Source organism: Mirounga angustirostris, unplaced genomic scaffold, assembly GCF_029215605.1.
Source record: "Mirounga angustirostris isolate CCGP_5_RB_7025 unplaced genomic scaffold, mMirAng1.0.hap1 SCAF_3, whole genome shotgun sequence".
Classification (NCBI taxonomy): domain Eukaryota; kingdom Metazoa; phylum Chordata; class Mammalia; order Carnivora; family Phocidae; genus Mirounga; species Mirounga angustirostris.
The window spans coordinates 129,176,944-129,321,122 of NW_026991711.1; the positions used below are offsets into that span (position 1 = coordinate 129,176,944).

The 144,179-nt window shown below is 38.4% G+C and overlaps 1 protein-coding gene across 3 annotated transcripts; it reads right to left on the bottom strand.

Annotated features, from left to right (window-relative positions):
* Positions 1 to 3,364: 3,364 nt before the first annotated feature.
* On the bottom strand, positions 3,365 to 119,698 carry GRB14 (growth factor receptor bound protein 14). 3 transcript variants are annotated; one of them, XM_045868730.2, is made up of 14 exons: positions 119,348 to 119,698; positions 117,910 to 118,042; positions 47,141 to 47,297; positions 28,916 to 29,037; positions 26,899 to 26,973; positions 23,965 to 24,102; positions 19,329 to 19,439; positions 19,041 to 19,136; positions 12,946 to 13,026; positions 7,709 to 7,825; positions 7,546 to 7,618; positions 7,311 to 7,398; positions 5,063 to 5,156; positions 3,365 to 3,597 (listed from the first exon to the last, which is right to left on the bottom strand). In XM_045868730.2, exons 1-14 carry the CDS (start codon positions 119,536 to 119,538, stop codon positions 3,451 to 3,453), a joined length of 1,623 nt encoding a protein of 540 aa, XP_045724686.2. In that variant the 5' UTR covers positions 119,539 to 119,698; the 3' UTR covers positions 3,365 to 3,450. The 3 variants fall into 3 exon arrangements, with proteins under 3 accessions (XP_045724686.2, XP_064441849.1, XP_045724688.1); XM_064585779.1 differs by lacking the exon at positions 5,063 to 5,156; XM_045868732.2 differs by lacking the exons at positions 117,910 to 118,042; positions 119,348 to 119,698 and adding an exon at positions 66,427 to 66,598.
* Between the last annotated feature and the right edge of the window lie 24,481 nt (positions 119,699 to 144,179).

Here is a 144,179-nt window from a genome sequence, read left to right on the forward strand (position 1 = left end):
TGTATTAGGTGGGGTTGAATTAAGAAGTGGTGAATTTTTTATAATTACAGAGGAAACTGACACAGCAAAGGGTTCGCCACCTGGCCTCCCAACCACAGAAAGGCTGGTTAGAAATTCACTTGGAGGGTGCCTGGGTGGCTCAGATGGTTAAGCGTCTGCCTTCGGCTCAGGTCATGATCCCAGGGTCCTGGGATCGAGTCCTGCATCGGGCTCCCTGCTCAGCAGGGAGCCTGCTTCTCCCTCTGCCTCTCTCTCTCTCTGTCTCTTATGAATAAATAAAATCTTAAAAAAAAAAAAAAGAAATTCACTTGGATACCTTTCTCAAGTTGGGGCATCTCTGCAATGAACTGGGTGAGGACAGTTACGTGCTCACCCAAAAGTCTGGCTCTTCTCTGGTTCACATCTATAATTTGTGGCCTGTGGTGTATGCAATTAGAGACAACGCGAAAGTGCCTGGGTTGCAAGCATCATCCCAGATAGCAAAAATGTGGCAGCCAGGGCCGGTAGGAGGTGGTCCTTCCCACGAGAGGCAGGGATGACCATCTGGCTGAATGTTCGGTGTTACAAGAACCCTGCACCTCAAGCAAACTATCCTGTGCCCCACTCGTGTGGGTAACACTGACTGAGGATCACCCACTGTGTTCTCTAGAGGACACAAGACAGAAGACTGGAGGCCTTACAGAGCCGGGAGACACGGCCGGTCACCGCACAGCAGCGTTTCCAGCTGGGGTACAGGTAACATTGTAGTTATGCTTCTATCATTAATTTGCTTCGCAATTCTACTTATTTTATGCGTTAAAAGACATTCTGTGAAGGGGGTCCAGAAATTTCACTGGGCTGCGAGACAGATAGAAGGCACAGGAAAGCTTAACCATGCCTGGCAAGAGAGAAGACAGCTTTCCAAACAGAGCAGCCAGGGATTAAAGCACCAAGCTGTAACCACCAGCAAGGACAAACTTTCCTTTTCAGAGAAGTCATAATCCACGGAACAGTCTAACACCATTATCATAATACAACTCCCACGAAGAGTTGGCGTTGCTGGTGATGGGAAGCTAGAGACCACGTGAGACACTGGTTAACTGATGTTGACCACCCTAAGACAAAGTTAGCACAAAAATCCCCATCTCATGGGCTCCGATCAGTCAGAGATTACACCATTACACATGTGACACAGTAGTTATTCTGAATTGAAACACTCCTAAAAATTTTATCTTGTGTGACTGGGTTTCCTGAAGGTTTTCAAAATAATTACTTAATTCTTCCACATAAGGAAATTAAAAACAACACAGACCAGACAGTCTGCAGAGTTTCCTTCTAGGAGAGTGGAGCATACTAATTCCAATATATGAAAAGAAAACAGAAGAAAATACGAGCTGATATGTCTTAATCCTTATCCGAAATGGTGTAAGATAGTAGAACTTGGCTAAATCAAATGAAAAATAATCCAAAGATAATTCACATTTTTCTTGGAAATCCATTTTAATACTGTACTAATGCTGAATGTGTCTGATATTTTCAGGTTTAATTTCATATCAGATTTACACACGGGTACACGCAAACATACACATTCAAAATCCTATTTATCAGAAGGAATCGTGAAGGATAATGTCTACCTTTCCTCAGTAATTTTGCTTGACTCATGCTTTAAGATTAAAGTAAGCAATTACATACAACATCTGGGCTCCAAAATAATAAATTTAGATTGTGAATGAAGTCAGAGACACAAATAACAAAGACAAGCACAGATTGGTCCATTTACGAGTCTAGTATTTAAAATATGACATTCCTGAAAGTGTCAGTTTAAACTGGGTGCACAATGAGAAAATGCATTTCAATTCAAAACACGAACTATTTTTATAAATTGGAAATAAGTCAGAAATACTCAGGGCTATTCTGAAAGGTTGAAAGGGCCAGTGTGTTTACCTCTCGCCCTCCCATGTGGATGGAGGTCCTGTGTGTCTTCTGAGCCCTTGTGGACACCAGATGGATATTTTATAACATCCGGTTCATGTACTAAGTTTCAGTGTTTTAAGAATTAGGTTTGCCTTGGCTGAAAGTAAACTGAGTATTTTTTTATATTCCACCAATATTTTCTTCAGTAATGATTGGTTTAGTAGCACTTCATGAATGTTTTCAGATGCTTTGTTGCCAAAACTGTATAACCTTTATGTAAAACCAAAATATGCATTTTTGAAATGTTTTAATAAAAAATCTTCCTAACTTTCCCACAGTGTTGTTAGAGGATCAATTAGAAGAGATGGGCATATTTCAAATGATTTTAATTTGATGTTTTTCTTTTCTTAAACTGTGAATAGCCATCCCACAAAAAGTAGGGGGGAAGAAAAGAGTCACAGAATCCCAACAAAAACTTCCCAGATGGTCTCAGAGAGGTGATAAGGGAGGTGAGTGTTTTGAGTTTTTAAAACCTTTGGTTTCCATATTGATGTTGCCCAGGTAAGAAACTGAAAAGGGGTTAGGCAAAGAGAATAGCACAAATTTGCGTACTAGGAACTTTATAAATGTTGAATCTTTAATCTCACCAATTTTGATCAGGTTCATGATTGAGTAGTGAAAGGATCTAAAGAGCTTTCTGAAAGTTACAACAGGGGGCAAATGCGAAATATTAAGGTGACAACTGTCATAGATTACAGGCCACAAGAAGCCATGTGCAAATTATATAAAGCCCTTCTATATCTTGATCATTTTCTTTGAAAAGATGGTTCCGGTTAATCTTTAAAAGAATGAAATAAAATGCAATCAATAATGTGCCACTAATAGGTAACAGTGTAAATATTAGAGTATAGTTAATAATTTAACAACCTAATAAAACTCATCCTGAAAAAAACCCAACATATTTCAAAATAATTTTAAGCTGATACTTAGAAATATGATTTGATTTTAAGGTTACAATAAACTCAGAAAATATATAATTCAAAATACTTTTTAGTTTAATTAACAAGTTGTGGGTAGCTTTTTCAATTGAGAGCTTGAGATTTTATCATTCTTCTTAAGTTACAAAAAAAGTAGTGTAATTGAAATTCAGTCTGCAAATAATTCATCCAGAACCTTCAAGTTTTTTTTCATATTTTGTGTTTGAGAATTCAAATGCTACTCTAGTAAATGAGGACAGAAAGATGTTTTATATGCATATTTGACGAAAATACTATAGTTATGTAAAATCACACAAGAACACACCAAATCATTTTTTCTGAGGTTTAATTTTAACTAATGAATTTTAGATGATGAATGTAATGTCAATCCAAATCTTTGCTTATCTGCAATGCACAAGCTATTTTTTGTAACTTGTAGGTGAAATAGATTCTTTTCACCATGGCAACGTTTTCTCCCTTGTTTATGGTCTTTCTTTTTCTTTTCTTTTCTTTCTTTTTTTTTTTTTTTTGGTAGTGAGTCCTTTTTCTTCAACAGTTTAATAAGTCACTTCTGGTTTGGCTAAAGAGCAATCCTAGCACAATAATGTTTCAACTTGCAAGGAAGAACGCCCTTATTGAGTTGATAGAACTCCACCAGCTGGATTAGATCTGTAAATCTCGTGTGGCCATCATCCAGGGTGTGGAACAGTTCACCATCGTCTTCCACCTATTGGAAGGAAAACAACAAACTGGTAAGAAGGACAAAAACCCACAAGGACAATCATTCTCTATCACATACCGTGTCTTCATACACTAAAATGGACAAGTGGATGAAACTAAAGATAGTGAAAAAAAAAAAAAAACCTTATGATGTGTTCACTTTTTTTCTGTAACTTCACTTGTATACAGAAGAAATATCAGTTGACCCTAGGATCCACAGGGGGCTCTACTTTCTATACCTCAAATTCTCCCAACGTTCTGTAGTTAGAATAATATGACTATTGTGAATCAACAGTGAGAAATCTGCACTATTCAGTGTAAAAGTAAACAAAAGATTTTAATGGTCCCACAGAAATTAATTTCCGTATCTGAAAGTTGTCTATTTAACAGCCTCAATTAGTATATTAGAAACAAATATTCACATAACTTCTACCCGTAAATTGATTCTGAAGCAATCAAACATGTTAAGGGGATGACAGCTTCTTCTTTTTTTTTTTCTGGCAGTGAGGTCTTGTGACATTAAACAACTCATACTCATCCAGGGACATTATTTACATACTCAGTGGAGTTGGTAAGATACTTCATATGGGCTTTGGATAATTCCAAAAAGAGGCCATTCAAAAGGAAACACTAGCAAGGTAGCAATCTTATGTAAAACTTCCCTGAAAGTAGACGGAATCTCTATGCCACACTACCTGGTTCTGATACACAGATCACATGCATACACACGTGCACACACACACACACACAGAGCATCAGCAGAAGCAACAAAAATCCCAAAGCCAAGTTGTGCCACCCAGAAACAGAATTACAGAAATTTTTGAAAAGTGCTCAGAATAGTTTAAATGTTTTCCGGTTCTGCAGCACCTGGGTATCTATCCATAATGATTAAAAACAAAACTAAGAAAAACAAAAAAACAGGGCGCCTGGGTGGCTCAGTCGTTAAGCGTCTGCCTTCGGCTCAGGTCATGGTCCCAGGGTCCTGGGATCGAGCCCCGCATCGGGCTCCCTCCTCGGCGGGAAGCCTGCTTCTCCCTCTCCCACTCCCTCTGCTTGTGTTCCCTCTCTCGCTGTATCTCTCTCTGTCAAATAAATAAAATCTTTAAAAAAAAGAAAACAAAAAAACATGTTTGAGATAAGAAAGGAGGAAGGGTTTGAAAATAATGGTTTTTAAAGAACCTCCAGTAGAATTCAGAAAGAATCTTTAGTGGCCTTTTAACAATAGGTGGCATGGGGTCTATACAATATTGGTAAATCATATTTCATGGAAAAAGGGAAATTTAATTTTTACAATTCCTGTATTTCTTATATTAATTCAGGCTCATAAAACCATTTCTGCCAAACTTAAGTCTAGTCAAAGCACAAGCTCCCCAGTTATATTTAATAAAAGATCCAAAGAAAACCAAAGTTTCCAAAAGCTTATGCATTAAGATCATCTCTAATATACGAATGTGAAATTACAAATTACTTACTGGTATAATTTGAAAATGCTTTATTTTTTGTCCATGACTCATTGACAGTACGAAAGTTTTGGGGTTACTCTGACTATCCCGTACCAAGAAAACTCTAAAGAGAGAGAAGGAATTTCAATATGTTTCTATATTTACTTATGTATTTCATAAAAATATAGCATGTAACAAATCCAGGAGATATATTTATAAATGTAGCCAAGAGTTTTCCTTTACTGTGTATTCAATGATGGGATTATCCAACATGGTAAACAATATGGTATAACATAATCTTATACTAGAAAACTGTCATCAATGCTAATTTCACTTTAATAGGATAAATACACAACCTGTTTGTCAGATTGTTCACTCACAATAAGCAATATAGTGCTGTGCTGACATCAATAATTAGTGTTATGTTCTTTTACCATTGGAGAATTGGGTATTCACATGTAACACGTGTGTGCAGAGAATGGGGCATTAGCATATTATTACTTTAACTTCTGGGTTATGTTAGTCCCTGAAAAGAGAAAATTATTTAGAACGAAATCATTTTAAACCCCTCTTCAACACTGATCTCCCTTTATTTTCCGACTCGGGTTCCTATGTTACATATACATCGGAAAGTGAGAAATGAATATATTCTAAAAAATCAATCCGGAATCATCTATTAAATGTTTGAGTACAATGCTTTAAGTAAAAGAAACACCCAAACAACATATATTTTAATCTTGAAGAATGCAGCAGAAAAGCCTCTATAATGTCAGGCTTGCAAAATCTAAGACATGGCCTAATGGCCTAAGAGAAAAACGCTGCCAGGCATGGATTCTCGTTTACTGGCAATACAGTGCAAAACCAGCTTCGTGTTAATTGTTGGCAAACAGATTGTGCAAACAATCCCCTCTGGTGACTCCAATACTAATCTCACTGTGCCTGGGCATGGAATTTGAGCCATCACAGATGTCGGATGAGATTATCCATTTCATTTGTACTGTGTGAGATTCCTACATTACATCACTGGGAGATGGGACAAAAGGGAGGTTCACTCATAAAGCAAGCTGTAATTCTTTCTCCATTCCCAAGCGGATCACCACTACCATCTAGTGGACTGCCTGGCATCATCGCATCTTTCCAAAGGATTCTGCACCAAGCCCCACCCCAATTTTTTATTAAAAATTTTTAAAAATAAAGATATTATCCTTCTTTTTGCAATTATTTCATTCAACTTATAAAAACTAGGCTCTGAAAATAGGGAAATTATAATCCTCTAAAACATTTTAATGATTCTTCATGATTTATTTCTCTTCTTGGTCTCATCAGATTGTAATTCTGCTGATTGTTGAAATTTACATCTAAAGAGACTGTGCTCCACATAGAGAAGTATATTAAAATCTCTTATTTAGAGTCTAGTGAAATGCTGACTTGCTATTAATAATCGTCCATGTGAAGATGCATTTTTATCCAAATGTCAGTATTAAATCACCTTGAAATCTTGTCATCATCTTAAGCCAACCCTTGAAGATAAAAGACCCCATCACCACTTGTTTAAATTGATGCTGGTTTTATTTCTCATCCAAACCTCAATACAACTTCCTTGATTTGCAGTGCATTTGAAAAGGGAATTTAGCCAGTATTCCAGGAAGTATTTGAACTACCGAGTCATTTGAGAAAAAGAAAACTCTTCAGATTGTAAATATTTTGTAATACAATTTACATTTCTCTTGTATCTCCCGTGGTACCCCACTAAAAGATGACATGAGAAACACTCGAGAAGTACTCTTTTCATAGATTTACACTATTTTAAGCTGTGAAAATTTAGAGAAAATAGGAACGTAAACAGAGAAAAAAAATAAAACAAGCAGTCAAAATATAAAAGAAAGAGTGTTTTAACTGAATACACTCTGCATCAAACTTAAAACTATATAGAACATGTAAGATTATGTCATGACACAAACCTTACTCTGGAATCATATGTTGTTGACACCTCAAAACAAGTTCAGTGTTAACTGAGATACTAGTAGGCACAGAATGGGTAATATTAGTAATCATTAGTTAACAGCAGAGCATCCTATTCAGTTATCTGTTCATTTATGCACCAGTGCTAAGCACACACGATGTAACAGGCATTATATAGATATGGCTAGGATATGATGGTAACCTCTAGAACAAAGTCACTTCTGTTTTACGATAAGCTGAAGTAAAAACTATGTGTATTAAGTAAATACCGATTCTAAGAGAAATCAAAATCCCGACCATTCAAAATCAAACTTACCCATCCACAAGTCCTTGCTGAATAATCAATCGCTGAGCTTCATCTCTAGAAATTTTGTGGTGAAACCATGGCTGGGACCGGTGGATGGCTGAAGAAATAAAATGGAGGAATACAGAGCTTTGTTTGAAATCCTCCCAATTTAATCACATATACTTTCTACCAGAGCTACCCAGTCACCTCACCCAAGTGCCCATCCATCCAGACATGCAGTCCCCGTGAATAGGCGCAAACATACCCATGTTTGTGGCCGAGCTCTGGGAAGAGGCAGTTGGGCTACCGTGGGTGGCCAGGCGTAAACATCCTTTTTTCTGTGCAAAGAAAGGGGAAACAAATTTCAACTTTTGGGGTGAGACAAACTCAAATCATAAATACTGTGAAGAATGTGAAGCTATTTGTACCCTCCAAGCGAGTCCTTCTTCAACAGCGACTGAAAGAGCTTCCGTGGGATTTTCTATAACTCTGCTTTTCTGTCCTGAGAAGTCCATTGCTACGAGAGAATTCTCTGATATACTTCTCTGGGGGGAAAAAAACACACATGTTTTTTACCATGAAAATATCTCTGAATGTTCTCTCTTAATGTTTTGCTGGCAATACATTTCCACTCTAGAATGTGATTCCAAAGGTGGCTGGCAGGAAATTTAAAAAGTCACAAGTGCATATTTAAGATAAAAAGGGTGCTATGAAATATTTTGGTTAAATAAGTTACACAATTATTTGTTAAGGTCACTGATTTAAGTGGTTGAGTAAAGAGATTAAAAGCTTTCAGAGTTAGCATGTCTTTCTCTTAAAAGAACCCTATCTCTTCATATTCTCTGGTAAAATGGGAAAACATCAATTTAGAAAGGAGTAACTCTTCCTGTGGCTAAAAGACCCACCACTTCTGAACTAATCTCTATTATGATTTGAGATTCACCCATTATCATTTAAATGTTAACCCTATCTACTGACAAAGCAGCTCTTTTATAAGATTCAAAATAGACAAAAGCTGTAACTTAGATTGACTTACATCACTTCTTGAGAAAGAAAGAGTACTCATATTTTATAATGGAACAAACTACAATACGTATTTTAAAACTGTATCACATCAATGTTCATCTTACTTAGAAAATAAAATTTAGCGGTGCCTGGCTGGCTCAGTCCATTGAGCTCTGACTCTTGATTTTGGCTCAGGTCATGATCTCAGGGTCCTGGGATGGGGCCCCATGATGGGCTCCACACTCAGTGGGGAGTCTGCCTGAGGATTCTCCCCCCTCCCCCAGCTCATGCCCATGCACACGTGCAAGCATCCTCTCTCTCTCAAATAAATAAATACATCTTTAAAAGAAGAAAAGAAAATTTAGTGAAATAATGACTCTACTAATTCCATAATATTAAAATTTCTATGATTTACTTATATGAATATATTTTCATCTGGTGAGGATGCACATGGAAAACTGAGAGCTGCAAAAATAAATCTGACCGACAAAAAAAAGAACTGATATAGAAGGAAGACATCGCCAAGCAAACCTAATTTAAACAAATAATACAGACTTCCTTTGGCATTACTTTTTGTCTTCATATTCTCTGAAGGGGAATATGTCCAAACCTGGACTTCAGTTTTACTTTTTGATTGTTTAGGGCTCTACTTTGCAACCACCTTTTTAAAAGAGTGCCATTCCCAGTCATGCATCCTAAAAAAAAAAAAAAAAAAAAAAAGACAATTATCAAATCTCCAGTCAAGAGTCTCAGTCAGTTCGTAAGAAGTAACACTCCCCGGGCGCCTGGGTGCCTCAGTTGGTTAAGCGACTGCCTTCGGCTCAGGTCATGATCCTGAAGTCCCGGGATCGAGTCCCACATCAGGCTCCCTGCTCAACAGGGAGTCTGCTTCTCCCTCTGACCCTCCCCCCTCTCATGTGCTCTCTCTCATTCTCTCTCAATAAATAAAAAATCTTTAAAAAAAAAAAAAAAAAAGAAGAAGTAACACTCCCCCAAAGGAAAAAAACATTCAAAACCAGCAATGGACGATGTTTAACACTTACTCCCCACTCATTAATAGAGGAGCGAAACCAAGAATGGAGTTCTAATGGTAAAGGAAGAGCTGGTGTGCCTCTGGAGATTCGTGGCTTAAGACCATTTCATATCTCTCCACATGGATTCAGACCTTCCTAGCTTAGTCTAAAAGACTAGTCAAATGTATGCTTAAAAGAACACCTCGTCCACGCAAAAAAATTGGGGGGCTCACTTATCACTGCATCATACATCCTATGTCATTAGCATTTGCTATCTCCTCTTTAAACCCTGCTGTAGTGGCCCACAGTCTTATTAGGGTTCATCTGTATTTCCAGAGATCCGGCAGGCAATCTTTCATTTGTTACAGGAGCCTTTGTAACAGACATCTGCTCTTTCCAGAAAGATGCTGTCCTTGTAATCTCTATCTACTGTCACACCTTCGTTTGCCCTTCTCCCCGCGTGATCTTCTGTGCAGGGCTGGAGACTAGTCAGAAACACTGCTGCTTTGTGGACACTAATGAAAAGCCTTCACCTGTCCAAACCACAGAGTAACTAATCTCAATCATAATGATAGCTTTGTCCTTATAAGATCTCTACTTCACATGCCAAGATGGGCATCGTAATCACAAGGTCCTGATAACATAAAAATACTGTTAGGAAAGAAAAATTAACATAACTGGTTGTTTTTGTTTGCCTACTACACAACAGGATAGAACGTAAAACGAGGTCCCATGTTCCATAATTACTTGACATTAGTAGGGAGTCTACAATACAAATAAATATTTTCATTTGCTACATTAACTACACCAGGGAAAACACAGGAATATAGCAAATGGCTCCTACTGAATAGCAGGTGGTGGATGAAAAATTAATAGTTTACCTTTGGTGGACAAAGAAATAGAAGTGAAGTGGAATCTGACTTGAACTCAAAAGGTCATTTTCAGCTCAATTTCTTTCACATAAGAAAGCAATGTTGATAACATTCAGAATCAGTGTATTACTCAAATATTGGTCCCTTTTTCTAGCTCTTTCTTCTGGTGGAATGAACAGGGCAAGCCCTGGAAAAGGGTCCATGATTTTAATGACATCCCTCTTTTTTCAAGAAAGAAGGGGCCTGGGTGCACCCTGGATTCTCCAGGCCACACTCTGAGATCAGATCCAGTCACTCCTAGCGAGCTTTGGACACGAAATGTTTTTCAGGTAGTGTAGGTTGGTGGCGATGAGCAGCCAACACTCTCTGTCACCCCATTTGAAAGATGTAGATAAACCTGCAGCACGGTCCTTAGCAAGAGGGCACAGGAGTTCCTGATATCATTCTCTCTGCTTCATATGGTGTCAGAGACATAAGAGATGTAATCGATCCCCGAACTTATGCAACTGTCCCCCTTGTTTCACACTGCAGGATACCAGTGACTAAACCAAGGTCACATGGGCAGCTTATGGTAAAAGCAGTGACAGATAGACTCTTTCCAGGTTCTTTTATGTACCACAGAGGGGGAGGTACAAGGAAGAAAGTGCAGTTTTCAACGTCTAGCTCAGGGTCAAGAGTGAGGAGTAATAAGGACTTGAGTAGACTAGTTTTCCCCATCTCCTCTCTCCAATAAAGGCCATACTAACACATGCTCCTTTGTGCTGAAAAGGACCACATATTTGGCTTCCTGAAATATCTGCTGATGATTCTCATTTCAAAGGCAGATAGGGGTGGCCATGATGTGCTGTATATAGTGGTGGAAGACATGTCTTTTTCTTATTTCCCTTCTCAAAATGTATCCCTGGAGAAATTAAGAATATTGTTCCTTTAAAAATATATAACTGAAGTATACTGAGTTTTCTAGGATTCTCACTGGAGACAGTGTCTGGAAGAAAACCAGCCGACGCAGGTGAGGAACACTGGCATCCATTATATAGGTCACTGGTTCTTCTGTGATAACCGAGAAAGGTGGGACTCTGTATAGACATCAAAGTAAACATAAATACCTCCCCAAATATCTCAGTTTCCTTCATGTAAGTTAAGAAGAGTGGCGATATAATTCTCCAGAGCCATTCTGTTTGATCTTGACAACTGCCATACAGGACAGCCAGGTCCTACTACACAGGCCCCCTACAAAATCCCTAAATTGCCAACCAGATTCACTCAAGAAGCGTCTTTCCCTATCCATGGTGCTGAACAAGCAAAGTCACACTAACCAAACTGCCATGTACATAGTGATCAACAATAGGGCCACTTTCAGTGGAAAGTGGCAAGACTAATACCAAGCTTATATGCTAACGACAGCAATGAGACTATACAGTACTTTGTTTATGACATCTTTTCCCTATGATTAAGAGGACACTAGGCAACTGCCTCCAAACGTATGGCTGCTATTAACATGCTCATCCTAATAACTTTAGACTCTAAAAGAAATTTAGAAGGATTTAGAAAAGGATTAAGATAATAAAATCCATTATTCTTTATATACATGTGGACTGAAAGATAAAGGTAAGCTGACAAATTATACAAATACTCACCTAAAGCCATTGCTTTTATAAAAATTCATTCCAGTCTTTAGTTTCTTATTTTAGGGCTTAAAAGTAATATGATACAAAGATGAAAAGTTACTCTTCCATAACCTAAAGCAACGTAACTCCAGAATTGGTGTTCTTTTTTCCCTATTAGTCTATCAGACTTTGTAATCAACATTATTTCATGCCTCATTCCTAGAACTGAGCATTTCATCTGCTACATTACATGTGGGGAAATGTGCCTTCCTTGGTCACAGCCATGAGGAGCATATTTTTAACCTAAGTGGAAATGCTGCGTGTTAGCTGATTTGTAACACAGGCACATACACCCAAATTCCTAATATACTCAGTATTAGAGAGCAAGAGCAAAAATAGCCGAACATAAACTTTTAAGTGCAGAAATAAATTTCTTGTGTTAATGCACAATAAATTAAAATTAAATTCTAAAGAAGGGAAAAGATACATCTATGTGTATCTGCAAATAAACGTTCAAGTTGCAGTTAGTATAAATCTGAGAAGTGGTGTTAGATTTAATGTAATGCACAAGCTATATTTTGGCTTGCGGTTTTTGGGTTTCCTGAAGAGCAGTTTGCTTTTCAAGGACCTAGACCTTAAAAAATTTTATTGTTAGAAGCCCAGGATGCAAAAGAGCTCACCTGTGTATAGTGCAGCTTTTAGAATTCCAAACCACTGGCTTTGGTTTATACTAGGGTATGACAATTCCAGAATCAATATTAAAATAAACCCACAACCAAAATCAATAATTAAGGAAACATCTACAATCCCAAGGAAAACATTCTAAAAATTATATTAAAATTTAATCCTCAAATGTTGTAATGACACAGAATGATTCACATAACACTTTCAAATATTTACAGATTTTCTTTAACATATGACATTATCTATTTTAAGCGAATACTTCATGATACTCTACTGCTGTGACTCGATCACATAGGCTGCAATCCTGTGAAATCCAAGAATAAATAATTCAGTAGCATTATGTTAGGATGGTGTCAAAGACTTACTTTAGTTGACCAGAAGGAAAGTACGTAAATGTACTGCAATGTACATTTATAATACAATATTATTGCAAATTGATATAATGTAAATATAAAATATAGAGATTAATAAATATGGTCCTTACCATGGGTGAGACACTCTGAGAACTGCAGCCACTTCTACCTTGATAGGGATGCATGTAATTCTGGTACAGCTGCATGCCATACTGCAGAACAAATAAATAAAAACACACTCCCATCACTTTCACTACACAGGTAACTCGGGGGAAAAAACTCAATACTCGAATTGGTTACATATCATAATATAAGAAACAAAAATTTTAAGCTTTCCTTAAAACAAATTGGTAAGGCAACCATAATTTTGAAAGGTAAGCTTTTTACTGCCTTACAATGATACATTTAAAAAGACCGTTTTTGGGGGGCCCCTGGGTGGCTCAGTCGGTCGAGCGTCTACCTTCGGCTCAGGTCATGATCCAGGGGTCCTGGGATGGAGCCCCGCATCGGGCTCCCTGCTCGGCGGGGAGCCTGCTTTTCCCTCTGCCTGCCACCCTCCCTGCTTGGGCGCTCTCTCTGACAAATAAATAAATAAAATCTTAAATAAATAAAATAAAAAGACAGAGTTTTTTACTTGAAACCACACTTAAGGTCCAGCTTGCCAGTATAAAGATCTGTAACTGACATTCCTACTCAATATTCTTAGCACCAAAACCGCTAGGAATGGTATATCACCTAGTGAAAAGAGAGCTCACTTGCGAAGGATGTCAGGCTTTAGGGAACAAGGAGTCTGAAAACCGTACACGCATCTTAAGCAAAACAGAGTAAAATTCACCATAACTCTTCAATGACTGATGGACGAATTATATCATCTCTTCGGCAAATCCATAAACTTGGCCCTACGTTAAAGATTCTTGCCACTGCAGTATCCTCTACTAACACTACTCTTAGCGCATTGTTTAATTTTTGGCTTTAAATTCAGGGAAATCAAAATGGCAGGGATCTCACACAAAGGGTCACAAAATACAATGTAAACTGCAGTAGAAGAAAAATGCAGCATCTTTATTTTCAGGAAGCAGCATCGCAAGACTCAGCTGCCAGGCTACTATTGGAAAGTGGGTCTGGACTGTATGTGGATTACTAGGTTTGAGAAAATTAAGAATGCTAACTGCCATGACCAAACTTATTTTGGAGGGCTCACCATCTGAAGCTATAAGGTACTCCCCTCAGATTTAATCCACTTTGTTTAAAAAACAAAAAAACAAAAGAAAAAGAATACAAAGCAAAACCACAATGGGACAGAGAGGCCTTTACATTTCTTTTCTTTTTTTCTGGCTACCCTCAACAATTCTATTTCACAGAGCCACAATGAACTTGGAAGTAGGTCCTATATAAAAGAGATTGAGGAGACACCATGGAATCCAACCTCACCCTTAGGATGAATTCCGTTTAAACATTCCAACAGAGCTGTTTCTCTCCTGAAGACTATTTCCTTAAAAGCAATTCCAGCAAAGTGGATCTATTTGGTAATTAGGCAGAAAAATCAGAGGGTGGCGTGGAGAGTCACTGTTTCCAAGATTTTGCTTTTAACATGACTACAAAAACCCACATTCATTTAAAATTCTCTCTATTGACTTCTTTATCCAATTATTTCCCAACTTATAAAAATTATTTTTTAATTTACAGTTTGATTGACATTAATGGGACCTAATGAAATTTACTTTAAATCAACCCTAAACCTACCATAACTATCAAAAGAAGAGAGAGGAGTTTAATTCCTAGTCAAGTTCATTTTGGAGACTATACAATAACCTCTAACCAATTCTTTCACAAGGTACATGCATGCTGTTTGGTCGCCTTTTATTTATCTGCAGTGAAAAGCCAGCTACCTACTGTTAAGCCTGTTTCCTTCCTAAATATGGTCCTTGATACCTGTAGTGTTAGGTAGTTGCTTCTGTGCTGTTGGTGGTCTTTAGGGGGCATTTAACTCTGGTGGAGGGGTAGGGCATGAATCACCTTAAAATGGCCCCGTCCTACAGAGGGGCAGACAAGGGACCAAATTACGGAAGAAGCTAGCAGAGTTCCACTTGAAGGGAGGGGAAGAAGACAACACGTAACCAGGACACTGTACATGAGCAATTCTCAGATTTTCTATGAATCTACATATAACTGTTATTTCTCCAAAGAGGACAGGAGGATCTTCCTCTGCTACTACATGAACAGTTCACATGTGTGTATGAACAAGAAAAGGAACTAAAAATAAAACAAGAGGCCAAATTCTTGGAGGAGGCAGGATCTAGGAAATAGCGTGTGAAGAAAATCCGGGGCCCTTTCAGTCCAGTCAACATAACAGACTCGTCTGTCCCTGCACCTCCCACTAAGCACAGTGATAAACTGGAAATACAATAGACAACCAGAGTCGAAAATCCAAAGATACCTCTAACACCATGTGAGTCCAGTGCACCAGCCAGCGTGATGAAGCAGGTGCCCGGCTGATGACAAGCTGCCAGGGGAAACCACCTGACTCCCTGATTAGAGTCCTTCAAATGTGTCTGTGCTAGCAAGCCCTGGCTTCCTGAATCTGGATATTTTAAAGGGTAAAGCAGATCATATCACTTTCCCATTTGAAAGTGTTTGGTGGCTTATCATTGCCTCCAGGGTAAAGGTTCTCCTTGATGCCTGCCTCCCTCTCTGCCTTACCTGGAAAAGATTTACCACAATTAAAAAAGGAAAAAAAAAAAATACACACACACAGGGAAAATGGATGGGGTAGGTAGAATAATGGCCCCCAGAGATGTCCACATCCTAATTCCTGGAGCCTGGGAATATGTTAGGTTACCTGGCATAGAGGAATTAATGTGGCAGATACAATTAAGGGTGCTAATCAGCTGATATTGAAATTAGGTGATTATCTAGGTGGATCCAATATAATCACAAGGGCCCTTAGTAAGTGGAAGGGGGAGGCAGAGAAGAGAAGGAAGTCGCAGCATGAAAAGGTCTTAGCTCGACATTGCTGGTTTTGAGGGTAGAGAAAGAGACCATGAGCCAAGGAATCTAGGCAGCCTGTAAAGTCTGGAAAGGGCATGAGAAATGGATTCTTCCCCAGAGTCCCCGGAAGGGACTGCAGGTCCTTGGACACCCTGCATTTAGGCCAATAAGTCCCATTTCAGACTTTCTGAATGACAACAGTGTAGGATAATAAATTTCTGTTGTTTTAGGTCACTAAAGTGGTAGTCATTTGTTACAGAAGCCATTGAAACCAATACAACAGACCATCTTTGAGTTGGATGGACATTTGTGCCTTGAAAGAGCTTCAAAAAGATCAAATGAAAAAAGAAAAAAGTGAGAAGGGGACAATCTTCCAGGAACAGCATTCTGGATATGGAAGGATCAAAAAAAAAGCTTTTAGTATATTTCACCAATTCTTGGACACATGCTTCTTTTCAAATTTAACATTCATAAAAATTTGCCTTAACTATAGCATCTTATATTCACTGTGGACCAAGTGACTTGTCACTGCCTGAAATGTTTGGTGAGATCAAGAAATCATTTGCATCGAACCTTGCAGAAGGGCTAGAAAGACAATTCCAGAGACCATGGCAGCGCACCTGTCTAAGTTCGGCCTCCTTGAAGCTCTGGACAGCACAGAGTGAGATAGTCTGTATGAAATATGGGTAGCCATGGATCTGAGATAAAAATGATTCGGGAAAGCTAGACTTAGAACATGAAGAAGTTTCAGAGATGCCTCTCATAATTTATTTCATATATGTGTGTGTGTGTGTATGTGTGTGTACACAAAATTGATAAATGATGAAAATCTACACCTATAGACCTAAATAAATCTAAAGTAACTAAATGAAAATAAAAATCACAAGGGATATGAAAGTATCATATCATAATTTTATTGGCATATTTCTTTTCTTTCTACTTATACAAAAAATAATGGTATCCTAGTAAAATCAGTGGCATTAAAGGAAGTGTTCTTACCACCTGCTTTGGAGTTGGGTGTCTGACCTTGAGATCAAACCAGAAGGGAGGAAGCCTTGACTAACCAGGTTGGAAAGCATCTCCTTTACTAGCCTAGCCTGATTTCCAGAGTTCTGATGGAAGGAAAGAGAAAACCAGAGACCTCAAGGTATTTTCTGACTATAACTATGTCGGGTTTAAGTATTCCAAAACATGTCAGCCTCTTCATCTGCAAAAGAAGAGGACTGGATGAGGTCACTGGTTCTTAGTCAGACAAACACCTGGAGTTCACTCACTAAATCGGGATCCCCAAGGATGGGGCTGGGGACACAGAACTTCAGAATACTCCTCAGGTGATTCCAAAGCACATCCTGAGTTAACTAGTTATTACTTCCTTGACTGGTTGGTTCCCAACACTCTCTAAAGTGCTTTTCTTTTTTCTTTTTTTACATTTTATGACAATGAGAGCAACATAGAAGCAATTACTTACCATGGGGGTTTCAAAGAATCAAGACTTCTAAGATTTGTTGAAACCAAAATCATGACAGTCATTTAACAGCAGACTATTTGAAAAACAAACCTGTTGTAAAAAGCTAACTACAATGGCTATCTGCTATAACAGCAAAAGGAAGCAAATTTCAGAGTTAATCCAAAAGCTTCCTTTAAGCCATCTAAAAATTTTTCTGCTGATACCACTTCACATCCACTGGGATAATTATTTTTTTAAAAAAGGAAAATAACAAGTGTTAGTAAGGATATGGAGAAATTGGAATTCTCATACATTGCAGGTGGGAACATTAAACAGTTTAGCCACCGTGGAAAACATTTTGGCAATTCTTCAAAAGGTTAAACAGAATTACCATATGACCAGCAATTCTACTCCTAGGTATATACCCTCCAAATTGAAAACAAGTATCCAAATAAATACATGAACACATATGTTCATAGCAGTACTACTCATAATAGTCAAAAGATGCAAACAACCCAAATGTCCATTAATGGATAAATAAACAGTCTAACAGTTTGTATGTATGTATGTACATATGTATGTATACACACACACAATGGAATATTATTCAGCCATAAAAAAGGAACCAAGTAATAATATATGCTATAAGGTGGATGAACCACAAAACACTATGCTTTATAAAAGAAGTGAGACCCAAAACGTCAGCTATTGTAGGATTCCATTTCTATGAAGTGTCGAAATAGGGACATCCTATACAGACAGACACAGATATGGATGGTTGCCAGGGGCTGGAAGTAACTGCTTAATGGGTATGCAGTTTTCTTTTGAGGTGATAAAAATGTTTTGGAGCTAAAAGCTAGCTAGAGGGGGTGGGTGCACGACATTCTGAATGAACTAAATGGCACCGTATTGTTCACATAGTTAAAATGAACACAGCTAATAATATGCTCATCATATTAGCACAGCTGATTAAAATAGTTAATTCCATTATTTTATGTTATGTGAATTTCACCTCAATTAAATAAATTAAAATAATAAAAACTAAAACAATCTTCCCAACCTGGTATGACAACTAATAATTCTGATTCTGATTATTCTGCACTTCTTCAAAGGGAAATGGTTGATAATTTTTATAATTATGAAGTTGTGTTAAATTTACTAACACACAAGTTTTGAAATTAAATGTGTTTTCTGTACATTCTAGAAGAAATCATTCTATGTCTTTCTTCCCCACATAACTTTTAGAACATTCTTACTCCTTTCAACATGCTCCCCAGTAAACTATGCTTACTTAAGTTGTAATTTCTACTTAACACAAAGGTTGATGTTTTAATAGTATATTAAAGTAAAATTTGCATAATAATTTGAAGTAAACTAGAAAGCAATTTATACGACACTTAAACGAAATGTAAAACAACTGCACTAAGCATAGCTAGGTGCGCACATTTTAAAATACACGTCATGTTGGATTGATGGCAATATCTTAAAAATGTAGACTGAGTCAGGTATAGAAGTTTTAATGAGTTATACTAGCTATATATGTAATAACTCTTGAAAAAAATAAAATTCAGAGCATTTCTAAAAATGGAATACTTACTCTATCTACATGCACAAGATAAATGCATTTAGGCTACTCCACTCTACTAATGTTTATCTTTCAGATTAAAAAAAAAATACATACATTTGGATACATGGACTTATAGTGAGTCTTCGCATTTTGAAATACAGACATTTTCAAACTTTGATGGCACTCACAGCATTAATAGAAATTCACGCCTGCAGTGAGATTACCTTAAGCAATCTAATCGCGGTCACCCAGCACGTCCTACTCTGCTCTTCTTCTGCACAGAGCATTTTCAGGTCTCGGGGCCCTCCCGCTTTGTTAGGCTAGAAGGCCACAGCACATTGTTTATCGTTAATGCATATCTTGAAGGTAACACCTGTTGAAATAAAAGCCACTAAAATTCTCCTATATATAAGAGAAAGCTGTCTCTTTTTTAAAAGAAATTAAAAGAAACCCAAGCTTACCTAAAAGGCTGAGGCTTGCTTTATTCATCTATCAAAATATTAAGCCTGTACCTTAAAGCAGAATCCATAGTTAGTCGGTGCTCCGTGTTTTTTTTTGCCTGCCAGGGACACATAAATATCACTATTGCCAAATTCGCTGAAAAACTGCAAATGCCGGGGTTCCTTTAAAAAGATACAGATGTGAGTGTTGAAATGAATCCATTCTTTTGCACATTCTCTTTTGTATTTCTATTCTATTACACAATTTCTACCTTGGCAAAAAATTATTCCGAACAATGGCACAGAAACAAAAAGGGAAGAAAAATGAAGTTACTATATCCGTCAAGAACCAGGAGCTTGATACAATATTATTTGAAAAGTGGTTTGTTTATCATTTAACTGCCAATATATGCAAAAATTTTTATCTTCCTATTTTAAAATTTTTCTCTTTAACCACCGTTTCAGGAATCTCAGGGAGAGAAGGCAGCAAAGAATGGCTTTTGAAAATGTTTTCCTGGTCCAGGTTTCAAATAATGGTAGTTCAGCAAAGACAAGAAGGGTGGTTTGAGCTTCCACAGCAGTCAGAGAAGAAAAAGAAGAAAGAGACGAGGACTCCTGCTCTGTTTAGCAAAGGCCCCCTCACATGTGGGCACCGCCTGGGACACCACAGCCAGCAATGAAATAGGCGGCATCACTACCTTCCGTACGAAAACAAGGAGGCCTGTACAGATGAGTTCCGGGAAATTACCTGGCAGTGGAATGTGTCTGGTTTTCAAGGTAAAGGGGAATCATGAACAGCTGTTTCTTCTCTGGGAGATCCATGAGATTTAAAGCTGGCCATGGGAAATCACTGGGTCATATTATTCTGTGATAGGTTAATAACTTGGAGAAGTGCTTAATTCTGGGGTTGGTTGTATAATCAAAACCGACCAAAATGCATTTGTTCTTTAGAACCTTGCTAGTAGTAGTGTGGTCCCCGACCAGGAGCACAGACATCACCTGGGAGCTTATTAGAAATGCAAAAATCTGTGGCCCCACCACAGACCTACTGAATCAAAATCTGCATTTTAACAAGATCCCAGGTGATTCATAGCACTGAAAATTGAGAAGCAGTGCTCTAAAACAAGACAAAACCGAAAAGACAGAAAACCCAGAACATTCAGCAATTTGAGCAACCCATTCAAATCCAAATCCAAAAAAATTTCAGTCATTTACCAGCGGGCTATTCCATCCCTGATGATCGGAAGAGCGAGAGTTTCTGTGTATGTCACTGTCCTCTGTGTGTCACTGTTCTTAGGCATTTTGATCTAATGAATGACTACAGTTCCCATCTCCATGGGAGAATAAGGCAGAAAAGAAAACTGTTGAAAGAGACCCAGCCTAGGGCCCTTGGAACAAGGGAAGAGGAAGGAGAAAGGTACTCTTACTGTCATGGCCTTTAAAACTATTTTTTGATAGAAACTGATTTGCTAGTAAAAATGTCTGATTCCTATGAAGAAAAGATAAAACCAGCCCTGTCCACTGACACTGTAGAAGTCAATGTAGCTGAGTCCTCTGGATGTAAGAAAAAAAGGCAGCTTGAGAAACTCTAGAAGGCATGATGAATCTCATCTCTTGACTGATTTTTGCTCCATTAGCGCAGACAGAGCAAGGCTTATGATACTGTAAGACTAAAAGCCTGGGCTGGCATGTTCAGCAAAGGCTATGCATGCATGTGTGTATACAAGGGGAGAGTGGGAGAAAGGCGTACTTAGACGTTTCTCTGTAAATAAAAGTCAGAGCCACATCTCCAAGGCTTGTAGCAGTGGTTAACTAACTCCCATGCAGCCCACATCTTCAGAAAGTACAATAAATCAAGACCTTCTCACAGAAAAAGGACAGGAAATGGTCTCTTTCCCAGGCAGAAATGTCGTATCAGACATTAGATAACATGCATAATTTATATCAAGGTCATAATCCTTGAGGTTACCTAATACCTTGTATTTCTTTTTTTTTTTTTTTTTTTTGAGGGGAAACTGCAAATCATTTTCATGTATAGACCGTGGAACATGAGCTCATTAGACACAGGCTAGAGAGAAGAATATTATGTACTGAAGTATAGCTAAGTCAGACACTATGTTGAAAAGAGCTAAGATATGGACTGAGAATAGAAGTTTGATGTTTGTAATCTGCCTGGCCAAGGGGAAGACCATTGCAAGGATAAAAGCGTGGATCCAGTAGAAGGAATAAGGAGCTGTCTTTTGTATAATGGGTGGGCAGGGAAAGGAGGTGAAGGCTGAAGTAAAAATATAATGGGCAGTTGATTTTAATGAGAAACGTGTTGAAGAAATAAGAATTTAGGAATTAAAGAAACATTATCATATCTTCCAGTGAAGGTTCACTGGAAAGAGTAGGATCAACATGATTACTGGATGTAGAAGCCACTTTTCTCTGATGTTAAAAGTATAAAAGATATGTATGTATTTGTTTAAAAAACACCTTCATATGTAATTTTATACTTAGGAACACAGGGAAAAGAGCAATCTCACTAAAATTTAGACTAGAGAAAGTCTAAAACCTTAATTACAGAAATAGGTAATTATTTATCCTAACATTAGTCCTGACAGAAAAATCTGAAAACTAGTTTAAACGTTCAAGAAAAAATAGTTGAATACTACTAGTCAAATGATATATACTTAAAAAACAAAACATTTCTGTAAGGGAATGTGATAATAAATTAGCAGAGCCCTGTTCCATCACTTACACTTCAAGGAGACACACACATGTGACATGAACACATGTGAACAGCAATGAAGGAAAACTGTGTATGAGGGAAAGCTGAGGAAAGTTTGGAGGAGTCAACTGTCACTCCTTGTGGCTCCCTATCACCAGAATATCTGGTCGCCGTCATTAACTATTCTGGGCATTTCCATTTGGATGCTTCACCCTTAACACAATATATCTACAACTAAGATCATTATCCTACTTCTAAGATAATGTGATAGCAAATCTCCTATTCCTGTTTACTGTATTAAATCATTGCCTATTTCTTATTTCTTTCTCTAGGAACATAAAATGCTTCCTCTCCTTTCACATCAATCAGTCAACAAAACTTGGCCAGTTGACATTTAATCTTCTCTCCATCCCTTTCTTCCCCCTCCACTGCTCATCCTAGGTTAAATCCCATCACCTCCACTCTGGATTACTGAAATGACCATCTAACTAGCATCTGTGCCTCTAGTCAATCTCTCTCTCTCTCTCTGTCCCCCCACTCCCTGCCTCCTTTGCTCCCTTCCCCTCATTGCCTTTTTTCTCTCTCTCCCTCTACCCACTTGATTTTTTTAATTTTAAGCTCCCTATGGCCACAGTAATCTTACAACTTGATCATCTCACTCTCTTGCTCAAAATATTTCACTGGCTTTCTACAGTGAATTGAGTGACTGCCCCCCTCCCAAATATATCCCTGCCCCCATCCCAAGAAACTGTGAATACCACATGATTTGGAAAAAGGGTCTTTGCAGATGTAATTAAGTTAAGGATCTCAAGATGAGACCATCTCAGATTATCTGGGTGGGCCCTAAATCCAATGACAAGTGTCCTTTTAAGAGAGAAAGAGAAGGCCATGTAAAGACAGAAAGCCTGGAGGGAGGTCGTCACAAGCAAAGGGGTGCCTGGAGCCACGACTAGCCAAGACAGAAAAGCCTACAGAAATTGAAAGGATCACATAATGAGAGGGAGCAATAAATAATGGATGAACATTTCCAGCATAAAAGAAAAAGAGAAATTTGCAGATTGAATGCATATGTTGAGAATCGAGTAAGATGTATCAGAATACATTTGAATGCACCTAGAAATATGGTCAGGGAAATTACTGAACACCAATGATTATCATAATATTTGAAAAACCTCCAGAGAAAAATGACAGATTACCCACAAAGAATTAACAATGTTGTTTGACAACAACAGATGCATGAAAACAGAATTAAAATAGCCACCCATGAAAACTCTCAAAAGTAGTTTTACTTGAAAGAGATCAATGCTTTGCATAAAACGTCAGCACTTATAAAACACGGCATAGTTGACACTGACTAGACCACACAGACACACAGACAACACGGTGCTGAGCACGGTGGGAATGACATGGGCGAGTGATGGTGTGTGGGAGCATCTGCACAAGTGTGTCTATGTGACTGTATGCACAAGTATATGCACTCCAGCACACAAATGAATGCATGCATCCACCCCTGGTCATAATATAAGTAACTCCCTTTAAGGAATGTATAATCTAGCTAAGGAGATAAAACTACCACACACACAAAGGAATTAAAGAGCAATTACAGACTCAGCTGAGTGTTACTAACTGCATCAACAAAAACAGGAGTTCAGAAGTGGACAAGATCAGCAGGATGACCCGGGGTGAAAAGAGGAGACCGTGTGCCAGAGCTCACAATCTGCAACCGAGGGTAAGGAAGAGGAGGTGAATTTGGAGTGGAGAAGAAATGAGCACAGTATGTGGTCCCGAAATAAGAGCGTCTAGATTCTATCACAGGATGTATGTTGAAATTAGTGGGGAACAAAGCTGAATAGTCAGTTTTTAAACAGATTATGGCAAATGTCTGGGATCTAAAATCAATGTACCAACTCTTGATATCCAGTAATATACTAATAAAAACAAAGTAAAACCCACTTTCACTTATAATTCATAACACATCATGGACATTTCAATTACCTTTGATGTCCCTTTAGTAGAAAAATATAAACCAGATCTTCTTAGAAGGAAGTAAATCTTTTTCCAGGACTTCTTTCCCTGCTCTTTTGCATGTAAGAAGCCATGGATTTCAGGGTATGTGCTTGAACTCAGAAACATCTGCAAGAAAAGTTAGACATCCTCATGCTGTTTCTGAATCGATAATACTGTAGCCTTATAGTAACCTAAGATTTCAAATATAGACATGTGAACTCTAACAGTGTCAATACCACTTAAACGTATCATTACAGGCATGGCAATATAAATACAACAGAAAATAAATCAGTCTTTCGATAACCTGAGGCAAGTTCCAAATGGAAATCTGTTCACAAAATATACATTCTAAGCGGTCAGGACTTAGCCAAACAGCAAAATGATAAGTTATTTGAATGTCTATTTGGAAAGCTAGATTTCATCTAAGAGTTAAGTCCTGATACTTTTCATCCTTTTCTATGATTTTCCCTGGGCGCTTATCAACTTCATTACAGTATAAGTAAAAGACCATGATCTTGACTTCAATTATTCAATTGTTTAGAAAGTTGAGCCGAGTTCACCTCCTTGATGAGGTAAAGCAAACAATCTTTTCTTTGTCCTCTGTGGGGCTCAGTGGGGGGTGGCTGTGGCACCTTGTGTTTTCCAAAAGAACCGCGACACTATTTCCCATCCCACATACTCTTCTGCAAGGTGATCTTGCCACCTAACCATGAAGAGCTGGAGTCTGTTTCTCTACCCCCTTTGAATCTGGGCAAGGCTTATTATGACTCTTTAACCAATGGAATATGGCAGAAGTGACAGTCAGCTCATTCTAGTTCTAGTCCTTAACTAGCCTGATGGCCTCCACTAGTTAACTCCTGGAAGCTAGCGGTCCCATAAGAAACGTGACTACCCTGAGACAGCTCTGCTGTGAGAAGGCCAATGCACTATTAAAGCCCGTGAGGATGGAGACCCCATGTGGAGAGAAGAGAGGTCCAGGGGTAGCAGGGACACATAGTGAAAAGCCATCTTAGAAGGGGATCCTCAACCCCCTGAGAGTCAATGTGCCTCAGAGATGACCCACCCAGCTAAACCCTCTCGGAATTCCTGACCCACAAAATTGCTGGCAAAACGTGAGTGGGTACTTAAGCCATTAAGGTTTGGAATAGTTTGTTACAAGGTAATAATGAACTGAGACAGTAGGCATGTGCTGGTCAGGAAAATGAGAATGAAAAGGAATAGCTCTGTATGAGTGGTTGTACTCAGCATCCTTAATAAGACAGTGGAAATGCATTAGCATCTCATTCAAAGAAGAAAACAGAAATCCCTATGAATAAACAAATGCAAAATGGAAAAACTGAAAGTAAGAGAAATTACTACCTAAAATGATGTGACATATTTTAAAAGGCTACTCAGGGAAATGCTGAGAAGAGCTATGTATGTTTTTAAGTAAATTATTAAAAATTTTTTAACGTAATGAGCCACAGTTATTAATTGACATGCAAAACAGGCAAGTAGGTTTTTTAGTTTGAGTGCTTTCCAAGTTATTAAACCAAACCAATTAAATTTTAAAAAGGGAGTCGCAGAGGTCATTCTAGAAAGAGAAGAAACATTTTAAAAAGTGGAAACATTGCCTCAGTGGAGAGAAAAGGTCAGAGGCACATGCAGGGATATCTGATTCCAAAGCTATGATTTTTCTTGTTTTTGTAATTTCACATTAAAGTAATATAACTATATTAGAGAAGAACTGGGGGAAGGAGGTGCAATAAAAACTCCAACCCACCACCCTGTCACAATCCAGTGGTGAGGCACTGAGAGGGCCTGGGAGCCGGGGGGGTCCTCACGCACAGCTGCTGCTGCCCCTGCCATTCAGCCTAGTATTCTGATGGGGTGTCTGCGAAACCCGGTAGCATAGAAGACACTTTTAGGAAAATCTCTTGAGACTAATCATATTGCTAAAATATTATGAAGAGCAAAAATGAAATATAACCTATTAAAAAGCCCATAGAAAACAGATCCGTACCACCCAATGTATTTACCGATATGTTTAAATACCAATATATTTAAAGTAGTATCTATATAGGAAATATTAAAAGCGGCCTTCTTTAAAGATCAGAGAATACTGAGTGGGTATGACCATATCCGCAGGCTTAGATCAAACAGTAACCATTATAAAGACATTGCTGAACATTAACCTGTTAACAACTGCGGAGCTTCTGATGTGAAATCTACTGATCTACAAAAAATAAAATAATGAAAATCATCCTTTTATTGTAATGAAAATATCTTTTTAAAATGATCACGTAAAGCCACTGCCAGTTTGGAAGGAATGAGCCCCAAAGATGCAAAACTAAGGTGATTTTTAATTAAATAACTAGTATTCTTAATTCAGCTAAGACATTCAGAATTCTGCTCAAGTATCCAACATAGCTAATGACACGTCAATGTACAAAATATATATTTTTTATATCTTTTTTTCTCCTTTCACTTAGTTGCTAAATGTTTTATCGCAAATAGGATTGGGAGCATTTGTTATAAAGGTTAATACTAAATATCTGTTAGCAAAATGTCTACAATTTACTGGGGATTTTGATTTTTCAAAAAGGCTAACATAGTCTTTAAACACATCACAGAGCAAAATTCTCCAAGTTTCCTTTCATGATACACATTTTTTGAACACATTTTTTAAACACTGAAAATCCTTTGACAATTGGCCAAAACTAGAAAGAATACTGGTGTTAGGAGCCTTTCCTGATTTAGGGACTTCTTTTTTCAGGTTTTGTTCTTTTCTTCCCTATTCTTTCTTTTCTTTCAGGTTCACCTCCAGCAAAAATTCGTCCATCGAGGTATAACATTTCAAAATCTGGGCATGTAAAAATATGGACCTTAAAGTTTCCCTTTATTACACTGTTACTTACATACTTTAATGGAAATATATTTTACCTGCAAAATCTGTGTGGGGGATATTTCACCATTGGTTTCAGTTGCAAAAGACACCATATGCTCTGGAAAAAAATACTGACGAAAAGATACAGGTTACATTATTTCAAAAGCCATGTTAGAAAAGATTCAATTATGACCGATATAGTAAGCTCGAGCAAAAGATCTTTAAATCAGTGTGTTGAAAATTCACCTAAAGTCCTTCTCAAAATGCCAATCCCTGGACTCTAAGTTCAGGTATCTTAATGAGAAGGTAGGAGTAGGGCCCAAAAATTAGCAAGCACCCTCAGATAATGCGGATGCAGAGAGCCACATTCGTCAAGTTCAAAACACTGCCCTCAGGATGACAGCGTGCTTGTTCCCCTATGTCTTCCCTGAGTCCTGTGGGCACTCTGGCAGGTAATAAAGGACCATCAACTCCATGTCACAAAGTCAAGTATCCTAGAAGTAAGGGGTATACCCAAGGTCACAGCCACACGTAAAGGAACCAGGACTTGTAGGGCCAGGGAACTAAAAGTCAGGTCCTTTTCAATGTCATTCAATCATAAAATTCACCTAGGGCAGTTGTTTAAAATAGGAATTCCCAAGCCTCATTCCTAGAGTGTCTGATTCAGTAGGTCTGGGTCCTCTCTCCTCCCCCAGGTAATTTTTATGATCAGACACGTTTGGGAAAATATAGACTACTATACTTCCTCCAAGGATGGGGTTTTACGACGGTTCTATTACCATTTGGTCTAATACTGTGGTATTAGTTACAGCATTCCTGGCCTCTATCTACTAGCAGCCCCCCTGTCCCTCCACCCCCGGAATGACAAGCAAAAATGTCTCCAGACATTGTCAAATCGCCCCCAGTTGAGAACCACAGCTCTAGATCTACAAAATGAGTGTTCAGCCTTGTTCAAATAATAATAATAATAAAATATAACCAAAAACAAGCACTAAAACCATATGCCTTTAACTATACTTTTAAATTCTTGCTTTTAACAAAGATTAACAACAAGAAAATAATTTGCCTTCAAATTCTAATTCTATTTGATTTTTATTAGGACTCTTTTATTTTCTTTGTCAAAGGTCATCCCATTATGTTTTTATTAATAGGTTCAAATAAAAGAGAACGTAAGAGGTCTTTCAGGGTTTGAAAATATTCTATTATAGTGTGTATCATATATTTTTCATAAAGGATCATTTCAATCCAATTATCCAAAACTTCATGTAAAAATATGCTACAGCTGCAGAGACAAAAACAATTTAAAATAATGAGCCCAGAGGCTATTCTGACTTCTCCAGATCCCTAGATCTTCACTAGAATGTGACACATATTTCTTTTCTTTTAAAGAGAACTATCATGAAAGTAGTATTTATTAGATAATGCTCTGGTCTTTAACTTATTTCTACTTAGCTCAGTCATTACTGCACTGAAAAAATATTTTGGAACAGCAAGATTCATGTCAATCTGAAATTTTTGGCTAAGCTATAGCACTCCCAACAATCATCAGTCTGTTTTTACTTTAGAAATTTTCTTACTTAAATTTCCTAAATTCTATGAAAAGTGTTAAACTATAATATTTTGGAGCTGCTTAAGGATATCTAATAATTGATTCCCCAAATTAAATGTATACTATCTTCTTTTTCTTAAAAAGCAAGAAAAAGTTCTGTGATTCAACAGTCTTACATAATTCACAGCGCTCACCATAGCACATACCCCCCCAATGTCTATCACATAACATAATAAAAAAAAAAAGAATTAAAAAAATAGACAAGAAGAAATTAAAAAAGAAAAAAGAAAAAGAAGAAATAGCTCCCCAAAATGGTTAATCTGAATTTCTGTGATAATGCTGACTAATCATTGTTAGAGTACGAAGAAACGTAACTATGATGTTCACGGAACAGAATTTTTACCTACAATTTACCGAATAGAGAATTGTATTTGATTTATGGTGACTCTTTTCTTCACATAAAGTAAAATAACATTTAATGAATTCATTTATTTCCCATAACTATTAATGGGGATTTCACTTACCATTGGGTTTTTAAAGAATTCATATTTGGCATAATTTTTTCTAAAGTATAGTTTATTTTCTTCTTCCATTCCCCAGTTAGATAGCACTTCAATCACCAGCTCATGGTCTTCCATTGTTCTTTCTGTAAGGAATGTTTCCGTGAGTATGTCAACAGAATGATGGATAGATGGGTGGATGGATGGATGGACAAATGAATAGAGAGAAAAGACAAACATGTAGGTAGAAAGAAATATATATGGACACATGTCCCCATACAAATTTATAAATCATATTATGTATGTATCTTTATTAAATATAGCAAATTTCAACTCAAGTCTAGAATAGCCAGATTGATACTATTTTAGCAATTTTGAATTAGTAATGTTGATTTTTTATACCAAAGCAGACTGTAACCTGACGAGAAAAATGACAAAATATCACAATGCACTTTTTGCTAATTGCCAATTCCTTTTATTGCTATGTAAATTATAATTAAGTTTGATAATAAATCTGCATTAAGGATGAGGGAGCTATTCTTTTTTCTCCAATTCGTCATGATGCCAAAATTAAAATATTTGCCTCAAAGTGGAACAATTCACCCCATTAAGAGATGAAAAATTTTGACAGGTTCAAAATGCATTTAAGATACATAGTCTGGATAGTTCAGAAAAATTAAATGCTTAGAAGGAAAAATTTTTATGCAAGAACATACAATTTTGAAGAAACCTAATTTCTTGTGGCACTTTATCCTTTCAAAACTAATGTTCAGGCAAATATATTTTAGGTGGTCTAGAAAGGCGCTTGGGAGGAAAGGTATTTAAATGAAATAAGCAAAAACAACTTTACAGAGGGGAACATAACATGCAAAGTTCCTATTTTAATAAGAAACTTGATGTCCATAGTAGTGCTATTCATAATAGCCCCAAACTGGAAACTACCCAAATGCCAATCAACACGAGAATGAATGGTGTAAACAGTGTAATAAGTAGTGGAATACATACTACAACAACACACAACTGTATGGGTGAATTTCACAAACATGATATTAAATGAAAGAAGTCAGGCACAAAGAGTACATACTACATGCTTACACTTACATAAAGTTCAACACAGGTAAAATAAATCTGTGGTGTTAGAAATCAAGATAATGGGGAGAGTGGGTGAGGGAGCAGGGCATGATGGGAACAACTGGGTGTGGGAGATACTGTTTTGTTCTGGGTATTGGATATCCAAGTTTATGCAACATCTGAGAGTTCACTGAGTTGTCCACATATGGCTTGTTCACTTTTCTTAAGGTATATCATATTTCAATAAAAGGTTAAAGAAAAGTTACTGTGAAATTACTAATGCAAAACAGGGAGTGAAGAACAGCCAACTAAGGAACATAGAAATCCTCTGCTTTTTTTAGGTACTTCTAGGACCTTTTTGAAAAGTAGCTGTGTCTCAAACATTCAACACTCAGTAGTGATCTGTGACTTACAACACCCGAACCCTTGAAAGTAATGTCATGCTTAAATAGAAGCTTATTCATCTGAAAGAGTTCTCAATGAATATGGATGAGTTTGAGCTAACAGGTTCTGTTTCTAACTCCACTTGCTCTTTTTCTGTCTCATTGACGAGCTCGCATAGCTCCTCCTCCCTCCTAAGATGCAATCCTTGGCTAAAATCTTTTCTTTCCCTTTCTTAAGCTAATTCACTCTCCTTCAGCCATCCCGTCTGTTGAGTTCCTTGAGATGAAATCTCTGGCTACAGTTGATTTTACTCATGCTCTAGTCCCAACTGTTAGACTTTCCACCACCTCAAACAGTTTGTCTAAATCCAAAGTCAAGGTGGTGGTTCCCCCAAAATATTAAACAATTCCAGCAATGCCAATCCTGAGCATATAACCAAAAGAAACGAAAGCAGAGACTAGAACAGATGTTTGTATACCAATGTTCATAGTAGCATTATTCATGACAGGTAGCAACACCGAGTGTCCACCATCAAGATGAATGGACAAACAACATGTAGGACACACATACAATGGAATATTTCGCCTTAAAAAGGAATGAAATTCTGACACATGCTACAACACAGATGGACCTTAAAGATATCGTATGTAAAATAAGAAGACGTAAGAACCGATATTGTAGGATTCCTTTTATATGTGATACCTGGCATAGACAAATTCGTAGAGACAGAAAGTAGAATGGGGGTTACAGGGACTGGGGAGCAAGGAGCTATTGTTTAATGGGCTCAGAGTTTCACTATGAGAAGATACAGATGTTCTGGAGATGGGTAGTGGTGATGGTTGTGCAACAGTATGAATGTACATAATGCCAATGAATTATACCCTTAAAACTGGTAAATTTTGAGTTATGTACATTTTATCAAAATGAAAAATAAACCTGAAAACAAAGTCATCTTCCCTTTTCTCTCTCAAACTGGTTTTTCCTAAATTCTCCTATCTCCATTGCATCTTTATAGCCACTCCTCTATGCTCCACTTCCACCATGCCCAGATACCAGGGATTTTCCCTCCAAATGTCTCTCAACAACCCCTCACATTGTCACAATTCCAATTTAGACCTTCACTTTTTCTTAACTAATCTCCAAACTTCTAGTTTCTCTTTCTTCCAGTCCAACCTGGACATTGATACCATAGCAAACCTCATAGAACATGTGTGTCAATGGGACCCTTGCTCAAAATACTTTCTACTCCCAACTTGCTGTGGGATACATCCATGTAGTCTGGCAGTTATACTAATCATTCATCCATTCGACAAATATTTACTGAAGGCCTACCATGTGTCAGACATTCATCTTGGGGCTTAGAATTTTGTAGTGCATAAAACAGTCAGAAGTCACTGCCTCAGGGAGCTTTCATTCTAATGGGAAGACACAGACTATAAATAAAATGTAAATCTTAATAGGCAGTGATAAACACAACAAAGAAAAATAGAGCAGGGCACCGGGAGAGAGGAGGCTGTAGGGGAAAAGAATTCATTTTCAACAGCTTGCCAGAATAGGTCTCTTTGAGAAGGTAATGTTTGAACAAAGACCCAAAGGAGAAGGGGGAGTGAGCCAAGCAGACCCCAACAGGAAGAACAAGAACAAAGCCTCTGAGGCAAGAGCAAGGCTCTATGTTTGAAGTACCACAAGGAGGTTAATGTGGCCGAAGCTGAGTGAGCAAAGGGGCAAGAACTAGGAGAGGTTAGAGAAGCAATGGTGATGAGCTGGGAGGACTGGAGAAAGCCCTTCAGTTCATAGTGAGGTTCCGGCATTTCCTTGGAGTCAGATGAGAAGTCATTTTGAACAGAGAAATAACACGAACTGATTTATATTTTCATCCAATCACACTGGCTGTGGAGAACTGATTTTAAAAGGTATAAGGGTGGAAGCAGGAAGACCATTTGGTAGAATATTGCAATTAATGAGAGGAGAGATGACATGGCTTGGATTAGAGCAGTAGCAGTGGAAATGTAGGAAGCAGGCAGAATCTGGATATACTCTGAAGGTGGGGCCAACAGGATCTGCTGACCAATCGGACACAAAGAGGAAGAGAGAGGGTAGTTAAGGGAGACACCAAGTTCTCCACCCAAGCTGTTGGAAGGATTGTGCTACTATTAATGAGTTTGAAAAACTGTAAGAGAATTCTTAATCTCAGGAAACAAACAAGGTTGCTGGAGCGGTGGGACGTGGGAGGGATGAGGTGGCTGGGTGATAGACATTGGGGAGGGTATGTGCTATGGTGAGCGCTGTGAATTGTGTAAGACTGTTGAATCACAGCCTTGTACCTCTGAAACAAATAATACATTATATGTTAAAAAAAAAAAAAGAAGATAGTAGGAAGGGAAAAATAAAGGGGGGGACGTTGTAGGGGGAGACGAACCATGAGAGACTATGGACTCTGAGAAACAAACTGAGGGTTCTAGAGGGGACAGGGGTGGGTGGATGGGTTAGCCTGGTGATGGGTATTAAAGAGGGCACGTATTGAATGGAGCACTGGGTGTTATACACAAATAATGAATCATGGAACACTACATCAAAAGAAATAAATAAATAGAGAAAAAAAGAAGAAAAACTGTAAGAGAAGTGGGTTGGGGAGAGTAAACGGTTACTGAGATATCCAGCGGCAAGTCACCTCCCTAACAATCTCTCTATTCTTACATTTGTCTACTTCTCACACAAACCAGCTGGTATTTTCAGGCTTATGAAACATAGTTTCACATTCAACATACTATATCCTAAGCATGATATCCATATTTTTTTTAACTGCAGAGGAAAACAATTTCAAGGTAGTAAGCAAGATGTTTGCTTGTTTTACCAACCTGTGTTTTTTTGTACCCATTACCTCTCTCTACCACTAAAGAATCCTATGTTCTGCCCTCAAGATATGTTATGCAGAGAGAAAAAAAAATTACAGAAATACATTTTATTTACTTTTGAGCTTCACAATAGACTTTATCAATCTCTGACAGATATAAGTGCTTGGGGAGAATCATGCCTAGCCAATCCTTGATTGCCTTATATAGGGACCCACCTTCTGTCTTCTGAGAAAGTTGCTGCAGTTAAGAGGTTGGTGGAGGAAAAGATGGAATAGAGATTGAGCTAGAAAAAATGGACAGTGTAGGCCCAAGAGACACTATATCCTATCCCCTTCCAGAATGAGAATGCTTTCAGGGTGACGAGTTGATGGTGATAAAACACCAGATAAGTTTAATGATGCTATGTGGCTCAAACCAGAGGATAGCCTTAGGAGACATCCAGCTTCCAGTAGAAACCCTACATCTAGCATGATGGAGAAGCCATAACTGAGGGCAACATCAAGGCAGATGAGTCCATAGCATCCCATTATGGAGAAAGAGCACGGCAACAGTACCACAGCCCCATCAGGAACATGGAAGAGCTAAGAGAAGAGCATGAACTTTAAGTGGCTTTGTGGTACTCAAATAAATTTGAGAAGAACGAGTTTCCAGAACATGAAGAGCTGGACAAGGGTTAGGCAAACACCCGTCCTGGGACTTAATGCCTCACCAGCATGTTGCAGAAGTGAAAGTAGGTCTAAACCTTCAATTGAGAATATTTAAACCTGTATGTAACTCATTTATAAAACCTGAATTTATTATTTACCCCAACAACACTGAGAAGAATCCATAAAAAAACAAATAATAGAAGATTAAACTATCTGCTGTTAGTAAGGCAAGAGAATGAGAATCAAAAATAATTTAAGTTATTGAAATAAAAGTAGTTACCTCTCTGCAAGTCTCCATCTGAGACCTTTTTCACTGCTATATTTGATTCTTATAATATTTTTAAAGATTTTATTTATTTGAGAGAGAAAGAGAGCACGAGAGGGGGAGGGGCAGAGGGAGAAGCAGGCTCCCCACTGAGCAAGGAGCCTGATGTGGGGCTCGATCCCAGGACCCTAGGATCCGAAGGCAGACGCTTAACCCACTGAGCCACTGAGGTGTGCTTTAATTCTTATAACATTTTCAGTAGACTAAATAATGGCCCCAAAGACATCTGGAACCTATAAATGTTGCCTTATATGGCAAAGCCTTTGCAGATGTCATTAACTTAAAGATACTGAGAGAAGAGATTATCCTGAATTATCCAGGTAGGCTCTAAATCCAATTACAAGGACCTTTCTAAGACAGAGACAGAAAGAGATGTGACCCAGACAGAAGAGGAAAGAGCAAAGTGACCACAGAGAGAGACTCAAGTGAGTTGGACACAACCCAGGAATGATGGCAACCACCAGAAGCTGGAAGAGGCAAGGAATGGAGTCCTTCTAAAGCCCCAGAAAGAGCCTGCCGTCACCCTGAGTGCAGCCCAGTGACCTAAATTTTGGACTTCTCACCTCCACAACTGCTACAGATTACATTTATGTTGTTTGAAGGCCACCAGGTCTGTGGTAAAGCAATAACACTGTCTAGTGAGCAAGTTACAGTTCCATCTTACAGAAAAGGAACCTGAAGTTCAGAAGAGCGAACATCTCAGATTTGAACAGCATCCGCATGTCTGATCCCACGTCGATGCTGTTCGTCTGCAAGTACTGCCTCTGCCTTCCCCCCCAGAGCTCCCACTGGAGGGGCATCCCCTGCCACCTCTGCCTTCCCCCCACAGATCCCACTGCAGGGGCATCCCCTGCAGCCTCTGCCTCCCCCACAGCTCCCACTGGAGGGACATCCCCTGCTGCCTCTGCCTACCCCCCCACAACAGCTCCCACTGGAGGGGCATCCCCTGCCGCCTCTGCCCCCCACAAAGCTCCCACTGGAGGGGCATCCCCTGCCACCTCTGCCTTCCCCCCACAGCTCCCACTGGAGGGGCATCCCCTGCTGCCTCTGTCCCCCCCCCCCCACAGATCCCACTGCAGGGGCATCCCCTGCAGCCTCTGCCTCCCCCACAGCTCCCACTGGAGGGGCATCCCCTGCTGCCTCTGCCTCCCCCCCCCACAACAGCTCCCACTGGAGGGGCATCCCCTGTCACCTCTGCCTCCCCCCACAGCTTCCACTGGAGGGGCATCCCCTGCCACCTCTGCCTTCCCCCCACAGCTCCCACTGGAGGGGCATCCCCTGCTGCCTCTGCCTCCCCCCCCAACAGCTCCCACTGGAGGGGCATCCCCTGCAGCCTCTGCCTCCCCCACAGCTCCCACTGGAGGGGCATTCCCTGCAGCCTCTGCCTCCCCCCCCACCACAGCTCCCACTGGAGGGGCATCCCCTGCCACCTCTGCCTTCCCCCCACAGCTCCCACTGGAGGGGCATCCCCTGCCACCTCTGCCTCCCCCCACAGCTCCCACTGGAGGGGCATCCCCTGCCACCTCTGCCTCCCCCCACAGCTCCCACTGGAGGGGCATCCCCTGCTGCCTCTGCCTCCCCCCCTAACAGCTCCCACTGGAGGGGCATCCCCTGCAGCCTCTGCCTCCCCCACAGCTCCCACTGGAGGGGCATCCCCTGCAGCCTCTGCCTCCCCCCCCACCACAGCTCCCACTGGAGGGGCATCCCCTGCCGCCTCTGCCTCCGCCCCCAACAGCTCCCACTGGAGGGGCATCCCCTGCCACCTCTGCCTCCCCCCACAGCTCCCACTGGAGGGGCATCCCCTGCCACCTCTGCCTTCCCCCCACAGCTCCCACTGGAGGGGCATCCCCTGCCACCTCTGCCTCCCCCCACAGCTCCCACTGGAGGGGCATCCCCTGCCACCTCTGCCTTCCCCCCACAGCTCCCACTGGAGGGGCATCCCCTGCCACCTCTGCCTTCCCCCCACAGCTCCCACTGGAGGGGCATCCCCTGCAGCCTCTGCCTCCCCCCCCACCACAGCTCCCACTGGAGGGGCATCCCCTGCTGCCTCTGCCGAGCCTATTTATATCCTGGCTCATTCTTTCCATATCAACTAAAATCCTCTCTCATGTTCCTGCAGCTCTTATGTTTCAATTGCTTCAAATTCTTTTATTTTGAAATGTGTTCAATAAATATTTGCTAATTAAGTGAAAATAAACAACCACATTTTGAGTGTAAGGGGAACAAAAATAATGGGCAGTATTTCAAATCATATCAATCTTAATCGCAAATGAAAGTAACATAAATCACTTGAATTGGGGCTGCACCAAAAAAGGAAATAAAACAAAAAAGGGCAGAAAAACCAAGCTGTATTTGAACAGTTAGGACAAATGTATAATGAAAAGCACTTTTGTGATCACCAACCAAGCGGCAGTCTACATGCAAACAAATCCCAGCACAGCAATCTAGAAAGGAAAGATAACGTACAATATTCACAGAAAATTTCACAGAACTGTAGTACTGAATGTCTAAATAACACATAACTAGCATGGGGAAAATATCCTGGTAATCTTAAGGAGAAAAATTTCTTCAAAGAAAGCTAGACTAACTAGAGTATGTGAGAAAGCAGAAGACATATTTTTCATTCCTTTAAAGATGATTTCTGGATATTCTAGTGAAAATTCAGATAACATATAAGGAAGTAAAATAGCAAAGTCCAGAGGATCAGATGCAGCTACAGGTTCTCGCCTCATATACTCCTGTGGTAATGGAGCTAAAACTTCCTTATCACAGAATCTGGCTTTTCAAAATTATATTATATTAATAATCTTTTCAAATGTATACATTACTATCCCAATTTGGATGTACTGTCATATACTATCCCCCAACTAAGTCTCATTATATTAAAGGATTAATGTTACAATAATCCAAATAACCCTAAAAGGCATGATTGATTATCAGTTAATCACGTCTTGCAGAAAATTCCTGGTTTCTTTCTTTTTTTAAAGATTTTATTTATTTATTTGACAGAGAGAGACAGCGAGATAGAGAACACAAGCAGGGGGAGTGGGAGAGGGAGAAGCAGGCTTCCCGCAGAGTGGGGAGCCCGATGCGGGGCTCGATCCAAGGACCCTGGGATCATGACCTGAGCCTAAGGCAGACGTTTAACGACTGAGCCACCCAGGCGCCCCCTGGTTTCTTTTTTTAAAGGTAACTAACTAAATACAGACCTTAATAGGGAGGAGTTCAACATGAAGATAGAAGATGCCTAGACGGATAACTTAGAGAGGAAAAGAAGAATGCGTAAAGGGAGATGAAAAGTTGCTGAAGACCAGCTTTGTTTTGCTTAGGCTAGGCCTGGGACATCATCACCGAGACATGAGAATGGGGGGAAAACAAAAAAAATACTAGTTTTTTTTTTTTTTTAAAAAACGGCTTCTAATTAACTTTCTATTGATTCTTCCTCTTCAGTGTCATTCTAAAACCAAGTGGATATTAACCAACTAATGATCCTACTAAGTAACTTATAATACATGTTTTAAATGTCAAAAGAAACAAATTAATTCTGTAAGTGGGGGCTCTCTGCTGCAATACTCAAAAACAATGATACTAAGAACTGTCACCCAGAATGAGTTCAAATACTTTTTGGATTACCATGTGATAAATGACCCTAGGTACCTTTCTCAGAAATTCATCATGATTCTTTTAAAGACCTTATTTTTAAGACTTCATAAAATACTATATTAAAATACAGTATCAAAACTTTACAGATACAAGTCTACGCAGAAAACATTCTGCAGTATTTGTCAGGCATTGGAAAGTGGGCAGAAAAAGAGGAGAGAAGCCCTCCTAAATCACTTCAAAACAGTATCCAAAAAGGAGAAAAAAGGGGGGAAAGCCTCCAAAGGAGTAAAGAAAAGCTTTCTTAAAACTAAAAGTTTTATCATGTCACTTGAAGTTTTATCTTTGTTTCTGACAGACCAGCATGAAGTGTCATAGCAATGCAATGCAATGAAATATGACCAAATAATAATTACATGTAATTCTGTTTTCTGTTTAATTTCCAGAAACTTTTTCTTAAAAAAAAAAAAAAAAGAGAGAGAGAGAGAGAGAGAAGGAGAAAAGAGGAAAGAAGTTTCTTCTGAAACTGTTGATTTTACTTCAAAGTCTTTTAAAAACCCTCAATCCTCCCAGAATGGAAAGTGTTCACCTGTGACCTTCTGCCTGGATTTCTTCGCTGAATCTACTGAAAGTACAGCGTAGGGCTTAAATAGAAACCTGAGTCCCTACTCTTCTCATCACTTGATAAGAGAAGAAACAAAAGTGGCTTTTACCTCTAATTCGCCCAGAAAACAATTCTTTGTATACCTTTGTTACAGGAAACTCCAGGAGACAAATGGCCCTTGTACTTCTCTGGGCGAGGCAGAAACTACACACATTTTGTCAATCTTATTTTCAGATAAAAATGAACAGCCTCTGACCAAGCAAAACAAAAACTGGAGAAGCAAAGGATAAAAATAGGGCTCAATTCTGAAAGGTTCCTTAACCTAAGAAAACTATCCAATACCAGCGAGCTCGCCTGGAAAAATTGCTAGCACCATATTCAGCTCCCTAAGTGCAATTAATAGGAAAATCTTGACACTTTAGCTTGATGGGTGTAAAGGCCTTGCAGATCATTCTTCAACAAACTGAAGTAGTCTTCATATTAACTCAGACTCACCGATCACAACTTGTATTCATAGAAATCCTTACTTTTCCGCAAAGTATTTGCATACACATCACCTCAAGCTGATTGATAAATACTCAAAGAGTTTAGAAACCCCTTCCATAAATTCTAAGTTACCTAATGCATCCTTTAAAGACTGAGAGCAAATTTCCATCTAGGTACGGCATGTTGCTTCTTTGGCTTCTTTTCCCAGTCTCTTCCTTCTATGTACATTGTAATCCATCCTTTGAACTGCTCAATATAAGTACCTTACAGTTTGGTACAGTTTAGTTCAAAAACCATTTATTTGTCCTAGACCCCGGATTACAAAAAAGTATACACAGAGTTCCATCTCTCATGGAATTACTGTCTAGTTTTAATAATATGATCACTATTAAGATAGTTGCAGAAAATGTTAACAACAGCTCAGAAGATGGGTACTTGGCCCAACATGGAGCTTCAGGAAGACGTCTAAGTCTTTAAAAATCTCTTAAGTTTTTTTTTTTTTTTTAAAGATTTTATTTATTTATTTGAGAGAGAGAGAACACATGAGAGAGGATAGGGTCAGAGGACGAAGCAGACTCCCTGCCGAGCAGAGAGCCCGATGTGGGACTCGATCCAGGGACTCCAGGATCATGACCTGAGCTGAAGGCAGCCGCCCAACCAACTGAACCACCCAGGCGCCCTAAAAATCTCTTAAGTTTTTAAAATTGCATTTGCTTCCTTTTTTCTGATTTCTAAAATAATACATTTCCATTATTGGAAATTTGAAAACCATGAACAGTGGACAATCACAATCCATCTTTAAATCTATCAATCAGGAATCAGGACTTAACATTTCAGTATATTCCCTTCTTATTTTTTCTCTGGGTCTATATGAATGTATTTGTATATATTTTTCACAAAGCTTAGGAAACATTGTATATATGTTTATATACCTTCAATCAGCTTTAAAATCTTGTATCTGTCCACATCAGTCTTCAAAGGAAGAACTCCAAAAACGTGATCAAAAGCTGCATAACTTACATCCCATGGATGTATGTAATTTATTACATCCCACTATTATTATATCATTAGGTTTTATTTTTCTAATTAATATTGTAAATAATCCTGCTTGAACAGCCTTGTATCTATTTCTTGGCCAAATCACTTGTTTTCCACACCCCAGTCTAGCATGTACTTGTGGAAACATCCCCTCCCAGGACACACCTCATCACTGACTCCCGGTGCTTCTGTTATTTTCAGGATTTGCAATTTCCCAAAGGATGCGTGAGAAATGGTGGTGCCAGCAAGTATCCTAATTGTCTCAAGGAACAGCTGCTTGGAACCTACAAGAGACAGATCTGTCTGCCTACCTGCTGTCCGATGGAAGGGGCGACTCTCCTTCATAAGGTTGAGCATGGGGTGCCCCCAGTTGTTTCTCTCTCTCTCTCTCCTCTAAGACTGTGGCACTAGGTTAGCTGGCTGTCAGCTTTGACAGTTGAGGGTTTTCATAATATTTTTAGGAAATGGCTAGCAGTTGTACCTTGATACCGTTTTTGACTAAAATTCCAAGTAAGCCTTGGAAAAGGCATAGCCAGGTAAAGATGGGTGAGAAAGAACTCACTGAGAATCCTAATGGCATGAGCAAGGAAACCAAGGCATAGAAACTGTAGTGTATGCAGGCAACTACAGGCACTTCTTTCATGTATAAACTTAGAGGAGGAAGAGGGGAGACACAAGGCTGGAGATAGGAGGGGTAGGTAGGTCACAGGGGCTACAAGCCCTGCAAAGGACCTCGGACCCTAACGCACGAAGAATCAGGTCTGCATTCCCACGGACAACCTTGATATGACTGGAGGCAAGGGGACCAGTTACAAGGCTAAAATAATCCCTGAGGAGAGAAATGATAAGACCCAAACTCAGGCTATAGAGACACTGAGAAGGAAAAATCAGTCGCACCAGGAGGCAGATTTAGTTATAAGCACTCTTCACAGGTTCATATTTTATGCCACCAGCCTTAGTGTGCCACCAGGACACCGTGCGTCCTCCAAGCTCAGGTCAGTTTAAGTAGAGAAGGAAGCCCAATGCCACATATCCTACGGCTTCACGATTATTTGTGCTGGTGATAAGGGTGGTCGCAACTCTGATGGCTGGGAGGTTACAGACAGCACTGAAGGTCCAGACAATAGGAAAAACACTTGTGCCTCTGTTGTGAAAGAAAGAAAGGAAAGAAAGAAAGAAAGAAAGAAAGAAAGAAAGAAAGGAAGGAAGGAAGGAAGGAAGGAAGGAAGGAAGGAAGGAAGGAAGGAAGGAAGAAAGAAAGAAAGAAAGAGAAAGAAAAGAAAGGAAGGAAGGAAGGAAGGAAGAAAGAAAGAAAAAGAAAAAAGTGAAGGAGCCACTTCAAAGCAGTGAAGCGTTTCCTTGGTACCGCTGTGCACCGCTTCTGTCTTAAAGAGATCACGTGGGTATAGCTGCACACATAAAAATGGTTTCATTAAAAGCCTCCAGTCATTCATTTTACTTATTAGAGCCACTTCACAATGATATTCACAATGGAACTCTCAGCTGTCCCCAGCAATGACACTAAAATACAATTAATTCCTCTTCCCGAGGAGTCTATAGGTATGCGCTGGAGGTATTGTGTTAATTGCCGCTGCTTCATACCATGGCTTCAATTAGGAATCAAAACGGGAGCAAGATAAACATGGATCCCATTAAGTTCCAGAGGACTTAAAACTGAAGTTTCTGCCCCTGCCCCACTCCCTCCGTCCCCAATCCTCACGCTGATTAGAAACACAGAGGGCTCCATCTGGGGAACGACAGTGACATCCAGTGGCCACGAACTAGAACACACCAGTTACAAAGCATCATTATATGAGAGAAGGGCAAATGTTTGTTGAGGTACTGATACTTTAAATTCAATGTCCATAAAGCTGTGTGCAACTAGAACCTCATCGTGACATGATCCCAAGTCATGCAAATCAGAGATTCGTAACAAAATCAGGATGTTTCGCTGCCTCTGATGATTTACTCTGGCTATTAAAATTCCCAGCAGAATACTATTAACAATTATTTGCCAGAAGAGATGAAATATTGATATTGTATTCAGAGTTCCAAATGTCATATTAGTGTTTATGCTGTGTACAAATTCAAGGATAAGTCATTCCAACGTGATCCTCTTGCTCAGCCAAAAGCAATACCTGGCTCTTGCTAGAAAGTGAACTGGGTTAGATCAGTTGGACTCTGGTAATTTCAGTACCACCCTGGTAAGAAAAATTTATCTGCAAATGTTTTTGAGGGTTCAAAATTTTAACTTGTTCTCACACCACAGATGAGAGACAAAGATGGAGAGTGAGAAAGAGACAAACCAACTACGGGATCCCAGGAACATGAGGAGAAAAAACTCACTTCAGTGGAAAATGCAGACTTTAGACTCTGAAAGGACCTACATTTGAGCAATGCTTGACTCTAGGCAAGGAATTTCATCACTGAGTTTTTGTATTCCTGTATGTCAAAGGGAGATTAGAAAACACATCTTGCAGGGTTGCTATGAGGCTAAGGGATGAGAGCGTCTATCAAGATTAATGTTCAACCTCTCACTCCGTGCCCTGCACATATAAGATACACGTTAATAGTAGCCATCACACATACATTCATATTAAAACTACTACTAAGACTGAGGTTTCCTTTGCCACAGAAAATGTCACTCTGAAAACAGACTTTCGATTCCATAAACCTACCATATTTTGAATGTCAAGTGCTCCTCCATCTGACTTTAGGAAATTTGTGCCGTGTTTTAAGGGATCAAAAGCAACAATGGTAGCACATTTATTAACAACATAAAATGTCTCTGACACCTTCCTAAGCTTATCTTGGTCATTAATGTGACCTCAAGTGCAGAAAACACTTAACTCTCATCTATCCCACAAGGCACAATGATCTCGCCTATAAGGCTTCAGGGTCTCACAAATACCACACACCTCATACCAGGGTAGACTATCCTGTGAAGATGGTCCAACAGGGCATGTGCAACTAGGAGAAATGACATACTGGCCAGGATTGATCCAGGAAGCCACAGGTAGTTGGATATAGAAGCAAAACAAAGTTGCTTAGCCTCTAAAAGTTTGAATTCTGGCCTTCTGAGTAGTATACAGTTGACTCTTGAACAATGTGAAGCATAGGGGTGCGGACCTCCCCTTGCAGCCAAAATTCTGTATGAAACTTTTGACTCCCCTAAAACTTAACTACTAGTAAATAGCCTACTGTCGACTGGAAGGCTTACTGATGACATACACAGCCGATTGATACATATTGTGACGTTACATGTACTAGATACTATATTCTTACAAAAGTAAGCTAGAGAAAATAAATGGTATCAAGAGAATTATAAGGAAGAGAAAATAAATTTATAGTACTGGATGGAATTTATTTAAAAAAAACAACACACATACGAGTGGATCCACGGAGTTCAAACCCATGTTATTGAAGGGTCAACTGTACTTTCAAAACTAAATCAGGATCATATTGCTCTCTGACTCAAAGAACTCCGTTCACTTTCTCTCTCACTCAGTGTAAAAGTCAAGACCCTCTGGGGCCTCTGAGACCCTACACGAGCTGGTTCTACAGTAGCCCTACTGAAGTCCACTCCATCACCCCCCACCTTACTCCAGAAGTGCTGGCCTCGGGCTGTGGCCTGAACACAAGCACGCTGCCACAAAGATTTTCCTCCATATCATGCTTCAGGGACACCTTCCCTGATCCCTCTAGTTGAAATGCATCTCTCACTCACCCCTAGCATGCTCTTTCCTTCTTCTGCCCTGCCTTCCTTTTCTCCCCAATACAGGCAACTCCAGCTTTTCAAAAGTTCACATTACACCTCTTTGCTTTTACAAAAGACCTACATTAGTATCTGTTTTTGCCAACCAACAGAAATCCAAAGGGGAAGGGGGGGCTGTGTGGCTCAGTGGGTTAAACGGCTGCCTTCAGCTCAGGTCATGATCCCAGGGTCCTGGGATTGAGTCCCGCATCAGGCTCCCTACTCAGTGGGGAGTCTGCTTCTCCCTCTGTCTCTCCCCCCCATTCGTTCTCTCAATCTCACTCTCATGCTCTCTAAAACAAATAAAATCTTTAAAAAAAAAAAAAGAAAAAAGAAATCCAAAGAGGATTTCTGTTTTTACAAAAAAGGTGAAAAGTGAAAATGCCATTCAGCGTTTGCTTTGCAGTGAGCCCTTATAAAGGCCATGTGCACCACGGAGACGCAGCGAGAGTGGTCCCGCCAAGCTCCTTCCAGGGAACCACACTCAGCTTCTCAAGCATCAAGCCCCTGCAGCTTTGAATTTTGTCTGTGAGCATCTGTGCTTTATCTTGATTTATTTTGTGCATCTATTGGCAAGATGTGTCCTAAGATACCCGAAAATGCTAAGAGAGGTTATTTCTGCTCAAATATTTTCCCATATAAATTAATGGTAAATGCCTCTTTGCTTTATACCATTTCAGTTTACGAAGGTTTTCATAGGAGTGCTCTACTTTCAGACAGCAGGAGAAACCCGTACTTATCATCACCTAAGGGATTACAGATTTTAGTCATGTGTCTCATATCTTTCTCTTCCGAGAAGTATGCAAACTTGCAAGGGCAGTGTTTTTTGTCTATTATCATGTCTATTATGTACCCCCAAGATCCACACACAAAATAGGCTTGGTATAAAACAGTCAGTAAATATCTGCTAAACTGTGTAAGGAAGTCAACAGGAAAAGGCAGGAAGAGTTCCTAGTTTTTGTGGAATCTATAAAGTGAAAAGAAAAAAAACCCTCAAGATGTATTTTTAGGTGCACACACACACAAAGAAGGTAGTCTACAAAAGTAAAAACAGGTTATGTTAAAACAGAGAAATTAAATGAAAATAAGTAAGGAAAATAGAGATATTCATTAGCTATCATCATCTAACATTTCAGTGTATCCTTACAGAAATAAAGCAGCTAATAAATAAATAAAAGAAATGGAAGCTGGTAAATCTAATATGCATTAGTATTTGGAGAGCACTATGTCAGCAATTTTTCTACTGTTTAAAGATATCATCTGAGGGGCGCCTGGGTGGCTCAGTCCATTAGGCGGCCCCGGGACTGAACCCCACAGCGGCTCCATGCTCAGTGCGGTCTGCTTGTCCCCCCCTCCCCCTTTGCCCTTCCCCCGCTCACGTGTGCACAGGCTCATGCTGTCTCACTCAAATAAATAAAATCTCTTTAAAAAGAGATATAATCTGGGTGAAAACAAAAGGAAAGAAAAAGAACACAAGGAAGCTGTGGAACTCAATTTCCTTCTCATAACTTTTGGTCTAAATGCATGGTTGATGAAGCCAGGAGACAATATCTCACATCTTTGACTTTATTTCAGCATTTCCAGAAAATACAGTAATGGAGAAATATATTTCTATTTGATGCCTAAAAGTTTAAATTTAGTATGTAACTCAAATTAATTCTCAATGTTCCACTTTAAGCCTCCACATTAAAAGAACCTGTGCACTTTATTCCTTAATATAACTTGCTGTGGTCTCAGTAAAAACTGGGGCTTGATTTACAGAGTAGATTTTTATTATTAAACTTCAAGCTATTTGTGAGCAATAAACTATAGTGACTATAACCAAAAAAATGTAAAGTTGTTCCAAAAGAAAAAGATTAAGGGTATAAAATACTGTAATTACATATTATGCTAATTAAGAGCTGTAGTCTCACAAGCATATGTAAAACTAGTTTAGAATATGGCAGCTATCTATTGAGAGTTAACACTATACTTTTAGGAGATGAATGGTCATGAATAGAAGTCAAATTAGTGACAAACAGCAATGCAGAAAATATATGTTGAACATTTTCTGCCCTAGGAAGGCGAGACGGCACATCACACTGGCGGGTAATGGCATACCTTCAAGAATAGGTTTTCTGTGAATGTTACTTGATAAGAAGGGGGGAGGGAAAAGGATTCTGCAGATATGATTAAGGGATCTTGAAATGAAGAGATTATCCTGGATTATCCGGGTGAGCTCTAACCGGTACCATTTTTATGAGAGAGAGGCAGAGGGTGACTTGACACAGACAGAAGAGGGAAATCCAGTGTGACCACAGAGGGAGGGACTGAAGTGAGTCTGCCGGAGCCAAGGAATGTCAGCAGCCCCAGAAGCTGCAAGAGACAAGGATCAGACTCTCTCCTGGAGCCTCCGGAGGAAGTGCATCCCTGGCAATGCCTTGATTTCAATCAAGTGATACTGATTTCAGGCTTCTGGCCTCCAGAAGTGTGAGACAATCAATTTTGGTTGTTGTAAGCCCCCAGGTTTGTGGTCGTTTGTTACAGCAGCCACAGGAAACGCATATGGAATTCCAAAGAATCGAATGGCATTACCATCACAAACTCCTTTCCTTTTCACTACTTATTATGGAACCATGTTTTTTTTTTTTTTTTTTTTACACTCATACCTGTAAAAATAAGAAAAGGTGAAAGAAAACTGGTGCCAAATTCTGTCTCACTCTAGTAGCAGGACGAAAATCATTTATACCTTATTTTAAAAAATTGGGGGAGAAACTCTCTACATTTTACAACACAGAGACACATTTTTTAAAAAATACATTTTAAAAAATATGTTTTGAAGGGCGCCTGGGTGGCTCAGTTGTTAAGCGTCTGCCTTCAGCTCAGGTCATGGTCCCAAGGTCCTGGGATAGAGCCCTGCATCTGGAGGGAGCCTGCTTCTCTCTCTCCCACTCCCCCTGCTTGTGTTCCTGCTCTCGCTCTCTCTGTCAAATGAATAAATAAAATCTTTAAAAAAAAAAAACGTTTTGAAAGAATACTCTTTATGTTTATGACTTTAAAATATAGAGGAGATACTTAATTCTTCAAGAAAATTTTAGGGTACACACACCCGTAAAGAGAACCAGTGTGGATACTTTCCATGTCTGCATGACAACCAATTCAAAAAGTAATTCAAATAACAGCTTGTTTTATTAACTTCTCAAAAAAAATGCTGCTTGTGCCACCAAAGATTATTACAAAATTTATCTATCAATTTGGACTCTATGTTTTGGCTCCCAAATTCTCATAGAGCATTATTTAAACAAAGAAGTGTGGGAAATGTGTAATATTTCTACCCTTACTTTCATTTTGTGTTACAATCTTCTCCCAACTAGCAACACCAAATAAAGAAAAGGACTATTCACAATTCTCTTCTATTTTTCTATGTCTGAAGAAAATCTTTGCCATATGATGAAACTAAAACAAACAGAAAAACAAGGATGTGGATTATGGTTCTGTATCCTTACCTAGACCTATGTGAGGCAGATGCTCAAAAAGGGTCCAGCTGTGGTCATCGATGTAATGATTCTTCAGGATCAACAGCTGGCAAACATCTCGGGCAGTTATGTCACTGGGTACCTCTAAAGCCCGGCTGGCTTCATCTTCACTGTACACTTTAATTACCTGTATAGGTAGAAATAAGAAAATGAGCTAACATATCCTATTAAAAATATCATTCTAGTAAGTCATCAAACTTACTGGTTGCGCTGATTACAAAGTCTTTATATGGATTCTTATGCATTAAATTTTCTAAAACACTGAATAAATGTTGCCTATCTAAGACTTGTTTATCACCTGTCAAAACCGCTTTGTCCGATAACTTCCACCCTCTTCTCTTCAGTGTCTAGATGAGAGGACATTCAATGACCATTCAACGTCATTGCTCTACCATTCCGGTCTATTAAAAAGCTACATATCTCTTAACAACATGTAAAATGTTCCATTCCATACTTATATCCTGTAAATTATCCAAGTAATACGGTCAATTTATTCCCAGATATATACAGGTAGTAAAAGCAGTTAAGTAGAATCAGCCTTTATGAAAAGATTTCTTTATTTCAGGTTATGGAAATTTTGGCAAAGACTGGTTAGATGTATACCAGATTCTTTTTCTTTTTTCCTTTACAATTAGTTGTGTCCATGGGATTGACTTTTAGTCAATGGAATGTAAGCACATTCAATATTGCACTTTCGGGCCTAGTCCATAAAAACCTCCCACGTATTGTTCCCCATTCTCTAATGCCAGCCTCCCATTGAATAGAAACGACAAGGATCCAGAGGGGAGAAAAGCCTTGGGACAGAAGGAGCCTTTGTCCCTTCATGACCACATGAAAGCTGCCCAAATAAGAACACCCATATGGAACTTTGACATGAGCAAGAAATAAACTTTTATTGTGTTTACATACTGTGAATTTGTATTTATCTATTAAGGCAGCTAATGTTACCGTAATTACACAGAATTAGGGAGAATTTCATACACAACACTCCCCTCAACATTTACCAAGTTGTGCTATGTGCTAGAATTTCCACTATTAATCATATAATTATTCCACTAATTATATTAATTAATTATAAGAAGATAAATACCTATGATAATAGTATAATAAAAGCAACATATACGCATAACACAAGTGGGAAATGGTAAGAAAATTCACTATAAGAAATACACTTGTAACAAAAATATAGACATTTCAACATTTTTAGTAATTGAAACAAATGCAAATTAAAATGACGTATTAATTCTATCCTAATTTTTTTTAATTACACTTAATAACAGTGTGATGAAATACTTGCTCTTCTCTCTTACAGTGATAGAAGTGATATAAATTGGTAAAACTATTTTGTACACCTACTGGAATGTATTCAAAAGCATTAAATGTCTATTCCTTTGACTCAGTGATTCCACATAGTGTAAATTATCTCAACTCCGTCCTAAATGTGGAAAATGGCTTCAGGCATAGACCTATCCAGCAGGCACTACATATAGTTCTATCAATCTAAATACTCAACAATGAAAGAATGGTAAATGATAGCATTTTCCTAGAATGGAATATTATATGGTGCTTACAAATGTTATTCAAGGAAATGATACAGGAACTTTCAAAAATTCTTAGGTAAAATAAAATCATGACATATAACAAAGTATACTTTGCATGGTACAGGGCAAGTTTCCTTGTGGGACTGGCTACCAGGCACCTACCTATCTTCTAACAATATTCTGATCGCCTTTTAGAGCACACTGCCTCCCTCGCCGTCAGTCTTTCTGATTCTGGCAGCTCTGCCGTCAGCTCAGCCACGGAGAGCTGGAGCTGTGGGGACTGGCTTGGAAGAGCCAGTTGTTAAACATTCAGGAACCGCAAGCCAGGCATCCATCTTGAAATCAGCCACAGTAGGAGCTTGGATACCAAAGAAATTGGTAATCGCTACAAATAGGCCTTTTTAAAAAAACATTATTTTTAGGGCCAGTTTGCCAGTGCACCACTGCCTCAGATCCGATAGTTATTATCCAGACCGGTCAACCAGCACCCAGAACCCCTCTGCTGACAGTAGTTATTTCAGAGAAGGGCACATGACCTAATCAGAACCAGTCAGAAAGGCAGTCTGGATATCTGTTCACATAACCATAAAGTGGACCCTCTTTCCTACTAGACAGATGTAGGATGAAGCTGTTACTGTTCACAAAGAGAAAGACTGTGGGAAAATGAGGTCCACATGGAATGAGCCATGCTAAGAGATGGAAAGAGTCCTGAGACTATCTCTGAGCTCCTGGATCAACTGAATTTGATTTCTTTGTGTTTTTATCATAGATGTGCTCTGAGGCTCTAAATGTCTGGTGGCCACATCCACCTACTTATCTCTCTTGCTCTAGCCATGGACCCCCTCCAATTCAGTCTTCATACTGCTAGCAGAATAAACTTGCTAATTGCCAATCCAATCAGGTCATTCTGCTACTAAAGTTCTTCAATGGCTCCTCGTTGTCCTAACTCACATAGCTCATCGTGTTTACTTACGGAGACCTCTTACAAGGTACATATCCTTTGCTAAGTGTTTTAAAACAAGGCTGACACAGACAGAGACTGTTGTTTCCTTCAGAGAGCTTAAAGTCTAGTGAGGAAAGCAGTATTTTAAAAAAATAATTATAAACTGGGGCATAAAAATGCAGCATATTACTAATCATAAAATGAGGTTAGGAGAGACCTGGAAGATATCCGTGAAAAAGCGATATTTAAGCCAAGACCTGAAGTAAGAGTGGGCAATAGCTAGGCAAAGGGAAGGTGAACGCACTTCAGGCTAAGGGAACAGAAGTCCCTGGGTGCACTGGTAAAGAAGGAATTTGGCAGGTTCTAAGATTGAGAGGAGTCAGGGAAGGCAGTTGCAGCAAACAGGGAGCCTGGTCCTAAGGAAACTGAAGTGGTAGGTAGGATGGCGGTGATAGGGATGTACGGTCCTAAGTTCAGAACTGACTTAAGAACCATCGAGCTTTTAAGTAGTAAACAAATACATAGACATGGATGCATCTGGCGAGGGAGAAGAGGAAGAACAAAGGAAAAACAGAATCTAAACTGAACCCTGAGAAATACCAATATTGACTGGTGACTTAGAGGCAAGAAAGTCTGAAAGATCAAGTGAGGTAGAAAGGGAACCAGGAAAATGGGAACCCATGGAATAAAGCCCAAACTCTAGCATGCACACAGCATGGACCCTCTCCAGGAAACCAGTCTGCAGAACAGGACATCCTAGCCAAATATGACAGGTACTTGCAACCTGTTCTTTCTTAGTTGCATGTGAATTATCCTCTACTTGGAATCAACACTTCAGCCTCCAACAACATGCTTTATTTGGCAAATTCCTACTCATTATTTGGCCCCAGTTTCCATGGCTCTGCCTTGAGAAAGGCTTCCCTGACTACCCAAGGCTTTGTAATTTACAGTGCCCTTTTTCCATGCTCTTATTTTGTAATTTTCTATTTGCATGTCTTTCTCCTCAACTGTACTAATAATAAAGTCCTTCAAGGAAAATCTCTGTTTACTTATCATTTGACATCATATTTCAGGTACCTAGCCCAAGGCAGTGTATGGCTTACTAAAGATCTTTGGAACAAATGAACCCCTGTGTAGGTACCTTTGTACCCCTGTAGTGCCAATCAAAGTGTTTTTGACATAGGAGGGACTCAATACATATTTACAAACTTCAAAAATATTTTGTCACAAAGTATGTGATTAAATTGTTATGCTTGGTAAATTAAAATTATTTTCAATGATCAACAAATAAACAAGTTTTCCTATAAATATAGTTCCAGGTAAGAATGGACTCGGTATCGCTGTTTGTGGGCAGTTCTGAGTTGTGAAGTCACTGAGGTTGCTATATGGAGTCATATGAAGAAGATCATGAAAATACACAGCCAAAATCAGGTGCAATTGTTTGAGCTTTCACTTCAATTCATTCATTTTCTGGTTAACACATGTGGTTCACTAAAATCCCAAGATTTGCTTGGAATTTCAGGGCTTCCCATGATTGCATGCAGGAAGGCTAGTGCTCTTAAGTGTGTGTCTTGAGGATCTGTATCCATGCTAGACAATTGGTGGGATTCTAAGGGATGCTGTCTGCTGTATGTCCATGTGCTGTGGAACACTGACTGGATCAGGCCCTGGTGCACACTCCTGACAAAAGCAATGTGAAGATGACCACTCCTGAGAGGGAAAGAGGATCCGAGCCTGTGGCTGTTCCTTCAGGTGGTACAGTGATGAGCCACTGTTTCAATTTCCTCAGAGGCCACTTGGCAAATCCCATGCCAGGAGATGGAGGGGAAATGAGAATGACATGGGGGCCGTTGGGAAGGTTCCCAGTAATTTCTGACTACCCATGTTTTCTTCCAGTAAACTCCCATCACCTGGGCTAACAGAAGTATGCCTCTTACTTTTCATGCTCTATCTTTTATATCAGAGGAATTTAGAAATTAAAAAAACAAACAACAACAACAAAAACAAAACAAGACTGGAGACATTCTGAAGACTAAACCAAATTCAAGAAGTGGACAAGAACTGAACAAGAGGTAAATTTGGGGAAAATGAAAAATGTATCTAACCAATTAGGAAATGCCATTATTTTCTTTAGACTACGTTTTACGAATTTGAAAGACACAGGTTTCCAAGAATCAAAACACATACATTTAGAAGGGCTAGGCCAACTCAAATGTTTGTAATAGATACATGTATTCATTTTAAAATAAATAACACCTGCTCAAAGAAAAGTTTAATATTTTCTTTTGAGCTCCATTTCAAACTCGTATTCTTAAACTCTTATTTAATTCTGACATTTATCCCAAGTACACATTTACCTAAGAATGATAAAATTATATTTTAATTGATATTCCACAGCTGTAAATCCCTGTCATCTCTCAAATCTACTCAATAATTGTGAAAAATTCCTTATTCTACAAACGGGTGCCTTGTTAAAAAGTCTCATTTTATTACTGTTTTTTTCTTTCTTTTTTTTTACTATTTTTTTCCTCCTTAAAAATCTATGAAAAGGGGAAAGATCATCTAGGCCTTAACTCTCTAGGAGAGTTGAATATGCCTCTTGCCAAAAGTATTACACAAAACCGTCTTATTTAAAAAAAGAAGTCAAGTCATTTCCTCCATGGCTAGTATGGATTAAAACTAAGTTAAAAACTTTTGTGATTAGGTAAAAACAAACAAACAAACAGCAGGGCTGTTCTTAATCATTAGAGCAAAATAGTGGTATCCTGTCTCCTCTACATACTGAGTGGTAAAAAAGAGATCTTAAAATCATATAATTATGATACTTAATAAAGGGATATTATAATTTCCAGTTCGGTGGTCCCAATTCCCAGGTTGCTTTATAAAGCGAAAAACAGGGGGAGGAAAATATTATTCATACCAACTGATCATTTGAAATTATATGCCAGTTGGAAGAAATGCTGCCTGACACTAAAGAAGAATAGGAACTTTCTCCGTTTCATCAATGAATAGATACCTGACCAGCAAGAGATTTCAGTGCTTCCCATGATTGCATGTGCTGATAAGTGATAAGGTCTGTCCATAACATCCCCGCAGCATAAACAGAGAAAGCGCCCAAGGACAGCCAACAGTGTACAAACGAGCTGTGTTTAGGCAACCCTTCCATGTCACTGTAATCCTGACAGTCAGGGCAACCTTGGCCTTTGGAGGGGTTTACAGCTTCAAAAACTGCACTGGGAGCATATGGTGTCTAGCAGAGCAAATGCACTACACAGACACAGTAACCCCTGCAGGGGATGTGCTCGAACGTGGGTGGAACATGATCTCTGTTTTGGCTGACATCCTTATCGAGGTAGTTTATACACTTTATACTTCAATTCCCCTCGACTGCCCTCCATAAAAGTGGAGGCAAGAGATTAAAAACCCATATTCAAAGCAGTAGACACAACAACGTTCAAATATATAGAGGTGGCAAGAAATAGTTAACTTTTTAGAAGAAAGCTTGAGGTCCCTAAAGCCTTGAGACTAAAAGAGATAAAATATTTAAAATATAAGACAACAGCTATTTCTGAAAAATAAAGAGATCAAATTTGAAAGTCAATTCAATACGTTATCACCTTGCTCCCCAAAGCATGCGTCGGATTCATCTGCTACAATCACCAGAAATTGATTCTCAGAACAGATTATTCGAAAAGCCTTCGGAAAGCACTGGGCAAGAGCCAAACTGTCGGCCTTCCTCCTCCTCCCTGCAGCCCCCAGGAATGTGACAGGCACGGGAGAGCAAGCTAGTTCCTTCCCAACCTGGATTCATCCTGGAACATGTGAAGCAAAGTCAGGGTTGTCATCCGGTCATGGGTCAATGTCACAGAGCAAACGGGGGGCAGTGGACCCCTTGGTAAGTAATTAGCTACAGGGTAGCTTTCTCCCACTTATCCTTTGTCATTTCAGAGATGGGAGGAGGGAGCAGGAATAATCATTCAGCAGGTAAAAAATGAGCATGGATTAAGCATACATGACCAAGAATCCACAGAATGAGAAAAATTAAAAGAAAAGAAGGAGGATGAGGAGGAGGAGGGGAAGGAAAAGAAAGAAAGAGGAAAAGAGAAGAAAAAAGATCATTGGGACATGGTTATCTTCTGTGTCAAAGTTTCTACTTTGGGAAAATTTAAATTTAATTTTTAAATTAACTACATTTAAATACTACACTTAATATTTAATTAAACATTGATTTTTATTTACTACTATTTAGTTTAAAATAATTTAAACAGCACATTTAAATACCAAGGCCTTCCCATGATGAAAAGTATATAACTTCTAAAAAGAAACATTAATTTATTGTATCTATTAATTATATGTTGTTCACATATGGTTAATAGGAAGTAAGAAATAAGGCCCACAGAGGTGTGATGTCACCTAGGTCCCGAAGTAAAGCTTATTTTTACAGCTTTCTACAGTAAAGCTTATTTCTTTAAAAGTTTGCCATCCAAGTGCAGTAGGATTATAAAGCAATCTTTTAATGTTTCCAGGGTTTTTTTTTTTTTCCTATTATTTTCAACAGATAGGCAATGTACCTAAATCATGAGAAATATTTTTATATCAAGGTCAGAGTAGCCCTGGATTTTTACATTCTTCTAAATAAGGAATGCAGTGTTCTAAGATAAAAGAAGACATTCTTAGATATTTTGAATTAAGCAACTCAGTGTGTTCCCTTGAAGGAAATGGAAAATAATATATTCATTATTACTTATTCCAAATCTCTAACAAAATGGTATATTTTAAAAACAAATTCTGTTCCAAAAGACCCTAACAGCTCAAGGAAAGCTACTGCTTCTTTATTGCCACCTTGTGTTATTTTTCTAGCTGTCAAATATTTATTAAGAGCAAAACAGTACAGAGTTTAGAGAAACCAGGTTATAGGGTGTCTTAAATTCTCTCCATTAAAAAATATTTCAAAAACACATTTTAGGGGCGCCTGGGTGGCTCAGTTGGTTAAGCGACTGCCTTCGGCTCAGGTCATGATCCTGGAGTCCCGGGATCGAGTCCCGCATCGGGCTCCCTGCTCGGCGGGGAGTCTGCTTCTCCCTCTGACCCTCCCCCCTCTCATGTACTCTCTCTCTCTCTCTCATTCTCGCTCTCTCAAATAAATAAATAAATAAATCTTTAAAAAAAAAAAGAAAGAAAGAAAGAAAAGAAAAGTAACTGCCTCCCGGGTGACTGGGTGGCTCAGTCGGTTAGGCGACTGCCTTCGGCTCAGGTCACGATCCTGGAGTCCTGGGATCGAGCCCCGCATCAGGCTCCCTGCTCGGCGGGAAGCCTGCTTCTCCCTCTCCCACTCCCCCTGCTTGTGTTCCCCTCTCTCGCTGTGTCTCTGTCAAATAAATAAAATCTTTAAAAAAAAAAAAATTCAAAAACACATTTTACTTGAGCATAAAGAGTACATGTTCAATTAGTTATAAGATATTAACTCAAAACAGAAAGATATGAATTCAAAATAGATACTGCCGCCAATTTCAGAACTACAGAAACCGACCGGCACAAACAGCTCTATCCCATATCCTGTGGCTCTTGTCAAATGTATGCCCTGTAATCCTTTCCTTATTCTCTAACTCTGAACATACTATTTCTTCTCAGTGTCTTGAAATAGCCACGCTCCTTCCTGACACAGGGCCTTTGCATACACTACTAGAGCTGCTGTCCCCCCACCCCCACCTTCTACTTTCCATCCCTCAGATGAACCATCATTTCTGTGGGGAAATTTCAGTGACGCTCCCAGTTCAGTTCCAGGCCCTTTGTCCCACGTATGTGTGACCACAACTATGTAAATGACCATCCATCAGCCTCCAATGCTCAGAATGCTGCATGACAGCAGGAATGACGTCCATGGCTGCTTCCCACTGTGGCCCCAGCAGCTGCCACAATGCCTGGCACGCAGCTGATGACCAAAACTATTCTTTTAGTGATGAATGAGCCCATCATGCACAGGCCCGTAGAAGACAACACTAAGGATTCCTAAACAGTAGCTTTGAAACCTCATAGGGCTTGAAAACCCCCGAGGGAGGAAAAAATACATTGAGACCAAAGAGAAAACATAGGCAAGTTTTCATGAAATCTGTGAACTGAACAAAGGTGGATAAGGTGATTTCTCTGGCCCATTTCAATTCTGGTATTCTGTAAGAATTCACAAAAAAAAAAAAAAAAAGGTCAGAGGACATCTGGGCAGGACAAATATTTATGAGCAAAGACACCAAGGGCTGAAGAAGCAGAAACACATGCATGCAACGATAGACCACTTTACCGAGATCAGGGGGACTAAGCTATGAGGAGCAGGTGAGGAAGCGCAGGGGTCAGGAGGCCTGCAGAAGGCGGGTCCTCACCCAGCACTGCTGGACACTGGTTTCCATCAAAGCAAACCAGGGAGGAGGCCACCACAGATGGGATCATTTTTTAGATAAACAAATGACAGAATGCCTTTCTTCAATGGCTGGAAACAGAGAATTAAGTTTTAAATGGTAATTTTATAAGAATATGATTACAAAGTGGTAAGAGAATAATGATAAATAACCACATGATGACCTAACCATTTGGGAGCAGGTTCTGTAAGTAACAGAAAGCCTACCCTACAATGGCCTATTGACCAAACTGAGGCTAATTTTTCTCTCACATTCAAAATCAGAGGCAGACGGCTCTGAGTTCGCTGAGGCAGGTCCATCACGTCACCACTGGCTGAGACAGGCTCTTTCCATTAGTCTGCAGTCCTCAGGGTCCCAAACTGGATCATCCCCACAGCATCTCTGTAAAAACTCTGAATGTGTCTACATTTGTATGTCATTTCATCTCAACAGGAAAACCACAAGGCAATCAAGTTGAAGGACCTGTGTTAGTGGAGATCCATGTAGAACCTCCGGGAGTTCGGATATAAATTCAAAATGTAAGGATGGAGATTTAGGATGTGTTCATTTGTTTCCTATGCAGCACTGAGCCAAAGGGGCCCAGTGTGGTAATGCCCCATGGCTAGATGGCAAAGGACTGAGCACTGTCACACCTGACAGCTTGGAAGAGCGACATTGCCAAATCGTGGCCTGGCCAGGCTTCCACCCAAGAGAAGAAAGCCAGTCTGCAGGCCAAGGGGCAGGCAGAAAGTCCTCTTGATGCCCCTCTACTTTATTTGAGCCTCCAACTCTGTTCCTGACCCTTTCTGCTCTCCTTCTCAGGCCAAGAGCCCCACAGGCTGCTCCTTCCTTGGGCTTCCTTTCTTCCTCCAGGGTGGCAAGAAAGACTCAAGTATGGGTTCAGTTTTGCATAGAAGAAATTGGGAGCCCTTTCCGTATGCTCTGTTATGTGGCAGGGGGGAAAAGGCAAAAGAAACAGCTCCAATTTCATTATAAAAGAAGGCACACACTAAAAATGAAGTCTAAAGCTACCCTAAAGCACGCACACACATATCTACATATGTATATAGACGTGTTATTTTAGGACCTAAACCCAATATGAATAAAGATGGTCAAATCCCAAATCCCATACTCATGTTTCCAATGACTTCATCACAGGAGTGTTCTCTGAAGCCTCAGTGTTTTTAAAACTCATGTAATTGTGCTAATTCATCTTTGAAGTAAAAAAAACCTTCACAAGTGCTCATGCTTATTCAGATTTAAAGCAGAAAACCACTGGTCATGCTTATGTTGGACACAGTGTTATTCCAGTATCTCATTTCAGGTTTTAAGCAATCGTGTATTCCCAGAATACCCATAAGACACATCTAAGCAAAGAAAGTTAAAAATGGTGTCACACAGTGGGAAGGACGAGTTGGGGAGGGGTGGAGGAAGGGTTAAGAAGAGAGGGGGGCAAACAGGAAGAGAGGAAAGAAAGTATGTATTAGTGCCCGGGGCACATCGGACATTTTACTGCAATTCTTGGGCTGCCTGGTGTCAAGTGAAGCGCTTTTAGGAACTACCTTATTTTACTAATTTTTAAAAGCACGTTTCCTCACATTTAACTTCTCTGAAACTTGGAAGTAACTTGCCATCAGTGGTATGATCGATATAATTGGAAACATATAAAATAATGACACTTCTTGTAATTTAAGGTACCATAGGATTAATGAAATATGCTGTGTTCAGTGTTTCTGGGACATTTGGGAGATATTATAATAGTGTATATATATTATATATGTATATATATACATATCAGTATAAACTTACAATAGCATACAAAATATCACTTTCTAGGCCTAATATTCCCATGCTGTGACAGCAGTAGAAGCAAGTGATTTATAACCATTTTGGTCATTTTACCTTTTCTTCCTTTTTCTAAATATTTATTTTATATTGGTGCAAAACACATATAGAACATATTCCTGTAAAAGAAATATAATCAATACTGTTCGAAACACAAAACAGTAAAGGTCAAAAGGACTCTTGGAGAACATCCACTGAAATCCTCCCATTTTACAAACAAAGAAGCCACTTCTGAGGAGGGTCTGACTTGCTTGGGGATGTCCAACTATTCCCTGGCAGAGCCAGCCAGGGAATCTGTCTCTGGGCCCCTCCCTGACCCTGTTCTTGCCACTCTGTTCCTCCAACGTTCATGCTGCTGTAAGCTGCTGCTTCTATATGGCATCCCAGATAAAAGTATTAGATAACTAAAAACCACAGCATAGAAATGCACATATGTGCCCAGGCACCCAGCTTTTTAAATGTCAAAACAGGTTGTTCTTTGGGTTTCACTTTTTGCAGCATTAACTTGCCCGAAAAATTGCATGTTCTGAAACAGCCAGCAGAGGGAGTCTTTACTTCTCAGTGAGCACAAACAGAGAAAACAGGATGTTTTGAAAACTACAACTTTAACATTGTTAACCCTATGGACGTCCTATTATAATTACAAGAGTTTTAAAAAGTTTAAAGCCATTTTAAAATATTCTTAATTTGAATGTTTCAGATAAACCATGTGTACATCTTCAATAAGGATTTTTTTTTGGCTATATATATATACATATAAATATGTATAGTATATATATACACACATATATATATGTATATATATACTATACACATACACTGTATATAAAGTCACCTCAGTAACAACCTTTCCTAGAACTCGAGCTGGAGTTTCTCCCTAGTATTTTAGAAAGATGATGTCAAAATAATTCTTTGAATCTTGATAGAACTACCCAAACGAATTTGACTTCTGAAACTATAAAATAAAATTCTTGATATTTTCACAAACACAAGTGAATGTACATGTCCAAACACGCATGCTGATTAGGACGCATTTACACTCACTCTCTGACAATGGTATGTGTGCCAAAAATGATTTTCGAATTCCTCTTTAGGAACTGTCTGAAGAGCAAGTATTATTTGTTTCTATCTTCCAGGGGTAGAAAATCTTTACCCTACCCTCTCAGAGGGTTTAATATCTGAAGTTACCAAATGTCTTTCTTCTTTCTTCTGCCAAAAAGAGATTGTTATTTTCTAGATTTGACTTGGGGTCCTGGGGCACGGCCAGGAGAGCCAGCCCTGAGACTGCCCCCAAGCAAGGGTGAGACTGTTGGTCATCCCGACGATTTTTAATCTGCTTTCATTGCCAAATGCGGACCAGGTGTCGTGGTTTACAAAACGACATGGGTTGGGACGCCTGGGTGGCTCAGTCGGTTAAGCATCTGCCTTCGGCTCAGGTCATGATCCCAGGGTCCTGGGATCGAGTCCCACATCGGGTTCCCTGCTCAGTGGGGAGCCTGCTTCTCCCTCTGCCTGCCTCTCTCTGACAAATAAATAAATAAATAAAGTCTTTAAAGAAAACAAAACAACAACAAAAAAAAACAAGTTATGGCCCCCATTCACATAGAGTTTCATCCCTGGTGCTCATGGTGATGGTGGACTTTGGAGTCCGCTCTGTGATCAGATCCTAAGCCACCAGACCAGTGATAAGTCCTAGATTCCTCATTCTATAGAACGGGCAAATAGCTGGCAAACTCATAGGACTCAATTAATATATGTGATTTTTACTATAAATTTTTGAAAGCAAATAAGGCATTTAGTAAGTCTCAAGAGACTCCCACAGTCCCGCTGAGCTCTAAGGAACTCCGACATATGGTTTAGTCACTACCTCTTTGAGGCAAGATGGAGTGCACAGCAAGGAAAAATGACAAGAGGGAAAGAGAGATGCGGGAAGGTGGGACTGGTCCAACGAGAGGACTGAGGAGAGGGCAGAGTGCACTGAGTGGTGAATGCAGACGGCTCTGCAGCAGGCACGCCCATGAGGCTGGGAGAGTCAGCCTCTGGCAGGCACGGTGCTGACCCGGTGCTCAGTCCTGCCCGGACACTGACCAGACATGTGCTTTGGGCAGGACACTTAACCTCTCCCCCGCCACCACCACCCCAAGCTTCACATTCCTCATCCCAAACTGGGTTTGGGTTCTTAGGAGGACTAAAGAGAATGTGTCATCAGCGCTGAACACATTAGAGCTGTTTTTATTTTATAGGTGTGTGTCACGGGCAGTGAGTGTACCAAGCTGTCCACAGCAGCAAGCTGGAGCTGGATAAAGGTCATGAAGAGGCAGGGTGGACCGGCTGAGGTGGACCCTGAGGGTATGCCTCTTCACCACAGCTGTGAAATGAAGGGAGAATGAAGTGAATGCAACAGGAAGACAAATGTATCAACTAATAGTAATTATATACCAACTTTGTACCTTCCCTGTGTTGGGCACTTGAGTCCAGAGATGATCAAGTGACACAGTCCCTGCCATCATACAGTTAACATTCCAGTAATGTCACCTTTGTCTACCGAAACAATGTCTTCACATTAGGCACAACTTTACCTCTTTCAAATACAGAACCCTGCCTGATTCTTCCCAGGACAGTGAAAAGACAAATAAGCTAAACTATCTTACTATAATTAAATCTGTTCCCAGATTTTTTTAAAAAATTCACCAGCATTTAATAGTCAAATTAATTTTTTTTAATTCAATTAGAGCCCCCCTAAAGTTACAGAAAAGGAGTTGAGGGAACCAGCACATGAAAGGTACACGGTCTTTCTCTCCCTGGCTGCATTATATCAAGGACAACTACTTTTTGTTTGATTTATTTGTTACAAGGGAGTTTTTAGGTAACTACCTCAATAGGACAGGGCACACACAAAAATTTAAATTCATAGTAATAGGGAGATTTTAAACTGTTTATGAAACTAGTAAAACATGCCATTTCATAGATGGGGGAGGGAAGGAACTCGCATTTGTTGATCTTCTACTATGTGTCAAGTACTTCTAAATACTCATCCTATTTAATCCTCACAACTGTTCTGTGAGGAAGCATCATTATCCCCAGAACAGAGAAACTGACTTTCAGAAATGTTTAAAAGAAGGCACCCAAAGTCACACCCCTGGTCAGTGACAGAGCTGAGCTCAAACTCAGAGCTTTCTGGCTCTAAAACACACAATCTTTACCGTATCACACTTCCTAAAAACTCACTTCTCAGGAAAAGAAACTTTTTGTGAAAACACAAAATCCATTTGTCCGTGTGGTACCCTTCCTAGATGGATATGCAGCAAAGTTACCCTGTAAACAATTAAAAGGACAGAAGAAAGATCAAGGTTTAGCAAGAATGAGAACTCCAGGTAAAGAGCAATAATCATACTCATTACCACATCACAACCCCCTCCCAAGCCAGCCAGCCATCTGTGGGTCTCCACTACCCTCCCCTCCTCAGGAAATCTACTCTCTCCCCACTTGCTATACCTTCTACTATCCCCATACAAGTATCAGAATACATGTGTCCAAAAAGCACAAACATATTGTATATCTGGAAACACAATAATAAAAATCCAAGGGACAAATATTTACTGAACGCCTAATATGTTGGAGGCACTTGGGGGATAGTGAGCTGCCCACCAGGAACCCCTGTTCCCCTCTCCCTTCCTGATGAGTCCTGACTCTGATCAAAAGGGCAGAATGTGGAGCTCAAGGCCTACATTTCCTGGCTTCCCCTGTCACCAGGTTTGGCCACGTGACAGAATCCCAGCCAGTAAAATGTAAGCAAAAGCTCCTAGTTACCTCAGGGTGCCATGTTAACATCTGATAGAGCGAGACGGCATGCCCTTGGTGCTTCCCATTTTGTATGCCAGGAATGTGAACAGGATGACTGGAGATTTGCATTCATCTTTCCATAAAAGGAAAAGAGACCCACACTCAGGAAGATACAACAGAAAGCAAGAAGGAGCTTGGTTGCCTCAGGACATTGTCGGGCTGCTACATTAGCTTTGGACGGAGTCTTCTTGTAAAGTGAAAGAAAAATAAATCTCCCTGTTTAATGTGCTGTCATTTCAGTTTTCTGGGTACATGAAATAAAAATTCAGCTCGTAACTGACAAAGCACTTTATTTAAACAATATCTTAAATTTTTAAAATCTGGATGTAAGAAAAGACACATTTTGAAAACCAAATAGTACAGGATTTATAAAAAACAAAAACAAAAACAAAACAAAACCAGACACACAGCAAAGCCAGAAGTCAAATCTGAGTCACCAGAAAGTCCCACAACTATGAAGGCTAGTAAGACTTCAGTTATCGGAAAAGGTAATCATAAAACTGCTGTGAGGGGCGCCTGGGTGGCTCAGTCATTAAGCGTCTGCCTTGGGCTCTGATCAGGATGGCGGGGTCCTGGGATCGAGCCCCCGCATCGGGCTCCCTGTTCGGCCGGAGGCCTGCTTCTCCCTCTCCCACTCCCCCTGCTTGTGTTCCCTCTCTCGCTGTCTCTCTCTCTCTGTCAAATAAATAAATAATAAAACTGCTGTCACATGGCAGTACCTACTGAATTAGGAAATTGGGAATTAAGGCATGTCCACGGGTACTGAATCAAGACACCACTAAGAAAGATGTGCTGAGAAAGTCTTGAAAAGCAGACTGAATCCCGGAGTTGTCTGCAGGCCATGGAGCATAAAACCGGGGGCAGAAGTACAGAGGGACAAATATCAAACAGTGTTTCGAGCACAAGGAAGAAAGCCACGTACTCAGCGGAGGCTCCACACGAGGCTGGGGAAGCCACTGGGCACACAGGCCCTAAGGCACAGGCAATACAACCATTTGGGCTGATTTTATATAAATTGAAAAGTTTCTGGGCAAAATAGTGATACGATAATCTGTATTCTTTCATTCTTTACAAAATTATTTTTAGAAAGTCATAGCAATGATTCTAACTGTATGAGGAAGGAAATGAATATAACATAAACTATTCTCTCATATAGACAGAGAATTGAATCTTCTGATAAATGGCATTGCTCCATATACAACTCATGAATTTCAGATTTTCAAAAGGATTCAAATCTTAAGGAAAATGTATTCAAGAAGTTATCCCTTTTTCTCCCTGAGATTTCAGAAGATGCTTCAGGATCATGTGTGCTTATGAATATCTCTCTTAATTGTAGTATGGATAAAAAATGCAGAAATGCTTGTAAACATAATTTGCAAAACAATGTAAATCTGATAGAGGCATGAAACATGCCTACTCACAGAATCAGAATATGGACATCTGGCCTTCTGATCTTGGAGGCTTTCTATAAAAAGAATATGAATTTTATATTACACTTAATGTATACTTTACAATCCTTGAATCTTTTGTTAATTCTCTGGGACCTTAAAATAGTTTCTTGATATAATGTACCAATCTAGACTGCTGGGTATAAATTCTCTTTCTCTCTTTCTCTCTCTCTCTCCACACACACACATACACACACACACTTTACCGCTTACAATTGCTTTTTGAATAAAATGTTTTCTACACTAGAACATATGGGAGTTGGTGGAGGTGCAGAGGGAGATGAAAGGATTTGCCTAAGCTAATTCCAGACTAGAAGTTGAATGGCAATTAAACATCCCATAAGGCAATGTCATTAACATATTAATTTCAGGAGGTAACACATATCTAGGAGAAACACACTTGAAGTCACAAGACCTAGATTCTATTTCTAGCTTTCCAGTGACCTTCTGGGTGACCTTGCATAAGTCAACACCCAAGAGACTCAGACTTCTCTCATAAAAAAAAAAAAAAAAAAAAAAAAAAAAGATATAACCTAGTAGTTATCTGAGAAAAATGCTATGAGGTAAAAGATTCATTCAGGGCATTTGGTGAGGATGTAACCATGTCTGATATGATGAAATCCTTGCTAGAACCATGATTAACCAGAATCAAGGAAATCGAACTCTAACAGAATTGGAGGAGACCAAAAATTTTTTTCTAAAACTTTGATAGAGAATCTACCAAAAGTCTCTGTTCCTCAAAGATCAAAGTGTATTTGATCTTCTACAAAAAAGACCCATACTGTGTTAAGGAGCCATGTTTAAAGTTCAAGTTCCTAGCCCCACTCTCAGGAGAATCTCATGGCCATTCAGATCAGATACATAGGGTGATAAGAAAATTACTCCCTAGTGCTATTAAGCATTTTCAGAAATGCCCTCAGCCTTTCAAATGATTAGGATTCCAGCTGGCAAATTATTTTTCAAGAGCCACTCATTCAGGATGAGCAAAGTTTATGCCAAACTTATGGAAAAGCACCGGCTGCCTTCTTGGGAAAATGAGAACCTGCCCCCGAAATACTCCAAGAGATGCTTGTACTAATTTGTCAGATCATCTTAAATTATGGTGCATATAGAAAATGACAAGATAATTACAAGTATGGAATAATTTTCTATCTTAGAAAAAAAAAAAAGTCATGGTGTGACCAGAGCAGATGGATGTTTTTTAGTCAGAAACATGCCCAATTCCTAAAATAAGAGATATTAAGATTTTCAGAATAGTCTTCTAGATAAGGGGTCCTTTGGGGGTTAAAATGCCAGGAGAAAGAAACAGTGTAAGTACTTTCACTAAATGGTGATGTCCTAAATTAATATGTAAATTTAATATGTGTACTCACTGGAAAGCAATAGCATGGAGCTGGGAATTTTGACTTACGTAATTATTACAGTAAAAACCTGACAAGCAGCTTATTATAAAAGACCAAGAGAAATCACAATGACGTGACCATCAGCAGCTCAGATTTAACATCAATTATAATCACAGCTTTCCAGAGTATTCTTATTCTGCTACTTACCAGTCAGTGCTGGATTTTCTAGCTGAGTTTCACTCACACCAACTGCCCCTGGACTAAGTGCTCAAAGTCCTTGAAAATGACAGCATCTCTTCCTAATGTTTTACACTCTAATAAGAAATGGTCTAAATATTTTAACTATGAAAATACAAAATATATTATTTGAGTCACAGAATTATAGACACCAATAAGACTGCAGAAAGCATTCAATGAAAATCTCTCAGCTCTCATGTTACAGGTGAGGAAGTAATGACCGCAAGTTTAAGCGACTTGCCCAAGGTCATACAGCTAGTAAACAGAGAGTCCAGATGCTATGCTTCCTACCACACCGACATGTCATCCGAAAGGACATGATGAAAGCTTCTTGGTTATTCTAAAGTGCAATATTAATTGCATAAAGAAGAACTCAAACCTAAGAACACACATTTGATACATATTAGTACACCTTTTCACATTCCAGTGAGTCAGGGAATCTCTACGGTCATTATTAATGCTTAGTCTAAATCAAAATAAAGATTCAAGTTCAAAGCAAAATATTTTTAATTAAATTTGCTTAAGATGAGAGAAAGGCATCAAGAAAGATAAAAAACAAATGTTGGCAAAATTACCATATACAATTCCAATGCCAAGTAAAAATGTCCCTAGTGAATAAATGGTCGACTGGATAAGAAAATAAACTGTAAACCTAAAAATTAAAAACAATAAAAAAGAGATACTTCTTTTTTTAAAAAACACCCTAGTTGTTACATTTGTCATTTTCAAACAAATTAAACCATGACCTTTGACTTAGGGAATACACTAATAGTTAACTAACAGTTAACTATTAAAAGTCAGGTACGGAATAAACACTCCAATTTCTAGTGTCACCAAAACCATTCAGAAAGCATATTGCCAAAGATGCGTTTTGGTGCGTTCTTTTTCTATATTAGAGATTTGATTCTTTAAGGATTTCAAGACATTGTTCTTATTTGGTGTATTTACAAGAAAAGTTTAGTTTATTCAGTTTTACTTAAATGCTACACTGCATGGTGCATTTATTATTACCTTATAAAAATATGATGCTGCAAGTAAGACATGGAAATAAGCTTTACAAAAAAACTAATAGATACAATATTTTCATACACAGGATTGATTGCATTAATAATTAACAGAAAGCTCTTTCACAAGGGACTATAATGGGAAGTTTTTCTTAAGCAAATAGGCAGCAATTCAATAGAAATTGGTAGAAACCAGAGGATAATAAACTGGTGCCATATGTTTAAACAGAAAAACAATTATATAGTCCATTCAACAATGAAGATGGATGTATTATGAATTATAGTGAAACAAAGAAACTTCTTCTCAGTAAACAAATATAAAACATAATAGCTAGCAGATTTCGTATTGAACTAAAGGCAAAGAGGCCTGAAGTTACAGAAGGAAAAAAAAAAAAAAGCAAAAGCTTCAATATACTCTCTAAATCACAATGCCCTGAAATCGAGACCAAACTGCTTTTACGTGGAGCTTTTTTACGACAGAGTTATTCTAGCACGGCATTTTCCCCCTTTGTCTAATTTCACTAATATACCCTTTAATTACCTCTAGCCTCAATGAATGACAGTCTCTCTCAGGATATGTCACTAAAGTTTCCAACATATTAATAAACACACAGTAATAGGAAGAAAGAAAAAGGAAAGAAAAAGGCAAAAGAAGTCACATACCCTTTTCTGTAGGACTATTGGTGTTATTGTCGGCAGAGTGACTCTTCTCGCACTCAGACTCATGCCTGCTCTTCGTAGAAGGATCCCCTCTCATAGATCATGGACAAAATGAAAGAAATCTTTTACAGTTACTCCTTGGGAATCTCAGGGCTCAGTGCAAAGAAACTAGGAAAGTAATAAATGTCACTCTGCTTATGTGATTCCAATCTACCCAAAGCCAATTAAGGATGGCTGTGGGACAGGACAAGGCAGCGACCAATCAAAGCTGGGAAAACTCTGCCTTTGTCCTTGGAAACACATTCTGATACTTTTGTTTATGATATTTAAAGAACCAGATTAACAGGCATCTAGTTCACTTAACTTTTTTTTCCAAAACAGTGCAATTTAATGCCATCTTTGTTGACAAAGCAGCTATGTCTTCAGTTTACTAAAACATTTCAACATATGGCAGATAAGGAACTGTTTACACGGATCTATTTAAAGTACATAAATATGCAGATGAGCTAAATTTACTTATGCAACTCATAAATTTGATAAATGGGTTGATTAGAACATATTATATAAGGTGCAAAAAATAATCCTGAGGTTAGAATTGGTCTCAAAGTATTAATTTATGCATTATAATAAAAAAATTTTAATATTCATTGATACATTTCATTTCTTAAACAGCTAAAATTTTTGTATTATGGACCTTTAAGCTATCCTTAAGGTTACACGCTTAAGTATTTCTGTTAAATATTACCTTAACAATCAACCTCAAAATAATAATGTTAAATATAAAGGGGGCATTAAACCACAATATATGAATTTCAAATGCTTATCAGTTTTTAAAAAGCACAGATCTCTGTAACTCAGCATCTTTCACTCAATTAAAAGCATTTAGACAATAATCATTGCTCAATGCAAACACAAAATTTTAACAACCATTTTGTCTTTATTCTTCTAATAACTGAAAACTGTATTCTAATACTTTGGGGGGATTGGAGGAGGGTCACAACTAAAACCATTGGTGGCTAACAAGAAAGTTTTCAAAATTTCAATGTGTCTAAATAAAGAGCAAAAGAAACACTCAACATGACAAAAATGTATTGTAGTATTAAAACTAATCTGAGTTACTATGATGGTAAGATCCCTGCTGAACTGATGACATCACAAGAATCTACTCTGTGCTCTTCAACCGCGTCACATGGAATGACCCACTGCAATCAGTACAAGGGACACTCCTTGTAATTTCTAGCTTACAAGGTAGTTGTAGTAACAGGGCAAAATGGAAGATTCTAGGCAACTCAAGACACAAACTTTCCATTTCATTATCTAGACTGCTACTAAAGCAGGGTTTGCTTAACTGCTGTACACTTGATGCTTTTGGGTGTGTTTTATATGCATGATGATCTCATATTCTTCAAAAGGAAAAGAGACACTACAAACTCTATAGAGTTCCCTACTTTGAATTTCAAAACCTGCATAGATCCCTCACAGTGGTACCTAGGGGGGGAAATTCACTTAATATAAAAAGTCACAGATGGATCTGGTTTGGGGGTATTCATTTGATCCTTATCCAATTAGGTTTATCGTGGCCTTCTAAAATAAAATTATCAATAAAAACCTACTAGTACTGGGAAGGGAATTACCATTTGTAAAGTGGAAGATTCTGGTTAACCTTAAGTCACTCTTTTGGCAGACCAACAATAACAAAGCCCACAGTAACTACATCATTTCAAGATTATTATCTGCAATATTTGGCTTTTTCTTCCTTCTTTTCTCAATTTAGTCTTTGGACATTACAAATAAGTGTTATCTCTGGTCTCAAGAAAGGGGTTCCACCATAATCAAAGCAATTCATTTCACTAAATAATGAGTCAAAGTCCCCACTATGTGTGAGGCGGTGTGTTCGGTGGTAGGAACATACTGTTGAATAAGATATGGTCACTGTCTCAAAGTGGAATAGAGAGAATTCATTTTTAATTTTAAAAAATCACACTCAACAGTGGGCTAGGTGAGTCTAATAGTGATTAAACTTCAAGTACCAGGGATGCACAAAAGTAGAAGAAATTACACATCATAGGTGAGATCACCACTTCAAGGAGAAAATGAGATTTTCTTTGACAAGTGATTAGGAGAAAAGACTATGCAGAACTTGATGCCTGATAAGGGAGATAAGTGAGGTTCCCAAAGCTGATTCCACATTTTGAGGTCTAGGCAGCTGGGAAGTCAAAGACTCTGTTTTACTTCACAAGATAGAGTTTTTTACACACTAAAATGAATCCTTCAAGTCAAAATGATGTCCAGGGTCTATATTTATTACAGTGCAATATACCTGCCCCATAAGGGCTTTAAAAAACACTTGACAGACAACTAGTGTGATAGGTCATCTCTTTGGAACACTTGAAAATTGAAGTTTATAAATTTTCAGTGAAAACCATGAAGAGCAAAATGTGGCATTTTGTGACTCTATGTTGCCAAAAAGGTCATCGTCTTTGAAAAATGAGACTTGCATACACTTTTCCTAGTCAATAGGCTGAAAGACTAATGAGATGACATTCACGCTTATGACAGGCAGAGGCTCATTTTTCAGTGATCTTTCCAAGTGTTCATATTGACTGCTTTATCTTACCTCCCACTCATTGTAGACACTGATTCAAAATTTAACTTTAGCCTATGCTTTTTTTTACCATTATTATAAATGACTTTCACACTCACTAACCTTGTCACCTGATCCTTAATTTCTTCAGCTTCTGCAAAATGAGGATAAAGAGCCACAGCCAACAATTTTTGAACTGCTATGAGGGTCAAGGAAATCAAGTTTTATAGGGCCTGGAAGGGACCAAAGCAGGGGCTGAAAAACCCTGCTACTGCAAAGGATGGGGCCTACGATGCGTTCTCCTTAGACGGTGTCACAGGTCGTTATTTCCAAAACTGAAATTTGATAAAACAAGGCTTTGAGCTTAATTCAGCAGGTTCGACAATGAAATATGTAGGATAGCATTGTACCTTATTTTGGTTCTTGCTCAATACTTTGATCTAAAGGGTGCATTTGCCACTCAAAACACACATATCAAGGTTTCAATGTGAATTAAGAATAACAAAAAATAAACCATTACTATGATTATTAATAATAGTTATATGAGCACCCACTATGAGCCAGGCACTGAGCTAGTTTTCATTGAATCCTTATAACACTATGAGGGAGGCACTAGCTCTTCAGTAGATGAGGGAACAAAGGCCAGAAGAACAGGCGGCTGAGAAATGGTCTCAGATATAAGTACATATTGCAAAAGAACCTGCCTGGGTTCACAAAGTACATAAGTCAATGAGCCATGGTGAAAACCAGATTCGGCCCCCTCCACAACACCCCACTATTCTACTCTACAATATTGTCTCCCACACTGTACTATATAATTTGATATAATATTAGCATGAAATGTCATCATACGGTGCTGTTTCTGATGTAACTAAGCATTTGTTAGTTCTCCTAATTTAATAAATACGTACTGAGGGCCCTACTATGTATAAAGTCCTATGCTATTTGCTGAAAGGAATTCAAAGTTGATAGCTCCTGATTCCTATTTGCCAAAGGAGCTGACCCATGAAGACATGTAAACAATTAGTCAAAGTAGTGTACAAGGTAGGATCCAAGCAGAAGACAATGTTACATAGGCACCCACCAACCTCTGGGTTCCAAGCCTGCCTTTCAAACCTCCTCCCCCACTCAACATCAACAAAAGCTTCTCATGGTTCTCAAAGGCACATTCCATATGTCCACCTCTTTGTTTCTAATGTTCATTCACTAAACCCCACCAATCTTTCAAGGCCCAAAACAAGGCACACCTCTTCTGAAAGTGTCATTGATCATGCTTCCTTCAAACATCGCTCTTTTTTGGTGGGGGGATGGGGGGTGGGCACAAGTCTACCTTCGAATTGACAAGTGGAGAAGGAAGTCATTCCTCCATCTAGATTATACCATTCTTTATTTTGCACATTTTTCAAATTTAAATTTTTCCCTTGCTCATGTCTTGCTCTGTACATATTAATACATTGTTTTGATAACTAATAAATCCTTCCATAGGCCCTAGTTTTCTGCCTAATGAAAATACAGTCCTTAAGGGTGGGACCAGGTCTCTTATTTCCTCTCGTGCTCCCAGAATACCTAGCAGAGTGCTTTCTGTACACAGTAGGCATTAGGTTCACTCACAGTCATTGTGGAAAGACGAGTCGCTCCGGTTACATAGCGGACAAGCCTCCTTTCTCATCTTAACAATTGCTCGCCTTATGATTTATGCTGAACAAAAGCACAAGTCTTCTTCACAAGAGCATTTGGATATTCTTTTGCCATCTGGCATAGTTCTACTAGTGGTCAGTAATGTAAACACAAATTTAACTGCTGTCCTAAGAACACTGATTTCAGAAAAATCTTAAAATATTTTATTATAGCAATTAAATGTCTAGATCTTTAGACATAAACTCAGTACATCTAGTTCTACCAGCTCACACTAAGGTGCTTTGCTTCCCTATGTATGTGACATGGCATCAGGCGTCTCACTTGATGAGCCTGAACTGATCTACCTCTATTCTATTTCCCCCCTCCACTCTGACAGCTATTTCCTTCTGTCAGGAATGGCTATGTTGTTTTGTTTTTTTTTGTTTTGGGGGTTTTTTTTAAAGATTTTATTTATTTGACAGAGAAAGACAAAGCAAGAGAGGGAACACAAATGGGGAGTGGGAGAGGGAGAAGGAGACTCCCTGCCAAGCAGGGAGCCCGATGCGGGACTCGATCCAGGGACTCCAGGATCATGACCTGAGCCGAAGGCAGTCGCTTAACCAACTGAGCCACCCAGGCGCCCTGTTTTGTTTTTTTTTTATAGCGATTCAAAGTCTAATAGAAAATTTCTTCTTTCAAAGAAATTACTGAATGACTTATAAGCCCTACTGATGATAAATATTACCAATCCACAGTTCATTCAAGTATTTGAAAGTGTTTATGTATTCTACACCTGACATAGTTTTCTAGGCGCATTATGCCTGCCTACCAAGGAACTACTATCTACAGGAGGGCAGATGGACCCTTAAAAATAATTATGACAAAGTGTTAAGTCCTGTAAATCAGCATAAATAAAGTGCTGGAAGGATAAAAGTAAAAGAGCTAACTTCACCATGAGAGAGTATACAAGTTCCCTAAGTGAAAAAAAGATTCAAGAATGAAGATAATTCCAGGCGCCCGGCGTGGCTCAGTTGGTTATGTGTCCGACTCTTGATTTCAGCTTAGAGGGTCATGAGATCGAGCCCCACATCGGGCTCAGCACTCAGCAGGGAGTCTGCTTGAGATTCTCTCCCCCTGCCCCTGCCTCCCCTGCTGTGCACATGCTCTCACTCTCTCTCTCTTGCTCTCTCTAAAATAAATAAATGAATCTTAAAAAAAAAAAAAAAAAAAAGAATGAAGGCATTTCCAGGTAAAGAAAACATATACAAATATGAATCTGGGAAAACATGGAGGGAAGAGTTAGGCAAGAATGGTCATTCTGTCACACTGAGCAGTTTGACTCTCATCCTCGAAGGGAGCAATATTTGATAAGATGTGAATTTTATCTCAGTGTGGAAGATGAAGTGTGTTGTTTCTGAGAGTGGTAACTAGAAGAAAGGAAAACAGAAAGACCTCAATGAGTCCAAGAAAGAAATGGAAATTACCAGATCAGAAAGAAGTCAAGATTTCAAAGATAACCAGGAGACAGAAACAGCAGGATCAAGTGGCCAAATACATACAAAAGTCATTGTTTCCTATATATGAGCTTACAACATAAGTTATAGAAGCATAGGCTATAAAAAGATAAACACCTTGCTTACACTCTTCATATTTCATATACTTTAAGGTTTTCTTAAGAAAAATAGTCTCTGAAATTTTGGAGAGATAAGATCAACAGAACAGACAGAAAACAAGCACCTACCTTTCTTCATGCTCCCAAAACCTTAAATTGACAACAACAAGGAGAAAGAGGAGCCGGAAAAAAAGAAGTAATTTCCTTGGTAAGAAAGAAGAAATCCTTTCTCTTTTTTTAACTGTGCTGGGATATAAGAAAGATACTTCAGTTGACCATGCACTAAAATAATTTCTAGAAGCTAGAAAGTCATTGGGATTAGACTGATAAGAGTATATGCGATTATAGCAAGAATTTATGTATAAGAGGAATGATGGTATCAATAGATTAAAAGAAAGTAAGTTTAGGGCGCCTGGGTGGCTCAGTTGGTTAAGCGACTGCCTTCAGCTCAGGTCATGATCCTGGAGTCCCGGGATCGAGTCCCGCATCGGGCTCCCTGCTCGGCAGGGAGTCTGCTTCTCCCTCTGACCCTCTTCCCTCTCATGCTCTCTGTCTCTCATTCTCTCTCTCTCAAATAAATAAAATAAAATCTTTAAAAAAAAAAAAAGAAAGTAAGTTTAGAGTATGTTTAAAAAAAATAGAAGCTACCATTCCTTAAGAGTAAAGGAATGCAAAAGCTGAGGCAACCCAAAATTTCCCCAAAAAGACCAAAAACGGGGGAAACAAATCTAAATAACTACTTCCACATAAACAGACAGCCAAGGATTATTAAACATTTGAAGAAAACAAACAACAGGGAAAAGGATACAAATATGAACAAAAAATAAGCCCCCTCCCAAAATATCGGAGATAATTCAGAAGAAAATTAGAATATTAAAATGTCTAATTGCGGGCGCCTGGGTGGCTCAGTCGTTAAGCATCTGCCTTCGACTCAGGTCATGATCCCAGGGTCCTGGGATGGAGCCCTACTTTGGACTCCCTGCTCCACGGGAAGCCTGCTTCTCCCTCTCCCACTCACTCCCCCTGCTTGTGTTCCCTCTCTCGCTGTGTCTCTCTCTGTCAAATAAATAAAATATTAAAAAAAAAAATGTCTAGGGGCGCCTGGGTGGCTCAGTCGGTTAAGCGTCTGCCTTTGGCTCAGGTCATGATCTCAGGGTCCTGGGATCGAGCCCCGCATCGGGCTCGCTGCTCAGTGGGGAGCCTGCTTCTCCCTCTCCCTCTGCTGCTTCCCCTGCTCGTCCTCTCTCTCTCTCTCAAATAAATAAAAAAATCTTTAAAAAAAAAAAATGTCTAATTGGACCCCTCGGATCAGGTGAAGATTCAAGGTGCTAAGCAGTGCTGAAACAGAATGCCGTGTAACAGGAGCGATCAAAGAACCACATACCATTCTTGGATATTATAAATGTATGGAAATATAATAATATATTATTATAATAAAACTAAAAGCTAATAAGTGGTATGGAAGATAAAAATGAGAGAAAGTCTCCCATAATGTAAAGGTCAAAGAAATGGGAAAAAAAAGGAAGAAAAAAAAAAAAACATGGAGGAACAATCCAGAAAGATCAACACATAAAATATGAGTCACGGAAAGAGTGAAAAAATAAAGTAAAAGAAATAAGAAAGAAAAGGCAGAAGAGAAGATCCATGAGCTAATGAAAGTTATAAACCATAGACTAAAAAGGCCCACAGATGGCTAAGTAATTTGAATGAAAAAGGAATCATGCTAGACAAATAGTGGCAAATGGGACAACTTCAAAGAAAAAAGATAAAATTCCTAAAACTTCAGGACCAGACTGGTATCAAAATATAATCCTTATTTCTCATTAATATCCTCCAAGAATGTAAGCACAAAAATCCTCAAAAAAAATAATAAAAACCAGGGGCACTTGGCAGGCTCCGTCAGTAGAGTGTGCAACTCTTGATCTTGGGGTCATGAGTTTGAGCCCCATGTTGGGCATAGAAATCACTTAAAAAACAAATAAATAAAGATTTTTTTTAAAAAGGCAGAGAAGGGGCACCTGGGTGGCTCATCAGTTAAGCGTCTGTCTTCGGCTCAGGTCAAGATCACAGGGTCCTGGGATGGAGCCCCACATCAGGGAGTCTGCTTCTCCCTCGGACCCTTCCCCCTCTCGTGCTCTCTCACTCTCTCTCACATAAATAAAATATTTAAAAAATAAAATAAAAAGGCAGAGAAAAAAATAATAAAAACCCAGGGAAGTCAGAAATCCATCTTTGCAGGGACATCACACCCCTGTAGCAGTAGGAAGTCATTATATTAAGAAAACTTCACAATTTCCCATTTCCATTAACACAGAAGAAAGAGAGACTGAAAAACCAAATTCAAACACAAAAATGAAAAGGCTTCTTAATTTAGTACTTGTACCTTGACTCTCTTGCTCGTGAAACTCTCATAAATACATTCCAAGAACCTTCCCTGCCCCTTGAAGATGAATAATAAAATGGAACCATCATTGAATCCATACAAAGATACTAACAATGGCGAGAAAGGAGTAAAGGTACAGGAGAAACAAATGGTGGGAGGACTACTTGGAAGAAAAGCTCTGCTAAGACTAGATGTAAGACCAGACATTAAACCAAGAATAAGAAAGAATTAATGAAGCGAAATCATGTATGTTTACCCAGAAAATTAAAAGCAATATGGAAGAAACAATAAGACAGCAAGAGATGAAACATCAGCTGGCAGAGGTCAAGAGATTTAATTGCTGTATGAGAATCACTTGAAATCAGAGTTAAGGTAAACAAATGACAACCACAAGAAAAGCAGCCAAAGAGAGAAGAAAAACTGTTTTAAAATTAAGAAGCATTAGAAACAGAGACAAAGTTAAGGAGATCTCTACACCTGTAACTGGAATCTCCACAGAAGAAAATCAAAATAATGGAAAAGAATACATGTATTAAGATAAAATATAAGAAGAATTTGGGGGGGTGCCTGGGTAGCTCAGCCGGTTAAGTGTCTGCCTTTGGCTCGGCGGGGAGTCTTCTTCCTCTGCTTCTTCCCTCACCCCAGCTTGTGTGCGTTCTCTCTCTCTCTCTCTTGCAAAAATAAATAAAATCTTTTCTTTTTTTTAAGATTTTATTTATTTATTTATTTATTTGAGAGAGAGAATGAGAGAGAGAGAGCACATGAGAGGGGGGAGGGTCAGAGGGAGAAGCAGGCTCCCTGCCGAGCAGGGAGCCCGATGCGGGACTCGATCCAGGGACTCCAGGATCATGACCTGAGCCGAAGGCAGTCGCTTAACCAACTGAGCCACCCAGGCGCCCGCAAAAATAAATAAAATCTTAAAAAAAAAAAGAAAAGAAAATTTTTTGCAATAAAATACCTATTGAAAGGGTACGCTTCCCCAGAGAAATTCATTTTAAGAGTCAACAGTAAGTTAGCTCAGTAAAGTTACTAGACTTCAAATTTAAAGAATCCTTGGGCATCAAGACAAAAAAGTTCTAGTACCTTTAAGGGGTAAATCCATTGAACAGCCAAAGTTCAAAAGTTGCAGTATTTCTCCACAACACCACCCAACCACAGGCTTAGGTGGACCTCACTGCCTCTGGTTACACCACTGGATGGAGTAATGCCCGCGAAATTCTTTTTTTTTTTTTTTAAGATTTTATTTATTTATTTGACAGATAGAGACACAGCGAGAGAGGGAACACGAGGAGGGGGAGTGGCAGAGGGAGAAGCAGGCTTCCTGCTGAGCAGGGAGCCCGATGTGGGGCTCAATCCCAGGACCCTGGGATCATGACCTGAGGCGAAGGCAGACGTTTAACGACTGAGCCACCCAGGCGCCCCAATGCCAGCGAAATTCTTGAGGAAAGAAATGTAAATGAGATTTTAAAATCTAGCCAAACTCATTAATTATAAAAGCAACAGCCGAAGTTCAAAAGTTTTGAACATATGCAAACACATAAAATCTTGTTCCCATGGGATCTTCTTGAGGCATTTACTAGAAGATAAACTGTAGTCATCCAATAGATGGCTGAAAAAATCAGAGTACAAGGCCTATAATAAATACCAACACTACTTATGGTCCTAACCCACTATGTCATTATGTTGCTATAATAAAATATAAGTAATATAAGCCTTAACAGTGCAGAAATGATAAAACAAACAAAAAGAGATGAAAGATGAAGGAGGAAAAACATGGAACGTTACTCAGATCAAAAGATATTATTTAAAATTGATAAATTACAAAAGAATTGAAGTAAATTATTTTATAATGTTAAAATCAGCTAGCAGAAAAGGGAGAATCAAGAGGAAAAATATTAATTTTATTATTGCTCCTTAGAGGAGATTAATAAATAATCTTTAAATAAATAAGAGGATTAAGGTTTTTTTGTATTGTTGCAGTCATGACTGCAATATAATATAAACCTTTCTAATTAAAAGAACACAATGCTAAAAAGGCAGAACACATTGGGAATTCTTTTCCAAAACCTCTAAGAAATATAATGTAAAATAAAAGAACAGTATTCATACCAAACTTTTATGTTCTGTCAGTATTTAAGAGAACCAAACTTACTTACTGAAAGGAGAAAAAAAAATCTCCACATTTAAATTATAAAGCAGATTCCAGTCTATTCTGTGGGAAAGAGATCACTATAACTAAGCGAGACAATTTGAAAACAAAAGAATGGGTGGTGAGAAAGGGAAAATAAAAAGGGAGGGAGGGGTGGAGAAAGAACAGAGAAGCAGACAGGGAGGGAAGGAAGAAAAGAATGCAGTGGTCAAATCATGCAAGACGGAACTCAAGGACAGAAGAGCACTAAACAAGCAATGAAGAAAACTTTATAATGCTGAATGATGTGAATCACAATAAAAATATGTTGACTATGAATATCTAGGTGTCATATAATACGCATTTGTAAAGCATACATTATAGGAGATATAAGGAAAATCAGATAGAAACATTATTAACCAGCCCTCTCAAACCATGAAGAACAAGCCGATTTTTTTTTTTAAGTAGGCTCCACGCCCAACATGGGGCTTGAACTCATGACCCCGAGACCAAGAATTGCAGGCTCAGCCAACTGAGCCAGCCAGGAAATCCAAAGAATAAGCAGACTAAAAATTACCTATAAATATAAAAAATATAAGTAGGCTAATATAATTAATAAAAGATTTAACTGATACATATTGAATTCTCAGGTTAAATCAGAGATTATAACTTCTCTTTAAGAAAGTGATTTAAACAATAAAAATTTGGTCATGTTTTAGGTCACAGATAAAACCCCCCAAAATTCTAATACTGGAAAAAATACAAACAACAGTTTCTGATCACAGTACAACAAAATGAAAATTACTACTAAATCTGGGGTTAGGAAGCATCTAAAAATTTTAAGACTCTTCACATAACTCTTCCAAAGAAAAAACAAAAGTTGAAATTGCAGAATATCTATGTAATAATAATAATGAATATAGTGAAAATACTATAAATCACATCTTAAACTGCTAAAACAGTTCTCATAATTCACAGCCTTAATAGATCTATTAATAAATAAGAATGGAAACAAATTCATTAGCAACCAAAAATTAGAAAATATCATTAAATTAAACCTGAGCAAAGCAGAAGTAATAAACTAACAAAGGCAGAAGTAGAAATTAAAACTTGGAAAAAAGCAAAATGGTAGAACTAATAAATAAGATCTGTTCTCTGGGGACAAAAATAAAATAGATAGCTGGGGAAACAAATCTAGGAGATAATAAACAAAGTACCAATATACAAAAGAAAAAATAATACCAAAGAAATGAAGAAATAATTAAAAGAATATTAAGAAACAACTTCCTCCAATTTTATACAAATAAAACATGGATGAAATGATTTATTCTCTAGGACAATATAATTTATATATAGTGAATCCAGCGGGGAGTCTGCTTCTCCCTCTCCCTCTGCCCCTCCCCCTGTTCGGGGTCTCTCTTTCGTACTCTCTCTCAAATAAATAAATAAATAAAATCTTTAAAAAAAAAAGTTCCTAAGAAGCCACACCCTTTGAAATAACTACTCCTTTCTTTCTTCTCTACCAACAAAGTAGCATAAATATTTACAAAGGCATCTGGAGGAATGGTCATCGCATCACTGTTTACCAGAAAAAAAATTAGAAACAATTGACATATTGAAAATGGTTGCATATTAATAAAATACATTGCATTCAAACTATGGAATACTAGGTAGCAATTGATAGTACTAAGGCATGGATTAACAAAAAAGACTGCAAAACCATACTGCTGAAATTTTTAAATTACAGAACAATTAATTTAGTATCACCCCATTTGTGCAAAAACAAAGAAAATACCTATACTTTTATATACACATTAAGTGTAGGTAAGCACATTGAAAAAGACCTAGAAGAATTCATGCCAAATTTTTAACAATCCAATCTCAAGAGGAAAGTGAAATTGAGGAGAGAGATGATCATGAAGTGGTTATTTTCAATGTATTTATTTTTATAATTTTATATTAGTTACTATTCTGTAAAATTAAAAGATAAAAAGCTATAAGACTACTCAACAATCAGCAAATATTAGAACTGTCTATGAGGTCATCTTGCATAACTTAGTACCCAGGAATCCTTTCTAAACTCCTCTGGCCCAATTATCATTCAGCACACTTTGGAAACCTCCAACTACAGAAAAATAATAACCACTGTGTGTTGGTATCTTTGTATCTCTGTGCCCATTGTGTTCCCAGCAGGTTATTAACTATTAGCTAAATGAAGGAGTACTCTAGTTTTTAGGGTGGTACTTACTTCTGGTACAGATCTCTTCAGTCTGTGCCCTCTGCTCTCAAGCAAATGAAACAAGCTTGATTTTAAAGAGGGAATAGTGAATAGCAGCCATAAAATATATTTCCACTACCAGACATACATACCACCTCTATCTTGCACATGTTCTTCCTTCTATCTTTCTAATTAAATTAGAAACTGTTCCCTTCTATCTTCTAAAGACCATCCTTTTGTCTCCTGTGGCACACTGAGTAATGTCCCTTACCACCACCAAAAAAGTCCACAGTCTGATCCCTGGAAGCTGTTATCTTAACACGGTAAAAAGAGTTTTGCAGGTGAGATTAAGTTAAAAATCTTGATTAAGGGAAGATTATCCTGAGTTATCCAGGTGGCCCCAAAGTATTCATAAGGGTCCTTATAAGAGGGGGGCAGGAGGGTCAGAGTCAGGGAAGGCTATGTGCCAGTGGAAGCAGTGAGAAAGTGAAAGAGATATAAATCAGAAGCAGGGGTCAGAATGATGCAGGACCAAGAGCCAAGGAATGCAGGCGGCCCCTGGACATTAGAAAAGGCAAGGAAATGGAGTCACCAGAAAGAATAAGGCCCTGCTGACACCTAGGCATCAGATTTCTGAAATTGTAAGAGAATAAATGTGTGTTTGAAGCTACTAAATTTGTTGTAATTTGTTACAGCAACAATAGGTAAGTAATACATCCCTCTTTCCCTCCCAGCTTCTTAGCAGCCTTACTTTATATTCCCCTTTCTCTTCCAGTATTTAAGCTTTTCTTAACCAAATTCCAACCAAATTGGCTTTGAAACATACTGAAGCCCCTAGATTTGAAAACAAAGGATGCTGAAGTTTCCCTCCACCTAAAACATCTATCTTTTCTTTCTTTCACCAACAAACTTCTCTAAATCTAATCTAAGGGCTCTACTTTGAAGGTCTTTTTTTTTTTTAAAGATTTTATTTATTTATTTGACAGATAGAGACACAGCCAGAGAGGGAACACAAACAGGGGGAGTGGGAGAGGGAGAAGCAGGCTTCCCACAGAGTGGGGAGCCCGAAGCGGGGCTCGATCCCAGCACCCTGGGATCATGACCTGAGCCGAAGGCAGACGCTTAACAACTGAGCCACCCAGGCACCCCTACTTTGAAGGTCTTAATCCACCCTGTCACCAATGATCTCCTTGAAGCTAAGGAAAATGGATATTTTTTAACCTGCATTCTATTTACCCTTCAGTATCATGTGGACAGTCTTGGCTAGCCTCTCCCTGTTGGCTCTACTTTGGCCAGCTTATTCAAATCAAAGATTTCAATTACCACATTATAGGCAGATACTCACTAACTTACATCTCTTGCTCAGATATCTCTGTGAAGCAGTATACCCCTATATTTAATTGGCTGTGTGATATCCCCATTTGAACGACTCAAATGCACCTTGAACTAAAAAAAAATCCAAATCAAACTCATGATGTCACTGTCTACCACCCAAATCTGGTCTTCTTCCAGTGTTTCCAGCTCAGTGAATGGAATCACCATCCATGCAGTTGCATAAGACAGAAATTTCATAGTAATTCTGACATGCCCCACTTTTCACATCCTATATCCATTTTTTTTTCACCAAATCCTGCTAATTTTACTTCCTAAATATCTTCAAAATCAATCTATTTATTTTTATCTCTTATAACACACTCTACAAATGAAGTGGAAGCTTCTCATCTCCATGACCACTCACCTCCCCTTCCCCATGGTCACTGGAATAACTAATAGGAGAACATAGATACCCCTCCTTACAGTTTTCACCATGATTATCTGAGTCCCTCAAAACTAATCTCTTTGTGCCCTTTTCCCTGTTCACATCAGTCACTCCAGGTCCAGAACTCCTATGTCATCCATTCTTGGGCCCCACACTCTCTGCTTAGGATATGTACATCACCCCCTCTCACCTTAACACCCACATTCCCCAACTACTGAAATCTTTTACTATGCCTCTGGATCTCCCCAACAATCATGAACAAAATCCCACAAAATTCAACCACTTTTCTCAACTTCTTCTTCATTCTAACTGAACCCTGATTATCAATGAAGATCACTGTTCCATATTTAATGGCCCTGGATCCAGAGGTGGGCAGAAGTCTTCTTGTTCCTCATTGCTCATTTTTAGACATATCTCCCTTCTTCTTTTCTAAATTTGCCTACTATTAAATCTTTTATCATTAAACTATACCACCCACTATTCCTCCTCATGGCAGTTATCTTTGGTCATCTGAGCTACTCTCATGAATGGATTAAGGTTATCCATCAGATCATAGAGTGAATATCCTCAGGGAGAATGAGACTTCATCTAGAATTGCTTTAATTTTTCATACACAATGTCCAACATTTGATAAAAAATCCACTGGCATCCAAAGTAACAGAGGCAGGGTGGGGCAGGAGGGAAACAGACCATGGAAAAAGATAAGATATAATCTATAAAAATAAATGAAATAGATATTTTAAAGGAGTTTAAACATTTATTTTAAAACATGCATATTTTTAAAATATTTTTAAATATTTTTAAAAATCATATTTTAAAATATTATTGGAAAGGACAAAAATGGAATTAAAAACTCAAAATGGCCTTAATAGCAGGTTGGATATAGACAAAAAGATGAGTGAACTGGACTATCTCAGGAAAAACATTCAGACTAATATAAGAAGAGCAGAGTAGAAGGGGAAAAAGAACATATGTAAGGTATGTATGAGGCAAGGAAAAAAGGTCATAATGGCAGCCGAGAAAGAACTAGAACAACAATATTTAAAGAACTTTCTTCACTTGGTCAAGACATTCCAAAACTGAGGAACGCCATCAAGTCAAAGAATTAAGAAGCACTATACATGTTAAGCAGATAAATATCTAAAAACAATAATTATGCTCAAGGAAAGATAAGGGAAAAATCTTAAAAGCAGCCTCAGGGCAGGGTTGGGGGGAAATCTTTGAAAATTCAGTGACAAGACTGACAGCTAATTTCTTAACAAAAATGATAGGAGTCAGAAGACAATGAAAAGACATCTATGAAATATTAAGAGAAAATAATGCCAGAAGTTTACATGTAGTAAAAATACCCTTCAAAATATAGACATTTCCAGGCAAAGAAAATCAGAAATAATTTGTTACTGGCAGAATAGCATTAAAATAAATATTAAAGGGAATTCTTCAGGCAAAAAGAAATTGATTCAAGTTTTTTTTTTTTTAATTGCATAATATAAGGAATAGCAATGGAAAAGGTAAATATACTGGTAATTCAAAATGAATTTTGAATGAACATATCAATAAACCTCACATCTTATGAAATTTAAAATATGTGTATAATTAAAATATATGATGGCATTCACAAAAAGGATGGGAAGACAATAATAGAACTAAGTGATGTGAGTTGTGGTGACAGGACCCCTTGGGTAAAGTCAAAAATGCATGTTATAAAGTCAAGGACAGTCACCAAGGAATTACAAAATGGTGTAAAACTATAAAAGAGTGAAATAGTTAAATAATTTAAAAATACTTGATTAGTCCAAAAGAAGGCAGAAAAGGAAAAATAAGTAACATAAAATAGGTGGGAAAAATAGTGACAGGGTATACAATAAACCATTTGTGGTTGTAAAACATTGTACTCAGTTTTACATTAAAGTTGAAATAATTTCTTCACAGATTTTCTAATCATAAAAACATTCTAGGTAAGTTTCATGAAGCAGAGCTTTTCTTATTTGAGGGTATCTCCTTTACTGGTGCTGAAAATCATACTTGTTTTGTCTTGCTGTGAATCTAACAAAATTAGTTGTCCTCATTTGCACTTCAGCATTAAATCAAATTCTGTGTTAACATCCAGAGTTTAGAATGGATTACATTTAACTATTTTATAAACTACAAAAGGTTTAACCCAATTTCAGTTCTCATCATCTTTTTATTTTAAATAGGAAATTTTTATTTGGCCCAATAATAAAAGAGTTTTATTCTAGTTTTATGATTGTGACACAGATATGCTCTGCAATGAAATGAAATAACATTTAGGAGATCAGAACTAATACTAATGTTGTGATGTCAGGTTTAAAATTAATCCTTATTTTCTTAGAGAATTTGTATCTACTCAAAAGCTTTGTTGAAAGAGTGAAACCACCTCTACTTACTAGATGTGATGCTGCCTGATTCATGAATTGTTTAATAAAGCCAATTAGATCTTCAATCAATTAATCAATAATGAAAGGTCACAGATTACTACATCTTTGGGTTATACTGAGATAACCTGTATTTGAATCCTCTGAATGATGGTGTGACCTCAAGTAAGGTATTTAACTTCCCATGCTCAGTCTCCTTATAATGATAGTACATGGAAATAATATGAATTACACATATCAGCTGCTAGTATCATTATATATGTTGTTAATATTGTTGATATTATGTTAGAAGACTTGAGTTTTCATCCCTTGTCCTCTACCAACTCTCAGAGCACCTATCCCTATCTGCAAAATACATTTTTACAAAACGGACTTTAAGTATTTTTCCATTTATAAGGGAGAAAAACTTTAATGCAAACTTGAAAACACTCACTTCCTGAAAGAAACTAAAATATTTGTCTATTTGTCAGAGAGATGATGAGAATTAAATCCCTACAATTCAAAAGTCCTTTTCAGGAGACTTAAGTATTTTTCTCTTATCATTATTACTGCAAAAATACAAAGGAATATATTGACTTGCCACAAATCAATGTCACCTTGATGACTGAAGACACAAAATTAAAGCTGCTCTTCTCCCAAATATAAATCACACCTAACAAACTGCCATAGGATGTCTTGCCTATTTCTCTTCCCCAATCCATCAAGGAACTGCTAATACCTTTATAAAAGTTACATGCTTCCTTATAGGGAAAGCTACAACTTAAAGAATAAGATATTTCACTATCTTCAATTTCATCAGTGGGAAAGAAGCAGAAGAGAGAATGCATTTTGAAAGAGACCTTAACTCTCAGCAGATTACTATCGATCCCAAGTAACAAGTCAATTTCTTTTCAAACTATTTCCACAGGCAAAATAAGTTAGATGGTATAAGAAACTTCATTAAAATGCACAAAATTTTCAGTCACAGCTGTATTATATTTTATTTTCATTTTTCTTCATATAAACTCTTAGAAGTATAGGACTAAAAGCTAAGTATGTCCCAAATATCTGATAGTATCCCTGTTCCATTAGCAAAGTGCTTACAGCTATTGATAAAAATCAAAAAGTTGTCATATAGATAATATAAAAACTTCTAATCAAAATAGTCAACAAAGCACAATTTGGTCATTAGTCAGCTCCACTAAAATAAACAAAGCACTCCAAATTTACTTTGCTCCGTGTAAAACATTACAGGGCAACACGACAGCAATGCATCCATTCACTTACTCATTTACCCATATTTACTGAGCCAAATTACAAATGAAGTGCTGTTAGGCCTCAGGAGATCACAGATGAGTGTGACATAGCTCCTACCTAAAATCACTTCAATGCAGTGTGTTAGATGCTACACGGGATGCACAGATCATGTGCGTTGGGCCACACAGAGAAACAGAACAGGGAGTTACAGAGATTGGAGGAAGCTCTGTAAAGGAAGAGGCTGTGGAGCTGGACCTTAAAAGAGAAGGACTTCACTGGAATAAACAGGTGGCAGGGAGAACCACACTCAACAGAACAGCATAACAGCATGGTCTAGATCTGGGAAACAGAGTGATATATTTTGATTAGACTGAAGGAATATATAAAGAATAGCAGGATATACAATTGGGAAGTTTCCCTGGAGCCAATCTTTTGGACAACTTGAATATTAAGTGTAAGAGTCTGATGTTAATTTTATAGGCAATAAAAAAAAAATTTTATAGGCAATAAAATCCAATGAAGGTTTTTAAGGAGTGTGACATGACCAGAGCTGTTCTTTGGGAAGACTAATCTGGCAGCCATTCATCAGATGAACTCATATGGAAATACTGTGGGTCCCGTTTGCTTTTACAGACTTCTACCTTCTAACAGACTCTAAGTGTCTCCTTGTATTTAACTTTCTAGCTTGCATTTTCATATATACTTTGACTCTTCTTTTTGTGCTGACCTCTGTATTTGCCATACAACACGTGCTACAGTATTCAAAGAAACCTTCAGAAGTGAGCCAGTGCTACTTTGAGGAAGACCAGAGTCATGTTCAATAACCTTCATGCTAAAAACAGCCCAGACATCACTTTAAGAGCCAGAAGTCTATATTTAGATTCAAGTGCCTTGATCAAAACGATAAGCTTAGGGGAGCAAGCCATCTGAAGGAGAAAGAATAATTACCATATTGGGTACGGGCCTCCTGGGGATTATAATTTCCACTTTATAATAATGCAATTGATGATCAAAGATGTTAGAGGTTAACTTGCTCAAAACCACAAGGCTGACATAATGCTTGGCAAAATTTGGACCCAGAAGGGAAAAACAGAAGAGAGAAAATAATGAAACACATAATGTTCTCTTAGCTGAATAAAAGACTGTAGGCTTCAGATTAAATGAGCCTAGCAAGTACAGAGCAAAACAGTGTGTTTTTTTAAGACAATTTCTAACATATTTTAATGAAATATCATATTCCCAACAGTAAGAGAAAAACTGCAAAGTTTCCAGATAGAAGATTAAAAAATAAATAAATAAATAAACAAATCAAAACAAGAAGTTTTACTTACAAATAAACAGGAATCAGATCGGCAACAAGCTTTTTATCTTCAAAACTAGATGCTGAGTGACAGTGGATTAATACCTTTCTAGTTCTGACAGCAAAATTATTTTGAACCTAGAGTGCTATAACTAGCCAAATTATTAAAAAAGATTGAGGGTTAAGGGAAGACATCTTTAAAAATAGAGCCCCTTTCTCCAGTACTATAGGTGAACGCCCTTTCTATTTCAGGTATGGTGCTGGGTATTCATTCTCTCAGGTGCAATACTCTATTCAAGACAGTTTCTCTCCATAAAAAAAAAAAAAAAGTTGTCTTTTAGTGTTAAAAAAAAAAAAATCAATTTACTGGAACACTGTATTCCCCGAACATGCTAACTCCAATATTTTTACAGATGAGGTATTTTTAATACTAGAATTGACACAATAATGTAATATTGTTTATATTACCAACTCTCATACCACAGACGAACAAAAAACTTTACTGACAGTAAAAGGAAGGAAGGAAGGAGGGAGTCAGTTGGACGGTCAATGAGTTGAAACTCTAATAAAACACCTCAAGGCAAAGATCTTGACTCTTCTTTATTTTCCCTAATTCAAAGTCTGCTAACCTTACTGATCAGAAACTGACACTTGAAACGATCTTCCAAAGCAAATTTTCATTCTAGATATCAGAACCATTATAAAGAAAACTGCCCTTGACATAAAAATTTTCTCACAGAAGTAAAAGCACTGCATCAGCAGGGAGTGACGTGGAATTGCTGTAGATAGCACAAGAAGGGGGTGAGCACTCCAAGGGTCTTCCCAAATGCTGTGTTTGTCACAGGTACTTCTGATGTAAACCTCCAGTTCCAAAGACAGTGTCCGCATTTGTGTGGGGCTTCAATCCTACTCATTCCGATCCTTCCACCCTAAAGCCGCAGTGGTTACCAAAATATTTCTTAAGCCAAATGAGATGGTCAGCTTCTCGTCAACTGTTAACAGATAAATCTGTTTCCAACCTTCACAAATTTTCTACCAGTAAGACGAGTTAACCTCGAGCCACTTTAAAAAAAAAAATTATGCCACGTGGAAAATGCTTTTATTATTTAAATGATCCATTTCCTGGTTTTATAAAGACAAGAAAACTACTGACAATGCCCAGCCAAGGGTAGGCAAGAAATGCAGAAATGCTGCCAACGTACCTCATCTTAACAGCAGCATCCGTATGTTCTCTCATTAGACTCTCCTGAGCAGATTGAGTACAACTACTGAATTAAATAAAGGCCAAAGAATTTTTCTACTCAAATCAACAGACCATCTGGTCTGCTATGCTGTTTCTGCCAGTGGTCACAGCAGAAACTTTGAGAAAGCAAATGTGGACATCATTATAGAGTTGTATGTAGGTGGAGAGAGAAAAGTATTCTTAACTGTAAGTGTAGGAGAATATGTGTTTTCTGACCACAAGTTCAAATAGTTATGAGGAGTGACTATCTAATAATGATAAAGATTTAACAAATATACCAGAATATATAGATGCGGCAAATGGGTGAGATCCTTCACAAGTGACTGTCTCAGAAGTTATTCAGGTAAATCTCATCATGTGGAGCTTCATTCCAAACTGTTTACAACAAACCTGTATTTTTATTTTCAGCCACCTTTATCCACTTGACAGTTTATTAACAAATGAGAGACCATTATTTTCTGGCATAAATGGGAGGGGTTGCAAGCTATTTTAAGTAACATGGTTCTAAAGTCAAAGCAGAAGTTTTGAATATTCAGCTTGCTGCAGGGAAAGCTATTTTGAGAAAAAGATGGTTTCTGTTTAAACCTCTCAGGCACCTTTATTAAAATTCCCAATTCAGAGAAATCATTCCAAAACTTTCTTTAGGATAGCATTCATTTAAAGGTACATATCAGTTCCATGACAAAACTGACGAGGTAGAAGTACACTCTGTTTGTTGAATGAACACATCACAGAACATAGAAGTCTTTCCTGGAATCAGTGCATACATTTACAGACATTTTACAGGAGCTGGAATATAAGAATATACTCAAATGTTATTTATAATGATTTGTGGTTACTGTTGTTTTTGCTTTCACAAAACTACCCTACTAGGATGTATTTAGGTCAAATTACAGCTATAATAATACCTTGCCCTTGGAAAAAATACTATCCCAGTTAAAATATTCTACTTTGCAGTTCCACAGAAAATGTCACAGAAAAATTTTTCAGATGCCCTATATCCTTATTCTAACAATGTTCCTGTCCACAAGCGATTTTTATATTCTTCCTAGGGAATACCAAAGTGCTCAAGTCCAGCAAGAAACTCAGAGCCTCATTAACTTCAGAGATTTCCTAGTGCTCATGTCATTCTCTAGAATCGGCTTGAAACAACTTTTCACTCTTTCTTAAAATCAGACAGTCACAAGGAATTAAGATCAGTCACCAATGGGAATGCTTAAAAGATGGTTATCAATTTCCCAAGAACAAGTTAGTTGATCCAAAACTATGGAGCAGTAACACCACCACTAACTAGAAACAATGTTGCCTCCCAGTGAATTGAATGAGACTGCACTCTTTCGGATGTATCAATTCTGGAGTAAAATAAATAAACTGCATGACCTTAAACCACGCCCAAATGAAGCTAAATCCAATAGTTTGGGCGAGGGGGGGGGGAGTAACAAAACTATTAATGAGATCATAAACTGGTGCAAACTGACATTTAATTTATGCTCTACACATGGCACATAGCACCTTGATGAAGGTCCACATAGCACAAGATGAAGACTAAACATGTCTTTTATAGCAGTTTCATCTGAACACATGGCTGAAACTACTTTGATTATGCTTTGTAGAAGTAGTTTCACTTTTTAAAAAGTTCACAAACAAGACACATTCACATTCTTCACTACATGAAAAGAAAGTATTAACTCCATTACTTGTTTATTAAGAGTGCTCTAAATTCACAGCTGCACTGGTTCTATTCTAATCCACATTTGCAAAACTGCCCCTTGATTTATTTTGTGAACAGTTCCATCGTATATGTAATAACATGGCAATACTTGGCTGTAATCCTATATCAATTATGTAGTTTGTTAACCTAGTAAAATTATTTGGCCTATGAATTTCTATTAGCCCTAAGAAATTGCTTTCAGCTCTAATATTAAGCTGATTAGAGATAATACATAGACATTTCTGTGTATTTAATTGAGAGTTCCTCTCAAACACAGTGGTTAATGAGATAAATTGGCACTTAAAAATACTCTTCCCCACCAGTCTTCTGTGTAGAATGTACACTTTCTAAGACTAGGGATGGAAAAAGAGTGCACAGGGAGATTATCCTGACATTTGCATCTCAAAGGGGTGCCTTCCACCCCAGGAAGTAAAGGGTTTTGACTAAATTATTGCATTGAGAGTATCTACAGAATGACAAAAGTCTTGGAATGTTTCAGGACTATAAAACAAACGAACTAATTAATTAATTAAAAATAAACAAATACAACAAATGTTGGAGAGGTTGTAGAGAAAGGGGAACCCTCTTACACTGTTGGTGAGAATGCAAGTCGGTACAACCACTTTGGAAAACAGTATGGAGGTGCCTCAAAAAAATTAAAAATAGAGCTACCCTATGACCTAGTAATTGCACTACTGGGTATTTACCCCAAAGACACAGATGTAGTGAAAAGAAGGGCCATATGCACCCCAATGTTCATCGCAGCAATGTCCGCAATAGCCAAACTGTGGAAAGAGCCGAGATGCCCTTCAACAGATGAATGGGTAAAGAAGATGTGGTCCATATATACAATGAAATATTACTCAGCCATCAGAAAGGATGAATACCCAACTTTTACATCAACATGTATGGGACTGGAGGAGATTATGCTAAATGAAATAAGTCAAGCAGAGAAAGTCAATTATCATATGGTTTCACTTATTTGTGGAACATAAGGAATAGCATGGAGGACATTAGGAGAAGGAAGGGAAAAATGGGGGGGGGGAATTGGAGGGAGAGATGAACCATGAGAGACTATGGACTCTGAGAAACAAACAGGGTTCTAGAGGGGAGGGGGGAGGGGGGATTGGTTAGCCCAGTGATGGGTATTAAGGAGGGCACGTACCACATGGAGCACTGGGTGTTATACGAAAACATTGAATCGTGGATCACTACATCAAAAACTAATGATGTATTGTATGGTGACTAACATAACATAATAAAATAAAATAAAAAATAAATAAATAAATAGGGGCACCTGGGTAGCCCAGTCAGTTGAGCATCTGACTCTTGATTTCAGTGTAGGTCATGATCTCAGGGTTATGAGATCGGCTCCATGCTGGGCGTGGAGCCTGCTTAAGATTCTCTCTCTTCCTCAACCTCTGCCCCTGCCCCCTACCCCCGCCAAAATAAATAAATAAATAAATAGTATAAATAGAATAATTATTGTTCCCCCCGCAACCCCAACATTAATAATAACCAAAGCACAGCTTTGGGCCCAGGGTATCTTTTTTTTTTTTAAGATATTTTTATTTATTTATTTGACAGAGAGAGAGAGAGAGACAGAGACAGAGAGAGCACAAGTAGGCAGAGTGGCAGGCAAAGGAAGAGGGAGAAACAGGCTCCCTGCTGAGCAGGGAGCCGGATGTGGGGCTCGATCCCAAGACCCCAGGATCATGACCTGAGCCGAAGGCAGCCGCTTAACGGACTGAGCCACCCAGGTGCCCCGGGCTCAGGGTATCTTAATAGTACTTACATTCTTCAAAGAAAGCAGAAAAGAGAAAAGGCTATTCTGTCCAGGTCCAACTGGGTCCTGTAACACCCATCTTGTGATTTTGTTAATTTTCAGAGAATTTGGATATATGAAGGCCTAGTATCCTCCAACCCTCCGTGTTATTGGTCTGAAGACCAGAGGTTTCCAAAGGCCTCAGGGTACTTTAATTCCCTATCATTCCTCACTAACCCTCAGAAGCTACTTCCTGATCCCACTGCCTTCTCCAGAGCAGTATCTATTATTCTGGGCCACTGGGCTGACTTGCTTGATAAGCTTGGCCCAGAGCCTCTGTTTCATAGGCTACTGATCTCAGTGAGGCCTTTGGGACCCAACGCTGAACAAGTCAGCTCTCACTTGGAGGTCCTGCCTCTTGGGCCCCGCCAACCTGGGATCCAAGCAGGGGCTGGCACCAGCCTCTAGGCACACTGTGTTCATGTAGCCTTCATCTTCAGTCTGGCACTCATGCACATAGCAACCTGCTAAAAATCTGAGAAATTAAAGAGTGGGACCTGCATGCAGTGACACTGTAGAAAGATTAGAAAACATGAGTTCTATTCTGCCTCTCATAAAGAATTATGGCCAAGTACTGGCAAGTAATTTAATTCACTTGGGTCTCGGTCTCTACATTTGTAAAGCAAGAAAACAAATAACTAATAGGAACCCTTACTGCTAAAAGTTCATGATTTTAGATCAATGTATGGTATTTGATCAAAAATTTTTTAAATTATGTTCAGATGCATTAAAAAGTTAGAAAAAGATGAGGTACCCAAGATGTTAGCAAGAGTTATTTCTGAGCAGTGGGACTGTGTTTTTAGTTTTTGGTCAGTGGTTTAGGTCTATCTTTTGTTTGTACATAATTTCTAGTTTTCCATAATGTTTATTCTTTAAAGAATATTTTTTAAAGATTTTATTTATTTATTTGAGAGAGAGAGAGTGAGCATGAGCCGTGGGAGGGGCAGAGGGAGAGAGAGAAGCAGACTCCCTGTTGAGCGGGGAGCCCACTGGCCCTGAGCAGAGGGCAGACGCTTAACCGACTGAGCCATCCAGGCACCCCATAGTTTTCCATAATATTTAATAGTTTATTTAAGCACCTGATTTAAATGTAAACATTTATTTAAAATTTAAACTATAAAATAAAATTGTATTATTTTCCAACTAAAGATTGAGGTGTAAGATCACTCAGGTAGGATTCTTCTAAATCACTGAACTTTTTTGTATTATGTATTTTAATAAAGCTTTCTTATTTACATATACACAAAGCCTGATGGAACTATTTATTCAGCATCATTAACTCAAGTCCAACCAGCAAAGTCTCTGCATAATTATTTTTGTAGAATGTAGTTATAGATGCTTGGAAAATAATTCCCTTGAAGGTATCTTCCTTGTTTTGAATCACTGAATACATATTCATTGCTGAATATACATAAATAAGCCAAAAGTCAGAGACCCTTTAATAGTCTCAAGTCTATCAAAACTTTTCCAGATGTGTACAGATGTATTCTCTTTTGGAGGTGACAGAACACTGTGATGCAAACTTTGCTACTCACTACAGATCTTTGGGGAGGCATATGGTAAGACTAACTCTCTTCTCTCTGCTTACTTTGTAAGGGCTTTGTATGTGGTGGAGCACTGTGCTCTCTCTATGACCTTTTTTTTCCATCTGTGGAAACAGTCTTCAGTTTATGAAAGTTGTCCTAAATTCCCACCTCTCTTTTTCTTTTTCTCTTTCAGCATCATGCTGCTTCCCTCATAGCATCTCAACTCTGCCTCCACGCTCCTTCTTGATCTGTTACTCTCCAGTCATTTGTATTTCCTGGTGATAAGCCTTCAGTTTCATAGAAATGTCATTGCAACTGTGCAAGAACCAATCCTAAATCATAAATTAATACAAATCACTTTATGTTATATAGTAGTCTGTTCCTTTAAAGTACTTTCATGTAAAGATATCAGAGAAACAATTAAGCCAAAAAGCAAAGTAAATAGGGCTTGTGTGTGTATACATATATATGCACAACTATATATAACTACATATTCAAATATATATAGTTATTAATATTTACATGAATGAATACAGGGCAATATATAAAAGACATTGGTCAAAGTGGATCCCTGTAGGGATTGGGGGAGACATCGTGAGCCAAAGGATTCAAGAATGGGAGCAAGTCTTCTCAATGAGTAATTTTAATGTATGTTTATATCATGAACTACATGTTATACCTACTCAAGAGAATAAGATTACAAATTAAGGGGCACCTGTGTAGCTCAGTCAGTTAAGCATCTGCCTTCAGCTCAGGTCAGGATCCCAGGGTCCTGGGATGGAGTCCAGCATCGGGCTCCCTGCTCAGCGGGGAGCCTGCTTCTCCCTCTGCCTCTGCCACTCCCCCTGCTTGTGCTCTCTCTCTCTGACAAATAGATAAATAAAATCTTAAAAAAAAGATTAAAATTAAATGAATAAATGAATTAATTAATGTGTTTCCAATGTATTTAAAGCTTCAAGACTAAAATAATGTATTCTCTCTTCCTTTTCAAATTCCCCCAAACAAGAACAATGAACACAAACACTATGGCCATCTACAAAGAGACTAGGAAGCAAATTTAACCATAAACTTTAATCTATGAAAACATAAAATGGCTGGAAGAGTGGTAGATGATTTAGGAGAATGGAGGGAGGTCAAACCTGAGGGCAGAAACAATGATAAGCAATCCAGTATGTCCTGCAATCCCTGAAATACTCAGAAATTAGAAATATAAGCATGTACAGAGGATGTGTTATTAGATATTTTAAAAAAAGAAAAGAAAAAAGGTCATGGCCTTATTATAAGTCTGTATAAGGGTCCTTTACAATCCCGAGCCCTCCCTCCAAGAAATGGAGAGGAGACAGCAGGCAAGGGCAACGCTGTCAGAAGACAGATCATTGAAGGCCCCGTAAACAACAGTAAAGAGCTCAGGCTCCATTTTGTAGGTAGTGGAATTAACACAGAAGAATGTCATGTTTGGATTTAGGGTTTTAGAAAGAGTGCTCTAGCACTAACAGAAGAAGAAAAGAAGGGTATGACCTGGGAGACTAGCTGATGGCGTTTAGAGACTATTGCAATAGTACAGAATAAGATCATGAGTCTAAGAGGAATAAGCTGAGTAGAAAATTTAAACAAAAGCCACATTCTATATTTGATACCCACATATAAACTTCCAACTTGCAGTATACTGTAGCTACTCCACTCCATCCACGATTACAAATAAATTTTTCCCAAACACGAGTGATTAAACTGTAATAGAAGGACACAGTAACACTTGTAATAAAATCTGTAACATTAAGTTTTAGTAAAGCAAATAGTGTTGCTTCATCTTTTGAAACACTGAGTTTCTAATGATTTTGTGCCCTGACAAAAGTCTGAAGAATCCTGAACCCCAACATAAAGAAGGTAATTAATACCTCTCAAATTATTATATGCCAGCTCTCTTTAGGGAGAAAAAAAAAAAACTGAGAATTAACCAAGATCCTTCATAAAAAGTTTCCTTGCACATTATTCTAAGTTTCTCTTAAAATTACTATTTGGGATTCTCTCCTCACATACTTTCCTTCTTGATTACTTGAGGGATTATTTAAAGCACATTTGGTCTAAGAAGATAAAAATAGCAAATAGTTTAGAATGGCTAGAGCAAAAAACTGATAAATACACAAAGATAACATTTGGTGGAATAATATGTTCTTCAAGTTGGGACGTTTTGGCATCTTATTTTTACACTTTCAAATCAGGCTCAAGGAAACATAAAACACAAAAATTACCTTGAACTTTCCAGTACAATTTTTGTCTTATCCTGAAGAAAGCTGGAACTGTCACAGTGCAAATAATTCTACTTGAGTAAAGAACTAGAGTTCACTCGGCATCAAAAATACTGCTGAAAAAAAAAAAATGTTTCGTAGATCTAGTCTTTAATCCTCGAAATATACTCCAAACCTTCATTTACTTAATCTTACTAAGGGATAGAAGTGATGTCAGATATTCCCCTTATTATTAGTGAATTAACTACACCCCATCTATGGCTTTACACAGTTCTACTGTTTGATGGTATCGTAACAAGAAAGCCGAACACTATTGCCAGAACATCAGTGAAAGTGAAAAATACAGGGAAAAGAGAAAACCAAAGTCCAAATTTGACTCCAAAATATCACATATACTTGCATTAAACACACAGGCTAGAAATGTGGACAACATGCATACATTCATGGGTTTTTAAAATAATCTTCATCAGTGCATTTCACCCTCTTTCATGGTACTGATACATAATCATAGAGAGAGGTCATAACTGTGATCTTTAATTTTTCTTCATTTACACAATTAATATTGCTAAGCATTTCAAAATTATGTGGAAAGGGATTATAGAGAAAAATTAGCTGTAGTCCCTCCTATCAAGGGCTTACAATCCAGGAGAAGTACCCATAATTTGTCTTAGTTATACAAGCAGTAAAGGTGCCACTCACTTTCCCTGAATTTAAAAATAAACTGAAGGATTTAATTAATATACTAACTAACAACTCCCAAGGCACAGAAGAGATTAGGTTGATTTTAAGAAAAATAAGACAATGGGTGGAGAGGAAGGATGGAAGGGCGGGTGGGTAGATGGATAGAAAGAAGAAAGGACAGAAGGAGGTAAGAAGGAAGGAAGGAAGGAAGGAAGGAAGGAAGGAAGGAAGGGAGGGAGGGAGGGAGGAAGGGAGGGAGGGAGGAAGGGAGGGGAGAGAAGGAAAGAGAGATGACAAGAGAAGAGAAAGGAAAAGAAAAGAAAATGAAATAAAAGAAAATTAAAGAGGGGCACCTGGGTGGCTCAGTCAGTTGAGCGCCAGACTCTTGGTTTTGGCTTGGGTCATGGTCTAGGGTCATGGGATCAGGCCACATGTTGGGCTCTGCACTGGGCGTGGAGCCTGTTTGGGATTCTCTCTCTCCCTCTCCCTCTCTGCCCTCCACCCCCTCACCCCACCTCGTGTGCGTGCATGCTCTCTCTCTCTAAAAAGAAAGAAAGAAAGAAAGAAAGAAAGAAAGAAAGAAAGAAAGAAAGAAAGAAAGAAAGAAAGAAAGAAAGAAAGAAAGAAAGAAAGAGAAAGAAAGAGAGAAAGAAAGAAAGAAAGAAAGAAAGAAAGAAAGAAAGAAAGAAAGAAAATTAGAGAAAATCACTGTTTCATCTTTAGAAATAGGAACATATAGAAAAATGGAAAGATTTCATTTTGTTGTCTAGTAAGTTTAAGAATTGATACCTTGAAAGGAGGAAGCTATTGGGAAGGATGAAAATGAAAGCGAGTACATACCAATCTCTAGGATACTTGGAAGAAAGGGGAGGGAAAACTGCAGGAGCTGATCTCAACTAAGAAATTTAACCAACAATAAGTCCTGAACCACACTCTCTTTCTTCTCCTCATCACCAAGTAGAGCACACTCTCCAACTGCATGGAGGTCCCAGAACCTTCTCTCCTTCATCCTTAATCATAAGGAGACATCTGCCACCAGCAGGTGCTAAGAACAAGGTAAGTGCTCACTCCCACTGCTCATAGAAAGAGTAGAACCCAGTTCCTCTGCCAAAGACAAATAAAGGGGGAGGTTGGACTGATGGGTTCAGAGACACCAACCTGGGATTTGGAAAGCATTTTCCCATAGAAAACTGATAAATAAGGTGATTATTTAAACATTAGGCACATTATATATTAAATTTTTTTAAATCATTGATCCTATGGAAAAACGCATTCAAAATTTCCAAAATTACCAATGAATTTTTGAAATACAAATTGCATAAATGTTGAGATTGCCTGTATAAAAGTGAGCATTCATTATTTGTGTGCATGCTTATTTTTCTAGTATTATTTACTATATTTGAATATTATGTAAAACATACACTTATACTAGAATGTAACTTTTTATCATAGCAGTTAAATAATAAAAAATAGGCTTAGTACTTCTGGAACAAATACTGTTTTGGGGTCTGGACCTCTTTGAGATTGCACACATTCTTTCTGTCATGGTAGTAGTTCTTCAGATGATCTCAGGGCTGTATCTATAGGTCTTTCTTTCCAGTTCTGAAGTGCAAAATTAATGATCTTATAGAGTCCTCCAGAGGCAAGAGCAACAAAGACAGATTAGAATACTGACTGTGACAATAACTGTCTGTCTGGATGACCTTGAAGTAAAAAATGTCACTTCCTTTCTCTGGAATGCAGTTTTTCCCTACAAAGGGGGATGGTTAAATGAGATATTCTCCAAGGTTCCTTCCAGTTGCCATCATCTATTCTTCTCTCGAGTGCTCTGCCTTTGTTCTGGTTATCCTATTGCTGCATAACAAACTGCCCCAAAACGTGGTGACTTAAAACAACAACTCTTTTATTGTATCTCATGCTTTTGTGGATCAGGAGGGCAGACTTAGCTAAGTAATTCTTCAGTTCTACATGGTATCAAGGTATTCAGCTGGTGGCTGGGCTAGTCTGGAGGATCCAAGACTGCCTCACTCTCATGTCCAGCATCTTGGCAAGGATGGCTAAAGAGATGGGCTTAACTGAGACTACTGATCAGAGAGACTCCACATGGCCTCTCCAGTGGTCTCAATACAGTCATACAAGACTCACATAAGAAAGCTCAGGTTTCCCAAAGATAGCATTCCAGGAAACAGGAAATGGAAGCTGTCGGTCCATTAAAGCCTTGGACCAGGAACTGTCACAGTGTCACCTCCATTATATTATAAGTCAAAGAGTCAGATCCTTCCAAGATTCTGAAGGACAAGGGAGGAGTGTGAGGCACAGCAAAGAATCTATAGCCATCTTTAATCCATCACAGCCTGTATCTAGGACTTGATACCAGCACTGATACTCCTTATTCTGTCCAATGTTTCACAGTAGAAACTGAAGAGAATAAAGAACAGTCTCTGCTTCAAAAAAAGTCACAATTTGACAAAAATCATGGCAAAGGAGGCATTCCATTTCTGCTTAACCTAATTCAAGTTGATTTATTCCATTGTTACTAATAGAACATTAATTGATAAAAAGCAAGTATGGAAAAATGCCATATAAAAAAGAACAAATTATAAACCAAAGTATCTATATATGCACAAAGTCTGGAAGGAAAGAGAAAAACGTTCTAGGATATGGGACTCATTTCCAATTTTTAATGATATAATATGGACTGAATGACATATATCTTCAATTCTTAGGCAAAATATTACAGAACTTTATTCAACAAACAATCTGTAGGAGACATCTGTCAATTCTAGTTTTACCATCAACTAACTCTTTAGCATATCAGACTCCTAATTCTTACAACTAAAAATAAAAACCCAACCTATAATAGATACTAGCTAGTTGGGGCACCTGGTGGCTCAGTCAGTTGAGCAGCTGCCTTCAGCTCAGGTCATGATCCCAGGGTCCTGGGATTGAGCCCTGCATTGGGCTCCCTGCTCAGTGGAAAGCCTGCTTCTCCCTCTCCCTCTGCCTGCCTCTCTGCCTATTTGTGCTCTCTCTCTCTCTCTGTCAAATACATAAATAAAATCTTTTAAAAAGAGAGAGAGATACTAGTTAGAGCTATTGTTCATATAATATGAAAATGTGCAAAGAAACCAGAATTATCTAAATACATAATTATTTTTCTTCAAATAATTAACTTATAAAAACTTCCAATCACATGGTCCCTTCTAAAACCAGATAATTTGTTTCAACAAATGATACTTCTCTAATAGTCTAAGTGAAAATAAATTAAAAATGCAATCTAGAATACTTCATACTAAAACAATCAGGTAAACAGGTTCTTTGGTTCATCTAAAGCATGCCCCCTCTGCTGTCTGTATTTGGAACTAACCACAAAAACGTATTTCAAGAGCGCCCCCGAGTGTGGTCTACTTCAACAACCACTTTTGCACTCATAGAGCCCTGACAGTTCCCATTGTCATAGAGATTCTTTATTAAACAATAAACCTTTTTTTAAAAAAAATTGTTTTTGAGTATAGTTGACATACAATGTTGCATTAGTTTTAGGTGTATAACATAGTGACTCAACATCTTTATACATTATGCTATGCCTGCCACACTCTTTCTCTCTGGCAATCATTCATTTGTTCTGTGTTTATAGTTCTGATTCTGCTTTTTGTTTGTTTATTCATTTATTTTGTTTTTTTTAGATCCTGCATATGAGTGAGATCGTATGGTACTTGTCTTTTGCAATCTGACTTATTTCACTTAGCATAATACCTTCTAGGTTTATCTATGTTGTCACTAAATAGCAGGATCTCATCCTCCTTTCATGGCTGTATAATATTCCACTATATATATAAACCACATCTTCTTTATCTATTCATGTACTGATGGACATTTAGGTTACTTCCATATCTCGGCTATTATAAATAATGCTACAATAAAAATAAGGGTGCTTATATCTTTTCAAGTTAGAAATATTCTATTTTTAAAGGTAACTCAAATTAAAATTCAAGCAAAAGCTAAATCCAGACCCAATACTGACCTATAGAAACAGATTCCCCAGGGATGAGGCTCAGGAATCTGCACTTTTATCAAATACTTCAGGTATGTGTCATGCCCGCTGAAGTCTGAGAACTTCCACCCTAACGCATGATGTATATAAAAAGACTTTTATAAGGTTAAAGGGTAATCATATTGCTAAGTGAAAGATTGCTAACTCTTTATTAAATGGAATTTAATTCAATCTTTAAATACTTGAATCATTTTTTTAATCCCATATGTTATAAACCAGTAATCTCTGCACTGATATTTATAGCCTTGCATTTATTCTAATGATGCATGTCTGACTTATTAATGGTGACCGTGTAGTGACAGGACAGATCTGCTTCCCTATCTCTGCAGGTGACCTGGGTTCTGTAAAAGGGGAAAAAAGATTGAGAAAATACTTTCCTCTCTACTTCATCTACTTTGTCCAATTGTTCTCTAGGCCACAAGGCAGGATTTTTACTAACTTAAATCTCAATTAAATCCCAGGCAAATGTCTGTCAATGAAAATTAATTTAACACCCCAGAGTACAGCTGAACTCTTTCAGTCAGAATATATCCTGACTTGAGAATGATCCAGTTTCCCAGGTAGTTTCAAAAAAATCATTCAAAATTCTACAAATTAAAAAATAATAGGGGCGCCTGGGTGGCTCAGTCAGTTAAGCGTCTGCCTTCGGCTCAGGTCATGACCCCAGGGCCCTGGGATTGCGCCCCGCGTCGGGCTCCCTATTCGGCGGGAAGCCTGCTTCTCCTTCTCCCTCTCCCACTCCCCCTGCTTGTGTTCCCTCTCTCGCTGTGTCTCTCTCTGTCAAATAAATCAATAAAATCTTAAAATAATAATAATAATAATAATAATAAGGATTTCGGATGTTTTCTGAAACAATAATAAAAAGGATTTCTGATATTTCCTAAAAGCATTATACCAATACCACAAAAAAAAAAAAAAAAAAAAAAAACTAGAGGTAAAGGAAGATCAGAATATATTAAAGTTGGGTTTCACATGCAGTTGAAAAGACAACTCTTTACTACTGTCACAGACCATGTTTCACTGCATAAAATCTCTGATCATTGAAAATACAAAGGAGGTATTTTATATGCAGTTTTTAAACAGAATGTTACCTATCAATTTTGTGTTAGGTACTCAGGGCTAGAACTGAAATCTGAAAATCTGGGTTCAAGTCCTGGCTCCGTCATGCAATACAGTATGATTTAACTCTTAATCTTTGACCCTATCTCTTTCCATCTATAAAATTGAATAAAACTAACTCATATACTGACAATGCCATACATTAAAAGGATAAAAATTATAACATGTTTGAAAGTACCTTGCAAACTGTATCATCGCTAATATAAAGGAAAGATATATGCGCCCTTAGAAACCAGTGTAGCAGAAAAGAAGTCAGACTGTTCTACAACTGCACGGACCTCCACAGTCCACGATACAATCTGCTTAGTTTTGATGAATTGTTTTTCTCAAAGAAGGAAAAAGCAATTTTATATTTAAATTTTGTATGATTACTATAATTTTATATATCTAGAAATAAGCTAATCAAGTCCAAGCTAATGTTGACTGAAAGGAATCTTTGGAATAATCTAAAACTGGTTCTGTTCCATCAGGCACATTGGTTATGCCACATAAGAGTAATGTCTCAGTGGGACACTTGGGTGGCTAAGCGTCTGCCTTTGGCTCAGGTCATGACCCCAGGGTCCTGGGATGGAGTCCCACATCAGGCTCCCTGCTCAGCAGGGAGTCTGCTTCTCCCACTGCCTTCTGCTCCCCCTGCTTGTGTTATTCTCTCTCTCTCTGACAAATAAATAAGTAAAATCTTAAAAAAAAAAAAAAAAGGAGTGATGTCTTAGCAATGTCCACCTCTAGAAGTACACCCTTTAATACTACTCATAGTACGAGCCTGGTCTATTAAAAACATTCCTTTTTTGTTTTCAAAATGTTTTTGAAAGTCAAAAAAAAAAAAAAAAGAAAGGAAAAAGGAAAGAAGGGAGGAAGGAAGAAAGGGTTAATAGGAGTCTGTAAATCTTACTGATATAGGGCAGTCTCAGTTTAGATCCTGTCTCTGTCACTTCCCGGCTGTGTAATTTTGATCAAATAATACAGTTTTTCTTAAACCTAAATGTCCTCCACTTTAAGATGGATATGATGATAGTGTCTACCTCATTGATGTATTGGGAAAAGGGGATATTATAAAACTTATTATCTTCTTAGTACAGCACCTGGTGCATTGTAAGAACTAAATAAACATTACTGATAATTGTACTAATCACTAAGTTACTGCTATTTAAGTAAGCCTCTATATTGATAGGTCAAAGGAATATCTAGAACTGGAGATATCTTGATGTCTAAAGAATAACTGAGAAATGCCTCATAATGCTGCTGATAGACAAGATACAGTAGGACCAGTATGATAACATAATTATACAATTGGCCCTTGAATGATGCAGGGATTAGGGACACTAACCCCCCAAACAATTGAAAATCCACATATAACTTTTGACTCCCTAAAAATTTAATTACTAGTAGCCTACTGTTAACCAGAAGATTTACTTGTAACATTAATAGTCGGTGAACACATATTTTAGATGTTATATGTATTATGTACTGCATTATCACAATAAAGTAAGCTAGAGAAAAGAAAATATTATTAAGAAAATTTTAAGTCAGAGAAAATACGCTTACAGTTTGATAAAAAAAAAAAATCCTTGGATAAGTGGACCCACATAGTTCAAATCCATGTTGTTCAAGGGACAAATGTAAACACAATGACTAGTACAAAGAAGACACTTAATAAATAGTGGTTGAATGGATTAGCAACATGTTGAGAAAACTTAGTGTTGACTAATCCCCCAGCATCACCCTTGAGGGCAGGCTAACAGGGCAAGCTTTGTCTTTCTTTCTTGAATGAAGACATATATGTCATCTATTCCTAAGTGCATATGAAACAAAGCCAAGAGGGACAATTAGTGTAATAGAAGAATACAATTCAATAATATCCTGACATGATGGGATAGATCAAAATTAAGATTTAAATAGGGAAAAGTAAAATCCTACAAAAAATTAAGCAATTAAATTTTATTCTAACAAATTACATACAACCTTGGCTTTCCTGCAGTTCATAAGAAGGCATTTATATAGGGATTTTATTGATCACAAGCAAAATAAACTCATTATCATTGAAAATGCTCAAGGAGACTATCTGTATGGTCACCTATCAGATATTTTAGAAATGAATCGTACTTGGGGTAAAAGTGCCACTATCTGGACCATCTGTTCATTCAGTAAGTATTTAGAGAGGACCTATAATGCGCCAGACACAACGCTAATGTCTGGAAATGCATTGATGTCCAAGGCAGACTTGGCTCTTGCTTTCTCTAGAGAGCTTCCTGGAGAGCAGAACACTGATAAGTAAACAGACTGATAATGTAACAAAACTGACCTGGTAGATTATCTCCAAGCAGGACACCTAATGCAGAGTGGGTAAAGTCAAGACTTGTTTTTCCAAGAGGACTCTATAACCAATCAGATGAAGAGAGAGGGGAATAGTGAGGAAATTAAGAACTAAGACTTTTGATTTCTAGTATGGGTAGAGTATGCCACTCCCAAGGAAAGGAGACACAGAAGGAACAAGTTGAAGAGGAAAAGTATTAATTCAGTTTGGAATATGCAGAGTTTGAGATGTCAGTGGATTGTGTAAGTGAAGATATCTAGCAGGCAGCCCAGGATAACCAGTCTAGACTTCTACATATATTGCTGTTGAGGCCATGGGAGTAGATGATGAGATCACCCGAGCAATAAAAGGAAACTTAGATGAAAACAAGAAATTCTAGGATAAAACCCTAAGGAAACCAACACTGAGATCCTACAACAGAGGCCTATAAGAGAAAGAAGTCAAGAAAGTGTTTCAAGAAGGAAAAATAGTTAAAAATGTCCCAAACTGCTGAGGTATCAAAATAAGCACAGAAGTAGGTCTTCAGAACAAGATGGTCTTCAGAGACTTTGATGAGAGCCACTTCCTGCCAAGCTGCAGGAAAGCAGAATGGAAAAAAACACTTCAAATGGTTAACAACCCAATAGCCTCAATATTAAATGATATAGGAATCAATAAAATCAGAGAAGCTTTAGAGAGAAAGAACTTTGGTTAGAGAAAAGCGGGGAAGGAAAAGAGAGTTGATAACCAATCCTCCAAGGATTACAAAAAGCCACTTCCCACAAAACTGAAAACAACACTAGTGTTTCTCAAATTTTTCCACCAGAACTAATGAAAATGCAGAAGAAAGTAACTTACACAGCCCTTTCCATCTCCGGGTAGGCAATGACACTAAGATATTAAATTTGTTCTTAAAAATCCATGGAAATTGTGCAGTCTTCTCATAAAAACAGGAGTGTTTATTTTAATATAAAAATATTTCCCCCTATTTTCAATTAAAATGATTGTTCCAGAAAGGTGTTCCATGTTTATCATGTGACTTCCCATATGGCCCTCCCACAATCCTCACACACCCTATATGCATACACGCATCATATACTCCCACTTTGAGAAATATGGAGGAGGTGCTTCATTCCACAAGAGTAACATCCTCTGGCAATCTCTGTCGAAAGCATCTGCCAGAACCGAAGTCCCATGAACTGCTACATGACCTGTAAACACTTCTTCCTTTCATTTTTCTTAAAAATAACCTTCAAAGTATGTTTCAGACATCATGGAATCTGATGGCTACAACTTTGTTCAAGGGACTTGAATTATACGCCCTCTTCATCTTCCTTAACTAACGAGTCATCATTTATCAAGTACTCTGCACATGGAGGTTGACCCAATGCCTTCAAGTATTTAGTCACTTTTCTCCAAAACTTTCCCATATATTTCCCAAGGTGCAGACATGGTTTTGTAAAGAGGCTCTTATGCCTTTGGGACAAAGACAGGTTCAGCCTAAATGAGGTCATTGAAACAAAACATCAAGTTCCCAGTGCCCTGAGATTCCAAGCCAATGACCTACAGAGTGTTCCAGCTGATCTTAATTTCCCTGGCACAGCACAGTAACAGTACTGTAATATAATGCAAAATAAAGAGAAACTAGATACTGGCTCAAGTCTTGCCAGTACACAGTTAAATAATACCAAAGTACTCCTTTCATCCGAATATTGGGCTTCACACGCATATGTCACCCTTCCCAAGAATGAAAGTAATCTTCCACTATGAATGTGGGTTGACTGAAAAGCTTTTATTGGACTCAGCCCTATAAAGTATATGTTTTTTTTTTAACTGGCACACACAGGCTGGTAAGACTGAAAACGCCCACAAGGGGACCAAAGAGACAAAGAACAGAACTTATTCTGAGTAAGGGTAATCCAAATTTAGAATGTGCTAATAGTGGTAAATCAATACTCAAACGTTTATCCTGACTCGGATCTCTTTAACATCAAACAATACCGGACCCCTCCCCATAACTAAACTAAAGTTCACTTTTCTAAGTGTTCTTGCAAACTCTTTATCCTTTATATTAAATTATTAGTACATTCCCAAATATTCCCTCATTCTTTCACTTAATAATAACCACTTCCTCTGCTCCTCCCCCACTCATTAATTCATTAATTTATTTTTTGATTCAGCAAAATTTACTGAGGGCCTATTAAATGCCAGGCATTGTTCAATCTGCTGGAGATTGAGTAGTATATAAAACAAAGTTCCTGCCCTTACAGGGCTTATGTTCTAGTGGGAAAAGACAGAGAATAAACACATACATGTGTGAACATATAATATGCCAGATGATATGTACCATAGAGAAAAATTAAGCTGGGTAGGTGAGAAAAGAGAGTGCAGAGGTGGTAGAAAGCAATGTCGATCTTCAAATTCCATCTCAGGTAAAATTCATTTTTAGTGATCCATCATCATCCAATAAATCAATTAGGGCCTCTTATAATGTAACTGAAAACAATGAACTGGAAACACCATCTGAGTTGAAAAAGATTTGTTGCCAATCAGATTCATTCACTTCCTCAATTTCTGGATGGTTTATCAATGAGGCTTTACCATTAATGATATATTACTCTCTCAAATACAGTTTGTTCAAACTGATACACTCAGAAAAATTGGGGGGGTAAAGCATTAATTTTATCACACCTTGGCCAAACCAACATAAAAGTGAGGCTTTTGCATGACTTCTTCCCAATTTTTTAAATAAAATGCCATTGTCTTATAATGTGCTTTAAATACATTTTCATCAAAACTTTAGAGCTATAAATTTAGTTTATTCAATCTAAGGAAAATGTCAACCATATAATTAGAAAAGTTAGTCCTCACTCTCAAATCAGTCAGCCAAATTAGACTTATATTCTACCAGATAAGATCCAACTTTACTTTTCAATTCAAATAAAGATATGCATTCTGAGAAAAAATATATTAAAAACACTGAAAATTAATTACAGATTATCTCTTATAAGAGAAATAGCTGAAAACAGTCAAAATTAAAATAATACAGAACTAAGAGCTCTGAGGCATATGATGAAGTGGCCAGAATGACATGGAATTCCTTTTGTAATTGTGTAAGTCTTTCATACCTTGATTTTCAGCCTTTGGATGTAACAAAATAAAAACCAAGTATAAAATTAGAAATAGCTCCATTAATTGCAGTATGCATCAAGATAAAAATTTCTCATGTTTTTAATGAAAGCAAATGATGTATATATGCTAAAAAAAATTAGTCTAATAGCCAATATATTTGTTATTAAAAGAAAGAGGAAAATATTAAAGTATTTTATGATTAAATGGGATGGGAATTGATTGGCCTATTAGAACACACACTTCATACAATTTGGTATGATTTTACAAAATAGGTTTTAAGCACAATATTGAATAACAAACACAAAATCTAAAAGAAATCATGTACAAGATAGATCCTTGAGTTTATCCAATTCATCTTCAAAAATCTTGTAGCCTAGGGTGCCTGGGTGGCTCAGTCGGTTAAGCATCTGCCTTCGGCTCAGGTCATGATCCCGGGGTCCTAGGATGGAGTCCCGCATTGGTCTCCCTGCTCGGCGGGAAGCCTGCTTCTCCTTTTCCCACTCCCACTCCCCCTGCTTGTGCTCCCTCTCTCGCTGTGTCTCTCTCTGTCAAATAAATAAATAAAATCTTAAAAAAAAAAAAATCTTGTCGCCTCAGAAAGGATTTCTGTCACATTGAGAAGAATCAGAATTACTAACTATTGTAGATCCTGTGGCACCTTGTCCAGGCCTACCCGCTTCAGGGCTACAGTCCTCCTCCTCCCACTTGCTAGCACCAGCCACCAAGCCCTCCGAGCTAAGTCCTCCCTTCTTGCCATTGCACTCAGCTGAAGAGAGCTGCCACGGTCAAGCCCTTCCTGGGGAGCCCAGCCCCTCTGCCCCAATTTTGCACAATTCTGTAAGGCCCACCCAGCTCCAGAGCTCCTATGGGATCGGCAAAGGCCTCTGCGGTGACTGCACTGAGGCCCAGCTTCTCCCTCTGTCCATTCCACTGGGCAGTTTTCTTTTCTTTCTTTCTTTCTTTTTTTTTTTTTTAAAGATTTTATTTATTTATTTGAGAGAGAGAGAGCACAAGCAGAGGCAGAGGAAGAGGGAGAAGCAGGCTCCCCACTGAGCAGGGAGCCCGAAGTGGGACTCGATCCCAGGATCTTGGAATCATGACCTGAGCCAAAGACAGATGCTTAACTCTACTGGGTATTTACCCCAAAGATACAAAAGTAGGGATCCGAAGGGGTACGTGCACCCCGATGTTTATAGCAGCAATGTCCACAATAGCCAAACTGTGGAAAGAGCCAAGATGTCCATCGACAGATGAATGGATAAAGAAGATGTGGTATATATATACAATGGAATATTATGCAGCCATCAAAAGGAATGAGATCTTGCCATTTCCAACAACGTGGATGGAACTGGAGGGTTTTATGTTGAGTGAAATAAGTCAAACAGAGAAAGACATGTATCATATGATCTCACTGATATGAGGAATTCTTAATCGCAGGAAACAAACTGAGTGTTGTTGGAGTGGGGGTGGGGTGGGAGGGATGGGGTGACGGGGTGATAGACACTGGGGAGGGTATGTGCTCTGGTAAGCGCTGTGAATTGTGCAAGACTGTTGAATCTCAGATCTGTACCTCTGAAACGAATAATGCAATATATGTTAAGAAAAAAAAGAAGAAGAAGAAGAAGGTAGCGGGAGGGGAAGAATGAAGCGGGGGAAATCGGAGGGGTAGACGAACCATGAGAGACGATGGACTCTGAAGAACAAACAGGGTTCTAGAGGGGAGGGGGGTGGGAGGATGGGTTAGCCTGGTGATGGGTATTGAGGAGGGCACGTTCTGCATGGAGCACTGGGTGTTATGCACAAACAATGAATCATGGAACACTTCATCTAAAACTCATGATGTAATGTATGGGGATTAACATAAGAATAAAAAAAAAAAAAAAAAAAAGACAGATGCCTAACTGACTGAGCCACCCAGGTGCGCCCAAGGGGCAGTTTTCAAGAGCTCTCCCCAGTAAACTCCCTGCAGGCCAACTTGTGCTGCAAGCCAGGTTCCCAGGGAACCTCACCTGCAGCACTAACCTATAGCACATCAGGTGTTCCCAGGCACATTTTCTTTCAGTTACTGGTTTACCCCAAGTATTGAAATTAGCAGAAAATACATTTAAATACGTGACAAAATACCACTTCAGTGTTTCACGCTGATGCGCTATTTACTTTGTTCTTAGGAAACTTTCCCTCAAAGGTTATGGATTCTCTGACAAGAGTCAGGAGAGAGAGAAATTAAAGTCAATAATTAAAAACTGAAAAAATAATCCCTCTGACCCTCTCCCCTCTCATGCTGTTTCTCTCTCAAATAAATAAATAAAATCTTTAAATAAATAAATAAATAAATAAATAAATAAATAAAAACTGAAAAAATAAAAAGTGAAAACCATTATCAATCCCATCACACAATCATATATCTGAATTCAGAACATTTCAACACTAACCAAAATTCTCGTTCCTCATCATGAGGTCATGTGTAACAAAATTAATGGATATTTTTCTGATTTTGTACATTATTCTTATTTAATGAGATTATAAGTAAAAAGTGTTTGGTGGACTGCTATACTTACTTCCAACTTACTGTGTATTTTAAAAATCCCCACGTTAGAAAAAATTAAGTGGAAATATCAGTTGGGCTCATAATACAAGTCTCTCAGAGCAAGGGGTAGTAGGTGTTAGCAAATGTTTTAATTGTTAACTATTAATATCATTGGTGAATGACTTGGGCCAGCACTCATGGTGTAGAAATGCAGAGACATATACCCCTTGAATATATAAGACTTTCCAAGGGATGTGCAAACTCACAGGTTTAAGAGAATCAGTTTTCAGACCCTCATGTTCCACATGTACTTTTTCCTAAAACTTACCTTTCTGAGAGCCCTTCTGTGTTCGCAATAACATTCTCACCTGGTGCATTCCCCTGGGGCGTGTAAACCTCCAGGGTGTCACACACAGGGAGAGCTTCCTTTAATGATTAATCAAAGCACCACAAATCAGAAGGGGTTCCTGTCTTTTTATGCCATGAATGAATTGCTGTTAAGGAGACATGACCAAAATGTCCTATGTGTGTAATAAAAGCAAAAGATATATACTGTTAAAAATCCTATTGACCCAGGATCCTAGCATGTAATTTTATTTTTGTTAATAAAAACCGTTAATAGAATTAAAAATATTTTTTAAATGTGATGAAGAAGATAATTGATGATTAGAATAAGTATGTCAAAATGCAATTTGTTAAAATTTATTTGTACTATTTATCCTCAATAATCCACTTATTAATTCTTTCCATGGGGGCGCCCTGGGTGGCTCAGTTGGTTAAGCGACTACCTTCGGCTCAGGTCATGATCCTGGAGTCCCGGGATCGAGTCCCGCATCGGGCTCCCTGCTCGGCAGGGAGTCTGCTTCTCCCTCTGGCCCTCCCCCCTCTCATGTGCTCTCTCTCATTCTCTCTCTCTCAAATAAATAAATAAAATCTTTTAAAAAAAACAAAAAGAAGAAGAAAACTGGGCGCCTGGGTGGCTCAGTCGGTTAAGCGACTGCCTTCGGCTCAGGTCATGATCCTGGAGTCCCGGGATCGAGTCCCGCATCGGGCTCCCTGCTCAGCAGGGAGTCTGCTTCTCCCTCTGACCCTCCCCCCCTCATGCTCTCTCTATCTCATTCTCTCTCTCAAATAAATAAATAAAAAAAAAAAAAATTCTTTCCATGAAAGAACCCAAGAACAAGGAACACAAGATACTCCATTTGGAGGGAAAAACAATAAATAACTAGACCAAATAGATAAATGCAACAATTCATATTATGTTAAGAACAGCCAAGGAAATGCACTGGAAAAGGTGATGGAGTGGGGGAAAATAAGATAAAAAAATAAGTGTGGAAGGGTGAGGGATACTTTAGGTAGTCTAGTCAAAAGGCCTACTTGATAAGTCATCTTACACTGAGACCTACCTAAAGAATAAAGAGGAGTCAGTTATGTAAAGAGCAAGGAAAAGAGGTTCCAAGCAGAGAAAACAGTCAAGCCAAAGGCTCTGAGGTAGAATAAAAGATGCCAAGTTCACAAACTGGTAGGACTGTCGCTCCACTGTGGCTGGAATATAATCAACAAAAGGTAGAATGCAGAAGAGATTTATAGGTAGACAGAAAGCCAAATCATGCAGAATCCTGTAGGCCAAGGTACAAAGTTGAACTTCATGTTAATCTATCAAAAAGTTTTCAACCAGGCAGTGACATGATGTGATCTACATTTCTAAGAGTTCACTTCTAACAAGCATATGGAGAATGGACCAAAATAGGCTAACGCAGAAGAAGGCCATTTACGCCCCTCGTATTTGAGAAGGCAGTGGCTGAAGTTGGGATGGTGTAACAGTGAAGATGGAAAGACATTTATGGATTCAAGAATATTGTCATGAAAGGTGTGGCAGTACTTGACAAAAGACCAGAAAGAGGTCTCCTTGGATTTTGGCCTGAGCAACCAAATGGATTATTTGGGTGGAGCAAGAGGAATTTGGAGAAGGACTTAGAGGTTATGACCACCTCAACCCTTTAAGCCAAGTGCACTGGACCTACACCAGCCTCAAATGTTTCAAATCTAATGTCACATCCTTATTTCTAAGCTTAAATAGAATTTACCACCTAACCTGGCCCCTCTCAGATATGACACCTTTTCTGACTCTCTACTCTTTGGACCTTGACTTTGACGTGCAATTTCTAGTTTAACTAGCCCCTCCTGCCCCTAACATCTCCATAAAGCTGGCTCCTGTGCTCCTTGTCCCATGACACCCTAATGTGCCCTTCATCACAGGAGGTGTGGTGACCATGTGGGAGGATCGGAACAGAGGCTAAGAGGAAACTTCTGGGGCCAGTGGGACCAAACAAGCCTCCTAAAGTCCTGTATCTACTACATGGATTCATTAGTACTTCAAAAGCCACCAGAATCACTCACTCTAAGAATCGAATAAAATTGTAGCACTCTCAGGGCCTAGAAAGTATGGGCAAAAGGCTCCTATCACATCACTCAGCAGCAGCATGATATTATTAAAAACTAGGTTTGCAGATTCCCAGTCCAATATTTTTAATCGCATCATACCGACTCATATCTTTCCATAGAAACAATATTAAACATGGTGCCCAGGATGTTGTAAATGTACCATTCTTTGGAACTATTACAGATTTAAAAACTCTTACTGATTCCCTAACAACCTAACCACCACATGTAACATTACATCCATGGACAAAGGTATGTGAATAAACAGTCCACTTATAAATGATCTTTTGGAATTGGTGAAGTAGTTAAGAATATTAACCCTCCCGGGGCACCTGGCTGGCTCAGTTGGTAGAGCATGAGACTCTTGATCTTGGGGTCAAGAGTTCGAGCCCCACATTAGGTGTAGAGGTTACTTAAAAATAAAACCTTAAAAAAAGAATATTATTCCTCCTACTTGTGTTTATTTTCTCTGTGGCTATGAAAAATGCTAAATGAGTGGAACCAAAAGGAAGGACAAGAAGTAAAGGATGCTCTCCCTATATCGGCTTTCCCATATCTCTCCTAAATTGATTCTGAAAGGCTCTCTTTTGCTCCCTTGCCTTGGCAAAGACTTGTGGTCATTTCCTAGGTTCTCCATTGAGCTATTCCTTATCTAGAGTTCCAAAAGGACAATGCCCAAGTCTGCCTATCCCCGCTCAAATACACATCATTGTATTCTTGAGAGCTTGTTGGGAGGGACGCACACAGAGTGGTGAGGGAGGAAGGGGACACCCGCCTAGCCAGCCAGATCAGCCGAAGCAACCTGGCGATCAATGGGGTGACAGATGTCGCAGCCAGATCGCCCTCACATCCCACATCAGTGTATTCTTACACAGTGGAATTTCTTACTATTCTATATAAGCTGACACATTTAAAAGCAACATCCACAAGACTGCAGAAAGCTTTTTTATATTAATTAAGATCCACATTTATATTGAACCATGAATGGCTCCGATTTTCCTTCTGTTGAAAGAACATAATATATGCCCCTAGGGAAAAACAAACCAGAAGCTGAGCTTTCAGGAGAAGTGAAAAATAAAACCCATATTGCAGATAAAGGTTGGATTGCAAATGTACCCTGCAAATTAACCAAGAATTAGAGGCAACCTTCAAACTGGAAATAAAACCTTGACAAGCAGATCTGCTGGGAGATTTAAGTTTTAAAATAGGAAGAGACAGCTGTCTTCTGTTACAAATGAAAGTAACTAGCATGAAGTAGGGAGAATCCTGAGTTGGTAAATCCTGTCATCAGAGGCTAAGGGACATCACTAAGATGCAAGCTCAAGACAATGGCCAAGAAAGATAACTATCATTAAAGAGTGGCATTAACTGAAACCACCGTCAAGTAAATATGCTTCAGTTGAATTAAGTGAACTGAAGCAAAGGAAGTAGACACTGTAACTGTCTGGGCCAGTCAGCCAAACTAACTGGTAGGTCACCATATATCATAGGCATATAATAAGGCTTTGATTTTGTGTCCACTGTTGTTTGTTTGAGATCTTTTTTTCCTGGGGCACGAGTCGCCCATTGTTTCTTCCCCACCTTCTTACGCCATACCCACTGAAGCTGGACTTCCTGCTCATAGAATTTGTTCTCACAAACTCGACTGAGCAGTGGTCCAGGCCCTTGTGCCCCTTTGGCTACAGCTGACTGAATAAGAACTGGACACACTGAGCTAAAAGCTCTCTCCAGATGTAGACTCCAGTCACTTACCAAATGCTGAACCACAAATAGAAGGAAAGATTTATTCCAGTGGGGCAGCCATCAGGGGCCAGGTGCACTGAGATGCGATCAGGACAAGCAAGACAAGACAAATGTGAGAATGAAATGGACATAGAAGGAGAAGCAGAGATTATGTGCTGTGCTTGTGGAAGAACAGAGAAAGTGGCTGCCTTGATCTTGGCTGACTTTCTACTCCCTGATTCCAATCTCTCATGAGATCAGAGAACTTTTGGCCTTCGGATACTATAACATAACCTTTCAGGCTAGTTCATGTGAGGCTCTGTTTCCTCCAAACAATCAATCCCTGGATAAAATACCAACTAAAGTCCATTTGTAATATTCCTACCTTTTCTTAACTAAATGATATTGTCCATAATTTTGAAAGGTCAGATTGCCCCAGAGTCTAAAAGTGACAGGGAATATGAATACCCCTGATTTTCCACAGAAGTCAAAGAGAAAAAAATAAGTCTAATCCCTATGCCCTTCACCAGGACATTGCTGTTCAGTGGGTTTTGCAAGAGGCCTGAGTATCAACATTTTTAACAAGCATCTTGGAAAGGTGGTCCAGTGACTACCCTTTAAGAAGTACTCCTCTAAAGCCTGCTTCAATATTGCTACAAAAATCTGTGTACTTTCAAATTCCTCCCAAGAAAAATGATATTCATCAAGTGCCAACATTCAGAAGTAGCAAATTGCTGTTGGAAAGACATATTTGTTTGAAACCCTAATAGGAGCAAGTATTGTTTCTATTTATTTTTTTCTGCACATATAAGATATTTGCATTTCATTTCACATTAAAGGGGATTTTGTAAAACGGCCTGGGGGAGCTGAAATGCAACCTATGATGCTGTTTCCGTCTGAAAATGAATTTAAATTTTCAAAGAGCTAATTTAAGGACTTTTGAAATATAACCAGTTTATAATCTGAGGATTTTATGTATCATTCCAACTGAAACAATTTGATTATGATACCAAGGAATTATTGTTATTTTTGTTAGACAATACCGGCATTCTGGTTATAGGAGAAAATATATTTTTCAGAGATGCATACAAAACTAGGCAGGGATGCAAATTGAGGATGTTCAGGATTTATTTTAAAATACTTCAACAAAGACAATAAAAATTTCAAAAAGGAATAGATGAAGTAAATGAAGCAAAATCTTGCTAATTACTGAATCTGGAAAATGGGAATATGAGACTATAATTTATTGCTTTCTACTTCTGTGAATATTGGAGAAATGAGTATACGAGAGTTTGGTTAATGTAGCAGCCATGCAAGATTCCTACAGGACTATGCAAATTGGGTTAATTACTAGCAACACAAAGGAATGACATCAGAGGTCCATTAACTTGGGGAGAGATGAATTTGTCTTTTGATAGTTCCTGATATGTGAGAGAAAAAAGAAGTCAAAGGCAGAACATATGGAAAAGTAATTTCTTAATTATTTGAAAGATATTTTTTGTTTTTCTGAGATGTACAAAAAGGCTTAATTCAATACTGAATAGATCAGAAACAATGTGGTAAGGGGCAAAGCACATTCAGACATGATACTCTTTTTGAGCTTCCTTTATTTAAATTGTAAGAGTACAGGCAAATCATTTCTGGTTTTTGCACTTTCCAAAAAATTATAAAATGTGCTAGGGCGCCTGGGTGGCTCAGTTGGTTAAGCAACTGCCTTCGGCTCAGGTCATGATCCCAGGGTCCTGGGATCGAGCCCCGCGTCGGGCTCCCTGCTCAGCAGGAAACCTGCTTCTCTTCCCACTCCCCCTGCTTGTGTTCCCTCTCTTGCTGTCTCTCTCTGTGTCATATAAATAAATAAAATCTTTAAAAAAAAAATCATAAAACGTGGATAAGAGACCACTTTTTGGTTTCTTCTGTGGACTGTAAACTACATGCAAAAGCTGGTTATCAGTAATAACTAGTAAATCCTATTTGGTAATAAGCCAATTATTTGGTAAACTTTTCAAATCAATTTTAGGGAGAAGGTGGAGAAGAAAGCTAAAGGATAAAAACACAGATAGTTAGAGTTGAAGAAGGAAAGAAAAAAAAGAAGAATCTAGGTCCTTAAATGAGTATTAACTAATGGTACCGTCACCCTGCTCTGGTATGTTTATTCCTTGTGCTACTCTTAACAGTTTTTGACTTCTGAGGAAATTGGACCTTCCTTAAAAATACTCTTTAAAGCCTCAAGAAATGCAAATTCCCGGTCCTCGCTATGCCACCGTCAGCCACATAGAATTTCTTAGCCTCAGTTTACTAATCTGCAAAAGAGGATTCAACTAGATGACCTCAAAGTTCTCTTCCAGCTGAAACATTCCACAACACAGTTTTTCATGGGTATCTTTTTATCTTTAAAATCTTCAGATACTTTATTTTGAATAAGTTGCACTACAAAGGCCTGGGAAGCAATTAACCACACCTACCGCACAAGCTGAGTCCCAGCACAAAAATTACCTGAGAGTAGACAAACAAGACTAGAACTGATTCTTCTGCAAGGGCTAAGGATCTCTTATTCTTTCCCTTTCTTCAGACAGTAAGTGCTAAGGGATGATTTCCTGGTAAATTTCAATCAGAAATAAAAAAAAGAGAGAGAGAGAGATCTAAATTCATAAGTAAGTCACTTTTAATATAAAGTTTAAATTGCAAGTAATTTTTCTGGACCACGTATATAAAGGAATCTACTTTAAATCTGCTTTATTGGTAAACACAAGGAAATATGTCTGGGAAATATATCTGGCCAGTACTATAACAAGAAGGAGAGAAAATAAAGAATCCATATTCTATCTCATTCTAGCTCTTATTTTAAAAGAAAAACACTGGAAGCCTACAGTAAGTATTATATACTTTGAGACATTTTTATTTTCAGAGATAAAGCATATCCTATTTGTGGCTTCAGTGCGCTTTACCACTCATGCATTATGTAGGTGTCTCAAATTGTAAAAAAAAAAAAAAAAAAAAATTTATGGCCTGTAAAATGATTTTTGACTGTGCTTTTGAAAGGCCACATGAAATTTAACATGTCTAGTCTGGATTCTTTCAAACTTTCTGGTCAATTATTCGTAAATAACAGGCACAATTTTTCACTTTTTCTACAGGGAGGAAAGAATTGTTAAAATGACTGGAATGGCTAAACAAAACAAATGAAAGAGAGAATATAAAGAAAAGAGACATCAGCCCCTGTAATGTGTCAACCATAAATAATAGTCAATAGAAACCTATCACATCCAGTCATGTACATCATCTCAAGTGAAAGTCAGAGATAATCGGGCCAGAAATACCATCTAGTAAAAGGGTCATCTGTGTCACAAAGATACTGAGCTTGGGAAATTACTGACAAAGAGTCAGCTGTTCCCAAAGCATCATTCAGTCCAAAGAACTGAGCATCTAGAAAGGAATAAAAACAAAGGATCTGTTCGAAATGCAAAGTGGAGGTGGGAAACATGAAAGAGTGTAAAAAGGAACCTTCCTCTTCCCCAACTTTGGGACATCACCTCTTCATAGAGATCCCAACCCTCGGGCAAAGGGCCCTTCCTGGGTGAGAACACCCCTCTGGGACTGGCCTCCAGGAGGCGGGCCAGAACTCCCTGCTCATGAAACAGCACTGCTGTCTGTGTGGGTGTAGTGCTCTCTGAGAAGGTCACTGTGGAAATAGGACACAAGGCCAGAGCAGGAAACCAGCCGGAGTCAAGAGTAACATAGCACCCTTTTCCCACTTTGCCAATTTGCTAAACCAGATCCGAAGAAATGCTATCATTCCCCAAGACAAGATGTCTTACTCCAGGATGATGACTACACACCCTTAGGGCACACCCTGACACCCACACCCACCCTCTCTTTTTTTCCTCCCTCTATTAACATACTTTGTCTCTATTCAAAATGAACCTTGCCCCATTGACATCTCTTAGACACAGGCATTCTCCCAGTGTTCATTCCAGAAATTAAAGTGAGAATAAGCCCAGGCCTCTCCTCCTCTCCTCCCCTTCCACTGTTCATCTCCTAAGTCATAACCCAACTCCAAATCAAAACCCCATCATGGTAAGCACCCTTTGTATGGCATTTTTTGCTTAGCTCAGTGCCCCAGAACCTAGGATGGTGCAAGGAACACAGCAGGCCCTCCATAAATAGGGAAATAATCTATTAAATTCCCCAGCTGACTATTACATCATCATCAGACATTTCCTTTTCCCATTCTGGATCCCAAGGGCAATCATCAATTTTTCTACCATCATGACACACAATCAAATCTATCACCCATATTTTCATCTTATATCCTGACCCAAAAGCCAAGCTCTTAAAAGGCCCAGACATTTCAGCAGGGCTGTTTTTCGCTTGGGCTCTGACTTTAAAACTCATCCTGATAATAAAGCTCTCAAGAATCTCCTCCTTGTTCATCTCCTCATCCAAAGTCACAGTCCCGCCCACTTAAGGACTTGCCTCCCCCATCAAAGTCTCTAATTGAGAACATACCTCTGCTCCGGGAATATTTACTCCCACTTTCTCCAGTCCTTTTCCAAAAAGCACATGCACCAATTAAACTTCAAACCGCCCCCCTCAAAAAAAAAAAAATATATATATATATGTATATATATATATACATATATATATATATATGCCTTGTTATACCAGACTTCTATCAAAACCCAACAGTCCATGGAATGCTGCCCTCCTGTCTATATTATTGCTTTATGTTATCAAGAACCCATCCATTCCCTAGGGTATTTCCTTCATTCCCAAAACCGTAAACATACATTATTGAACCCATCATAGGTAGTAAAAGTACAGAAAAAAGGAAAGACAACAATAGATGTGGGGAAATGATCAAATGTCTTCTCTCCACTCATTACCCCTCTCCTCACTGCAAGTATCTGACTGTTTAAATTTATTGCTTCTATCCTTGCAAGAGCAAGGTACATTTTGCCTAGTGAAGCCTCTCTTTGTTTTGCTGATTCAGAATTGGGAGGGAATATATTAAGAAGAGATAGGATTACTCTAGGATACACTAATTTTTTTTTCAAAATGTATAATCATGATGGATCTCCCCATAATTGCTGGGCCCTTGAAATCTAATTTGCCTAAGTCAGTCTCAAACTAGAAACTGAGAAAGAAAGCAAAATCATAAAAGTAAAGTCCATCTTCTAATCATCACCAAGAAGTCATCTACTGTAGCCAGAAGCCTCCAAACTGAGGAATTCACTGGTGAAGAAGTCATGTTGAGTTCTCAACTCCCATTACCTTTTGCCACAGAATCACTATACCATTTTCCTTTAGTAAGTGAGGTTGGCTTGGGTTGAAAATGTGGAACATTAAAGAAGGTATTAAAGAAATCAGCCAATCCCTTTCTCACCCCATACCCTCCTCCAATTTCTGACTAACATTGATAATCTATTGTCACATATAACTCTACCGCCTACCCTGTAAATAATAATAGCTCCCAGACTCTGTACTTTACATATATTCTCTATTTTAACCCATCCCAAAAGCCTGGTAGGTAAATTTTAATATTCCCATTTTATAGCTGTGAAAACTTGAGGTCTCAAAGGAAAATGATGCCAAAAACTTTGTCAGCTAATAGTCATTTAAAATAGGCCATACCACTCCTTTGTTAATATTATAAATTACTGAATATCTTAAAAAACTATATGGATTTAGAACTCCTCTAAGATTTTTGAATTAGAAAATTTTAAAATGCATACCTGCTTTTTCCTTGAATTTGCTTTGGGAAACAGGCCTGCTGACAACACAGATGTAAATGGAGAACAGCACAGCTCAGGAAAAGGGTTTGGAATAGATGGCATTTCCAGAACATCAAGATCTTTCTTTTTTCTCCTACACCAAGAGAACATAGGAGGTAATTTACATAAAGCAGAATGTAAAATATAATTGCTGACAGGATTAAGAAGTTAAGGGCCAACATGTACCACTCTGTGACAACACTAATATTATATAAAGTATACAGCAAAAGTCTGTGATGTACTTTCTGTGGGCCAAAATAAAATTCGTTAATTGATATAAACCAATTTTCTATAGTATTCCTATCTTTTTTGGGGGGACCTTTAAAAAAATCACTAGGTATAGAAACCCCATTTCCAGCATTTTCGATAATTTTCCTAACCTGAAATACAGACTATATAATTATTGATGCAAAAACCATCCTGAGAAGTTAGACATTTCTATGGATCCATTAAATCGACAAAGTCTACAAACATTTAGTGAATTCATCCCTATGCTATTTTACTAATCACTTTTGGAAGTGATGGTTTATTAATTATAGCTGTGGTTCATCTCACTTCAAATTTCATTCACAATGTTGCCCACACACAGTCTGTTGATTTTTCAAGTGCTTATAGATACTAAACCGCAAGGCAGTGTTTTTGAAGAGGTAAGTGAATAGAACTTGCTAGTATAAATGTACTCTAGTCCACTGCAGAGTAATTTTAACTTCAGTGAAGTTGAAGCACTTTGAAAATCTGGAGGAAAAAAAAGTACCATTTCAATGTATGAATATAAAGGACTACAGATTTTTGTATTGTTGCAGTCTTTTTCTTTCCTAAAGTACGTGCAAAATTGTGAACTCTAAAGGCACTTAGTGCTGAATGCTATGGAGCTTGGGAAACCTTTTAAAGCCTCTATTCTTCCTGCTGAACAGCAAGACTGCTCAAATGTCAATCCGTGCTTTGCCTCTCCAGGGTCGCTGTAAGACTCTATGTGGGAGGTGAACTCATTTATGCGATGATTTTTTAAATTTATAAAATAAAAAGGATTAGGTTTTTTTGTTTTGGTCTGGTTTGGTTTGGTTTTGGGGGGGGGGGTGTTTGTTTTTTGGTTTTTTTGGTACAGGGCCACGAAGAGAGGAAAAGGGGGTGATCAGCCTGGCCTCCTAGTTCACACGGATGGGCAGAGGTGAGAGCGACCAGGAGCTCTCAATGAAACGGTGATGCTATTTATAAGGCGCGGCGAGATCGCAATGTCCTGCTGAGCCGGTAGGAGCCAGCTCAAAGGGAATTGTCTTCAGAGACTTTCACAAACTTGGCCCAGCTCTGGGCACATGGCTCACCCCCTAGGACCGCCTCCTCAGCCCCTCGCCGGCTGCCAACCCAGGACACTCCCCCGCGCCCTCCGAGGGCTGCCTACCTGTCTGCAGCACAGCCGCGGGTCCCGTCCGGAGGGGGCAGGAGCGCCCGCGCGTGCAACCAGGGGGCAGGCTCCAGGTCGCGGGCGTCGCCCCTCCCCTGGGCAGCGCCGCACACCTGGGCGGCCAGCGGCGAGTCCTGGGCAGCCGCCCTACCCGCGGCGCTCTGCCCATCTTGCAGGGAAGTGGTCATTGTCGTCGGCCGGGGGGTCTCGGGTGTCACGGGAGACCCGGCGCGGGGGGAGAGGGAGGCCCGGCGGCGGGAGGCGAAGCGCCTGCTTGGCAGCCCGAGCGCGCTGCAGGTGCGGTGGCCTCGCCGCCCGCGCTCAGGGCCCGGGCGGCTCAGACGCGCGGCCGAGCAGTCGGCGAGGCGGCGGGGGAGGGGAGGGGGCGGAGGAGGAGGGTGGGGAGAGGGGAGGAGCGGCCGGTGGGTGGGGGCCGCGGGCGGCGGGGCGAGGCGCGGAGGGGGCGGGGAGGGCGCCGCGCGCCGGGCTGGCCCCGCACCCGGCCCGGGACGCGCCGGGGCGCTGGCGGGGGTCCCGCGTCGCCGGGACTCGGCCCTCGGCGGCCCGCGCGCGAGGTCCGGGCCGCCACCTCCGCAGGTGGGCACCCGAGCGCGAGGCTGAGTCCAGGGTCAGGGCGGGCCCGCGCCGCCGGAGGCGGGGACCCATGTGAGCCGCGCTCCCGCAGGGCTTGCCTAGCGGAGCGCAGGCGGGGCTGGGGTCTGGGAGGCGCTGACCCCCAGACCCTTCCTTTCTTCTGGCTCTGAGATCACCTAAGCTGTAGCTGGGCCGCCATGACAGGCCCCACCGTGCCCGGAGGCCAGGGGCCATGGGGCTAGGTTTGCCCCAGTCCTTCCCCCACGTGCCTCTTCTTCCTTCCACTCCGACAGCCTTAGACGGGGCGGGGGGAGCAAGGGGTGGATGAGGGAGCAGGGAGTACAATCCATGCAGCATAGGAAACTACTGAGATGTTTCAGAATTCTTAGTAAGGCGTGAATAATCCTGAAGGTGTCTTGGGAATAAGAAAAAAATATTAATTTTCTTTTAATAAGAGCAGCCCTCGTGTAATGAAGCCACACTCCGCCTTGTCCTATTCCACCCTCGCAACAGCCTCGCAAATTAAATGTTTATCCCATTTCACAGATAAGGAAAATGGGCCTCAATAGCTTGCCCAACATAGCCCTAGCAATCAGTGCAGTTAAGCTTCCAATTCAGAAGATCCGGTCTTAAAAACCCAGACTATTTGAAATAGTACAGTAGTGCCTCCTTCTGTGATTTCGCTTTCCTCCATTTCAGTTAGCTGTGGTCAACCTCCTTCTGGAATAGATGACCTTCCTTTTAAGATACAGTCAGAAGGTCAGTAGCTTCCTCTCAATGCACACCTCATTCCCCTCACTTCATCTCATCAGGTAGGCATTTTATCATCTCACATCATTAGAAGAAGGGTGAGTACAATTCAGTAAGATATTTTGAGAGAGACCCCATTTATATGACCTTTATTATAGTATATTGTTATAATTGTTCTATTTAATTATTAATATGATTGAATCTCTTACTATGCCTAATTTATAGATTAAAATTTATCATACATATGTATATAGAGCATAAAACATGGTATATATAGTATATAATATATGTATATAAGATATATTATATACATAACCAGTATAGGTGGTTCAGTCTGGTATTATCCATGGTAGGTATCCACTGGGGGGGGTCTTGAAACATATTTGTGCAGATAAGGGTGGATTACCGTAATTACATTATGCTCACCCTCTGAGGTGCAACAATCCTACTCTGAAATTCTGGGTGCTGCTCTGTTTCTGCTCTTCCTGTAGGTTCCCCCATCCCAGTGCACTGTTTTACACACTCTGTTCTTTGACCAAATTAGGTAACACATGTCCCTGGCATCTGTTTCACCAGGTTTTCTTAACCTCCACAACACCTGCCCAGGGCAAGGCAAACACTACCTCCTGAAGAGGTGGGCAAAACCCTTTCTTCATATATACACACACACATACACCACAGCACCAACCACTACCAACCAGGGGTCACTAACTCCCAGCTTGTGTGGAAACGGGGAGTCCTCCACAGAAGGAAAATCTTTGGGTCAAAGAGCTTATGGAATCTAAGTTCTTCATTTTTCTGATGTCAAAACTAATACCCAATAAAGAGCGGTATCGGTTTGGGTGACATAGTGGGTGTGGTCTCTGGGAGACTTTCTACAATGCAATAGCCATGGAAGGACAAAATGGTAGTTCTCCTGACGGATAAAATAATAGTACTCCTCATGGTGAAAGTTAACATGTATTGATGCTGTATGCCAGGCAAAGCCCTCACATCCAGGTCCCTGAAAATGGTCTGGATTCTACATGCGGGTTTTAAGAGGATTTCATGTAAAAGCATACAGTTATATTGAGGCCATTCCAGCAAAATAAAAAAGAGGTTATGTATTTGCAGATAACTTGAACTAAAAACATAAAGAAACAACTCCTCCTCTTCCTTCTTCCTCCTCCTCTTCTTCTTCTTCTTCCTCCTCCTTCTTCTTTCTTTCTTCTTCATCCCTATATTCTTCCAAAATTCTTGGAGGCACCCATTTCTCCTCTAAAATGATATACTCTGGGGTGGGGGGGTGGCTGGATGTCTCAGTCGGTTAAGCGTCTGCCTTCGGCTCAGGTCATGATCCCAGGGTCCTGGGTTCGAGGCCCACATCGGGCTCCCTGCTCAGCAGGGGAGTCTGCTTCTTCCTCTTCCTCTGCCCTTGCTCCTATCTCTCTCGCTCTCTCTCTTACATAAATAAATAAATAAAATCTTTTTTTTTTAAAAGGTAAAAAAATAAAAATAAAATGGAATACTCTGAGCTTTTAACAGGAGGGTGAATCAGTGGTTAAAGTTTGTTCCTGCCCTGCTCCCAGCAACACATTCTCTCTCTCTCTCTCTCTCTCTCTCTGTCTGTCTCTCTCACACACATACACACACACACACACACAGAGCAGGCTGTCTTTTTTGTCAGAGAAAAGGATAGGTGAAAACTGTTTATATCTTCGGAATCACTGGAAGGACTATTTCCCAATAGTGTGTCCTGCTCCACTTCCCAGTATAAATGTTTAATCTAAAGAAAGAGTATTCATTTGTTGAAATGAGATCTCAATGGTGTCTCCCCTCTCCAGGCATTTTCTTTTAGTGAAAATCCATGGAGTATCCATTTGCAGTCTTTATGTTCCTTCTCTAAACCCCATGGTAAAAATTATAATACCCACAGTCAGCAGGGGCAAAAGCAAAAAGAACAAGCCTCTGAGGAATGGGACCTAAATAGTTGGATGAATTTACATCTAGATACCTTGAGGCTTTATACCAAGAATTATTAGAATTAGTTCATTCATATTTTTGAAGCAAGCCAACAAAAGAGCTAGTTTTTCTATCTAAAAGGTTTACAAAAAATGATTCTAAATAAAGAACTATGCAATATAAAAGCAGGATACTAGCAGACCTAGTACAGTCTAAGAGAATACAGAGGCATTTTTTCATCAAAAAGGAAGTTATAAAGGGAGATTTTCTTTCCCATAACTGACAAAGATTTCTGAAATAATGAGGCAGATATGTTGGTACCAAGATTTCTGAAACACCAAGGCAGGCAGGTATCTTGGTACCAAAGAGCAGATCCTCCCCTGAGTGGCTGTTGTCCTTTTTGACTTGAACCTGTAAAATTGCAAAGGAAGTGGTTTGTCTCTTGGCCCCTCCCCCACTTTGAGCATTGTCTGCCCCTTTGCGCCTCCTTTTCCTGTCTCTCCCTAGGGATCCTAGCCTTTCTACCCTTCAAGGAAAAGGTGTCCTCCCTGCTTTACTCTCTCCCTTCCTTACTCATCAAATCAAATTTCTTAACCCTTTATGTTGGGAAAGATAACATACATACAGAAAAGAAGTTCATAGACAAAATTGTATGACGACTATCACAAGGCAAATACTGATGTTAGGTCATGAATTGCAGTCAGTCCTCTAAAAGCCTCTCCCTCCAATCCAGATTTTTATGGTAATCAACTCATAGTTTAACCATAAGTATCCACCCCTACACACAATAAAATAGGTTGTCTGGTTTTGACCTTTATATAAATGGAATCATACAGTATGACCCTTTTGTGCTAGACTTGGTTCCTTTAAGGTATTATTTACAATATTCTTTTTCACATAGCTGTAGCTCTTTCATTCTTCTATTGTATGTAAATACCACAGTTTATCCATTCTACTACTGATAAGCTTCTGGACAATTTCCAGCTTCTGACTATTATTAATGCTGCTGCAGTGAACATTTTGTACACATCTCTTGATACACAAGTGTATACATTTCTGGATGGTATATATGAGAAGCATTGTGAAGTCATGGTATGTTTATGTTCAGCTTTAGTAGATTCTGCCAATTTCTCAAAATAATTGTACCAATTTCACAACCAGCAGCATAAGCTTCCCCAGTTCTTCACATCCTTAAGGATTGGACTGTTATTCAAATTTTCACAATAGACATTCTGGTTGAGTATGTCGCCGTATCTTAGGGTGGAACTTGACCTTTCTTGATGAATAATGAGGTTGAGGGCTTTTTCAGGTGATTATTTGCTATTTGGACAAACTCTTTTGGTAAGTACCAATTCAAGTCTCTGCCCATTTTTATGTTGTCTTTTTCTTATTCTTTTATAGACGTTCTTTGTATATTCTAGTTACCAGCTCTTTGTTAGTTATGTTTTGTAGGTATATTCCTTCATTCTGTGTCTGACATCTTATAACTCTTAATGGTATCTTTTGATAAATAGAAGTTCTTAAGTATTAAATAGCCAAATTTATTTTTTATGATTATTTGTTTATATCCTGTTAGAAATTCTCTCTATATATATATTCCAGAAATTTATTGTTTTGCCTTCCACATTTAAATCTGTGAGCCAACAAGACGGATATTTTTATCCTAGGGTACGAAAGTGTGAAGGTGTGAGGGTGTAGAGATTTTTTTTTTTTTTCCGTATAAATAGATAATTTTTACAGCTTCATTCATTGAAAGGATTTTCCTTTCCTCACAACTTTTCAGTGCCTCTTTTGTCATAATTTAATTATGCACCTATCCATGGACTTTTCTGGGCCCTATCTTCTACTCCATTGGTTTATTTATCAGTATTTATAACAAAATCGCATTGCCTCAATTATTACGATTTATAAAAACTCTCAATATTCAGTAAAGCAAGGCATTTCTTTTTTTCTTCAATTTATTAATTTTAGAATTAGCTTCACAAATTTTAAAGAGCTGTTGGGATTTTGATTAGATTGCAATTAGTCTATAAATCATTTTAGAAAGAAATAATATTTTAAAAAAATAATGTTCCCAATCCATGAAATTGCTATATCTTTCCATTTGGTTATATCTTTAATTTGTTACAATGATGTTTTATGGTTTTCTGCACAGATATTTTGCACATATTGTTAGACATGTTCTTAGATAGATGATATTTTCACTACTTTAGATACCCTTTTTAAAATTGATTTTCGGGCGCCTGGGTGGCTCAGTCGGTTAAGCGACTGCCTTCGGCTCAGGTCATGATCCCGGAGTCCCTGGATCGAGTCCCGCATCGGGCTCCCTGCTCAGCAGGGAGTCTGCTTCTCCCTCTGACCCTCCTCCCTCTCGTGCTCTCTGTCTCTCATTCTCTCTCTCGCAAATAAATTAAAAAAAAAAAAATCTTCAACATTTAAAAAAAATAAAATAAAATTGATTTTCTATGATTTGTTGTGGAGTGGATACTGAATATTATTAAACAACTTTTCTGTATCTACTGAGTTGATGGTTTTCCTCATTGGTTCTATTAAACTAATGAATTATGTTTTTTAAATGGTAAACTAAACTCACAGTATAAACCTTACTCATTCTTGCTTATATATTTTTGATGTTTGCTGATATTGTTTACAGTTTTTGCAACTATGTTCATGAGTCAGATTTGTCTGTAGTTTTCTTTTCTCATATTTTTTTTAAGATTTTATTTATTTATTTGAGAAAGAGAGAGCGAACTCAAGCAGGGGGAGGGGCAGAGAGAGAGGGACAAGCAGACTACCCACTAAGTGTGGAGGCGACTTGGGGCTCAATCCCAGGACCACGAGGTCATGACCTGAGCTGAAGTCAGATGTTTAACCGACTGAGCCACCCAGGCATCCCCCTCTCATAATATTCTTATGAGGTGTTGGTATAGGGTTATGATGGCCTCAGAGATAGGAAGTGGTTTTTGTTTTTCTTTCCTCAAAGAGTATATATAACAGTGGTGTTATTTGTTTCTTAATTATTGATATAATTTACTTGAATAATTAACATGTGACCCTGTGGTTTCCTTTGTGAGAAAATGTTTAATAAATGACTTAATATCTTTAATAGTTATAGGGCTATTCTGAATTCTTATTACTTCTCGTGTTGATTTTGACAAGTAGTATTTTCTAGGAATCTATCTTGTTCACCTAAATTTTCAAATATTTTATCAGAAAACTATTCGTATTTTCCTTTTAATTTTTTAATACATAAAGGATTTATTGTTTTGCCCTATTCCTTATTCCTAACATTGAATATTTGTGCCTTCTCTTTTTTTTCTTGATTATATTTACCAGAATTTATCAATTCGAAAGCTTTTCAGGAATGATCTTATTGTTTGTTTGTGTTCTATAATAAACAATGTAGAATAAAAATAAGCAATATAAACAATTCAGGTGTTTATCTCTATCTTTCCTATTTTCCTCTTTCTACTTTCTTTGTTTTTATTTGCTATTCTTTTTTGTCCCCTAAATTTTTGACATTGATGTGTATAGCTCATTGATATTTAGCTTTTCATATTTTTTTAATATTAACATTTCCAGACATATATTTCCTTCTAAGTATGACCATAGCTGTATCCCTGAAGATTTAATCAGTTGTATTTGCATTATTATTCATTTCAAAATGTTTATATTTCCATTGTGGTAGAAATTTTTCTAGCTGTCTTTTTTTTTTTATTAACATATAATGTATTATATGTTTCAGGACTACAGGTCTGTAGGACTGATTCATCAGTCTTACACAATTCACAATGCTCACCATGGCACATACCCTCCCCAGTGTCCATCACCAGCCACCGCATCCCTCCCAACCCCTCCACTCCAGCAACTCTCAGTTTGTTTCCTGAGATTAAGAGTCTCTTATGGTTTGTCTCCCTCTCTGGTTTCATCTTGTTTCATTTTCCCCTCCCTTCCCCTATGATACTCTGTCTTGTTTCTCAAATTCCTCATATCAGTGAGATCATACGATACTTGTCTTTCTCTGATTGACTTATTTCGCTTAGCATAATACTGTCTAGTTCTATCCACGTCGTTGCAAATGGCAAGATTTCATTTCTTTAATGGCTGCATAATATTCCATTGTATATATATACCACATCTTCTTTATCCATTCATCTGTTGATGGACATCTGGGCTCTTTCCACAGTTTGGCTATTGTAGACATTGCTGCTATAAACATTGGAGTGCAGGTACACTACATTTGCATCTTTGGGGTAAATACCCAGTAGTGCAATTGCTAGGTCATAGGGTAGCTCTATTTTCAACTTTTTGAGGAACCTCCATACTGTTTTCCAGAGTGGCTGCACCAGCTTGCATTCCCACCAACAGTGTAGGAGGGTTCCCCTTTCTCTGCAGCCTCGCCAACATCTGTTGTTTCCTGACTTGTTAATTTTAGCCATTCTGACTGGTGTGAGGTGGTATCTCATTGAGGTTTTGATTTGGATTTCCCTGATGCCGAGGGATGTTGAGCACTTTCTCATATGTCTGTTGGCCATTTGGATGTCTTCTTTGGAAAAATGTCTGTTCAGTCCATTTCTTGACTGGATTCTTTGTTCTTTGGGTGTTGAGTTTAATAAGTTCTTTATAGATTTTGGATACTAGCCCTTTATCTGTTATGTCACTTGCAAATATCTTCTCCCATTCTGTCGGTTGTCTTTTGGTTTTGTTGACTATTTCCTTTGCTGTGCAAAAGCTTTTTATCTTGATGAATTCCCAATAGTTCATATTTGCCCTTGCTTCCCTTGTCTTTGGCGATGTTTCTAGGAAGAAGTTGCTGTGGCTGAGGTCAAAGAGGTTGCTGCCTGTGTTCTCCTTTAGGATTTTGATGGATTCCTGTCTCACATTTAGGTCTTTCATCCATTTTGAGTCTATTTTTGTGTGTGGTGTAAGGAAATGGTCCAGTTTCATTCTTCTGCATGTAGCTGTCCAATTTTCCCAACACCATTTGTTGAAGAGACTGTCTTTTTTCCATTGGACATTCTTTCCTGCTTTGTTGAAGATGAATTGACCATAGAGTTGAGGGTCCATTTCTGGGCTCTCTATTCTGTTCCATTGATCTATGTGTCTGTTTTTGTGCCAGTACCATACTGTCTTGATGATGACAGCTTTGTAATAGAGCTTGAAGTCCGGAACTGTGATGCCACCAGCTTTGTTTTTCTTTTTCAACATTGCTCTGGCTATTTAGGGTCTTTTCTGGTTCCATACAAATTTTAGGATTTTTTGTTCCATTTCTTTGAAAAAAGTGGATGGTATTTTGGTAGGGATTGCATTAAATGTGTAGATTGCCCTAGGTAGCCTAGACATTTTCACAATATTTGTTCTTCCAATCCATGAGCATGGAATGTTTTTCCATTTCTTTGTGTCTTCCTCAATTTCTTTCATGAGTATTCTATAGTTTTCTGAGTACAGATTCTTTGCCTCTTTGGTTAGATTTATTCCTAGGTATCTATGGTTTGGGGTACAGTTGTAAATGGGATCGACTCCTTCATTTCTCTTTCTTCTGTCTTGTTGGTGTATAGAAATGCAACTGAATTCTGTGCATTGATTTTATATCCTGCCACTTCACTGAATTCCTGTATGAGTTCTAGCAGTTTTGGGATGGAGTCCTTTAGGTTTTCCACATAAAGTATCATATCTGCAAAAAGTGAGAGTTTCACTTCTTTGCCAATTCGATAGCCTTTTATTTCTTTTTGTTGTCTGAATGCTGAGGCTAGGACTTCTAGTACTATGTTGAATAGCAGTGGTCATAGTGGACATCCCTTCTGTGTTTCTGACCTTAGGGGAAAACCTCTCAGTTTTTCCCATTGAGAATGATATTCCCTGTGGGTTTTTTGTAGATGGCTTTTATGATATTGAGGTATGTACCCTCTATCCCTACACTGTGAAGAGTTTTAATCAAGAAAGGATGCTGTACTTTGTCAAATGCCTTTTCTGCATCTATTGAGAGGATCATATGGTTCTTGTTCTTGCTTTTATTAATGTATTGTATCACATTGATTGATTTGCGGATGTTGAACCAACCTTGCAGCCCAGGAATAAATTCCACTTGGTCGTGGTGAATAATCCTTTTAATGTACTGTTGGATCCTATTGGCTAGTATTTTGGTGAGAATTTTTGCATCCATGTTCATCAGGGATATCGGTCTGTAGTTCTCGCAGCCGGCTTCCCCACTCCGATACCTGGGAGCTCTGCCACACTCAGGCACCCCCAGTCTTTCTGTGACCCCGAGGGTCCTGAGACCACACTGTCTTAGACACTAGAGTGATGTCCCTCCGCAGAGAAGACTTCTAAAGGTTCCGATTTTGTGCTCCACTGCTCTATCACTTGCCAGTAGATGGCTGACGGAGGCTCCCTCCCCGCACCATCTATCTTCCCGAGTATCGCCTTGGATTCATTTCTCCACATGTCCTACCTTCCCAAAAGTGGTTGCTTTTCTGTTCATAGAATGGCTGCTATTCTTTTCTTCGATCTTCTGTTGAGTTTGTAGGTGTTCTGAATGGTTTGGTAACTATCTAGCTAAATTCCTGGGGCCAGATGAAATTTAGGTCTCCTACATCTCCGCCATCTTGCTCCTCTCTGGCTATCTTTTTATTTTGTTCTTTGTCTAATATATAGCTTAATAACCTTGTTGTCACAGAATATACTCTATATGATTTCAGTCCTTTGAAATTTGTTGAAATTTACTTTATGGCCCAGCATATGGCCAATATTCATAATATTATATGCGTGCTTGAAAAGAAGGAGTTTTTTGCAGTCCTTGGATTGACTGTTATATATATAATATGTCAGCTCAAACATGTCAACCATGTTGTTTCAATTCTATGTTTTTGTACTGATTTTTTGTTTGTTCTATCATTTTCTGAAAGATGTTATACTACAGTCTCCCACTCTGTGAGTTTTAAATTTATTTTTACCCTGTATGTTCTATGGTTGCTGTTTTAAGGCTGTATTTTTAGAGGTTAGTTTTATTATGTTATTTTACAAATTTAGTATGATTAGGTCTTCATGGTAAATCAAAGAAATTAATATTTTGAGATGCCCTCCTTCACCTCTAGTAACTTTTCTGTTTTCAAGTCTCTGTCTTATGTTAATACAGTTCGGTTGATGTTTTATGGTACATCTTTTTTCCACACTTGGTGTCAATTTTTTTTTAACTTCATATTTTAGAAGTGTCTTTTGTAAGTAGCATATGATTAGGGCTTTTTGCTCCTTTGGTTTTTATCCAATCACATGATCACTACTCTTAATTGAAACATTTAAACATTTTGGGTTAAATCTCTATCCCAATGAGTGCTGTCTCCTTATCTATTTCTGTGTTCCTTTAACCCTTTTTACTTATCTTCTTTTGGACTATTGCATTTTAATTCATCTTCTCCCCTCTGTTTATCCATTTGTCCCACCAGATCCACTTTCCATCCTTTTCCACCAGGTTTGGGCTGCAGGAAGGTCAGTATTATGGATGACATAAAAGTGCTTCCTTGCTCTTTGACTTCTGGTTGGTTTTTTTCACTGGAAGGCACCAGCAGGACAATGAACAGTGGGAAGAATATGAAGTTGGGATAATTATTTTCTTTGTCCCCTATCTGCCAAGTTGCACAGTTGCTCTCCTGTATGCAGTCCACTGCTTTTGTAGGTGTTACCTGACCCTCTTCACAGGACTATATGGAAATTTCAGGCTGGGACAATGAACAAATGCTGAAACTCTGGCTACTGCTATTGCTGTGAGTGACAAACTGTCCCTTGTCTCTGACCCAGAATCTTGCGTCTTCTGCCAGGGTCCTTGAAACTACAGTAGAATACCTTTTCAGCTTGCAAGTCAGTCAAGTAAAATCTTATACCCTTCACAGTTCTTGACACAATGGAGTTCTGTACTATCTCTGTTTGTTTGTATTTTGTTTTGTTTGTTTAAACTTGTTCACATCTTTATAAAGACCTCCTTTATTAAACTCTCTTCAAATTACCCAGCTTGAGTATACCATCTCTTTCCTGCTTTATTAAGTCGGAAGTAATGTACATTTTTACTATTCTTTCAGTGATTATATCAGAGATTACAACATATATCCTTGATTAACCAAAGTATATTTATTTAATTTCGCCAACTTTCCAGGCAATGCAAGGATCTTAGAATACTTTATCTCTATTTACCCTCCTCTCAACTTTTATGCCACTGTTTTATATATGAATCTCTGCCTATGTTCATGTGTATTGTGTCTTCATAATGTATCATTAACATCATTTGACACAGTCAGTACTCATTTGTTTTTATTCATATATTTACCTTATTGTCGGTTTTCATTCTTTCTGAAATTATCGAACTTTAATCTGCAATTTCTTCTACTGATGAGTCTCCTCATGATTAATTATCTGTTTTGTTTGTCTGAAAATGTTTTTATTTTACCTTTACTTTTCTATATATAGCAACTATATTGGGATATTTCACATACCATACAATTCACCACTTCAAAGTACAATTCAATGGCTTTTAATATATATGCAGATTTGTGCAGCCAACATTACAATCAATTTTAGTATGCTTTTATCACCCCAGAAAGAAGCCATACCCATTAGCAGTCACTCTGCATTTTACCCATGCAACCCAGGTAATCACTAATCTACTTTCTGTCTCTATAGATTTTCTTATTCTGAACATTTCATATAAAAGGAATCATACAAAATGTGGTCTTTTATGACTGGTTTCATTCACTTAGCATACGTTTTCAAGATTCATGCATGTGGCATGTATCAGTACTCCATTCCTTTTTTATTGAGAAATAATGTTCTATCGCATGTATATACATTTTGTTTATTCATTAATCAGTTGATTGATATTTGGATTTTTTTCACTTTTTGTCTATTGTGATTAGTGCCACAATGAACGTTTGTATACAAGTTTTTCATTTCTCCTTGTAACTGCAGAGCCATATGAAAACTCCATGTTTAATCACTCAAAGAACTGCCAGAATATTTCCCAAAGTGCCTGTACCATTTTGCTTTCATATCAGCAATGTATAAGAGTTCCAGTTTTTCCCCATTCTGATTAACACTTGTTATTATCTGTCTTTTCAGTATAGTCATTCCAGTGGGTGCCATGTAATACCTTATTATGGTTTTGAATTTGCATTTCCCAGAGGGCTAATAATGTTGAACAATCCTTCATGTGCTTATTGACCATTTGTATATCTTCTTTGGAGATATGTCAGATCTTTTCCCCACTTTTTAATTGAATTATTTGTCTTTTTATTATTGACTTATAAAAATTCTTTACATAAAAGTGTTATATTTATGATTTGCAAATATTTTCTTCCATTGTGGATGTCTTTTTACTTTTTTGATGATATCTTTGAATCACAAAGTTTTTAATTTTAATAAAGTTCAGCTTATTTTTTTTCTTTTGATACATATGCTTTTGGTGTCATATCTAAGAGGACCAAGGTCACAAAGGTATACTCATATTTTCTTCTAAGAGTTATAGAGTTCTTGCCTTTATATGTAAGTCTATGATACATTTTTATATATGATATGAGAAAGGAGTCCAACTTTATTCTTTTACATTTGTATATCCAGTTGTTTCCAGCATCATTTATTGAAAACACTAATTTTTTTTTCATTGAATTGTCTTGAGATCCTTGTCAAAAATTAATTGACCATGAATATGAGGGCTTATTTCTGGACTTTCAGTTTTATTCTGTTGATCTACATGTTTTTCTTATGCCACTACGACACTATTTTCATTATGATAGGTTTGTAGTAAGTTTTGAAATTAGGAATTGTGAGTCCTCCAGACTTGTTCTTTTTAAAGATTTTTTAAGCTATTCTGGGTCCCTTGAATTTCCTTTTGAATTTTAAAACCACTTGTCAGTTTCTACAAAGGAGCCAGCTGAGGTTCTCATAGGGATTGCATTGAATCTGTGCTTCAATTTGGAGAGTATTGTCCTCTTAAAAATATCAAGTCTTTCAATCCATGAACATGGGATATCTTTCCATTCATTTAGGCCTTCTTTGGTTTCTTTCAAACACATTTTATAGTTTTCAGATTATAAATGTTATACTACTTTTCTTGAATTTATTACTAAGTACTTTGTCTTTTTGTTGCTAATATAAATGGAATTATTTTCTTAATTTCATTTTTGGATTGTTCATTCCTAGTTTATAAAAATTAATTTTTGTATATTGATCTTATATCCTGCAACCTTATGAAACTCATTTATTCTAATAGTTTTGGGGTGTTTTTTGTTGTTGTTCTTAGTGGATTCCTTAGGATTTTCTACATATAAGATCATGTCATTTGCAGATAGAGACAACTTAAGTCTCATTTCCAATCTGGATAGCTTTTATTTTGTCTTTTTTTTCTTTTCTTTTCTTTTCTTTTCTTCTTCTTCTTCCTCTTCCTCTTCTTCCCTCCTCCTCCTTCTCTCTCTCTCCTGCCCCTGCCCCTCCCCTTCCCCTCCCCCTCCCTTCTCTTCCTCTCCCTCCCTTCTCTTCTTCCTCCTCCTCTTCTTCTCCTTCTTTTGTTTTTTCTTTTACCTAATTGCCCGACTAGACCCTCTAGTATAATGTTGAATAGAAGTAGTGAGAACAAATATCCATGTCTTATTATCTTTTTTCTTTTTTTTATAAGATTTTTTTTTATTTATTTTAGAGAGATACAGAGACAGAGAGAGCACAAGCAGGGGGAGAAGCAGAGAGAGAGGGAGAAGCAGACTCCCCGCTGAGCTGGGAGCCCCGATATGGGGCTCGATCCCAGGACCTGGAAATCATGACCTGAACCGAAGGCAAATGTTTAACCATCTGAACTACCCAGGCGCCCCCATGTCTTGTTTATTATCTTAAGTGAGAAATATTCGACCTTTTAGCCTTAAGTATGATGTTAGCTGTCGGTTGTCGTAAGTGCCTTTTATCAATTGAAAAAGTTAACTTCCATTCCTACTTTTTGAGTGTTTTTATTATGAAGAAGCATAGGATTTTGTTTAAGGTTCTTTTCTGCTCAATTTCCTATTTAAAGAGTGTCATGTTGGCTGTAGAATTCTTGGTTGGCACTACTTTCTTACAACACTTTGAATGTATCCTTCTATTGCTCCAGCTTAATTATTTATATTGAGAAACTGACTCAGTTGAATTGTCATTTATTTTAAAAGTAATTTGACTTCTATCCACTCTCCCCATTACTCTTAAGATTTTCTTTTTTTCCGGGTTTTTAGCAATTTCACTGTGACGTACTTAGGTGAGGATTTCTTTTTATTTCTCTTGCAATTTGTAAGTGGTCTTGAATTTGTGACATAATGTTTTTTATCAATTTGGAAATGTTTCCAGACATTCTCTCTGTAAATAGTGCTTCTTCCTCTTTCTCTCTTTCCTCCCTTTCTGGGATTCTAATTATATATATCTTAGACCTTATCGTGGTGCCCTCCTTGTCTTTTAACCTTTATTATGTATTACCAACTTTTTTATTTCCCCGTGCTTTATTCTAGGTATTTTTTTCCTGATAGCTGAGTCCAAGATATTAATGAACTCATCCATTCATACATAATTTTGCTTATCCTATTTTTAGTTTCTAAGTACCTGTTGCGATTCTCAATCTTGTTTCTTATCTCCTTGAAAATAATAGACGTTATTTGGAATATGTGTTTGATAATGCCCATATTTAAAGCCCCTGTTTCTCTATTGTGTGCTATTTCTATTATATTTTATTCATGCCTTATTGTCTCTTTGTGCATCTGGTTATTTACTTTTATTGCTTACCTGGCATTGATTTGCAAAATAACTTTTAGAAATAATTGTAGGCCTAGGATGATGCTAGTAGCTTCCTTCATTTTTAAAAAAATTTTTAAAAGATTTTATTTATTTACTTGAGAGAAAGAGAGAGAGAACAGGAGGCTGGGGGTGGGGGTGGTGGAGAGGGAGAAGCAGGCTCCCTGCTGAGTAGGGAGCCAGATGCGGGACTCCATCCCAGGACCCCGGGATCATGACCTGAGCCAAAGGCAGACACTTAATCAACTAGTAGCTTCCTTTAGAAAGGATTATATTTGCTTCTGCCTGTTTCCTGAAGGAACTAGCATTATGGAGTTACCTCATCTGGGTATGAGTCAAAGCTAAGCTTTAGGTCCCCTAAAGACTTACCTACTCTGATTCTCCATCACTGCTAGAGTACATCTTCTTGGTGACCCATCCCACATCAAAGGGTGTTAACCAAGTCTCCTTTCTCCACTCTTATGGTGCCTTGTTATCTTAGTTCTCAAGAGAGCATAAAAAGTTGCTCCACCTTTCCACTACCTCTAGAATTGACAAAATGCTTCATTTGATCAAGCATCTTCATCAAATCTTAACCTATTAAAATAGGACTTTTGTAGTCTCCATGCCCCCCCCAACTTAATGCTAGCTGTGCTAGCAAAGCAGTTTGTAAATTGTGGAAAAGCCTTAATTATCTATCTGAACTAAGAGCCATACAGTTTTTTCAGTGGCTTTTAGAAGTTAAAGTCCACCCCTGAGTGTAAGTTCTTCTAAGATAGGGGCTGCTGCTGTGGCCAGCTAATGCTGGACCTATTTCCTAGGAACACAATCTACTGGAGATCCCATTATCTTCTGGTAAGTAGCCTTCTGCCACAAATGGCCCTTTGAAATAATCTTTGCACCTAATTAAAAATGAAGTTTCTTGTAGCAAGAATTGAGTTGACATGCAAAGCTACCTGCACTTCTTATGAATTTATTCATTAGTCTCCTACCATAGCCTTCAGATGTTCAATCTGATTCATGTAAAAATTTTGGCATGCTTATAAGTTCCTATAATGCCCCAGTAAGTCCCATACTAAAAATGTTTTAGCAAATTTGTGATATGCCTGCCTGTGTTGCTCTTGTTTGTGGGAAGAAATTTGGAACTCCAAAACTATCAGTCTGACACTTTTATGAGCTACTATATTCAATATAATATCATTTTTTAAAAAGTGGAAAAGAAAACCACAACAGTACTCCAGGGAGCATGCTTTATTCTCCAACCCTGAAAGCATAACTATCAGCACACCTGTGCATGCCTGTCTTTATTAGATAAAAAATGTGCAGTCTCTTAGTCTCCTGAGTTCCAGATGGCTCATGAGATTCTGCCACCAACTTTTTAAATGGAAGTGTAAAGTGCAGCTATTTTATATTTCATCTTTTATTACTTTCCATCCCTGGGTATAGTGCCTTTCTCATTGTTATTATTTTTTAATGTAAACAAATTAGGAGTCTCTTATTTACTGATCAATGCCAGTAGAGCCGAAGACCAGCCTTTGAAAGAATGTCTTCAGTGAACATCAGGATTAAATAAGAAAGAAAAAGAGAAGAAGGAAGGAAAGAAAGAAGGAAGGAAGGAAGGAAGGAAGGAGGGAGGGAGGGAGGGAGGGAGGGAGGGAGGGAAGGAAGGAAGGAAGGAAGGAAGGAAGGAAGGAAGGAAGGAAGGAAGGAAGGAAGGAAGTTGTGGCAGGATAAAATATACATGAAAATTTACTTAAGGAACATTCTGCAGGAATTGAAATCTCAGGTAACAGTTTTTAAACCAGCAATGCACTATGGATTTTGGCCTGAGGAAATCTGACCAGTATACCTAGAGAAATGCTGATCTATCCTTATTTCCCTAAGGATTCTCTTTTTGCTCATGGTTCTAAGGAACTTGGATTTTCCAGGAAGATTAGAATATATCTGCAAAGTTCAAATGCTTGTGTAAGAAAGTTCAGTGTCACTATTGTAGTCTATTTACAGTATTATGCACTTTGTGTACAAATGCTTTGTTTGGTTTTGGTTTATGTTCCTTTCCTTATCCTCAGCATTGGCTTTGACTTCTTTTTGTATATTTTGGTTGTTGCTGTTGTTTTTAATGTTATCTTGCTGTATGTTTTTGGAATGAACCTAGTGATGGAGAGATGAATATATGATAACAATAGTTAATAGCTTATAATGATTACCGTGTACTCTACAGTTTTGTGAAGGGCTAAATGACCTGCAAAATGGGTATGGACAAAGCCAGAGAAACATTATTTTGTTAAGGCTATTTTGAGTCTGTATTTTCCCTTCTACTTATGCCTAGCTGCTATGTCTTAGGAATTTCTCTTTTATTCAAGACGCTTTAATACCAAAGGGATAGGAGGAAGCTAGAGATAAGATTTCAACTTCTCTTCCACTGCCAACCTAGTACCACTTGAGGCTATCTAAGGCCTGCTTCACATATCCTCTTCGAATCCCCAAATGTCTCTCTTATAGGAGGATTTACCCAATGTGAAGATGATGCCTAGATACATATGTCCTTTGTTTAAGGATAAGATGGGTCATTTGTTCCTTTCTTGAGCACTGATGCAGAATGTACTGTCTAATGAGGATGGTGTCCTAATAGTAAGCCAAACCAGGCCTTGTCTCAGCCTTCAAGAAATTTGGATAATATATTAGCAAGCACATGATTTTATAGGAGTACAATTGACAACTTAGAAATAGGTGTGGGAATAATGACATTTCTTTTGGCTTGATACTGAAATCTAGTCTTTGACCCTGAGCTGCTATTTTGCTTAATGGCAGATACTCAGTTGAGTTCATTTTCTATCCACTGATTTCTCTTTGCCACTTGAGGATTCATAAGTCCTGCTCAAAATTTAGCTCATAGTTCTGTCTTTTTCTTTCATCATTACCACCAGCTTCACCATGAGACATACCTTGTGCAGAGATCTGTGGCAAGCATTTTCATCCCTACTTTTAAGATCCATTGGAATATTTGGGAATCTTGTCTGCAAATTATTCAGGAAGCTGAAGAAAATAGGAGAGGGCTATCATTCTAGGGTCTCTCTTATACTTGATATCCCAGGTGCCATCTCTCTATAGACATGTATGAAGAAAGAAAATCTATCTTCCTGTTTGAGAGATTGCCCCATCTGGCTATTAGAGCTCAAGACTATCAAATATTTGAGTCTTTCCCCCTTCTCATTCTGATTCCATGTAGCTACCTGGTTAAACCATGTCAAGTAGTCAGTTTGTTTGACAGTTGTGTCTTCAGTATAAATAAGAAGTTGCTATTCTGATTTTATGTATCAGTGTTAGTGATATTTTTAGCAAGAGTCATATTTACTAATCCAATCAATTTCAGGTCTTTCTGCAAAGTAGAAGACTAGACTTGGGGCTGCAGTGAAATTAGACTCTAGGACTATTAGCTCCGTGGAGGCAGGGACTATATTTATCTTGTTCATCACTCTCTATTTTAAAGTGCATGGTCCTTAGTTGGCATTTAATATATCTGAATGAATGAAAATTCTATCTTCTTATCCTGAGAAGTAGCCACTCAATTGGCTTCTCTCTTGGTGGCATGAATCATATCACACAGGATTCTTTTGAACTTCTTGGTAAGCTGTACTATTCTCATTTTATAGATGTTAAAACCAAGAATTAAAATAGTTAAATAAGTGTCCTATTGTCACAAAGCTAAAGAATGACTTTGGTATAGATATAGAGAAGTTCAAAGCCCATACCCTTTCTGTTACATCATGGAGCCCATAGGAATAATTCAAACTAAATAAATCAGAGATCACAGCTAAGCTGGAGCCATCAGGTAAAGCTTCTTAGAAAAGATTTAATTTGAACTAGGATTTAAAGGTTGTTCAGTACTTCAACCTAGAGATAGGATACACAATATGAGCAAAGGTAAAGGAGCAAGGTATTGAATGTTATACTGGGGAAACACAAAGTAATAAAATTCAACTTTAGTGTATAAGCTAAAAGTTATAGGATGATGGGAAATGAATCTAGAGAAGTATGACACATCATTAAATTCTGGAATAGCAGATTGAGGAATTCGAACATCCTTCTGAAAGTAGTCAGAAGCAAACAAAGCTTTTTTAAAGAAGATATGGAACATGATTAAAGCCATGCTTCAGAATGATGATTCAAGTTGACCTGTTTCTCAATTGGAAGTAAGGAGACTAGTTAAGATGTTATTAAAAATAATGCATGTGATGTTAGTAAGGATGGGACAGTAAGAGGGGAGACAGAGGATTCAAAGAGCTGAGTATCAAGACAACATAGGTAGGGGAGTTGGGTCAGCATTAACAGAAACAGAGGAGTTAAACTGATGATATAGGAAGACCTTGCGTATGGTTTTGTAGACACTGCGTTTGTATTGCTTGTAGTGTATCCAAATGTAGGTGATGAGCAGAAAGTTGGAATGTGAGCCTATAGCTTGCAAAGTCTCAGCTAGAGTCAACTATTTGGGATTCTTCTTCAGGGAGGCAATAATTGAAATCACAGGGTAAATGAGATTATCAGAGGCAAGGGTATGAAAAGTAAAGAGTAAAGACTTGAACTAACCTCAGTCAGGAACATTTCGGGTGCAGAAGGAGGAAGAAGAAGCCTCAAAGTAGACAGAGAAGGCGCGGTCAAAGAGGTAGGTAGTTATTACTTCCCTCAGGGGGTTATTTCTGCTGGTTTCAAGACTGAGAACTACTGTCTTAGTTTAATGATAGAAAATGATGAAAATAGCTAGGAGGAAGTAAGTTGGTAAATATGGATTAGGCCAAGGCAAATTTGATGAGCTGAATAGAATTTTTTTGTGGCCATTTACTTCAAAAAAAAAAAAAAATCTACAATGCTACTTCAAAACTGCCTTATTTTCCCAAACTTTCTCCCGCTATTTTGAATAAAAGTAATAGGTAATACTAATGAATAATGGATTCCTAGTAAATTCTTAAAACATTCAGGAATATTCTTCTACACCAAGTTTTGATTCAAATGTGAATTGAATTCCTAGCAATTAATGTTATAGCAGACTTTGAAATGAAAGTAGTCAATTGAATGACTTTATCTCAGCTATTAATATACACTTTTTCTAATATTTTGTCTCTGAAATGCTAATCCCTCTTTGCCCTCTGGTTTCCTATCTTCAGTAAGTTAGATAATGCCATTTTACTTTTTAAAATTTCCAATTTGACATAAGTAACATTTGCTTCTCTAGCCTTTCATACTGCTAAAGCCATAGAAATACTATTCTATCTTCTGATATTTTTGGTTGATAAGCATACAACATATTTCTACTGTTTCAGTATGCAGTGTTTTTATAGAAGCAAACAAAAAGTGAAAAAATATCTTTATTGTTCAGGATCAAAACTTGTTTGCTCAGTCTTAAGGATGTGCATATTTCATAGCTTTCTGAATATTTTTTGCTAATTTAGTCTAGTTCTTTTTGAATAATAAAGCCTTTAGAAAATTGCTTTTTAATTGCAGAAAGAATTTTTCTTCAATTAATCTCTATTATTAATTTCAACTGGTATGAGAAACCGAGAAGAATCTGTATAAATGCATAAACCATTTAGAAATTGTAATCTCTGTGTTTATTTGTTGTCATTTTTGAAGAACATTCTGATTGGCAAAAAATAAGAAAAGGAATCGATGTCATAGTAAATACGTTAGGAAAAGACAACTACAATAAAAATTAAAAAAAAAAAAAAAAAGATGAGAAACACCCAATGGCAGTTTACAAGAGTGGTTTCCAGAGCCTAATAATTCATTATTGCAAGGGGAAAATATCAAGCCTCCTATTTCTTGTCTAAAAAATAGAAAATAAGTTAAGCTGTACTAATCTTTAATATACATATTTACACTGGCACCCTCACCGCCTCTGTATATCAGGAAGGCATGGATCCTACGATGTGGGTAAGGTAGACCAATGGTAGATTTTATCACCCAAAGCTCTTTAAGAATTCCTCCATCACTCTTGGGTTCCCTTTCAGTATTTTGCAATGTGTTGCAGTTTCCTTGTTCTGTTAAGTGAATTTTAAAATTTATTATTCAAGTGTTATAACCTTTAAGTATTTTATAATGAGGAAGACAACGACCATGATCATTTTGTCATATAAAGAAGTTCACTGGTTATCTTGTGGAGGTACTTAAAATGGTTGTTGAATTAAAAGGTAGTTTATGCAATTTTCTCTTACAAGTTAGATAAGTGCTCAAAATTTGCTGAACTTTGCTGTAGTGGTAAGTGGGCCTCACTAGAATGCTACCTTGTAGATATTTTTTGAAAAAAGAAATATTTTTTAATTCATCCCATCAAGATTAAGTTGATGTTTTAATAATGAGTGATTCACTCTTTCTCATTAATATTAATATAGCAAAAGCATTTTAAAAATGAATCTTCAGAGATGTTTCCATTGTTATGTGATTTTGCTGCATTTTAACAGATGTAAATATGTCTTCTATAAATACTCTCATAACAGCTTCTTAATTTAAAAAAATAATTAACGTTTTATAATCTGTTTAAAAATCTTCTATATGATGATTTCAGTGGATCTTGAACACACTGCTAAAAGTATAACAGTGCAACCACTTCTGATTAAGTTTCAAAAACAAATGATTGGTACCCAAGAAGGTACCAAGTTGCTGAATTTCAGCAAAATGTTTGCATAATTGGTATGCAACTGAAAAACGAGTATCAGAGTTTCCTAAGTGCTTCCCTTGATGTACTCATTCCATTGGAATATATAGATTTTTTGTGGAATATTTTTTCATCTATGTTAGTCCTTAAAACCAGATTTAAAAAGCTGAAACTTTAATTCTCAGATCACTAAATGTAAAAATAAGACTTTTGTAGAGATTAAGCATATTCACTTATATTGTTTTCACTAAAAACAATTATCAATAACTTTATTAAGAATAAATGTTTTATGGGGTGCCTGGATAGCTCAGTCAGTTAAGCGTCCAGCTCTTGATTTTGGCTCAGGTAATGATCTCAGGGTCATGAGACTGAGCCCCACATCGGCTCCAAGCTCAGCACAGAGTCTGCTTGAGATTCTTTCCTCTCCCTCCCCCTCTATTCTTCCCCCTGCTCTCTCTCTCTCTAAAATAAATAAATAAATAAAACTTTAAAAAAAAGAATGAACATTTTATTTATCATTAATAACTTTAAAAATTATTTAAGCATTATTTCATCTTTAATCTAGCCTTTAACTTATCTACTTATATAACTATGTTGTATTTCATACAATGTAATAGTACATTGGTAGCTGTATATTTTTTTATAAATTAATATACATCTATGGGATACACAAAATTTTTTCACTATTAAGGGATTACTACTGGGGCACCTGGGTGGTTCAGTCAGTTGAGCGTCTTCCTTCAGCTCAGGTCATGATCTCAGGGTCCTGGAATTTAGCCCTACGTCTGGCTCTCTGCTCAGTGGGGAGTGTGCTTGTCCCTTTCCCTCAGTGCTCTCTCTCTCAAATAAATAAATAAAATCTTTCTCAAAAAAATACTATTCAGGGGCGCCTGGGTGGCTCAGTCATTAAGCGTCTGCCTTCGGCTCAGGTCATGATCCCAGGGTCCTGGGATCGAGCCCCACATCGGGCTCCCTGCTCCGCGGGAAGCCTGCTTCTCCCTCTCCCACTCCCCCTGCTTGTGTTCCCTCTCTCTCTGTGTCTCTCTGTCAAATAAATAAACTCTTAAAAAAAAATTACTATTCAAATAGTTTACAGTTCACTAAATCAATAAACTAGATTGAACAAAATAAAATGTTTTCCTGTGAGAATAATAATTATATTGAAGAGTAAAGATTACCTTAGTATCTGTAACCATATAAGCACCAGTGAGAGCTATATTATTACTTTCGTGGGCCCTATGCACTTTTGCCTTCATGGGACTCTTCTTCTATAAAAAAAAAAATTTTTTTTTAATTTTTTGACTGCAATGGTATAAAGATGAATATATTAATATTACTCATTTTCGCTAACCTAAAAGTTCATTTTTTTCTTCTAATTTTAAGATAAGTTAGAACATTTTTGTGAACCCCTAAAAGTATGGATGGCCCAAGGTCCTATGCCACATTGATGAGTTGACCTTGGCACCAACACAGTAAGAGAGGAAATAAAGCTTCTCATATTTAGATTTTAGTTTCAGAACTAGTATTCTATTAGTTGCAAAATAGACACACATAAGGAACAGTTATACTTTCTGAGGAAGGGCAAATGCACCACAGGGTATGTATTTTCTCCAAATAATCCCTCAGACATGAAGTCTTCCTTTTTGAAAGATCGTGGATTCCTCAGAACAGGAGTTAGGAGGAGAGAAAGGAGGGAAGATGGACCTGAAGCTACAACCTAGGAACAAGTGGACAATGAAAACAGATTACATACAGTACGACCAGAATTGATCAGGCAGGAAGCGAGGGGTCCAATCTACAATCATATTAAACCCTGAACTCTTTCCCATGGCCTAGAGGTCTGACCCATCCCATTCTTTCCTGTCTCATCTTATCCCACATTGCTTCTTTGCCATGCTTCCATCATGATGGCCTTTCTACTGTCCTCATGCACAAGCGTACTAGCTCACTCCAGCCTAACGGTCTCTGCTGGCAAGTCTTTCTCTACGTGATGGTAAAGCTACTCCCTTGTGTCACTGAGGCCTCTGCTGCATGTCATCTCCCCAGACAGTCTTTTCTAGCCATCACTTTCCTCACTACTCTGTTATATCATCCTGTTGTATTTTCTTCATCGTACTTAACCTCTGTCTGAATCTGTCTTGATCATTTATTCATTTGTTCATTGTCTACCACCCCAAATGGAATATAAGCTCCATGGTTGCAGAGGACAAGTCTGTCGGGATCACCTGTAGCCCATCCGTGCCTGGAACAATGCCTAGCATTCAAGAAATACTTACCGAATCAATCAGTTGAGCTCAATGTAACAGCTACCTCAATCCCTCCCTCCTCAACTCTCATTCAAGCAGCTCAGTTCATGGCACTGTCTATGATGTGAACTTTCCTTTTTAGGAATGTCCCCTTTCAGAAACTCAACACCTAGTTTAACCTAATGTATCTGAAAACAACAATCATAACAGATACGCGTTGACGTAGTATACAACTCCGCAGCTGAGAAAAACCTCCCCACACATCTTAAATACTCGTATGTACTGGTGCTAATATACTTCACTTCACATGACTATGTATCACACAATTATTAGCTAACGGAAACTCCCTGTTGTTACATGAGACATCTTGTGCTATGTCTGTAACGTAGGTGACAATTTGGGTGAGATGGACATAATACAGTGTATCCAGTGATCATGTATCTGTTTCTCACAGTGGAGGCAACAGCGGACAGTGTGATGCATCATGTTTAAATGTGATCTCGCATCATTTTTAAGCCCTCTTTCTCCAGCCTTCTAGAGGTATTCCCAAGCAGCAAAGTTTTTAAGTGTTTCGTTGCCTACTTTCATTCCCAATGGGACACTTGTGGTAAGCCTACTGTCAAATGGTCACTAATTGGTAATACTCACTTTAAAATTAAACTACTACCGAAGATGGTTTTCAAGTCCCCCACCTCCCGTCCCCAAACACCGATTTTGACTTCAGTCATGAGTCCTTCTGCAATCTCTTCAATTTTCTGTTCTTCCTGACCAGACAGCATTACCCATCCATCCCCACACAAACTCACAAACCAATCAACCAGGAAGTATTTATTTACTGCTGATGGTGTGCTCAGGACTGTGTCAAAGCTTTGTGGATATGGAG

Excerpts from the sequence above, each read along its gene's own strand:
- GRB14 (XM_045868730.2), bottom strand. The coding sequence starts at position 119,538 with ATGACCACTTCCCTGCAAGATGGGCAGAGCGCCGCGGGTAGGGCGGCT. Across the intron at positions 19,137-19,328 it reads ACTATGGATTCTGCTTTAAG|CCTAACAAAGCGGGAGGGCC; the intron begins GTACAGGCTTAA and ends GTGGCCTTCTAG. Across the intron at positions 13,027-19,040 it reads CCGCGATTAGATTGCTTAAG|TATGGCATGCAGCTGTACCA; the intron begins GTAATCTCACTG and ends TTTGTTCTGCAG.